Source organism: Ixodes scapularis, unplaced genomic scaffold (assembly GCF_016920785.2).
Source record: "Ixodes scapularis isolate PalLabHiFi unplaced genomic scaffold, ASM1692078v2 PGA_scaffold3__209_contigs__length_174095766, whole genome shotgun sequence".
NCBI classification, from domain to species: domain Eukaryota; kingdom Metazoa; phylum Arthropoda; class Arachnida; order Ixodida; family Ixodidae; genus Ixodes; species Ixodes scapularis.
Window position 1 is genome coordinate 106846370 of NW_024609868.1, and position 144179 is coordinate 106990548.

The window sequence follows — 144179 nt, forward strand, 5'->3', positions numbered from 1 at the left end:
TGTATGTGTGAACCAGCCCTAAATGCGGAAAGTCACATTCAAAATTCCTACATTTTTGCTCACCCAGGCACTTAATTTACACACTACCTTGATAGTTTAATCAGTGGCACTAATAACATTGTCAGGGGCACCATAATGCAAAAGTATATTTTGCCCCCGAGTCTGCGAGAATCAATCGCTCACTGTTTTTGCCGCCGCATTGCACTCTTATTTCGGCTTTTGAAAAGGTCTACCAAAGATAAGGGAGCAGATGTTATCGCTTATGAAGTTTACCAAATTTGAACATAGAGAAGCTAAGACTTATAAGCATCTCGCAGAATTAACATGGCAATTTGGGCCAACTGATCCATGATCGTAGACAAGCGCCGCAAAAAACACAAGGACAATAAGTGGTGTTAAACACTGGCACCAGTGTTTTATGTGCACTTGTTGTCCCTGTGTATTTTTATTTACTTCTTTGTTTGTTTGCTATCTTGAAGAAGTATTTTTAATCACAACGGACAGGAAGGAAACGGTAATAGGATTCTATGCGGATCATAAAGCCATGCTCCGAATGGGTGAGTGTCAACTGCAGCTTTCACAACAGTGGCGGATCCAGGGGGGGGGGGGGGGAACCCCCCCTCCCTCCCCCCCTTCTCGGAGGGCAATTGGACATGAGTGGACCCCCCTTGCACAAGAAAGGATGGGAGAATAGTATCCTTAAAAATTTTCCGCCCACCCCAAAAACGGAGGTCTGGATCCGCCACACTAAGTTTCAATTATTGGGAGGATCGAGACATCAAAGGCCGAGTTCAAAAAGCAAACTTATGATAAAAAATTGCGTATGACAAAACCCGAGAAGAAATCCGTATTAACAAAACAAAATTTGTCGCAACTTTTGTGTGACTTACAACGAAATATTACAACATTATCCAAAGTGTCTCACAAACTTTTTAGGGCAAACATGGCCGTACATCACTTAGCTATTTCGCCGCGACCAGCAATGAATATAGAAGCGTGGGCAAGAGGCATGTGTTTTGCGCACTGTTCACATGCATCCCTACTTGAAGCAGCATAAGGGCAACGCTAAACTACACACGGAGGATTCAGCCGACGAGTCTGCCGAGCTGTCCATCCTGCCCGTTAGAAATAACGAGGTGCAGGACTGCGGTCAACGGCGAGATGCGCCAATGAATCAACGAAAGCAAATGCCAGACAAGTCTTCAGTGCACCCAAAAGGATCCTTCACCTATGAATGGCGTGAACCTGATTTGGTGATCACTAGCGCCCCCTCGTACTTCAGTAGTGATTTTCAAAGTGGTGAGCAGCTGTGCGACCCTACCACACGAAAAGGCACATTCCTGACTGGATGTGCCTTTTTAATGCCAAAGCATTATATGTCCATGGAGCGGAAAATCCGAGTTGTACCAAACGTTAACAGAGGAATAAAAGAAAGAATAAAATGTGCTTCCACGGCTGAGTTTTGAACCCGGTGCTGCTGTGTGAGAGCCGGGCATGCTAGCTGCTGTGCTATCTCAGCCGCTTCGGAATGCGACATTACTCTCCCCTCAAAAAGAAGCTTGTCCCATAACAGCAAAAGATGGCATGTCTTTACCCGTTCTTTGTCCCTGTTTATCTGAGGCTGTTTTTTCATCATGTTTGACGGCATCGGCGTTGATGTGCCCGAAAGATGGTCATAAAAATATGTCCTCGGAAGATGGTCATAGCATTAGCTTCCCAACGTGGCGAGACTAGCACAGGATTTCTGTTACTCGCCGTTTATAAGACAGGAGTCGACTTTTTCCGGTCTGACCTTGAAAACAAAGTTTGGTTCGGTTAATTTTGTAACAGAAAGCCCGTGCTTTCCCGTTTGTGGGGTCATTTTCTCGGTTCAAAATATGATGCAGAGTCCTTCCCATAAAAATGCATGGGTGCCCGCTAGGACTCTTCGAAATGGTTAAATTAACTGAGGTCATTATACTCTGTTGCCACTCTAGAATAAGCAGAAGGCCCTCCCACAAAGCCCTTCACTCTTTTTAATAAGCAAACACTAGAGAGGAGGAGAGCCGAGAGGACACCGCCAATCATGGCGAGCAAAGGGAATTGTGGGAGGGGCTTGTGCTATTCTATAGTTGCAACGGGCTATAACAAAAGTTTACAGTACTATGAAAACAAAAAGACCAAGTATGCACAGAAATTCGCAGGAAGTGTAGCAGGGACAGAATAGAAAAAACTGCAGCTGCAATATTTACCCTTTAAATTTCCCTCGACAGCACAGCAGAGACGACATGCTGGTCGTCAGCGCCTGGAGGGCCACCCCCCCCCCCCCCCCTTGTACTGGGAGCACATGTAGTCTGAAACGAGCAAACAAAAAATTAAATGCATGGACAATCCGCACATGCTGTTATTTCGCTTCATTGGCCGCTTCAGAGAAAGCAAGCATGCACACCGTTGTCCAACCATGTCAACTGTTAGCTGAAACTTTCTGCCACCAGGATTAAGATATTGCTGCGCTATAAAAAAACATTAACACTGTTGTAGCTTATGCAAGCCGAGTCATGACGGCAACATACATCTTTAATGGAGACAGGCGTTCTTCAGTGACCATGGCTGGTTGGCGATGATCGAACCAACACGAGCGCGGGGGCAGCTCGCGCACCTCAGAGTTCACGCGCCGGTCACGCCTGCCGGTCATGCAACCGCGGCATTGTTGCACTATATTACATTCCTTCCCCCTTAGGCAGGATCAGTTCCGTAGCGGATGACTGGACGTCGCTCTCGTGCTGATCTTCTGAGCGGCTGCTCCGGCTGAGCCGCTGGCGATGGCACAACCTGAGGAACAGGTCTTTCTGGGTTTCGCCTGGCAGGAGATGCTTGTGGCGTTCCATGTCCAGGCGCAGCCGTTAGTGGCAGCTTGACGTCGTAGTCAATGTCAGCTTCAAGGTTCTCATCCCAGTCAAGCCACGCCTTCCTGAGGTGATCACGATGACGGCGATGAACTTCTCTATTGGCCAGCTGTACCTTGTAGGAGACTGGTCCTGTGACTGCAACAACCTTTGCTGCTTTCCATCGTGGTCCCGTCACAAAATTTCGGGCGTAGACGGTGTCGCCTACGTAGAACCGCTTGACCTTTGGTTGATCCGCTCCTGGATCTCTCTGGAGGTCAGGATGCAGTCTGTCCAACGGCGACCGCAGCCTCCGGCCCATCATCACCTCTCCCGGAGTCTTCCCGGTGTCCGAGTGTGGTGTCGTGTGCTGCTTAAACAAAAAACGTGAAATCTTGCATTGTGTGTCGCCTTGGGTTAGCTTCTTTAAGGCAGACTTGACTTCCCTCACCATTCTTTCTGCCCTGCCATTGCTCGCAGGATGGTACGGGGCTGTGTAGATGAAGCGAACAGCATTAAGTTTCAGGAACTCTTTCATTTCTGCACTTTTGAACGCCGTTCCGTTGTCCGGCACAATTACGTCGGGCAACCCATGTGTCGCGAATAGCTTCCTCAGCGCCGTAATCACTGCAGCTGATTTCGTGGACGGCATAATCTCGACTTCGGCCCAGTTAGAAAAGGCGTCCACCACAACGAGAAAACTTTCACCTCGAACGGGTCCAGCGAAATCTACGTGCAGGCGGCTCCAGGGCTGTTCTGGCTTTATCCAAAAGTGAACAGGTGCTTTTGGATCGCTCTGCCTGTTTTCCTGGCACTGTTGGCAATGGCGCACAAAGTCTTCGATCGCTTGATCGATTTTAGGCCACCAAATGTACGCCCTGGCCGACGTTTTCATTGCTGTCATTCCTGGGTGGTTGGCATGAAGCAATTGTAGTACCTTCCTTGTGGCTTGCTCGGGAATGACCACTCTATTTCCCCACAGAATATAATCTCGATGCAAGGAAAGTTCTGTGCGTCTCACCTCAAAAGGTGCAAAAGATCCTCCCAGGGTTTCTTGTGGCCAACCCGAGAGTATCCATTGCTTGACTTTTGCCAGCGTAGGGTCTTGCTTTGTCAGCTTTCCGATGTCTGCTGCCTGCAGTGGAGGGTACTGGACGGCCTCGAGGAGGAGTACGTCACCTGGTGGCACTGGCTCGTCGACATCGCTTGGTGCTGGAAGGCGGCTTAACCCGTCTGCGTTGGTGTTGTCGATTCCTGATCGAAACACAAGCTTGTAGTCGTACGCTCCTAGCAGCAAGCTCCACCGCAGCATCCTTGGTGACAGGATTTGTGGCATTGGCTTCTCTGTGTCAAAATCCCAAGAAGCGGTTGATGATCGGTCACGATCGTGAATTCTCTTCCCGCGAGATACTGGTGAAAGTGCTTAACACCATAAACTACAGCAAGCCCTTCTTTGTCGATTTGCGCGTAATTACGCTCACTTCGCCCCAATGTTCGTGACGCATATGCTATCGGCACTTCTACACCATCATCGTCCTTGTGAGAAAGAACTGCACCAACACCAACCGGTGAAGCGTCACACGACAAGACCAGTGGACGGGCTGGGTCGTAGCGTACTAACACTGCGTCGGAGCTGAGAAGCCCTTTTAGGTTCCGGTACGCTTTCTCATGCTCCCGCGTCCACGCCCATTTTCTTCCTTGGTCTAGAAGGCGGTGCAATGGCTCAGCAACTTCAACTTTCCCTTCAAGAAATCTGCTGTAAAAGTTGACAAGTCCCAAAAAAGCTTGTAGTTCTTTTTTGTTCTTTGGGCTCGGCGCACTCTTGATTGCAGTCACTTTTTCTTCACTTGGGTGAATGCCAGCAGAATCAACTCTGTGACCCAAATACTCTATACTTGTTTTACCGAACTCGCATTTGTCTTTGTTCACCCGCAAACGCGAGTCTTGCAACCGCTGCATGACTGCTCTTAGTCTTTCATCATGCTCTGCCACGGTCGAGCCCGAGACAACGATATCGTCAAGATATACGACGACTCCAGGTATACCTGACAGTAAGCTGTCTACTACACGCTGGAACAATCCTGGTGCGACTGATATACCGAAAGGAAGTCGGCGAACTTTGTACAGCCCTTTCAACGTATTCACGGTGAGGACTTCTGATGACTCGTCGTCAAGTACGAGCTGCTGATAGGCCTGGGTTAGGTCTAGTTTCGTAAATATCTTACTGGACCCTAGAGTGGCAAACAACACGGTGACAGTCGGTAGTGGATAGACGTTGCTCTTAACTGCCTTGTTGATTGTGCTACGATAATCTCCGCACAGGCGTAAAGTTCCGTTTTTCTTTCTCACCACGACGAGCGGTGTGGCCCAGTCGGAGTACTGGGTCGGCTCCAGGATGCCTTGCTTCTCCAGGCGATCTAACTCCTTGCTCACATCCTCTCGAAGGGCGAACGGCACTGGCCGACTTTTTAAAAACTTGGGTTGCACGTCGTTGAGCTCGATGTGGATCGGAGCTCCCTTGAATCCGGGCAAATCGGTGCGAAAAACCTCGGAAAACCGCGCTGTTAGCGCTTCGTCGGACGTGCTGAGGTGTCGGATGCCGTGTAACTCGATACCTAGTGGTCGAAACCAATTTCGTCCCATCAAGCTTCTTCCGTGCTGTGCCACAACCATGATTGGCAAAACAGCCTTGCGTCCTTTAAACATGACGCTCACCATTGCTTTGCCAAGTGTAGGCAATGTCTGCTTTGACCAGGTTAACAACTTGGTGGGTGTGCTCTCGATGGGAATCAGTCTCTGGTCTATCTGGCGAAACGTTTCTTCGCTCATGATAGAGCAAGACGCTCCAGAGTCAACTTCCATGATTATTTCTTCTGACTCTATCTTTACTGGCACTAGAAACTTTTCTTCGGTTTCGTGCACCTCGCAGATCGAACAGAGTTCGTCTACTTCGTAAACGCTGTCTCCCTTTTTTGTGTCTTTTCCTTTCTTTGATGTGGCTGCCTTACTGTGGCATGCCTTTGCTATATGCCCCTTCTTCTGGCATTTGTAGCAGACGGAGTCTTTAAATTTGCACATGAAAGGTTTGTGCTTACCGGTGCAACGGTGGCAGTTTTCGCTGTCTGGTTGCTTCTGAGGTTTCATAGTTGTCGCTTGAATTTCACCATCAGAGTCAACTTTGCCGCTGTGTTGCCGTTGCTTCCTGATGTCTCGCTGTTGCTGTGACGTTGCCTCTGCAGTGACGGCCAAGTCGTAGGCTACGTCGAACGTCAAGTTCCGTTCAGCCAAAAGCCGTTGCTGCACTCTCTCGGGCGCGATGCCGCAGACGAACCTGTCTCGCATCATGATTTCAAGTGGCAGTTGTCTATCTCCGAAACCGCAGCCTTCTGCCACCTTTCGGAGCGCTGTCACGTAGTCTGCAACTGTCTCGCCGGCGTGCTGGTCGCGCTTGTAGAACAGGAACCTTGCGTAGAGTTCCGACGGCCTTGGGTGCAGAAGAGCCTTGACCGCTGTCACTATCGTGGTATAGTCTGCTGCTGTCGGTCTCGTCGGCTTCACCAAGGTTACGATTAAGGAGTACGTTTCTTCTCCGCAGCAACTCAGCAGGACGGCACGCTTCTGCTCAGGCGTTGTCAGACTGTTGGCTACGCAGTACATTTCGAGTCGTTCTACGTACTCGTCCCAGGAAGCGTTGGTGCTGAGGCGATACTCGCTGATACCGCCCACAGCCATCCTTGAGGTCCGGACAACGGACGCTTGCCCGTTGTCTTCGTCCGCTTCGTCGCCAATTGTTGTGGCTTATGCAAGCCGAGTCATGACGGCAACATACATCTTTAATGGAGACAGGCGTTCTTCAGTGACCATGGCTGGTTGCCGATGATCGAACCACACGAGCGCGGGGGCAGCTCGCGCACCTCAGAGTTCACGCGCCGGTCACGCCTGCCGGTCATGCAACCGCGGCATTGTTGCACTATATTACAAACACACTACCCAGCTGGCACGCTGAAAGTTCAAACATTGAAGAAACTACAACATAAAACTTCAATACAAGAGCTACACCTCATGGACAATACACAAAAGTATGTTCAGTGTAAACCTTGGTGCACTGCAAGGCTGATTTACCTCAGCCAGTTTGGAACATCTGCAGTTCCATTCTTTTCAAGATATTATGCCTGAAAATTTGTGACAAATTAACTGGGTTAAAATTTTCTAATCAACACCCGGCCCAAATATTTAGGAAGTATACTAGTGGGTTAATTTCTAACTTACCATAATTATTTTCGGCATCCTGAAGGCGTCGCTTCAGGGTTCAGTTTTCATATTGGATGCACCTCGCCCACACAGCTGCAACCACACTGAAATGTTTGCAAAGTTTCAGGCAGGGTAATTAAACGTCTGCAGTTTCTCTCACACACCGCTGTCACAAATTTTGTCTTTTTTTGTCATTTTGGTCTGTTTAAGGGTGGTTTGGGGGGATGGTCAATTGCAATCCTCGCACATGTTTACCTGAGCGTCAAAGGCATGAGCTCGGATGAAACTATACTACTTTTCAAACTTAGGGTGCAATGCTGTCAAAGCTACTGGCGCGAGCGTGGGGCTTGGTCTCGTTGATCATTTGCACGCCTTCTCGCGCAAGCAAAACCGTAGATGAAGCCACGCACTCGCGCCAGTAGCTTTGACAGCGTTGCACGCTAATTATGAAACAGAGTATGATGCCGGCCGAGCTTCAAACCAATGGGAAGAGGAAGACAAGAAGAAGGAAGTGGGACTTGGAGCGTTTTGGGTTGACCAACCACGAACCTGTGACAACCGCATAGGTCATTCAACACACGTCCCACGCCGCTTGAACACTGTGTGGAACTGCATTTTGAAGTCAGTCCCAATTCCAACGGTGTATGAACAGGGGCATTCATTCCGTGGCATGCCTTGAAATGAATCGAAGTGACGCAAGCTGGGAACACACTGCTGCTGCTTCATTTGGGAATAACTGCGGCCCTCGGCTTGATCACATCACAATTGCAAAATGAAAGAGAAAAAAAAAAAAGAGGCGAAAAAAACAACTGCTTTATCAAAAGTTCTAACCGACAAATGTAAACCCAGTTCAATTCTAGAAAGCCAGGGGGCCGAAGTTTGTCCTAACAGTACAATTTAGTCCACTTCCATAATTTCAAAACAAAAGATGGATATCCTCTTCAACCATTTTGACTGAAAAGGAATATTGTCTCTGCATGAACAGAACTCCAAGGAAGTCTAACTTCGGAAATGTAATGAAGTATTATCAATGTAATCAATTTATAGTTGAAAGACATCAATACACTGCTAGACCAATAAGACATTTCCTAAAGCAACGGACTGAAAGTAGCATTAGGAATTCAATACGTGCTCTGTTGACATAAGCTACACTTTCTCGGACAATACACAGAATGAGTGGCAACTTTTCATTACGCTACACATAGATCCAAACATTAGGACAAATAAAGCAAACCCAACTAGTTAAGAAAAGAAGAAAAAAAAAACATTCTAGCTTAACGAGAAAATAGGGAGTTTTAGAATATCGGGCGCTACTTTACCGCGCGTTACGGACGGCAAAATAGCGAGGATTGCGGCGAAGAGTTTTAGAATAGAGTTTCTCTGCAGGGGACCCCCCAAAACGCAAGCATCTCGCGCTTAAAACGCCACCAAGATGTCGCGACAGCTTTTATCTGAAAGTTAGAACGTTTTATCTTGCAAATTAAACAAGCTTTTTGTCCAGAGTAACATTTTTATAGTTGTTTTACACTCAATGCCGCATGTTTCGCTTTTGTCGCTGCCAAGCTGCTCTGTTGTACTAACGAAGCCCAGACGATCCACTACCCAGGCATGCTTACATGTCTGCCGCGATCGTAAGTACACGCGCCTCGATAGCTTTGCGCATCGATAGCTTTGCGCCTCGATAGCTTTGAGCAGTGAATCCAGCGATCCGTGGCGTTTTCAATACGCTTCGACCATACCGACCGCGGTCGCCGAGTGCGACTCACGCAGTTCCCGAGCGGGCGACAGCGTCGAAGACGCGATCAACAGAGATGTCGTGGGCGCCGCCTTTTGCGGTACGCCGCCTTTTGCGGTACCCACGCTATTATCGAGAAATAACGGGCCCTAAAGCTCGAGTCAGAAGCTTGTTTTGGGTCTGCGCATGCACAGCAGCCACGAGATTATTCTAAAACTCCATAATGTTCACTTCTCGTTCAAGGCGTACAATGCAAACAAAGAAGTATGCTTACCAACTGCGTTGAGTTGCTCGTTCTGTCGCGTCGTCGGTCCTCCGCGCTCTTCTTGAACATAATCATCACAAAAGAAAACTTCACAGATAGATAAACTGGATTAAATTAGCACATTTCCATGTCTAAAGGCATTTCCATCCCGCTACACACCCAACGGTCGCAAAACTGGCGAAACCATGCCGCAAAAAGAAAAAAAACAAAGAACTGGTGTTGCTACCGATGAGGCGTCGAAGACGCGATCCTTAAAATATGAAACCGAAACTAGTAAAAGTTACAATACTGAAACCGAAACTGACCAAATCGCGATAGAGGGGCGCCGTAAGTAGGTCTGTTCACATGATGCATCTTGTTGGCGAATCTTGTGTCGCGAAACTAGGTTTCGGGAAACAGATTCCCCGTCTGAACGCAACCGAAACAGTTGCGCGCCTCCGAAAAAAGTGGCGCGTGTTTCTCGCTTCTGGAGCAATTTTTCGCCGAAACCTCACCGACGCCCGTCAATCTCCCGAAGGAGAAACAGGAGAAACGCGGACGCTGCCATTGGCCGCTCGACTTCGCTATGACGTCTGACCTTCGAGGAGGAGCGAGCTTTTGGAGGAGTCTGATTTTTGGCCGATTCCGTATCCGAGTCGAAGCTGAAAGAAAACAAACAAACATGGCGAGCGACATGCTCCTATGCTACAAGCGGCGAAGCGGTGCGTACGGGCGACGAGTCTGGGTCCTATTCGGTTGCAGGTGTGTGAACGGCGCCTACAGTACGGATTGGGGGCGCGGTGCAGATTCGTCAACAGTCGCGGCGGGTGCAAGCACCGTATATAAGCATGATGACTGGGGATAACGTTGTTTATTAGCAGTGCAAAAATGTCCAAAATGCTTCGAGATCATCTCGCGGTTTTTCCCGGGTTTGGCAGGACTAGTAAACCCGTTGAGCCGAATCTGACGAAATTCATTGAGTGGCATTAATAAAACAGGCTGTCTCTTCACACTGTGCGTACTTCATATCATTTTGATGCGAGACGCTTAATATTCCCGGTGCAGACAAGGTTAGGCGAAATTCTTGAGTCAATACGTCACAGGTTTCGCGCGTCAAACTCCACGTGTGAACAGGCCGATTTCGCGAAATCTTGGTTTCGCTAAACTGTGGCGCGTTGAAGACAAACATCGTTTGAATAAGCCTTTAAAAGTAAAAGAGGGTGAATACAGTTATTATTTTAAGCACAGGAAACAAATCTGTATATCAGAACTAGACCCGACGCGCTATTTGCTTCGGGTGCAATGCAGTAGGGAGTAGATTTATTTATTTTTTTTCTGATAACACTCATTTGAATGTGTAATGAGTAAATACAAAAGAATCGCTATTGATTGGGTAACGATAAACCTCACTTGAATTTGTAACGAGTAAACTCAAAAGAATTGATATTGGTTGGGTAACGATAAACCTCACTTTAATTTGTAATGAGCAAATTCAAAAGAATAGATATGGAGTGGGTAATGATAAAACTCATTTAACGATGAGTTTCTTATGAGTTTCATTTGACTCTATAAAAACACATTAGAAGCTCAATTGAAACTCATTGTTCATTTTTGTAAGGGAAGTCCTACTTGTGTTCTTCATCTTTGAGATAGGTGCAACGTTTACGACCCGTTACCCCAATGGGTTCAGGAACACTCGTCACAAGCACAATCATCACGGGCCGACTGGCCATAGGTGAGATCGACCGGTAGGCCAGCTTGTCACAGTGCACCGTGTACGAGAGTCTCTCGCAGTGTCGGAACACTTGTCACACGGAACACTCATCATGTATAAGGACATGATTTTGTTTTTACTTGACTAGTGTGTCTTTACCGCAAAAAAAAATAAAAGAATCTATTTCTATTTGTTATATCATAGGATTAGTCAGCATCTGATAAGTAAGTTATAACACAATTTTGAGTTGCAAGCGTTCTGATACCCATATTCCCCCCCCCCCCCCCCCCCCCCGAAAATATAACACTCACCTAAAAAAAGCAGAAAATAAATACATGCACTAGCAATCATATATAGATGAATTTATATTATGCAAAACAGAAACCGCAAGGTGGGCAATGAAGGGAATGTGTTTCGGTCAGGGGTTTCCCCTTAGGGGCGGTGTCTAATTTTTCAGGGGGGGGGGGGGGGGGTTAGGGGAGGGGCATTGAGAATAGACGAGTCGTTGCGAATTAAGGGTGCCTTCAGAAAAACAAGGGATGGGGGGGGGGGGGTGTAAGGAATCACTGGTCTTGGCAACGCTTCGTGTACACTCTATGCCTGGCGGACGAACACAATGCGGGCCGCCGTCGGAGAAGTTGTGCACCACCGCCTTTGCGTCGGGGTGGGGGCGCCACCCCGATTGAATAGAGGGTCCGTCTGAAACAATGGCAGCCGTTGCAATTTAATGGCGGACAACTCCTGCGGTAATCGTGGCAGGTGCTCATGCGCTACATTTTCGCGTGGGAAGGAGGATAGCAAGAGGAAAATTGCAGACACAGACAATCAATCCTTTCGTCACCTCCTCGAAGCTCGTTTTGCAAACAGTGTCCTTACACTACGTGACCACTGTCGAGAAGTTGGAAACTCTATGTTCTACTTCACGTGTGAATTAATTGATGGTTCAACGCTGTTTAAAGTCATATAAAATTGTTAACATGTTCTTTGTTTAAAAATACGAAAGTCATTCATGTAACCGCTATGAAACTTCACTGGGCGCGCGCTCGGCTGCAGAGCATGTGCCCTCCACATGCGCCATGACAAGATTTGCCATAATTTTAGACACTGGACTACCCGTTTAACAACCTTCAGTCTGATCATAGATTAGTCCACGGAACGTAAAATAAGACTGGCTAAGACAAAACCGTACTAGTGTTACAATGTCCTCCACTGCTAACAATATGCCTGAAGGGACGGTGTCATCCTTTTGTAAGCGCGTTTCCGCTACTCTCACAACTAGATGGGCGGTGAAATATCAGAACGTGGCCCACAAACTTCCGAAAATTACGTACTGGCAAATCGTTTGTTCCGATTACGAGAGTGATGAGGTGTACTAAATATTTCGACAGGTTTTAAGTGGCTTGACGTTATTTTGTACTGTCAGTTAACGTCAAGTCACGTCACACTCCAAAGTGTGATGTGATGTGTCACGTGAAAGTGCGCAACGTGTCATTGCGTCTTTGTCACGCTCGACCTTTTTGTGATCTAGTCGTTGCGTGACATTTTTATTAAAAATCGCAGTAGACGATCACCATCGTAATATTTACAGGCAAAAAAACATTGCGCGTGGCAGTGACCAACATTATTGTTATTTATAATCAGAATGGCCTTCGACGTAATTGACATTAAATTTTGCCATATGGCTCGGCCAAAAAGTGTGAGTGGCGTTGCCCTGCTGACGCCACCTGCGGCGCGGGGGTCGGCGGGCTTGGCTTGGGGAGCCGACAAATGGCGGAGAGATTGACGTAACTGGCGCTCTTTGGCGTCATAGAACTGGTTTAACGGCTTATACAAATGTGACATTGCTTTTTTTTTTATAGTTTAGACCGACGACTCTTGAATACGCAACTTCAATCTGAAATCGCTGCAAGCGAAACAGGAACATCGGGCGATAAATTTTTCAGAACATGAAGAGGTACTATTTATCTGGAATCCAGTCTACAAATATGTGTATTTAACTGCAATCACACAGGCACCTCAACTTTACGTTTTACGAGCAGCAATCACAAACCCGAATCTCTTGCGGCGCGCCTCCTCGTCGTCGCCGTCGTACATTTTAGTGCGATATACTTCCACTCTTAAGGCGGCATCCGTAAGTGCCTCCTTGAGGACCTGTTCGGTCACGTCTGCCATAGGGAACTCCTCGTCTGCCACGGGGTACATCGCCAAGCCTCCCACTCCGGCCCAGATAAGCAGACCGCCAGGCTTCACTAGACCCGCCACGTTGCACACCAGCCGACGATAGGACGCGTGGTCTTGCGCCGCCGTCTCCAGGCAATTGCAGCTCAGCACGGCGTCGAAGGACTCGCGGTGCTCCTCCGGAAGCACTCCTGGCTTCAGGACGTCGCAGGGAATCACCTTGCGGACGACGGCTCGGGTGCGCTCTGCGAGTTCGCACACTCGGCTCTCGACGTCGCTGGAAAAGACAGCGAAGGAGCCGAGGAGAGGAGCCCCGAGGTTAAAGAAGAGCAGCAACGATCATGTGAACAACAGGCATTTCTTAATGAAAGCGAGGCTCCATGACTTAAGAGTGTGTCGGTCATATCTGAGGAACTCACAGACGCACAAAATATGTTGTGAATGAGCTGGGGGCATGCTGCCTTTGTGACGTCACACATGTTACGTCACGTGCCCTCACGATGTCATAGTCGCATGACCTCTTGACGTCACATAGTCGCGTGACGCCATGCCGTCACGTGACACAGCGGCATCGGAAAGTCGTGTGAGGTCATGATTTCAAGACACTTCAAGCTACCATGGTACGTATCTCCCATATAATCTTGACCTGTGTGTTGGTCGAGTGTAACGGTCGAGGATAAAGCCACGGTCACACTCCTTATGCATCCTCCTAGAGACAGTCTGCACACATTGAATGAGTCGTGTTTTTTTCTTGTATGACGGTCACACTGGTCATACAGAAACTCTCTGCAGACATCTTGGAAGCATGTATAAAACAAAGACGCCTCGAAGATGCTCGAGGCTTGTCCGCAGATATAATTTATCATGTCTGCGGCGCGTCTTTTCTGTGATGTAGGGGCAGTGCGAATGCGGCTCTTTTCTCATGAAACCCAACCCTGTAACACATTCTGTGAAAAAAAATCTAAACGAGCACACGTCGAACGTGAGGTTTTGGTAATGTGCTTTTTTTTAGCTTTTATAATTATTTTGTTTCAGATTATCAGCGTTTTAGGCGTAGTGGGGTCTTGGCAATTTCATATTGGCTAAAGTCCTACTGTTATTAGTACAATGTTTTTTTTGTTTTTTTTTTAAATTTAAATACACTGGGGCCCAGGCTTGAGGTTGCTTTTTCGCGAGGTTGTTCTGGGTCTTAGTTTTTCAAAACGGCTTGTGTAAACAACCATGGGGACGCAGATTAGGCCCATTATATCGTACGCATTTTTAAACACGAAGCCGAATGCTTTAGCGCTGCGGCGCATTGAAAATTTCCCATCGGAGTCAAGGAGCAATATACGTGTGGTTTATAGTTTTGGTTCAACAATTCAGTGCGTTGATGCGTGCGATTACATACCTACATCCTTCCAAGGCAGCGACTATCTTGGCGTAGAACTCACAGTTGACCGCGCTTTCTCTTCCACTTAGCCATTTCTCGAGCTCGATCCTGTTGGCCTGCACCAGATCGCTCAGTACGATATCCTTGTATCGGCTCGAGGCAGAGAGCACAAAGTTGACAGTGGGACCAGAACCAACATCTAAAAGTGTCTTTCCCTGCTCAAGATCTGTTAAAGGCACACAGTGTTGAAGTATTAGTTAATGTGCATGGCCAATTGAAATACGCAACAATATACTGGGCGAATCAAAGGGATTGATGGCTGCTAGAAGGGACAACATAGATTGGTTTCGGAACGTATTCAGCTAAGATTTTGCACACTGGTCGCAGCAGAAAGTGATTCAAGGATATCACATTTTAACTGAAGAAACGTACCTGAGTAAAAAGCTAGAACTCAAGAACTTGAAATGCCTTCCGCGTCCTTCTGCTAACAAAAGGCGTATGACGCGCAACAGCCAACAGATGGCGGCAGTGCTCTTCGCGTCGACGGGTGGGGGTCGGTGGGAAATGCATTGAGTACGGAATTTTCCGCAGCAGCTTCGATGATGACACCACTGTCGTCGGTACCATGTTCTGGGGGTTCCCGTCCTTGTTGAGGTGCTTCACCTAGTGTAGAATTATAAGGGTGCCTGGAGGTCGTCGCCGCAATTCCGCCCGAAAATGTCGGCAGACCTCTTTCGTCCTCTGGCACTCTTCGTACCAGAAAGCAACCTTCACTCGCCGGTTGAGAGCTAAGCGCACCATGAAGATGATTTACACCCCAAAAAATCTCGGATGAACGTTGCAGACAAAAAAAGAGGAGCAGTGACGACCACGAAGTTCAAAATAGGCGACGACATGTTGCCGAAAATGCATAATTACCGAAAAAACGGGATAGCACAAATATTTCGTTTTTCTTGTTTTATCTTCATGTTCGTATGTTTTATTGGTAGTATAAAAAAAATTCCCCACTGGCAATATGTGCAGAAAAAGAGCGCATCGCTTTGGGCTCAGAAACGTCGTCTGCTTTCAAGTGACAGTCCCAAACCAGGTGATTTACAGCGCGCGTCCCGTCCCTGGTGGAAGGAGGAATGTATAAATGCTAATAGCTGTACCCTTTATAACGGACTTCGGCTCGTGCCACCTAGTTCAGAAGCCGAAAGTATTATACAACCCCTCGCCCTTCGATATCAATTTCCTTCCCCCTCAGATTTTTCGTTACTGTTACAATATTCTAGTATCGCATATCGCCAGGATGACCTTTGGAGGATTGGGCAAATAAAAACTAAACACTTCACCCCCCGCCCATTCCCCATCCGAGGAATTCGCCCATTGACACCAGAAGTGATGACGTCACAACAGGGCCCTCCGCTACAAACAAACCGTTGCTAGGGCCGTCTTTATGGACAAATGCATGAAGGCTTCTGGAGGCGACATGACGCTGTAGAGGGACACAACCCCAACGATGACCAAAACCAAACGACGCTATTGGACAAACAGGACAGCTCACTTGGTGCCAATAGCTGCTTTGGTCACCCTCCCGAAGGTGACCAAAGGGTGACCAGAGCAGCTCTTGGCACCAAATCAGCTCTCCTTTTTGCCCAATAGCGTCCTTTAGTTCTGGTGATAATTGGAGGCGTGTCCCTAGACAACGTCATGTCGCCTCCAGAAGCTTCCTACATTCATGGACAAATGCATGGGTGCTCGGCGTGAGGCTGGAAATTGTCGGATAATAAAGTAAATATTTTTGGAACCATTGTGTCTTCTCAATATCTAATCATGACTTTTTCTATCGTCTCAGCACCACGAAGCCATAACAAAAATCTCTAATACATTTTCACAACCGGTGCTAGCAGACGAAAGAATGACTTTGCGGGTTCAGTAGACCTTTTTCAGGGAGTACGCGACTGTATTGAAGGAAGCTGGCGACGATCGACGAAACTTCTATTCTCACGGCTAACTTTTTATAAGACTCGGAAGCGAAGCTTCCAGAGCTCTCATCGACGCTCGAGTTGGGCCTTCCGTAGAGCTCGCTTCTGCAATATTTGAAGTGAGAAAACTGTGAAGCCGAATAATGCACGACGACGACGTGAAGTATAACAAGGTCGAAGTGCGGGTAAGCACACTTTTCAAGGATTTTTTACAGCACAGTATATCAGGGCACATTTGTGTGATCAAATGAACTGTCCGTTACACACACACAGATATATATATATATATATATATATATATATATTGCAATGGACAAGAAAAAGGAAAAAAAAGGTGAAAAAGAAGAGGTCGTGTGGAGAACTGGGGGACTGAATTCTGGGTCGCCCGTTTAGCCCATGAGCTGAGAGCCCGCAACATTTGGTGGCACCGGTGGGATTACGAAATGGCAACCCGATCTGAGGCAAGTGGCATAATTTCAAATTGTGTAGTGCTGCAAAATATGGAGTGGTTAGCTAATCTGCTCGCTGAAAAGAGTGATACGGACATCGTGAACCCGCTTGGAACCCTCAACGATTGCCTCGCGACCGATCTGTCTCTTTTGGAAACTGCGGTCGAACGTCAGCTGGCTAATGCAGGGCAACGCCTCAATCAAGGCCTTTCGTCCATGGAATCTCGGATTTGACTGGCTGTGTACCACGGATTGCCACTCAAGCTGCCGTCATTTGATGGGCAGTCATCTTGGCAAGCCTTCATCATTCAATTTGAAACCTTCGCAGACGCTTACAGGTTCGACGCAACGTCCAGTGCTCGTGCAGTGGTGGACCAGTAAAGGGGGAACGCTGCTAAATCTTTGAAGAACATGTCTGCAACAAGTCGTTCCTCATACCAGCTACTTAGAGAAGCCCTAAAGTCCCGCTTTGGGGATGAACATCTCCAGCAATTTCACCTGACTGCTTTGAAGCACAACCGCCAAGGCACGGACACACTCCAGGAGCTAGCTGACGCAATCCAGCGAATGGCGAGAAGAGCGCTCATCGGATGTACAGAAGTCGACGTGGAGCAGATAGCAACCCCTGCTTTCATCAACGCAATCAAAGACACCGACATCCAGTTTTTTGTGTGACTCCCCCATGCAAAGACACCGACATCCAGTTTTTTGTGTGACTCCCCCATGGGAGTCACACAAAAAACTGGATGTCGGTGTCTTTGCATGGGGGAGTCACACAAAAACTGGATGTCGGTGTCTTTGATTGCGTTGCATGAAGGCTTCTGGAGGCGACATGACGCTGTAGAGGGACACAACCCCAACGATGACCAAAACCAAACGACGCTATTGGACAAACAGGACAGCTCACTTGGTGCCAATAGCTGCTTTGGTCACCCTCCCGAAGGTGACCAAAGGGTGACCAGAGCAGCTCTTGGCACCAAATCAGCTCTCCTTTTTGTCCAATAGCGTCCTTTAGTTCTGGTGATAATTGGAGGCGTGTCCCTAGACAACGTCATGTCGCCTCCAGAAGCTTCCTACATTCATGGACAAATGCATGGGTGCTCGGCGTGAGGCTGGAAATTGTCGGATAATAAAGTAAATATTTTTGGAACCATTGTGTCTTCTCAATATCTAATCATGACTTTTTCTATCGTCTCAGCACCATGAAGCCATAACAAAAATCTCTAATACATTTTCACAACCGGTGCTAGCAGACGAAAGAATGACTTTGCGGGTTCAGTAGCCCTTTTTCAGGGAGTACGCGACTGTATTGAAGGAAGCTGGCGACGATCGACGAAACTTCTATTCTCACGGCTAACTTTTTATAAGACTCGGAAGCGAAGCTTCCAGAGCTCTCATCGACGCTCGAGTTGGGCCTTCCGTAGGGCTCGCTTCTGCAATATTTGAAGTGAGAAAACTGTGAAGCCGAATAATGCACGACGACGACGTGAAGTGTAACAAGGTCGAAGTGCGGGTAAGCACACTTTTCAAGGATTTTTTACAGCACAGTATATCAGGGCACATTTGTGTGATCAAATGAACTGTCCGTTACACACACACAGATATATATATATATATATATATATATATATATATATATATATATATTGCAATGGACAAGAAAAAGGAAAAAAAAGGTGAAAAAGAAGAGGTCGTGTGGAGAACTGGGGGACTGAATTCTGGGTCGCCCGTTTAGCCCATGAGCTGAGAGCCCGCAACATTTGGTGGCACCGGTGGGATTACGAAATGGCAACCCGATCTGAGGCAAGTGGCATAATTTCAAATTGTGTAGTGCTGCAAAATATGGAGTGGTTAGCTAATCTGCTCGCTGAAAAGAGTGATACGGACATCGTGAACCCGCTTGGAACCCTCAACGATTGCCTCGCGACCGATCTGTCTCTTTTGGAAACTGCGGTCGAACGTCAGCTGGCTAATGCAGGGCAACGCCTCAATCAAGGCCTTTCGTCCATGGAATCTCGGATTTGACTGGCTGTGTACCACGAATTGCCACTCAAGCTGCCGTCATTTGATGGGCAGTCATCTTGGCAAGCCTTCATCATTCAATTTGAAACCTTCGCAGACGCTTACAGGTTCGACGCAACGTCCAGTGCTCGTGCAGTGGTGGACCAGTAAAGGGGGAACGCTGCTAAATCTTTGAAGAACATGTCTGCAACAAGTCGTTCCTCATACCAGCTACTTAGAGAAGCCCTGAAGTCCCGCTTTGGGGATGAACATCTCCAGCAATTTCACCTGACTGCTTTGAAGCACAACCGCCAAGGCACGGACACACTCCAGGAGCTAGCTGACGCAATCCAGCGAATGGCGAGAAGAGCGCTCATCGGATGTACAGAAGTCGACGTGGAGCAGATAGCAACCCCTGCTTTCATCAACGCAATCAAAGACACCGACATCCAGTTTTTTGTGTGACTCCCCCATACAATCACAACTCGTGCAGCACTGACTCGCGCACTTGAAGCTCAAGCAGCCAACAAAGCAATGGGCATGGTGTTGACATCTGGAATTCAGCTTCCGGGTCTGGCTCAACGATCTTCTTTGGTACGTTCAAGTAAACGTCGTTGCTTCACGTGTGGGGACAATGACAAACTTAACTCGGTCCTGTCCAAATCACTTAGCCCCGTGCAAGACGCAACTTATACCAACGCCAAACGTTTCAAGTGGGCACGGCGCTTCTGCCGTGAGAGCATCAGCTGACATGCCAACTGCCATTCTTGTCCAGGTACTAATGCTTCTGTTTAGCATCGCGCGGCCGATGAGTCCGGAACCATTGCAGACAGAATTACTTCTGTCAACAAGCAACGTCACCCTGCCGTTCCGCATCGGCGTTCTTGGCCACGTGCTGGAAGATTCAGCAACGACTTGGACCAATCACCGACAAAGAGCGTCTTCGGTGCTGCATAAAAGCTGGATGCTGTCTCCAACGGACTTTAGTGGGCACGGCGCTTCTGCCGTGAGAGCATCACCTGACATGCCAACTGCCATTCTTGTCCAGGTCAGTAACGATAAGGGCTATCGTAGCAATTGTGTAGGATTGATTGTCCTGCCGTGCCCACGAGTGCTTTTGCAATGCGTATGTGAATGCTTCGCTGTTAGTAGGCTGCTTTTGGGACTTTCTGGTGATATCGAATTAAACCCGGGCCCCGATAAGGAGACTATGGGAATGCTACAGGATATATTGAAAAAACAGACTGAAATAGCCAATGACATTAAAGAGCTTAAAACTGACAATCTTAATGTAAACAAGACACTCAAGAGCATTGAAGATAGGCTGAGCGGGGTTCTAAACACAGTTACCGAAAATGGAAACAAAATTCGTGAACTGGAAAGCGAAGTACAGTTGTTGAAGAACACGATTGTACACCAACACGAAGGCTTGTTGAATTTGAAGATAGATCCCGCCGGAACAACCTTATAGTTTTCAGCATTCACAAGGAATCTGGAGAAACAAGGAGGAGTCTGGAACAAAAGGTGCTCGATGACGTCTTTAACAAGCAACTGGGTCTGTCCTTAACATCAGTCGAAAGAATTCACAGAATCGGGCGGATCACCCAAGGCAAAAATAAACCTGTGGTTCTAAGGGTATTCAACTATAATAAAAAAGTGTCTGTGTTTAAAAAAATGAAAGCCGTTTACAACTCCCTGTAACACCGAATTAGAGCGCAGCTCTTGAGGAGGATGAGGGAAGGGTACTGGGGGGGGGGGGGGTGAAGTGGCCTGGCGGGGGGTCACGTGACCTTGGGGGTCACGTGACGATGCCGATGATGTCATCAGTGACGTCACTGATGACGTCATCAGTGACGATGACGATGCGGACTTCGATGACGTCATCAGCGATGATGACGATGACGATGCGGATGTCGCTGACGTCATCAGTGACGTCACTGATGACGTCATCCGAGAGGATGACGATGGGGATGCCGGTGACGTCATCATTGACGTCACTGATAACGTCATCAGTGATGATGACGATGACGATGCGGATGCCGGTGACGTCATCATTGACGTCACTGATGACGTCATCAGCGATGATGACGATGACGATGCGGATGCCGGTGAGGTCATCAGTGACGTCACTGATGACGTCATCAGTGATGATGACGATGCGGATGCCGGTGACGTCTTCAGTGACGATGACGTCATCGGGGAGGTCACGTGACCTCGGCGGGGGGTCACGTGACCATGGGGGTGGTCACGTGACCTCGGGGGTGTCACGTGACCTCGGGGGTCACGTGACTTGGGGGGGTCACGTGACTTTGGGTTTCACGTGACCTTGGGGGTCACGTGACCCTGGGGGAGGGGTCACGTGACCTCTGGGGGTCACGTGACCTTGGGATGACCTTGGGGGGTCGCATGACCTTGGGGTGACCTTGGTTACGCCGACGCCGCTCAAGCCGGGAACGGGCCCCTAAGAGCTGCGCTCTAAAACTAAGAAACTAAAAGAACTGCAGTGTCAATCTCCGATGACTTTTCAAAAGAAACGTTGCAGACGAGGAAGAAACTATGGGAGTCAGCACACGACGAAAAACGGGGAGGAGTAAGGGTTAAACTTGCTCAGGACAGACTTTACGTTGATGACGTGGCATACGTTTGGGATTCTGAAAAAGAACGGAGGGTAAAGGTTAAACACACCCCACACGGTCAGTTCCACGTCTGCATCGGAAAAAGAATGACATCAGAAGATTTCAAGATTGACAATAGTTACGCTAAATGCGCAAAGTGTTATGAATAAAACTGACCAACTGGAAGCTGTTTTACTCGATCATGACCCGCATCTTGTCGTGATAACGGAAACATGGTTGCGTCACGACGTATCAGATTTCCAAGTCTTCCCTCCCGGTTACGATATTTTGCAGTGCGACAGAGACACTAGAAATGGGGGTGTTGCCTTGCTTATAAAGCGGTCCTTGAGGTATTAGGCTGTAACGCATATCCCAGACCATGAGAGTGTATGGTGCAAGATATTCTTAAAACATTGTAACATTCTGGTCGGCGGAGTATATAGACCGCCATCCTCGGGCATCAGTTTTATTGAAAAGATTGAGGATTTTTTGACACTCCATGCTAATGAACGCACTAAATTAATAGTTCTCGGAGATTTTAATTTCCCCCTCATTAATTGGAACGACAAAATTGTCGAAGAGTCAGGTGGGAAACAAGATGCTTACATGTTAGAAATATTGTTAAAACTCGGCCTCGATCAAATAGTCCGGGAACCCACAAGAACGTGTGGGCCACGAAATTCCATTTTAGATCTCTGCTTTCTTTCGACGCGCTTTCGTGAGTACGAGGTGTCTGTTGTAGACGGGATTTCAGATTATAAGCTGGTGCGTGTGACGGTAACACAAAATAGCCCCCCTCAACAACAGAAAAAGAATACGGCACTCGTTTGCAACTTTGAAAAAGCTGAAGACACAACTGTCTTCAATTATTTGGATTATTCTCTCGATTCTTTTCGCCAGGACGCTAACGTTGAAAGCCTCTGGAATCACTTTAAGGGAGCAGTAAACTACTGTCTAACATTGTATGTTTCTCAGAGAATAAAAAAGATTAATAAGACAAAGCCTTGGGTCACACGTGAGATCATCCACTTAAAACGCAGATTAAAACGTAAGAGACTGTGTAAGCACCGGAACTTATTAGCAATTAGTTCTTTAAGCCGTGATGTGAAAAAGAAACTCAAAGATTCCAAAACTAGCTTCTTTGCAAATACGATGAGTACGATTTTAAAAACGTCGCCTCATAAGTTTTGGCAACATCTGTCCCCTAAGCAGAAAGTTATAAAAGAAGTTTATGTGGACGGTGCTATATGCGGTAATCCGCTTACCGTAGCAAATGAATTCAATAGCTACTTTCACTCGGTTTTTTCAGCGGGCACATCTGTAAATGACCTGACTGACAACGAACCCAGTCTGCAAACACAGCCTATTCAAATTACTTACGGGGGAGTGAGGGCCTTACTACTAAATATTGACATAAAAAAATCACCGGGACCAGATAAAATCCCAAATGAATTCCTGAGGCGTTACTGCGAACCGGTTTCACGTTTTTTTACCATTATCTTTCAACAGTCGCTAAATACATGTTGCTTACCAAAGGATTGGCTAATTGCCACAGTTGTACTCATTCACAAATCGGGTAACCATCTTGAAGTTAAGAACTACCGGCCAATATCGTTGACATCAACAACCTGCAAAATGCTCGAACACATCATTTCTAAACATCTCGTTGATTTTCTAGAAGACAGAAACCTTTTTTATAATAAACAACACGGTTTTCGCAGGAAGCTATCGACTATCACCCAGTTGTTTGAATCAGCTCATCAGTTTGGAAAAGTGCTAAATGTTCGTGGCCAAGTAGATGTTGTATCTATCGACTTATCTAAAGCATTTGACAGAGTCACGCATACAAAGTTACTTGAGAAGTTATTGCTTCTTGGTGTTGATAAGAAATTGGTTCTCTGGATTAAATCATACTTATCTGATAGGACACAGTACGTTGAAATTGACGGTCATGCGTCATCAGTTTTACCGGTCACGTCTGGCGTACCCCAAGGATCTGTTTTGGGGCCAGTTTTGTTTTTAGTTTATGTTAACGATATCGCTCAAGATATCGACCCAGCTGTAGAAGTGCGTTTGTTTGCTGATGATTGCTTGGTTTACATCCCCGTAGTAACTGTAGATGATCAAGAATTATTTAATGACTCCTTGACGATTATATTTCACTGGTGTGAAAAATGGGATATGCGAATTAATTTTGATAAAACTACTGTCTTAAGCATAACCAAAAAGAAGTCTCCGTTGATGTTTTTGTATGAAATAGATGGTGTAGTCTTGCAAAGTTCTAACACTATTAAGTATCTTGGTATTACTATCTCGGGTGATCTCGGCTGGAATACCCACGTTAAAAATGTATGTAATTCAGCATATAGGAAACTTTGTTTTATGAGGCGATCTCTAAGAGGGACGAACTCCGATATCCGGACCAACGTTTATAAAACTCTAGTGCGCCCGACATTGGAATATGCATCGATAATATGGGACCCCTACGCACAAACTCAAATAGATAAAGTGGAGCGCATTCAAAGGCTAGCAGCAAGGTTTATCTTTTCTAAATACGATAGACACGAGTCTGTTTCGGCATTGTTGAGGGAAGCCCAATTATCCTCCTTAGCGTCAAGACGAAGAATTGCGCGGCTGAAGTTTTTTTATTTGTTGTATTTTAAATATCTTCATATTGACACGCAAACTTATACCAGATCTCCTGGAAGACGGTCTCGACGACTAAACAATGAATTTGTAGTTGACCCATTTATGACCAATATTGACATTTTTAAATATTCGTTTCTTGTCAAAACAATAGAAGAATGGAAAAGATTACCCAACTTCTATCCCACAAGCTACAAAGCCGAATGTCCGCAGTGCGGGCAATATGCTTCCTTATCACACACCGCGTGGTTTTGCACCACTCACCCTAACATCCCCCCTCCCACCCTGATCCCACTCCTGAAAACTGGGAAGCCGCACTGCTCAGCTCGTCTGCTGCTGACCAACTAAAGCTGATCGGGCGGGCGAGGCTGACAGCCGACAGCGTTGGGGCCCTGGACTAAGGGAACCACCCAGAGACCAATATACAGGCATAATAAAGTTTACTCCTCCTCCTCCTCGTCCCAAGTGTTTTTTCGGACGTCACGTCTGTTGAAGAATTTGAAGAAAAGTTGATGAACTGGTTTGCTGACGAGTAGTTGCACCTGTGAGAATGATTGTTCTATGTATAATTTCTTGTGTCACCTGTATTTTGTTTCATGTCTTACAGTATCCACTCCTGCTATAACCTGCAAGGGTTGGCAGTATTTGAAATAAATAAATAAATAAAATAAATAAGTAAGTGATGATGAGCCTGGCAAGGTTGAGGCTCATGTAGTGCATCATGCCCCTTTGGTGACAACATCACTACGCACCTCACCTACACCATGTTTTTCAGTTCATTTTCATGAGTTGGGACAACATGTGAATGGTATTGTGGACACCGGAGCTACAGTAAGTCTAATTTATTCTGCATTACTGCAATCAGCGAAGTGTACCATGTCGAAAACACCTCCAGGGCCGGTTTGCTCATCTTGCGGCTGCGGCCGCGGCCGCGGCCAAGAGGGATTTTTACGTCACGTGACCAGCTCCATGGGGACAAGGAAGTACCTAGCGTCCCTGCCTAATGGCGGAGAGATCCGCATCGCTTCAAGCACAAAAGCCTAATGTCGCTCGCAGAAACTGATTGCAGGGACTTTCAACTGGAGTCCAATTGACCGCCCCGTTATACTGTAGGAGCGGCAGGTAAAGTTACGGCCAGGGGGGGTAAATAGGAGCCAAAATAAAGAAAAAAAACCACACGAGATAAAAGCGGTGGCAGTATATTTACCTACCTCCGCCGGCGCCTCGCGCGTTCTGCTATGGTCGAGTGGTTAAAGCGCCGATACCTGCCGTCGCGGTGTGAAAGTTCCGGATTCAAATCGCACTAGAGACTTCTTTTTTTTTTTGTATTATGCGCGTGTCTTATTTTTTAACTGTGATCCTTTTTGGGAAATCATCCACTTGCACTACTGCGCCTTACACGGTTTTTACTCTTAGTCCCACCTGTTCAATCGAAACACCGCGGGAAGAAAAAAACGATCAACGCAAGTTAACGCGCTAATACAATCATTTCATAATTTTCATTAAAAGGAAACCAAGATAACAGCATCGCTATGGCTTTCACACAAACGGAGCCGAAACAAGCATCATTCCCCAGCATTCACGGTTTTATGTTTTTAAATAACGCTCTTGCTACGATTCCTTTCAATAACAAGAGACGCCTATTTAGAACTAATAAAAACTGCAGCTGTGACAATTAAAATAAAAAAGCAAAAAGAAAACAAAATACTAGCAACTGTGGCTACACTGTTTGAGCGAAATCCTACAGGCAAGGCAGCAAGTCAAACGTCTGAGAAAGTAGTAAAACCGAAATAAAAGAGATCATACTTTTACTTGCATGGAATGTGATAAAAAGTATATTTATACTCTTTAGATTTTGTTGTGGCAATCGTTTTGTAATATTAACACATTACTTGTTGAATATAAGTTAGATTAGCGGACGATCACGACCGAATGCAAAAAGGAATCAGGCGTCGACATCGCAAACCCTCTCACTAATGCAAACACCTAAAATGACTTTGGAACAACAAATGGAATTCATTATAATTAATTCCATTTAAACAACAAATGGAATTCATTATAATTAATTCCATTTAAGATCCAAAGTTATTTTAGGTCCCTCTCTCTAATGAAAACACCTAAAATGACTTTGGATCAACTAATGAAATGAAATGATTATATTAGCGCGTTAACTTGCGTTGATCTTTTTTTTTTTCTTCCCGGTGTTTCGATTGAACATGTTGGACTAACAGTAAAAACCGTGTAAGGCGCAGTAGTGCAAGTGGATGATTTCCTAAAAAGGATCACAGCTAAAAAGTAAAACACGCGCAAAATACAAAAAAAAATAAAGAAGTCCCTAGTGCAATTTGAACCCGGAACTTTGACGCCGCGACGACAAGTACCGGCGCTTTAACGTCTCGACCATAGCAGCAGGCGCGAGGCGCTGGAGCCGGCGGAGATATATAAATATACTGCTACCGCTTTCATCTCGTGTGGTTCCTTCTTTATTTTGGCTCCTATTTCCACTCCCTGGCCGTAACTTTACCTGCCGCTCCTACAGTATAACGGGGCGGTCAATTGGACTCCAGTTGAAAGTCCCTGCAATCAGTTTCTGCGAGCGAAATTAAGCTTTCGTGCTTGAAGCGATGCGGATCACTCCGCCATTAGGCAGGGACGCTAGGTACTTCCTTGTCCCCATGAAGCTGGTCACGTGACGTAAAAATCCCCCTTGGCCGCAGCCGCGACCGCAGCCGCAAGATGAGCAAACCGGCCCAGGTATCGTCAGTCTTATATCTGCCGACGGTTCTACAATCGAAAAAGAAGGACAAATTTCGTTCATTGTGGAAACCTTAGGAACAACATGTAGTGAACCTTCCCTTTGTGATTGTGCGCAAGTTACAATGGTCAATGATACTCGGCCGTGACTGGTGTTCAAACATCGGGCTCTCTCTATTGTTTCGAGGAGGTGAACATTGTTCGGCAGCCCTACCAACTTTACGTATTGGCGATCACTCTAGTTGGTCTGCGACAGAGTTGCCCCAAAAAGATAACGGGGAAACAAAAAAGCAACTTCCTGGAATATTGAGAGCTTATTCGATGAATTTGTCCTGTCGTGGTCTAGCTTGAAAAACTTGACGAAGACCGCTGCAGCCCAAGTATGTTCGACCGTCACCACTGCTACGATATTTGTGTCTACACTAATGGGACCGATGGTCAATCGCAAACCACAGAAGGTGTTCTGTATTGTCGCGGCATCGGACATTATTGTACCTAAGTTATCAGTAGTTTCGGCTACAGCAATAACTCCAAGTTCAATGAAGTCAAGAGATATCTTAGTTGAATCACTGCTACGATATCGTCCTGGGATGGAATTAGCTATACCTCGCTGACTTGTTTCCTGCGAGAAGGGGAGTTTGATGCCTCCAGTTTTAAATCTGACGTATGGTGGGTGACCTTCTCCTGAAATCCGGTGAAAACTTCGGACCTGTGACATTTGCCATCTCACATGCCACTGTAGCGACAATTAGTGCGGCACCAACGACGTTTTTCCAGCAAGAATGCTTTGAAAAAAGTAGTGATCCTCCGTGGTCGTAATTTAATCTCGGTCACAACTTAACAGAACACCAAAAGGCACAGATACAAAATTTGTTCTTGAACTTTCGCCAGGGCATTGCTATTTAACCAGAAGAGATAGGGTGCACCCCGCTTGTGCGCCACACCATCAAGACTGGTGATCACGCTCCAGTACATCATTATTCAAGACGTGTTTCTATGAGAGAACGGGAGGAGATAAACAGCCAGGTAGACGACATGTTTCAAACGATAGCTTCACCAGTTGTCAAGGTCAGGAAAAACGAAGGCTCTACAAGATTTTGCTTGGATTACCGGAAACTTAACAGCATAACAAAACCAGACGTGTATCCTTTTTCACAACTTGACGATGCCCTTGATCGCCTTCGTGGTGCCAGACACTTTACTGCTTTTGATATCATGTCCGGATATGGGCAAGTGGAGCTGGAGCCAAAACATTAAAAAAAAAAAAAAACTGCCTTTGTAACTCCTGACGGATTGTTCCAGTTCAACCGTCTTCCATTCGGACTCTGCAATGCACCTACGACCTTTCAACGCCTCATGGATAGGGTTCTTGGACACCTAATGTGGACGATGGCGTTAATTTATCTTGATGATGTCATTGCATACGCTGACACCTTTGAAGAACACCAGCACCACCTGCGTCTAGTGCTGAATGCCCTCACCAATGCGCATCTTCGGCTGAAACCATCAAAATGTTTCTTCGGATGCGACACAGTCATTAACTTAGGGCATGTTATATACAAAGAGGGTATTCGCCCGGATCCAACCAATCTGGCAGCGCTAGCCAATATTCCTGAGCCCACTACCACGAAGGAGTTGAAGAACCTTTTTGGCTCTGCGTCTTATTTTCGTCGATTTGTAAGAATCTTGTCTCTCAGAGCTGCACCACTGACATAGCTTCTTAAAAAAAGACACCATGTGGCGTTGGTGCGCAAGACAACAAGCTTCTTTTGCTGATATCAAAAGAGCACTTCTTGAACCATGAACTCTGGCTCATTTTTGTTCAGAAAGAGCACCGACGTTCATTCATATTGACGCCAGTGACGAAATGCTTGGCGCTGTTCTTCTCCAGAGGGACAGTGCCCAGGAGTAGAATATCCCGTCACATACGCAAGCCGCAAACTCAGCGAACCAGAAAGTCAATGTCATTTTTCAGAACTCGAGTCCCTCGTTGTTGTTTTTTTTGCGCAGTGTAAAAGTTCCGTTTATACGTCTATGGAAAGCATTTTACAGTCGTGACAGATAACACTGCTCTCTGTTGGCTTCAGTCAAGAAACGATCTTACTCCGCAATTGACTCGGTGGGCAATGAAACTGCAACTGCTTTTCAATTGTTCGTAGAAACGAAAACAACGCCAACACGCGGGCTTCCTTTCACAGCACCCCATCGAAGACGCCAAAGTTACTCCTGTACTCGCATGCTTACATTTGCAGTCGCCTCAAGCAGAGGAACGTGACACATGCGACATAATCCAGTTGCTCTCTGACGAAGTGAACGGGAGGCCGCGACTTTCAGAACGTCGCTTAAGGCGTCTTCGAGCGTATTACCAGCTTCGGGACGCTCTGCTGTGTCATCGAGCACATCCCTCAGGACCGTGGCTCCCCGTAGTTTCCCCAAAAATGCGTCGGAATGTTCTTGAGATGTGCTATTCTTGAGACATATATTCCTTCAGAAAGGGAGAAGCTTCCGTCCCTGAAAGAAGGGTAGCAAAGTTCCTCCGTCGCCTGCATCTCATTATGGCGGCCACGAATCGAGCGAATCGAGCTTTCCGCGAACTGTATTTATTTCCGAAGCCGGCTTCCCCCCGCAAGTTCAGAAACTTACGTTTTGAAAGCATGCAGTCACTCAGTCTTCTCATCGTCAGCACTACGATGTTAAACGGAGACAACCGGCACCCAGTTATTTCGCGCAGTCTATGTCTTACCTTTGCTATTCCTCGAGCCACAATTCCTTCGTCTACCTTCGTCAACCGTACGTCACGGAGGAGTGGTGCACATTGAATAAGCATGCCGTGGTCCCACTCAAGGCCCCTTCCGGTAATTGGGCGTTAGGCAGCGCCCCTCACATATCGCGAACTAAACACTTTTTATGTTTCTGATTTCTTTTTACAGAACGCCGTGTAAAAGTAATCGTTATAGAACAAAGAAATTACACCAGTAATGCTAATTTCTAAAAATATAAGAGACCCAGTTTTTTCGGGAAGGAATAAAAGAATCCTTGACCGAAAACCGTTACACGGTTACCCAGGGTTACGACCAACGAGATGAGTCGAGGCGCGGGGCGACGGGCTGCTGCTGCGGAGATTGCGGAGTACACTTGCGTTTTTGGCGTTTAAATTCGAAGCATTTGAAGCTGATAATAAAGCACCCGCTGAGAAGCTGGTAAGTTTTCTATCCTAATTTTTGTTATTGCAAATAGCATTGCGTTATATATTATACTTCGCTTCTCTGAAAGTCGTCGTTTCCGTGGCAAATATCGCTGAGAACTCACCGTTACACAGACTCATATAGTGGTGAATTATAAACGTGTGTATATTAAGTTTTATGAGGTGCTGATGTTCCTCCTTGCATCAGTGAAGCTAGTGCCGAATTGTGTTTCTATTCGGAATCATGAACAACAAAGTAACCGCGGCTTTGCGCATGTAGAGAGAGGCTCGAAACTGATGCAGCCCAAACGAAACTAAAGAAATCGCTGAGCGTACTCCGGCGTCGTAAGTTTCGATTTAGAATTTACTGATCGCGTCCATTTAATGTGTTCTCAAGTAATGCCCTTGAAATAAGGGCACCCAACTAGTGCAAACATATGTGATCGTTCTGGTAGGCACAAGCCCTAGTTCAGATCGTGTTAGACAAAAAACAAATCCTTGGTGAATTGCTGCGTTGAAAACGGCATTACGTCTCCTTGTCAATCGGTGTTCGGGAAAAATTAAGTGTTCACATCAGCTAAAAAAAAAAACAAAAAAAAACACATGAGCATGTTGCTGCTCAAACGTTCTCACATGTTCTGTTCTGTTCATGGTATTAGTCCGCACAAAACTAAAAGACAATTTTATCATTTAAGAAACCTTGTACGACTCGTCATATGCGCCATTCCTTTGATCAGTAAAAGAGCTCCGAGCGCTCTAAAAAGCCTGTGCTTTATTTAAGCAACAAAACTTATGACACAGAGAACAGTCAGATGCTTTCAATTCTGTAGAGTTCATTAATTGCTGTAGATAATGCTGTGTGCATGCAGTTTTGAGTTTTTATTGTATTGTTTACTTGTGCGCTAAAAAAAGTGTCGTCGGCCCTGTTTTATGTTTGTAAATTGACCGGCATCCGTGCAAACTTGGTTCTATAGCTGTATTATGTGCTATGTTTGTGACTCTTTTTGATTGAATTATACCATTCAGATATCCAATAAAGAGTCCCCTACGTGAAAAAATGCTGTCTTGTCTGAATGTGATCGCCTGGAAATGGTGTCCTGTGACGGGCGCTTCAAATAAAGCAATATGCAACGCGAGAACGCGAGGAACAGGGAAACCAAAATACCATCTTTGAAAGCAAAACATCGCAAAGCATCGCCATCTTTGAAAGCAAAACAACAAGACAGAAGCATAAAAAGTGGTTTAGTTCGCGATATGTGGTGAGTGGCGCTGCATGCAAAAATGCTCTCAACACCATGTCTCCCGATTACCACAGGCTTATACTACAGTGGGCAAACTGTATGTGATAAACTGTGGAGCGGTGAACCATTCGCCCGCAAAACGAAAAGCCGGTCTCAAAAACAGCAAATCCGAAGCAGCCTCTTGGCTCATTTCAGCACGGTAACAAGAAATTATGGCATAGCCGCGTAGCGTAAAAAAAAAAAAAAAATTAAATCGCTTTCCACCAGATGGCAGTGTCAAGCGGAGTAATCGCAAGTAGCTAGGCTAGGTGGCGCTAGGTACCGCCCAATTCATGTTCGACAAAAATAAAAGTATATATTTTCTCACGCTACCATTGCGTCTCGGGATCTTCCAGAACCTCCATTATATACACATGTAGACACATTTCGCATACTGTACTACAGGCATCAGCTGAACATACATTGAGCGCATACGAATACAACGGCACACCAACGCGATCACTACACCCGAGATCTGCGTTTCCGTCTTCTATACTGGTCGTTTTGAACGTACTGAATTTCTCGGTGACTGCCTAAGCAATAAACATATACCCAGCATGTTTATTTTTTTCAGCAATGTCATAACTCTGAAAGTATCTTTAATGGCTCAGGGGGATGAATCTATTAATGAATAAAAAACGCTCGGTCATGCCGTAATTATCTGAAAGCCAATAAATCAAGCCGCTCCAATGCGGTTCCAAATCATGAGTTCGTTTACCCGCACGGCTTTTCGTAGCCAGTGTTTCTAATGTTGTGTTTGTTTTTGCTATTTGCGCTGTTCGCGCACGGCTGCAATTGCCGTCTTGAATTAGTCTCTGTAGAGCGGATATTCACTCAGCTGGAAGTGATGCTTCGCGGGCGGAGAAATCGCTTTTCGATAAACTTGACTGCAGTCAAAGCCGCGACTTGCGGCAGGTGTCAAGTGTACGGAGCTACGCCGTGGCGAGCTCGAAACCTTCTAGCGCTCATCCTAGCGCGCCACTTGGAGGGCAGTTTCTCCAGGAGCCATAGTATATTTAAACAGCAAAATAAAGGACTGCTTTACTTTTTTTTTCAATTTTACCTAATATTTTTTAGGCTAAAATTTGTGGAGATCTGGCTGCCCTCCCCCGCGCCGAACCTCCGGACCCCAATTTCCGGCAACTCGCACTCGATGCCTCCGACATGCGTCATGCCTCGGGAGACCGGCCGTGGCCTTGCGCAGCACAAGGTCCGGCTGGACCACTCCCCTAAGCCGTCTGACGTCACGGGACTGGCTTCCCAGAAGAAAGGACCCAAGGCTTGAAAAGGGGAAGCCGGACAAAAGAAGGCCCTCTCTTGGACGGCAGCGCTCTCGAACGGTGGACACGGAGACAGCGTGCAGCGGTGACAGGAGACGAAGACGCTGGCGCGGGATTTGGCGGGAGACGGACGCAGGCGCGGGGAGAGTGCGGGCACTACGTCGAGTGGCGGACTCGACAAACGGACCGGACAGCGACCCTGGACGACGACGTCCCCATGACGCGGTGTGGACGACCACCGCTGGGACTCGGAGAAGCTGCGGTGGCAGCGGACTCTCCCCCGGCCTCGCTGATGACCGTCCCCCGATCCCGAAACCCCCCAAGGCAATGAGTGAGTGAATAAACCCTTTTGCCGAGAGCGAAGTATTGAAGTGTCATATTCATCAGGAGCCAGGGTCTGTGGGAATCGGAGCTAGAAGAAGCCCGCAAATTCCACACTGTAAATTTACGTACTTTCCGTCATAATTTCGTACTGTTCAGTCTTTCCCCAGAGCGCAATCGCACTCGGGGACGGGCAGTCATATTGGCCACTGCACGATAGGAGGATACCGTTCAGACCAGCGTCCCAACATGACTCTCCGCACGTCGATCGATTGCACCTAATCCCTCAAGTTGTCTTAAACTCTTTAATGTAATGTAAAGTGAAATGTCAACCTGCGACACCCCGCCCCCTCCGATGACAGCCCGACCAGCGGCATCAATGACCAACAGCTTACGTCATTTCATCTTGTTACATCACTGATACGCGAACACACGGCCACATCGGCGATAATTCCAGTCTTCCGTTCACAACGCAAAATACTGCCATCAAGATGAGGCTGCTATGCTGCTGACACACAAGAAAACAAAACCGCGTTGATTGCCGGTTGGCACGCGGGAGCGGAAAACGGAACCGAAATCTGCACGGAAGGCACCCAGGCAGCCGGCAGCGAAACCTGCCTGTCTTGGACGCGATTCTTTCGATTTCCATAACGTTGAAAAAGTCGACACAGTTCTGCGTGGTTCCACTTCTGTAGTTCCGCGTGGGTCCCGCGTCAGTAGAAGGGAGGAAAACGGGCCGGGGCCGTTGCTACTTTTTTCCTCCATTTTTTCTTAGAGTGTATGATGCTCCAACTGCGGGTCATGTCGGGCAACACGGGACGCTCGACGAAGTCGCCAAGAGATTTTGGTGGCCGCACCTCCGGACGGATGTCTGACAGTGCGCCGCGTCTTGCGCAACATGTCAACTTCGGAAAACACCACTTCGCCCGGCGAAGACCCCGCTACAGCAGATACCGCCTCCAGGCATTTGAGGTTGTTGGAACTGATCACCTGGGGCCGTTTCCCAATTCTGATGATGGAAACATGTACGTCATTGCCGCAACGGACTACCTGACGAAGTGGGTTGAAGTGGAGGCAGTCCCCGATACTTCAGCTGTGCATCTCGTAGACTTCGTCAAGAAACGCCTTGTATTGAGGCATGGTACACCCCGCCTGATGATATCTGAAAGGGGATCATCATATATATACCGAACTTTCGGCTGTGCTTTGCGAGGTTACGGAATTGAACATGCGGCCGCATCACCCTACCATCTTCAAGCGAATGGCCTCGTAGGGCGTACCAACTGCAGCATTGGAGATGCATTAGCTCCGTTCGTCAATAGATCTTACAAGAACTGGGACACGTTCATTGGTACAGCGGCGTTCGCGTTGAATACTTCACAACAGGAAGTGACCGCCAAATCTCCATTGCAGCTAGTTTTCGGAAGACTCCCGTCGCTTCCGCTGGAATCAGTGATGGGCGCTGCGTGGAGCCGTCGGGCGCGAGAGTATGAAGAGAACTTCGCTGAACAACTAAGTGAAGCAAGAAAACCTGTTCGGCTGGCAATTCTAAATAAGCAATCAAAGTTTGTCAAACGTCACAACACAGGCACCTAATTTCCGTCGTTTCCACCAAGTGATCTGGTGGTCCTTCGAAGGCACCTAAGACGTCCACAGCACTCGGAAAAGCTTTTGCCCAAATACTGCGGTCCTTCCAAGATCAGCAGGCAACTCGGACCCCTAACGTACCGTCTCGAAAACCTCGACACCCTGCTGCAGCGAGGGCGACGCCGCACTTTGATAGCCCATTCAAGCCATCTGAAACTTTTGTCACACGTTGTGATTGTCTTAGCATCGTACGGGACGGACTTCCAAACAGGCAGGGGCGAGTGTAACGGTCAAGAAAAAGGAAGAAAAGGTGAGGAAGAAGAGGTCATGTGGAGAACTGAGGGACTGAATTCTGGGTTGTCCGTTTAGCCCATGAGCTGAGATGCCCGCAAAATCATATATATATATATATATTTATTTATTTATACTGCCGCGCGTATGAACGAGAAAGAGCGCTTTCCCCTCTACTCCGTACATTCACCAGAAATGACGCGGACAGAAAGGCCTCGAGAAGCGTAAACTGAAAATAAAGGTTTAATTGGCAAACTTGTGCGAGAAACTAAAGAAGGAACGCGTCTTCGTGATAGCTGGCTGGAGCAGAGTGAAATATGCCTCATCGTCGGGGTAATCTGAGTTAGTCGGCAAAGTTCACGCTGGGATCCTTATCTACTGCACTCGGCGTCTCGAACATTCGACCTAGATTGTTCGAAACTGACTAGGCAAGGTCATTTCGGCCTCCTCATTTTTTTTAAAACTCGCGGTGAGTGTAAACACGAATCTTCTAAATTTAAGGAGAAGCATTCCTTCTCGGTCATGCACGTGTGTTTATCCAGGTTGTTCACTGTTTGGTGTTTTACTTAAAACTGAAGAACCAGTAGGATTCCTTTTTTCGATGTGAATGATTGCAAGCAGGTACAGATCACACACCCATATTGCGAGCTTGAAAAACGAAGTTTGGTATCTCAAACTGCTCATGTCAGAGTCAAAATAATTGCTCCTTCATTACAACGCACGTCAACTGCAAAATTAAAGAGGGCTCAACGCTGCTTATCAAGCTCTACACAGATGCTTTTTTCTCGCTTTATTTTTAGCAGATTTTCTTCGGACAGTATCGTAGCGCACGAAAATACAAATCGTTTTCTATGAACCTGGTGCGCTTTCTTAGGCCTGCTTGTTCCAAGTAATTGCAAAATCAAAATGGTATCATTTTGCAAACCATTTAAACTGTTGCAGGCGGCATACTTTATTTCCGTGCGTATTCGTCACGCGTTTGTCGTGTGCATCAGGTATTTCGAGAAGTATTAAAGACTGGACGCAAATATTTCAAAAACAGCCGATTCTCGGCAAACCTCTGTCGTGCTTAGTGTGAAACCTGTGCTCTTTAGGCTTATTCATTTTAGACGTCTGAATTCCACGTTCGATGTTTCACCGATCGTTGTTTCGGAGTGAAATCAAGTTTCATGTATTCTTCCAAAACAACGCCCCTAGCAACGGTTTGTTTAGAGCGGTGACGTCACACTTACGCTGTTCATTTTTCTCCAGTCAAACCAAGTCGGCGCTAACTTAACACCGGACCCTCTGGGAAGGAGGTTTGGATTTAGATTTTGGACTAATCCCTTTGTATCGGGTGATCTCAACTAGGCCGCAGAATCTAGCCACTCGTATTATTTTTCTAGATTTGCTCCGCTTGCTTAGCATTCCACTCCTGTCTTCATTTCGTTGCTTCAACTGGTGGAATCGGCGGTCCTCCTCTCTTGGGTCGCTGCTAGGCTTCGTCCTCGTCGCAGTCCCAGAAACCAAGCGCCACAGCCATGTTCTCGCCGCACGCCACTTCCAACTGCAGGCCTGCGCCACCGAGTATAGCGTGTTCCACTGTCTCCGCGACTCCCTGTGTGCACCTGGTGCATCTCTCGTCCACGTCTGAGTATTTGTCTCGATGTACCAAAGTCCGCAACATCCCGCTTTAGGTGACGATGAGTAGTCCACTGCCCTTGCTGTTATCAACGAAGTCCACTCTCTTGACATCCTGCTTCTCTCTAGCGTACAAGGTCATTGCCAACTTCTGTGCCGCCGTCTCGGCCCACCGCTGCGACTCCCTTTCGTCCATGCTGGCCCATAGGTCTCCGGGGTGACCTTGCTGTTCTTCGGCCGGGTAAGAGTGGGTCGCTCACGCCATAACTCAGGGCAGCTGGAGTGGTGAGTCAAAATATAGATTCACTCTAAGATCCTAAGGAAGGCGAGCCGAAATATAGATTCACTCTAAATCTTTGCATTCTGAGGCATCGCCCAGCGAAACAGCGCAAAGACCGGAGCAGCGAATAAAAATGAAGTATCAACAGAGATAGACATCCCTTTTTCTTGTTTCATAATGAAACCAACGAAAATGCAAACTTTATGCCTTGGGCTCAGACATGACAGCGTGCTTTGAGGCGATTCCGTTTCCGTTCCCGATTTGGCTACAAGTGCTGCATGTGGACATCTTAAAGAACTAGCTTGGTTCGCTTTTTCTGCTGGCCAGTCGAGCGTTTGGAGAGGCCGGACCACAGAGCGCGAAAACTCCCGGGGGCCATGCTTTCGTTAGCAGACCGAAACCGTAGATATAATTTCGAGATATTAGACAGTTTTAGTATAGCGTTTCTGGCTCTCACGTACGCAATACGCTATAGTATAGCGTACGCTAAAAATGACCTGCTCGGACCGAATTTAGTTGTGCGTTACGTTTTCGAGTGATATTGGTTAAATTTACTAGAGCCGTAGAATTCCGCGTGCTTATAGCGCAATCATAGTCCTGGAAAGAAATATTGAAAAAGTGTCCAATCATTTTATTTCAGATTAAACCAAGCCACAGCTGCCACGTCAAGTGCGCTTTTCTGCGGGGCACAGAGGCTACGAGTACGAGTGCGCAGCCAAATTCGATCACGGAGCCTCCGTCAGTCGTCCCGTGGAAGCGGCACCTTTTATTAATACTATCGCGGAATGAAATTCATGACCCTGATGTCCAGTGCAGAGCGAGAACTTCGGCGATTTCTTTTAGAGTCGTTCGACCGTCGGCGATGGACTAAGGGAATAGGCTTAGAGTTGAGCAGACCGCAGCGTCGACGCACACTGCGAGCAGCGAACATCTCCACTGTGCACTCCTTCATCTGCAGGGCGATCTGATTCGACCGCGGTAGGTCCCAGAAAAGGGATTAGGACGGTTCGTCACATGCGCACTTGTCACAGGACGATTCGTCACATAGGAACACTCGTCACAGGAGGACTCGTCATGCGGGCAACTGGTCACATCGATCGGGCAGAGGACGATAGTAAGTTGTAAATTTCAACAACTGCTAACATTCCCTGATGAGGAGTTTCACGACTTCCCACTGTGACATAAACCAATGGTTAGAAAAACTAATCTTACAATACTCATCCGCTTTTCCTTTCATCACATTACAACTCTTCAGCAGGTTGACCTAAGTTGCCGGCTTGAACGAGCAATAATCCGACTGGCAGCCAAATCAGTTTTTACTTTGCCTTGCATACACCTGTTCGAGAAAACCAATAGGTATCGGAATTCTTTCTGCTGCATGTGTACGAGTACCAGTGGCGCAGCCAGAAAATACTTTCGGGGGTTGTTTCAAGGTGCAGGTGCAATCACACACACATAAAAAAGAATATATATATATATCCCTACCGAAAAATCCGGTATAACTTTTCGCTATCCGGATTACGGAACCGGAAATCTATCTGGATTCTATCTGAACTCTATCTGGAATTTAGGTTTTCAGAAATTATTCCTTTGTCTGCAATCTGGATTTCGGGTTTCCAGTAACAAATTTCCGGTTCCATATTCCGGATAGGGAAAGTTATACCGGATTTTTTGGTAGGGATATATATATATATATATATATATATATATATTGTTGTGTCGCGCCGAAGCGCCAAAGAACAGACGCTCCCACGCAGAGCAGCAGCACACAAAGAACAAATTTAATATGGCGAAGACACATTTTACAGGGCAAAGACCAGCGCACCCTGGTGGTGAGGATAGGAACCTGTGACATTGCTTTATACATACACAACACTCCTCCACACTTACATAAATGAACACTAGTAGACCAGTCTATTTGGAGGGCGTCGAGCTCTGCTCGACCGTCGAACTTCCTGAGCAGCTAGGCCACTGCCAGCATTCAGTGGCATAGGCACCTCACATTCGCCCGGTTCATCAACACTCTCACTGTCACTCGATCCACTCTCCGAAGAGGCTGATCGGGACGAGCCCTCACTTCGAAAGCGCAAGTGATCAGCATGCACATAACGAATCTGGCTAGCCACCCGCACCAGGTATGTAACCGGACTGATTACTTTCTTTAAAATGCCTTTGGTCCAGTTTACTCTCTCCCCCCTCACATTTCTGACCCAAACTCTGTCGCCCACTTGAAAGAGTTTCGTTGGACCTCTGCGCTTGTCAGCCAGCTCCTTTTTCTTGTTTTGCTTCTCTCGTCGTGGAAGGGACGTTGCACCTGGCTTGAGCTGCGACAGTCGGGTCCGCGGAAGCCGTCCAAGGAAGAGCTCTGCAGGTGCCTTTCCAGTACTTGTGTGTGGTGTCGTCCGGTAGGCAAGTAGGAAACACGACAACTTCTCATGGATATTCCTTCTCTTCCCTTGGAGGTCGTCTTCAAGCACCTGCTTGAGCAGCGCTCGCTTGACTGTTTGCACAGCCCTCTCCGCGGCGCCATTCGAAGCCGGGTGGTAGGGTGGCGTGATGGTGTGCACCACTCCTTGATTCTTCAAGAAGTTCTTGAACTCCTCACTTCGAAACTGGGGGCCTCCATCAGTCACCACTTCTTCGGGTAGTCCAAACTGTGCGAAGACAGCCATAAGTTTCTCGACTGTCTGGGGTGCGGTTGTGGAAGACATGGGCAGGACCTCAACCCATTTAGAAAAACTGTCAACCAAAACAAACAGGTTGGTTCCCGACTTGGTTGCAAAGTCCAAATGAACACGTTCAAAGACCCGCGAGGTCATCTTCCATGGCTGGAGTGGTACTGGAAGAACGTCGTTTTGGACCGCTTGGCAGATCTCGCATGACTGCACCTTGTTCTCGATCATGGCATCGATTCCGGGCCACCACACATGCCCTCTCGCAAGTTGTTTCATACGCACCATTCCTGGATGTTCTTCATGCAGGCTCTTGAGGACCGCAGCCTGTAGTGCCTGTGGAATCACGACTCTAATCCCCCAGAGTAGGCAATCTTGGTCCGTTGACAGCGTCTCCCGCCTGTGCCAGAAGGGTTGCAACCCTGGATCTTGCATGGATGTTGGCCAACCTCTCTTGGTGTGTTCAAGGACACGTTGCAGCAAGGGGTCGCTGAGGGTCTCTTTCCCCACATCAGAACTTGAAAGAAGCGGTTGCTCTGTGGGTGAAAAATATTTCAACATACTTTCCTCTCCTACAGTTGTTTTCAGAGGAAGTCTCGATAGGGCATCAGCATCCCCGAGCTCCCCGCCCTTGCGGTACAGGATCTTGAAGTTGTACTCTGCAAGTAACAAGCGCCACCTCTGGATCCTCGCAGCAGCTATGGCTGTGGTAGAATACTTAGGTCCCAGGATCGACGTTAGCGGGTAGTGGTCAGTTACGAGGGTGAACGAACGCCCAAAGAGATACCGGTGGAATTTCTTGACCGCAAATATGAGTGCCAAGGCCTCTCTTTCCACTTGTGCGTAGTTCTTTTCAGCCACAGTAAGCGTCCTAGACGCAAACTCCACAGGTCTGTAGTCCCCGTTTCCCATGTCTTGTGTTAAGACTGCTCCGAGGCCGTAGCTCGATGCGTCGGCCGTCACTCGAAGTGGTAGACTAGGGTCGTAGAGGACAATTACCCCAGCACTGCACAACTGATCTTTGCTTCTGTCTACAGCCTGTTGGCATTCTTCTGACCAATGCCACTTCTTGTCTTTCTTTAAGAGTTCATACAAAGGTCCCAGTGTGGCAGCTAAGTCTGGGAGGAAACGAGCATAAAAAGCTAGCAGCCCCACAAATGCCTTAACCTCCGTCACGTTACTCGGTGCGGGTGCCTTTTTGATAGCCTCTACCTTCTCAGGGCATGGCTTTAAACCCTGGTCACTCAACAAGTATCCCAAGTAACGCACTTCGCGTACAAAAAATGGACACTTGTCCTGATTCACACAAAGGCCATGTTCCTGAAAGCGTTTCAACACTTCCAAGACTCTCTGGTTGCAGTCATTTTGGTCTACGCCACCCACCAGTACATCATCAAGATAGCACGCTACCTTGGTTAGGCCCAACAAAATCTTATCCATTACACTCTGGAAAATTGCTGGTGCGCTCGAGACTCCGTAAGGCATACGTAAAAACTGAAACAATCCTAGGTGAGTGGTCACTGTGAGCAGTTTCCGCGACGCTTCGTCAAGGGATAACTGCAAGTATGCAGTCTTTAGATCCAAAATAGCAAAGATGCCACACCCCCGAAAGTTGTTGAACACCTCATCTACCCTCGGTAATGGGTAGTGCTCCACCGTCACCTGTGGGTTTACGGACACACTGTAGTCACCACAGATGCGAACTTTACCCCCTGGCTTGGGAACCACAACAAGGGGTGTTGCCCATTCACTACTTTTTACAGGCCTCAAAATGCCCTGCGCCACCATTTTCTCAAGCTCACTCTCTACTTGCTCTCTAAATGCGTATGGCACCACTCTGTATTTACAAAACACCGGTTGAGAGTTTTCTTTCAGTACAATCCTTGCCTGAAAACCCTTTATCGGCCCCACTGGACCTTCAAAGACGCTAGGGAACGACCTTTTCAGTGAGTCTGTCATCGTCTCGTTCTCAATACGACCTACGCCCGACCAGTTAATTTCTAACTGCTCGATCCAGTCTCTGCCTAGAAGAGCTGGCAGCTGGGCATTCGCGGACTTTACCACAATCAAAGGTAACTTTTCGCTAGGTAGCTCCCCGTTTTTTACATTAACGCTTGCTACACCCTTGATTGGCACTAGAGCCCCGGTGTACGTTCGGAGACGCATGTCACTCGCCTCAAAGGGCACGTGAGAAAAAAAAATTCACATACATTCTTTCTGGCATCAAAGTAACTGCTGAACCAGTGTCGATTTCCATCGTCACCGGTTTTCCTTCGATTTCCAAAACCTTCTGGAATGCCGCAGACGCGTCATTCTTCCACATACAGGTTACGCTCCAAGGTCCGCGCTTGGTGTCCGAAGTAGGCTTAGGCTTGGCCCTACACACCGCCTTAGTGTGCCCCTGCTTCCCGCATTTGAAACACTTTGCTTTCGAAAACGGACACTTCTCGGAAGCATGCACGGTACTAGCGCATCTAAAACAAGGGCCTACCGTACGCTGATACTGGACCTGTGGCGATGCAGTGGCGGAAGGTGGACACCCGGAGTGTCCTCCACCATCACCTTGAACGCGGTGCACGTCCATTGAGTCCGGAACGCCGGGCTGCCGTATCTCGTCCGTTTTGCGCAGAGAAAGTTCTTTGGCCAGGCCCACCTTTAGAACTTCGTCGAAGTAATCGTCGTCGAGCTGGATGAGTGTCCGCTGTACCTCAGGGTCGCGACATCCCGCCACGAGCCGGTCCCGAAGAGCCTGGTCGAGGTAGTCCTTGAAAGCGCATGTCTGGGCGAGCTTCTTGATAGCCAAGGAGAAGTCCGCTAGGCTCTCGCCGACCTCTTGATTTCTCCAATGGAACTTCGTGCGCTCTGCAATCACTAAGCGCTTGGGCGCGTAGTGGCGTTTCAGCACCTCGGAAAGTACGTCGTACGATTTCGATACCGGCGAGTCTGGGACGAGCAAGGTTTTCAGAACCTGGTACGACGCTTTCCCGATGTAGTTCAGCAGCGTCACGGCCTTGTCTTCCGTCTTGACAGCGTTCACTCGAAGGAAAATCTCGAAGCGTTCGAGATATTCGTCGACGTCGTCCTCCTCCGGCTTGAACTCCGTGAACTTCGGCATTGTGCTGTTTGCCACGTTGTTACTCGGTTCGTTCGATCTTCCATCCGAGCCTCGTCGCCATTGTTGTGTCGCGCCGAAGCGCCAAAGAACAGACGCTCCCACGCAGAGCAGCAGCACACAAAGAACAAATTTAATATGGCGAAGACACATTTTACAGGGCAAAGACCAGCGCACCCTGGTGGTGAGGATAGGAACCTGTGACATTGCTTTATACATACACAATATATATATATATATATATATATATATATATATATATATATATATATATATATATATGGGTGATTTCATTTCAACTCAGGCACGGATTTAGGGTCGAATTTTTAATTTTCACGAAAAAAATATATGTTTTGGGGCAGTTCCTATAATAAAAGAAGACGCCAACGGTTATTTCGTCGGATTTTTTGTTCTCAAGTTATGGACCGTTGAAGCGGTCAAGGTGGAAATTGATGTTTTTCCAGCCTATCGGAGGTGCCATATTTCACTCCATCCCTTTTCCCTACTTTTTACGTTACATCAATGTAACTTTTTGGGAACACTCTAGACATAGGATTTTTTATGCTAATTAAGCGTCTAGGTCATAACATTCTTAATGATTTTTTTTATTTGTCAAACCGCCTCTCTCTGACTATATTTGACGAAGTTCAGCAAGCTGGGCTGTGTGACCTAATCAACATATTTTTATGATCTTTATATCACCGTAAAGCACCAATTATGCTCTTTCTTTTGAGTATATTTTCAATATTTTGCCACAAGTATATAATGCGCTACATGTGCCTGAAAAACGAATATTTCCAAAAACTAGCAAGTTTGGAGTCGATTTTCTAAAAAAACCCACTTTTTTTTCATTTTTTATTCACAGTTAGTTAATATAGTAGTCTATCAGGAACTACCAACAGAAAATGTAATATATTGTTTGTATGGCCGCTATTAAGACTCGAATCTCGTGCTATGAGCGTTTTGAACGGGACTTCGCACAGGCGCTTTGATGAGCAGAATTTTGGCCAATGTAAAGTTTTCTATTTAATGTTAGTGCTTACCAGAATATCTGAGCGTAAAAGCAAGTGAAATAACAATATTTATCCTTACAATATTTATTTACTTGGCACTGTGGTGACTTGAAAGGTGTGTGAGCTTCGCCTTATGTATTGACGGAGAAGTACGGTAACATCTAAACTCACGGACAAACTTAAGTCACGAGGGAAAAGTCTAAGTAACCTGGCATGAATCACTGCAAATAGAAATGAAACCTAAACACATGACTAACGCATTTGAAGCCTTACACGCCACGAAATGCTCGTTATTTTACGAAAGAGCCCGTATGTGCACAAAATAGACCGTACTTCCTAAGCGTCAGATACTAAATCGCACATATTTATATGCACTGCATATCTGTTTTACATAAGAAAATATGACAATTACATATAAAGTTCGGAATTTTAAACTCAAGATGCGACACGTAACCACAGAAGGGATGTAATATTTCATGTTGTAGCCTAAACATGTTCATTTCATAAAATATATTAAAATGTGTTGACCAAATGTCTCATATACTCCTAATTAACATAAAATACACTCACAAGTTAATACAAATATAAACTTTAAAACGAATTGAACATCGCCAAATTCCGTCTGGTTTACGGATAGACGACGCAGTACCTTTCCAATACTACACGGCGCTGCTCACACAAAAACAGTGATAAACACCTGGGATAGGGATAGTCATCTTTCTTTCGACGTAGCACATTTCGAGACAATAGGTTGATGCGATTCTGAGCCAGTTTTCGCTTTGTCCAAATTGCAGTCAGTTCAGTGTCAAAGTCTATGGCGCGTCGTCTGATCACACAGCGCGCACTCACATGGGGACAAGGATGAACGCACTGTTGAAACGGTCCGGCCTTTTCACGGTCCCACCATTTAGCTGTCTATTCTGGGGTTTGGTAAACTCTTTCTAGGACCACATCACCTCCCCCTTCCCCCATTGGTTTGCTCCACATATGAGAAGATTGGATGGCTTTCGATGGGGTTACCTTCTCCCACCCCTTCCTTTTAAGCTCCCGATAACGGGACAGCTCCTCTTGGTCGATGAAGAGAAGCGTTATCCCCTTGATTTTCTGGCCGAGAGCTTCAACGAACGTACGCGCGTTAGTTATGGAGCTCAGCTCAGTTGTTTTCAAGTTATGCAGTGACGCATGATGCTTCAGCACACCACCCACTATATCGCTTTTGCCGTGCCCTGACGCCGAGTATATCCACCTGCTGACAACAAACTTCTTCTGAAATTCGTGTAATTGGTGCCGATTTTTGAAATGCCTTGGAGCGCCGTCCCAAACATAAATTAGCTCAAAAAAAAACGGGCAAGAGTTCCTGGAGCCTGTCTTCAATCATTGTGAGCGCAAAGAGCGCGTGTGCAGAATCATGACAGGTATCGTCACTCACGACGCCGAAACTTAGTGTTCCCTTCGTGGTCGTCGCAACGCAGGTGAAGATTGTCACCATCTTGGTTTTCCAGTGGTATCCCTGCACTGCACGTTGGAGTACAATACTCCAGTTTTCGGCGAACTCAAAGTGGAGGACTACGATACGTGGCTTCACATTTGCTTTTTCAAGCCATATTGCTCTCTGCTGTGCGCGCCGAATATAATAGTGGGGTATGTATTTCTTCGTCCACTTGTTGAGTTCGTTAAGAAAAGCAGTGGCCTCCAAATGTTTTTTCACCAACTCGCCACCAGATACCCACAGTGCCAACTCCAGTTCATCTTCAGCGCTCATCCCTAGCATCTCGAGGGATATGTCCTTCCGGTTCGAACAGGCTTCACACCTCAACAAGAAGCAGTTTTGGGAAGGATTTTCACAAAGAAAAATTTTCTGGACGTCTTCAAAGGTCATGGTCTTCCCCGCCGCATTTGACAGAGATGTCAGACAGGGTATGAAGTTGGCGCAGCTTACACACATACACTCTTCATGTACAGGGTGTTTCTTAACCCACTTGGGCCGAAGAGGATAACATTTTGTTAGGCCCATTTTTGACTCGGTATTGGCCGCCTTGAATTCTTTGTAGGTTTCCCTAATAGATCTCGTCATAAATCGCTTCGTGACCGTAGACTTCCTGACCATCAATAAAAAGCCTTACGACATCCTTCTTGTTCGGGCTGTGTCTTGAGCAGTTTTTCGCATCTGATGTGTAGTAAGTCAACGCAAGAGCGACATCGTTTCCGTTGAGAGCATGTCCTTGGTATGGGTCAGATGACGCCCAGACCCCCATTTTATTTCAGCTTTCTTGATTGGTCCAAAGCATGCTTCGTCACTTCAGAAATTGCTTTCAGGATATCTTTTTTTTTAGGTTAGATGGAAAGAGAGTTAAGAGGCGGTAGCGTTCTAGCTGCGACGCGCTCTTGACGTAGGCTGCTCGTAAATTGCTGACCCAGTTGGAGCACGAGGAGCATGGATGGATCTTCTTTGTCTGTGCCCGTAGGTTCTCCGTACACGTCACTTAGTTTACGACCAATTTTCTTTTTGAAGTCCGCGGTTATCTCGGATTTTTTTCGCTTAACATAGCCGGTACGACTTCGTGGGGTCACGCTTCGGCAGCATCAATTGCTTCAGACACTCCTTGGACCAGGGCTTCCTCGTCAACGAATGATCTGTCCGCTGGTTTCAGGGATGATGACGATGAGCTTGATGACAACATTTCCTGTCCTTGCTTATGTTCTTCAATCTGACCCAAGAACAATGTGTAGCAGTTATTGCACAGAACATCTCCAGGGCTTACGCGCTGGGCGTCCTCAGCCCGTAGAACTTGCTTAAGAAAACTTAGGTTTAGCTCCGAGACTTGACGAAAATTGCGTCCTTAAAACTCTATTTTCTTGTGTCTCCTTGAATAGTCGGCGCACACTTTCCGGTCTGAACTGAATAATGTATTAGCCATGGCAGTAACGAACACTTCTGGCTTTCTGAAAGCAGGAGCAGTTTTAAGTTCATCCAGCTCAGACAGCACGGAGGTAGAATGAGCACCAGCTATTCGCCGTGGCTTAGGAATTCAAGTAAAGAGCCAGAAAGGGACCGAGAAGGCTGTTATCAGTTAGACGACGTGCGAAGATTCGGCTTCCTTTGGGTCCCCAATCTTCCCGTCGATCCATACTTAAACATTCGCTCTCCGCCTCGCGCGTAATCTGAATGCCACGCAGCAGCGGCGTCCCTTTTAGTGCCCGCGAAATACACAACCGTGCAGCGGCACGGTTGTGTTAGAAGGACGAGGAGGGGAGCTTGGAGAGACAGAGGGGGGCTTGCGACGTAAACTCTAACCTCGAAACGCCTGTTCTCCCGACAATCAGGGTTTCCGTGTCGGTCGCATCCAAATGCACAATCCTTAGAGGCTCGAGGACCCCGACGAAGATAGAGGCGGTAGCCCCGTGATGTTCAAGATAAAGTATTCTATACACGCCGCCTGACTGGGGTGTCATCTGTAAAATTTCGGAGCCGAAAGCAAAAGGCCTCAGAGGACTTTTCTCACGATCTGCATTACCCCGTATAGGGAGAAAAAGATGCGCTCGCACTTGTGCATACGGACTTCTAAGTAACTTTTTTTTAAGAGCACTACTCAAAATTTTTTTTAATGTTTATGGTTGGATATTAGGTGTCTGCTATCGATAAATAGAAAACCTTATATAGGCCAACATTCTGCTCAGCAGAGCGCCTGTGCGAAGTCCCGTTCAAAACGCTCATAGCACGAGATTCGAGTCTTAATAGCGGCCATACAAACAATATATTACAATTTCTGTTGGTAGTTCCTGATAGACTACTATATTAACTAACTGTGAATGAAAAATGAAAAAAATAAAAAGTGGGTTTTTTTAGAAAATCGACTCCAAACTTGCTAGTTTTTCGAAATATTCGTTTTTCAGGCACATGTAGCGCATTATATACTTGTGGCAAAATATTGAAATTATACTCAAAAGAAAGAGCATAATTGGTGCTTTACGGTGATATAAATATCATAAAAATATGTTGATTAGGTCACACAGCCCAGCTTGCTGAACTCCGTTAAATATCGTCAGAGAGAGGCGGTTTGACAAATAAAAAATAAAATCATTAAGAATGTTATGACCTAGACGCTTAATTAGCATGAAAAAGCCTATGTCTAGAGTGTTCCCAAAAAGTTATATTGATGTAGCGTAAAAAGTAGGGAAAAGGGATGGAGTGAAATATGGCACCTCCGATAGGCCGGAAAAACATCAATTTCCACCTTGACCGCTTCAACGGTCCATAACTTGAGAACAAAAAATCCGACGAAATAACCGTTTGCGTCTTCTTTTATTATAGGAATTGCCCCAAAACATATATTTTTTTTCGTCAAAATTAAAAATTCGACCCTAAATCCGTGCCTGAGTTGAGATGAAATCACCCATATATATATCAGAAAGTAAAATTCCGGGTGGTGTTCTGACATCTGAACACCCTCCCCGGCTACGCGTCTGACGAGTACCCCTCGTGCAGCTGCATGGCTCCACCTCTCTCTGTTGTGATCACCTCCATCCTATTGAATGTAGTCTGAGTTCAAAAATGGTCGCTTTTATATGGCCTCCGCATTCACCGTTCGGGACGAACCCAGAGGCTAAGACGTCTGTTACAAATTCTTCGACCTCGAGAAGCGAAAAACATGCTAAGATAAGAGGTGACCCACTTTGTCAGGCCGAACCAACATTCAATGTTCGGGCCGAACCAGAAGCTAAAATGTTTGTTACAAATTCTTCGCCTTTCAGAAGCCAAAGACACACTAAGATATGAGGTGAGGCACGTTGTCCGCCCGAATCAAATTGAACAATACATTTTGGGGGGATGAACTATTGTAGGACCGGTTGGCCGCGTGAGGAATCATCCTATGACGAATATTCCTGTGTGACGAATCGTCCTGTGACCAATCGTCCTGTGACGAGTGCGCATGCGACGAATGAACCGTATCCCCCCAGAAAGGACCGCCGAGCTGAACACCACGCAATTTCACGTAACACAGAACTTCGAAAACAGCACGTCGCCCTTGCTGCGCCGGTCGGGGCAACCGCCATCTTGAAACTGGCGCTCTCGTTGGGTCCGAGATATCTCGAGAGCGTCCCGCAAGGCCCGCTAGCCAGCAACGCAAACTCCCCAGCGTTGCGTGCGTACGCAATACGCTAGCCCTTCTATTGCGTTCTGCGCATGCGCACTCACGACACGCAATCTCCTTGCGTACGCAAAGCTATTCGCCTCGAGATCGAACCGTGTCGCCACCGTGCGGCCGAAGTTGGAAACCCGCGAAAGCGGGGATACCGCCGTGCGTCGTCTGCTACGGGCGCACGCTCAGAGCATGAATCTCGACGACGCAAGCCCGTTTCAGGCTGAGCTTGACATTCCTTATTAAATGTTATGTTTTTGTTGCCGTTTCTTCTTACTAAAGGTTGTATTTTATCGTTTCCCATGCGTAGAAATTCAGCAAAGCGATTATTATTAAGTCGGAAGCTTCCATAATCTTAGTGCGTTGGTTTGTATACAATCGCTGCAGGGTCCCACGTATTTTTTTTATCTCGCACAAACCGTGGCTTCCATAAAACATTGAATGTTGAGTGGGTCTGTGGTTTGATTAGAACATTAACCTGACTGATCGCTATCCTTTAATAGACTAATCAATCAATAAAACCGTATGTGGATTTTTCGCCGGTAATATTGCGTGAAAGGCGTAAAAACTGCACATTTTTTTCTGGTTTTACTATGTCATAAATGGCATATTGCATTCCCATTTTTAACTCACGCTGTGACTCCTACAGAAATATGAACACGGGAAGCCTTTTAAAGTGAAGCATTTTTTTAAAGTTATTATATAAACGGTATCATCACCCTCAGTGAAATGAGAAGCACGCTGGAGTGGTTTACCGTGCAAGCCTGTGTCACAAAAAGAAATAAAGACGTCAAAAATATTAAAGCAGGCATTTTTTACTCCCTGTTGACTTTCTCCAGCACAAGACTCCAATTAACCGGGAAAAAAAAAATTGCAATTAAAGCATTACTTGAATAATCTGAAAGTTAATCGATGAACTGCCCAGTCCAGGTATACGTTAGGTGAGGGTGATCGGAACGTCTCGTGAAGGTCGCTAGCCCTCATCAGTAAAAGAGTATCACTGGGCCCAATGCTGTCTGTGTCGCGGTGCGCGTCGTTTGTTGGGGTTGCAGAGTCTACTGTGTTTGAATACAAGATTATTTAGCAAGAAATTTATAGCATTAGCCTCTTGACATCCGCGGCCCTCACCGAGCAAATTGAAGCGGGTGAAACCACACTACCGAGAAAAACATTTAATAACAGGAACATTGCTGCGTTGCTCGGTTACACTCGTTTATTACAGTCAAGGTAGATATATTAGAACAGTTTGTTTCACTTGTTTCAGTCGTGCTCCCAACCGTGCAGTTGGCAGGGGGGCTATGTTAGACAAATATTTCGTTTCTCCTAAAAAGAAACGTAAGTGACGGAAGTGACGATATCCCGTCTGATTGGTTAGAAGCTCAAATGACGAAAGAGGGAAGTTTCGTCATTTGAGCCTGTAACCACGCAGACTCGATATCGTCACTTCTGTCACTTCCGTTTCTTTTTAGGAGAAACGAAACATTTGTCGAACATAGCCCCCCAGATCTTAACTAGAAGAGACACACCCTCCTCATCGCAACGCAGTAGGTTTGTTCAGACTCCAAAAAAACTTACCCACACTATGGCAAAGTAAAAGAGCAGAGGAACTCAATAGCATGGTAATTTCCAATACAGCGCTAACTTATCTTCGATCTAAATATTTATATTACTGCAAAAGCTAGAAGTTAAAAAAAAACAGCATAGAAGCTGCGATTTCACAGCCCACAGTACCAGTATTATGTTATCTGGGTTGGAATTTATTGTTGTTTCTAATTCCCACTTTGATGAATCGCTACATTTTAAAAGAAACAAATATTTAACCCAAATATTCCAGTTCAGCCGGAGACAGGCATCAGTCGTGGTGATCCATGCTTTCCAACGTCCGCCTAGAGCAGACGACGCACCCACAGAAGCGATTATGTAAATTTAGGCCGCACGCTGGCAACACGATTCGATCTTCACTGAAGCACCGAACAGTACCGCATCCTTTTCCGCAAGAATTATTTTACCACCGGTAGTATGCGACAAAATAAACGCAAGGATCTACGCCGTCTCGCGCGCGAACGTGGAAAGCCTATGGGGCGGCCGTTCTCCTATCCCCGCTTTGATGATGATGATAGCGCGACCGTAGCGCCACCTCTAGGTCGATCTCGAGGCCAATAGCGTACGGTCCACTAAAACTGTCTTGATTTCTAACTTTTTATCCAGGCAAGTTTGTTTACTCTAATTTATGTTCCGTTCAAAGAATGTTCCGCTGTTTTCTTTGTGGTTCCCGAAGTGTCTGAAAATTTGCTAAACGAACCAGAAAACATCGGTGATACAGTACCCCATTTGTTAGTCCAAACAAACATGTTTTGTTGCGATGTTATTGCATTTACCATTTTGGACCTCACCATGTTTTTCTAACAAAAAGTTGCTATAGGCAACAATGAAAATATGATGAATTCGGCAGGCAGGGGTTCACTTTTTTCACTCTAGGATTTGTTTCCAACTGATTACAAACAGTTTCTTTATGTCAAAGTATTCCTTTGGAAGCTCGCTACGCCACCCGCAAAGCAGCATAAAACAAGTGCTTGACCTAGTTCATTTCCTAGACTGCCTGCTTATCGAGTTACAATAGCCTGCTTGACTGGCAGACCTGCCTGCCACCGACGTCATGGCACTACAAAACGCGGACATATTTGAATGTTGGTTTTGGCATCCTTTTCATTTTCTGACAGCACAATCACAATTCTGAACTTCGCGATATTAAATAGCATACCTAAAAGAGTAGAGGTCAGGGATTCTGAAAACTTAATATGTTGGGGTAGCTAAAGAAATCGCCGGAGTACCCTTAATACACGTGCCACCTCTGTACAAAATCTTTGCTCAATACCTTCAAAAGCCGACTTCTGCGGTCCGTTCAAACAGCCATCGATCCCTTTGATACGCGCTGAAGTATATCTTTAAACACGGTATCTTTAAAGTTGTTATTAAGGTTCAGTACAGAAATCTGTCATACTGCGTTTCCGAATAGTGACAGGTAGAATTATCTATTATGTTGGTATTATGTGATGTTATTCTAATTTTATGTTGAGCATGTTTCCTGTCGTAATGAAAAATATACTTTGTTATTAAACCTCAAACTTACCTTTGGCTATGGGAGCAACTAAGAATGCATATTGTTGTGAGTTATTATGAAATACACTAAAAGGAATGAATGAGTGAATGAATTATTGATCAATTAATAAATAGTTAATTAAAAATAATGAATAAACAGCGAGCGATAGTCACTGAGAGCATAAGAAAAGGAAGGCGTTTCCTGAGGATAGTATTTCCACTCAGCAGCCAATGAGATGTCAGCATTAATCGATCACGAGGCCCACCTGAAGAAAATATGCGGTGCAGCTCTATCTGCTGGAAAGTTAAGAGAATGGCGCCTCTATGCTGCTCTACGTAGGAGCGCGGTTGAAACTTGCGCTCGTAGGCCTCTCTCACGGCTTCTTGCTGAGTTTGGCTCATCACGTCCGTCTCTCAAGAGATTGAACCGTCTGGAGAATAAAAAAAAAGATCAGTTTCAGAGGGATACAAATTAAAAGCCACCCGCTTTTCTCGAAACGCACTTTAAAACAGTAGGCTTAAAATCAGCGTATCTTATACGGATACACTCGAGCCCTGAATTCGCCTCGCTTAGAGGAACCGCACTCTATTTCCCGATTTTCTTGCAGGCGCCACCATTTTAGTGTTTGTTGCAGAGTTAGTTAGTGCAGAGTTAGTTGTAAATGCCGCGGCTTTCTGAGGTTTAGACACGCTCATGAAGCTCGGGCATTATCGTATTTAGCGATTCCAGATAAAACTGAAGATAACGGGCAACCTTGATTTTAAGCACCCAGACGGCTGAAGAGTCTTCAGCCATCTGGGTGCACAACTTAGAGGCATACCATAATATCCCGAGAGATAGCCCACCTAAAATCTAAAGCGAATTGGTTAAAAATAGGAACTGAGCCGACTTTTAATACGCGATAAAAATTTGTTTCTTTGAAAAGTGCTAGTTTTATTTTTTGTGAACTGTGAAACTTGTGATTGCAGGGAGTAGCGATAAAGCAAATTCAGGTGTCGTTCCCAGTCAATAATGGTATCTTATCTCCCGCCCTGACTAAGTAGCACTATTTAGATCTGCCGAGGTCACCATGGCCATGGCCCTACAATTACTAGAAATAAGATATATATCGGTGAGTTTGAAGGAAAAAAATAGCAAATCATGCCAAACATGTGGGTGGGCCATCTCTTGGGATATTACGATATGTTATCTGGCGGCTCTAGGAAGAACGTTGCAGTGGAGAAACTACGGGGTTTGATAAAAAAATAAATAAAACCCGGTCTTTTGTCTACACTACGCATCGTAGAAAGCTGGAACTTCATGAGATGTTGACGCCTGCAGTGGTGGTAAAATGCAATACTTTTGAGAATATGACGTTACCTAGATCAACAGATACGAGAGAAGCCAAACCTTCTATATAAATCAACGTCCTGCTGAGCCTAAACTTAATCGAGCTAAAAAGAATACATTTAGCCGTAGCATTAAATGCAGCGAAGAAAACAAAAACTTCTCAGCGAGAAAGATTATATTGTTTGCTTTCTTTCTGACGAGATTTTCGGCAGAAATTACTGCTACAGGCGCCTGCAGTGTCCTTTCATGCTTTAAGAAATATTAGGCTCAGGTTGATTTCGTCTCACAGAAAATTGTGTTTTTCTTTCGTATCTTTCCATTACGGTAACACCATGTTCCCAGACGTTCACATTTTGCCTCCACCGCTGTAGCGTCACGTTTTCAAGGACTTGCAGACATCTGCAATGCGTAGTTAATTTTTCAGGCTGAAAAACCGCGTTTCATTTTCGCGATTAACACCCTCAGACAGTTTTCTAATTTAACAAAGCTATGGAACGATACTGGTCTCACATTTTACTATAAATATCTTAAATACGACATGACAACATTACGAGAAAAGAGCAACACGCAATTTCTCGATTGGTGGAGTTTAGAATGTAACAAACCATATATTTCGATCCTGACCATCGGAACGCTATCTCAATTTATCGCCATCCTCTTAGGCCTAAAGTAGTTCCGGGGACCTTTCTCCAAAACACGTCGAGTAACAATGGCAGTCGAAATTTTCGGAGGACGAAGCGTGTGACTGGATCCGAGTCCCCTCGGAACGCAGACGCGGCTCTCCTGTTCAATACATGCTCAGGGGATTGTCATGGTTCTGTGGAAGGAAGAACGTGAAGGACGAAGTGACGGGTGCGAAAAAGGGGCGTGAAGAGCACGAGCCGCAACGTTCGGCAGCTGCTTGAAGGATCTGGCCGGCTGTGTCCCGGTATTGACGACCTGAACCAGAACCCGCCGCTACGCAGGGTGTGAAGGGAACAGCGGAGGCCTGAGCATCTACGCCACCTCAACAGCGTCCCTGGACTGAGCGCCTACATAAGCCAGGAACCGAGCCTCGTCACGACATATGCCGGTGAATCTCTAGGACAATTCGCGACTCCAGCAACCTATAGGGGGCGCCACCACCAAACAAACATGGCGGCTGAGTCCAGGTCGTGGCGGCTCGGCCGGGCCGCCTGAATGGGTGGCGCGTTCAATTTAACAGATTTTCTTTTGTTTAATGCCCAATTTTATAGGTATTTGAACTGAGACGGTGAAGTGTAGCCGGTGCAGATAAACTTGCAAAGCATAGTTTTGTTTTGCTGGTGTTTTTTTGTTCTTTTCGTGTCAAACTTTCGTTTCGGAGATTTCGTTCAAAACCGAAACTATGGGCTCCGGAGAGACGGTAATATACTAATCAGTTTTGATCATCTAAGGAAAGCGGCGATGACTATAGAATTGTTCCACAGATAGTAACTTTTCAGCTAACTCGCATGCCTCGACCATGCGACTTATCTGTCCGCGGAATCGAGCTTTTGTGCGTATCCGCGTTTACGAAACAGCTCCAGTCGTCTGCTCGGCCACCAACACAGGCTGCAGGACAATTACGAAAATTAAGCAACCGCTTTTTGAGCCAAGGACCATGTTAACCCGCCGGCGCCCCACTAAGCAGCTGATACTCGTATTTCAATTCAGGTTTTAGTAACAATCGAGAAGTCATTTTGACGAGCGGGTTATGTATTATATTACGTACTATGGTCCCACTAAAGCGATATTAGTATATCCTTCGGGTTAAAATATGAGCTTAGTTGACTAGCTATTAGGTGAGCTGCTGAATAAAAGTATATTTGACAGACGAAGACATACTACTTAAATTTAGCCAGATGGTTGTATAGCCGGCAGCACGGAGACAAACTGAAGAGAGTCTTCATTGAAGATCCACGCAGAACCTCTCTGCATTGAACTTTGCTTCGAATCCTGAACGGAGAAAATTAGTATTTTTTTGTGGCCGGTCAACCTGATCAATGTAGACGCATATTACTGCTGGCTTCGACGTCCTGGTAATATAAATATTGGAAGCGCGATAGGTCAAAATGCCGTGGCAGCATCTAACGTTGCGAGACTTGTCTCCCACCTTTTGAAAACAGATAATTTCCCTCATTCATCATTTGCAGCGAGCAAGTTTTCCTGAATCAAGTAATTGCGAAATCAGCCCAACTCCTTCAGTGTGGTCCAAAGGCTTTTTCGGCGAAAAGCAGCCAAGATGAATAGCCAACGCACCGACCGGCGTGGGTGGCTCAAACTTTAAGCTAGCCGAACACAACCAAACTCAAGAAAAGCAGCTATCGACCCTTCCCATTCACTTGACTGCAACATTGATGTTCCCTCCAGTATCAGTTACCAAGCAGTCGTCACTTTGAATGTGATTCGAGACAGACAAGAAATCAAAAAGTTTTTCCGTGATTCCTCCCCATCCAAGAAATCGAAAGCACGCGACCGTGTGCTGTGGAGTAAACGGGCTTTCAAACACGTAATAGAAGAAAACAATTTACTGAGGTTTCACCGCACTAATGATCACTCAGGCAAACTTAAGAAATATTCGGACCTTCGTCAAATTACATTGTTCGCCACCGCGCCGACAACACGTCTCCGCGAAAGCCACCAGAGACGCGGAGGGGCGCGGAGCGACCTGGACCGGCTGGTTCCCGGTTTTCCCGCTTGGCGGCGTCCGTTTTGCTGGAGTCGCGAATAGCCCCGTAGTTTGAACTGCGTATTTCTTTCTTGTGACTTTACTTGTATTCTTATTACATTTTTTTGCTTCCATACTGATATTTATTTTGTGTGTGCAAATATATGCCCTGCTTTTTTTTTTTTTTTACTCTCTGTCTTCCGACCCTTTTCTTACCGACCCCGGACGAGCCTGTGACAGGGATGTACTACGTGCCCAAACAATGAGGACTCGAATGATTGGCTCAGCAGCTGCTAGATTGCGCTTTTTTTTTTGTTGTTTTTTTAAGGGTCTATGCGGGGCCCAAGGTCGTCTGCCTCTTGCACAAAGGTTGCGATGAGGTCAGAACGCCAAGCTCTTAATGGCATGACTGAAAAAAAAAAGTGGGTAGTCCTTAAGGCATGAAGCATTGAGGTCTACCCAGTATCCTTTAAACAAGAGCCAATCAGAAGTCAGCGTCGTTTCGACGTCATTCGACCTTTTGCGGAAGAAGTTAGTAGACGACTTGCTCTCCGTATTGCAGATGAAAGCTGGGTAACCGTTCTGCTTACGTACGGGAAGATTCAAACCATCGGGAAATATTTGGATTCGCGTCCGTGGCTCATTAAAGATGCCCTGAGGAGGTTTCCGAGTTCGCCTATATATGGCGATAACTCACTCTGCTGAATATGAGCACCCTAGAAATCTTTAAATCATGACGATACGCGGCCAATTTCCCTATTAAAAATCAATCAACGATCACTGTAGTTACACGAAACGAAGGAAATAACTTCGTGCATCACTTAGCAAAAAGTAATTTTGACTTCTTGCAACCTCTTGATTTTTCGCCTCGAGATCGATTCGTGTCGCCACCGTGCGGTTGAAATCGGAAACATGCGAAAGCGGGGATATCGCCTCGCGTCGTCTGCTACGGGTGCACGTTCAGGAGCACGGACCTCGACGACGCAAGCCCGCTTCCGGCTGAGCTAAGCCCTCCTCATTTAACGCTTATTGTTTCTGTTGTCGTTTTTTCCTACTAAAGGTTGTGTTGTATCGTTTCACGTGCGTGAAAATTCAGCAGAGTGATTATTATTAAGTCGGAGGCTTCCAGAATCTTAGTGTTGTAGTTTGTATACAACCGCTGGTCCCCAGATGTTTCTATTATTTCTCACAAACCATATCTTTCATAAAACATTGAATGTTAATTGGAGCTGTGGTTCGATTAAAAAAAATAATTCGACCGATCGCTACTCTTTATTAGACTTATCAATTGATAACTCCGTTGGTTGATTTTTTACCGGTCATTTGCATGAAAGACGTAACAATTTTTACTATGCCGTAAATGGCATATTGCATTGCCATTTTAATCTTCCCTTTGTGACGCCTGCTGAAGTATGAACACGGGTAGCGCTTTAAAATGAAGTAATTTTGAAGTTACTATTTAAATAGTATAATCACCCTCGATGACAATCACAAGCAAGCTTAAGTGTTTTACCGTGCAAGCCTGTGTCATAAAAGAAATAAAGACGTTACAAATATTAAAGCGGCATTTTTTTACTTTTCCTGACTTTCTTCAGCACAAAATTCCAATTAAATGGCAAAAACAAACTCGTGATTGAAGTTTAACTCAAATAGTCTGTAGGTTAATCGATGAACTGGCTAGTCCCGATATCCGTTAGGTGAAGCCGGAGGGTGATCGGAAAGTCTCGTGAGAGTCGCTAGCCCTCCTCAGCAAAAGACTGTCGCTGCGGCCGATGCCGTCTATGTCGTGGTACGGGTCGTTCGTTGGAGTATCAAAGTCTACAATGTTTGAATAGAATATTTGGTAGTTAGCCAAAAATGTATAGCCTTTTGACAACAGCAACCCTCACCGAGAAAATTGAAGAGGGTGAGCACACACAACCGAAAAAGCATCTATTAACACCAGTTTGTTCCACTCGCGGCAGATGTATTAGAATATTTTTTTGTCACTTGTTTCAGTTGTCCTGCCAACGAACAGTTTCCGGATCGTAACTAAAAGAGGCACTCCCTCCTTATCGCAAGATAGTAGAATCGTTCCGAGTCCGAGAAACTTAACCGCACCATGGCACAATAAAGGAAAACATTGGCTGCACCGGAACGCAGTAGCACGGTAATTTCCTATACAACGCTAACTTCTTTTCATGCTGAATATTCATATTACTGCAAAAGCTAAAAGTTGGAAAACCAAAAATGTAAAGAACCTGCGATTTCACAGCCCACAGTGCCCTATTATGCTATCCGGGTTGGAATGCATTGTTTTTTTGTTGTTTTTTTAAATCCCGTGCTGGTGAACCGATACATTTATTTTAAAAGAAACAAATGTTTAACAAAAATAGTGAAGTTTACCCGGAGACAGGCATCAATGGTGGTAATCAATGCTTCCCAACGTCTGCCTAGAACAGACGACGCATCCACACAAGCGATTATTTAAATTTAGACCGTACGCTGGTAAGACGGTTTGATTTTTACTGAATCACCGACCGGTACCGCACTATTTTCCACTAAAATTGTTTTCCCACCGTTACCGTGCAACAAAATAACCACGAAAATCTACACCGTCTCGCGCGCAAACGTGGAGAGTCTATGCTTCTATCCCCGCTTTGATTATTATGATAGCGCGACAGTAACGCCACCTCTAGGTCAGTCTTGAGGCCAATAAGATCATTTTTCCTTAAAATAATTTTTATTGGAAGCTGGTGAAATGCAACACACATGCAACTGTATACTCGATATCAATGTCGTGGTATCGTAACTTAACACAAGCGATGCTTCTGTTTTAATATTCAGGTGCTTTATTTTTGCTCATAGAAACAATAGCACTTTGTTATCCATAAATGCTTTTGTGGGTGATTAGAACGCTTCCTAAAAATCAACTTGTAAAGCTTACTTTCGAAATCATACAAAAACAGTGTCTACGCGCCAAGATATCAGGGATCTTGGCGCATAGACAAGCCAGTTCGCGCTTTTTTGACTGTAAACTTCCCAGCATAATCGTTGAAATGTTTATTTTATTTATATAATAAATTTTTGAATAAAAGCCCAAGTGGACAATGCAAGGATCTTCCGGAGTGGCAAAGCAGACACTGCATAATGACGATAATGTTAGGAGGTAAAATAAACCAGCCTGCACCCATATACAATCTATGTAACAAAAGCACCTAAAGTTTAACTTCATGGTAAAGCAATCTTGTATGAAGCAATCTCCCCAAAGCATGTGAAATACAACATCTGAAGCGTAAGCATGCTTACCTTACAAAATATCTTCAAATGGAGGGGTTTTCGCTGTGCGTTGGTTTTCCAATATGCGCCGGATGGAGATATAGTGAGCCCACATGTACAGCGGAAATTAAAACGGAAAGTTCTACATCCGCTGATCGCAGTGTACAAGCGCTGACGACGACTCAGCTGGCGCGATGTGTTGCATCGTGCTGGTGCCACAGCGAACTCACATGGCACCGACGAATTCAGATGAGCAATTCGTCGCTGCTCGAATGGGCCGCTCGAATGCCGGGCGTAAGGAAGGCTGTGAAAAGAAATGAAAATGGGTCGCCAGAATATAGAAGCCGCTACCGATCGGGGTGATCCAGTGGACATGTCACAGATTATTCCTCTAGCAGCAGCTCAGCAAAGCGACGAAGACATCATGAAAAAAAGGTTTCCTGCGCAGGTTTCTGAGATGCCCTAAGAACGGCGATAACTCACTCTGCGAGCTCTAAGCATCCCAGAACTCCATAAATCATAAGGATTTGCGGCAGATGTTTTATTAAAAAACAATCAAAGATCAAACACACCGAGGTAATCTCTGGCGATGGGAGCGGCATTGTTCCAGTGGCCAGGACGTCTGACCAATGAAAACGCGACATTTCGTTGAGATTGCAAACGCTATTATTACGAACTGTGTATGCTTTCGCAGATTATAAAAGCAAATAAAAGTAGTCGAAGAAATGTTATTTTTTCGCGGAGAGAGACCATAATATGTATTGCAATATTTCTCTCAAAAACAACACACTATGTTATTGTTATTGTTGTTGTTGTTTCTTTCTTCTTTTTTTTTTCTGGGGGGGGGTGGGGGGGGGGGTGACGTGTCCGGTCGTCAGCTCTCGACCGCGCGTTTGCTGGGTTTGATCGCGTTCTGGGCTGTATGGGCAACGAGCCACGCGCATCCGAGATATCACTCCGCGTTTCCACCGGTCGGATGCGCGAGGATCTTTCGCTTGCTATTGGCTGACAGTGGTCCTGGTTTCGGTACATGCTCCTCCCATTGCCGGAGTTGACCTCGATGTGTTGCGATCTTTGATTAGTTTTTATTTAAATTGGCCGCGTATCGTTATGATTTAAGGATTGCTAGGATACTTAGAGCCAGCAGAGTGAGCTATTGCCATGTTTAGGCGATCTCAGAAACTTCCTCAGGGCACCTTATCAAGCAGCCTTGACATGCCCGACGTGGTACTGCCAGGCTGCGATTAATTTGATCAATTCTGGCCTCCCATTTTCAACTCATCCCGGCATTCAAGCGACCCAACACTTCATAGCATGACGCTTTGTTTGTCAAGGGATGAACAAGCTCGCGCTGCAGAACCCAGTGATCCTGAATTGGATCCCCACCCCTGCCCGTTTCGATCTGGATGAGTATCGTACCGGCGTGCGGTCATGTATCACTACTGCGTGATGCGGGTTACTGACCCCAGGCTAGCGGTTGTACTTCAGCGGCAAACGTTCTCATCTACAGCTGGGAGAAAGGTGGCCTGTTGAGGCAGACTACGTTCTAGGCTGTATAAACCTACGCACAACCCCCCAAGGGATGAACACAGATGTGCGCAAGTGGGCTCGCACGTGTGTTTATTGTCAGCTATCCAAGGTTCATCGACACACCTTGGCATCTTTCGCTACAACACAAACTCCCACAGTTTGCTTCGACAACATCAAAGTGGACATAGTCGGCTCTTCGCCGCTATCAGATCGAGCCGTCTCGTGCCTGCATGCATAGACAGGTACACCCATTGACCAGAGGCTTTCCTTATGGCAGGCATCCGCGCGACAACTATCGCGAATACCCTCGTAGGTAGCTGGATATCACGCTTTGGCGACCCGTCATCCATCTTCAGCGACAGAGGCACGCCAGTTTCAGTCCACATTATTCAAAAAGAGTATGACGCTTATAGGATCTTTCCGGATTCAAACCACTGCCTACCATTCCGCTACCAACGGCCTTGTGGAAAGATTCAACCGAACGATACCGGGCCGCTCCAAAAATCACTCCCTCTTATTGTCTATCTGAAACTACTGCAGAGTGACGTGGGCAAAAGACATCACAAAAATGGCAGGTCTGTCTATTGTGTAGTCTCTTGGAAGTGAGTATTATCTCAGTTATAGACTCGCCAGCTTGTTGACGTTTTTTGCGCACGCCATTGTACAGTATTTTCAGATCGACCGTAACCGCTCATTCACACTGGAAGCGGATCCGCGTTCGCAAAGCGGCTGCGAACGCGGTTGTATAAAGATCCAGTACAATTGCACGCGCACTCGATGACATCAAGTGCGCGTGCAATTGTACTGGATCTTTCGAGTGATTTCAATATACCAAGCACAAGGCCGTTGTTTCGGGCGTTTGTTGGCGTTGCGTGGATAGAACCCGAGGCTGCAATAAAGCTGCACAGAAAAAAAAAAAAAAAAAACTGCCGCCACGAGTCTGTGTGCAACACAGGCACCCTTCAGGTCCAGCGCTTACACAGGTATCGAAGTTTCGAGCAGCGTTAAAGAAACCTGCACAAGAGACGAATGGTCCTCCTAGCGCAGTCTGCGCAGAAGCACTTCGCAACCTCCAGGAGTATGCGAGAGCTCGAGTCTCAGTCTAAGAAATCCTCAAGGGGACATTCGCCGTCAAGAACGTTCCCTCTATCCACCAACACCAGCGAGTCTTCCCAATCTCGTCATTGATGGGGCGTGGACGACGACCAGGAGATTATATTCGGAGATATCCCCGCCTATGACAATGGGTCAGAAGCCCGCTCCAGGATTATCGCCTTCGCAACAGCAGAATGCCTATGGCAGCTCTCCCAAAGTGACACCCTCCTAATGAATGGAAACTTCCCAATGGCACCCAAGCTGTTTCTGCAGCTCTACGTGCTACACGTTCCTCTTGGAGAAGCCGCAGTACCAGTGGTGTACGCCTTCATAGAAAACAAGACGCAGGAATCCTACAAGAAACTTCTCAACGCTGCTGTTTCCGCTTCAGAAACCAACGGAGCTTCGCCTGACCTGAATCTCGGGATCACCGATTTTGAGACAGCTGCCATGAATTCTACGCGTGCAGTTTTTGGAGAGGGCATCACCACCCAGGGGTGCTATTTTCATTTTCGCCAAAGCACATGGCGCAAAATACAAGAGATCTCGCTAGTGCCTCTTTATAAGGAAAGCGACGCATTTAGGCAGTTCTTTGGTATGATGAATGGACTCGCATTCTTATCTTTGGATGACGTCGCAAGTGAAATGGACTTTTTGCGGTCGATCACACCTCCTGAAGCAGAAGACCTTTTCGACTACTTTGGAATCACGTGTGTCAACGGTACGTTCCACCGTATAATAACAAGGAATGGAACGGTGAGGGTCCAGAGATGTGCACCGAAATTTCCTCCAAGCATCCGGAACATCCATGACCCAACAGTGACCAAAGACCACAAGACGAACAATTTTGCGGAGGCGTAGAATATAATATTTTCCAGCAAGGGCGGTCTCTGTCATCCCTCTATTTGGAGACCGATTGATTCCCTGCAATCTCAGCAGGCTTCTGATTCCACAGTTCTTACGCAAGAGTTCGCCGGACATCCACCAAAAAAGAGGACGAAGAGGATCTATCGAGAAATGCAACCAACGGAGCCGTACCATGAATGACTTTCTAAAGGGCATGGGTTATACTAACACGTTCCCACACTAAGTGCTGCTTTGACATCGTAGACCTCTTGTTGGAACATAATAAAACTTGTCATCTGTTCAAAAGCATGTTTATTTCCATTATTAGGTTTAGACGGAAGAGCTCCAACCCAAAACTAAAAAAAAACCGGTTCTGCCCGACGTTTCAAAACCTGCTTGGTTTCTTCATCAGGGGTGACTAAATCGCGAGGATATCAGCACTTTTCATCTTCCTTTTAGTTGTTTTTTGGACCAATTTCATTGAGCCTAATATTCAATTCACCGTCGAATGCGAAAAGGATAAAACCTTACCTTTACTAGATGCATTAGTGAAAAAGCAGGGGGAAGAATTGAAGTTCGCTGTGGAAACCAAAGCACACAGGGCGCTACCTTCAGTTCGACTCGAGCCATTCAAAGAGTTACAAGGCGTCAGTGGTCTCCACACTTCTATCTAGAGCAATGATTACCCGCTTATCAGAGACCGACAGAAGAAAAAAAAAAGCAGACCATCATTGCTGATCTGAAGAACAATGGCTATACCAACCGCTTTGTTCAGCGCATCGCCCGTCGCAATGGTCGCACGTGCCAAAACAAAAAGACATCACAACACACGCAGCCTCGGCCTATCGCACGCATCAGCGTCCCCTATGTAAGCTGGACCCCCGAAGCGCTAGCGCGTGTGCTAAGGAAATAAGGCATCCAATTGTCCCAAAAGCCTGTGTCCACACTGGGACGATTCATGCCGCGACCCAAAGATCGCCTTCCAAAAAAAGAGCACAGCGAGTGGTCTACAAGATCCCATGTGCAAAGTGCCCCGCTTCTTACATCGGCAAGGCGAAAAACTTTTCTCAGCGCATCACACAGCATAAGAGCGACGTACGCAAGTTCGACCACGAGGGCAGCGCCGTCGCGGAACACTGCGATGTTCAGGACCATCCGATCGACTTCGCAAACGCGCAAGTGATTAAAACTGAGCCACAATTCCGATCAAGGCTTTTCCTGTATTCTTGGCACATACAACACACACCGGAAAACATAAACCCAACCAGACAGATTTCTGTCGAAAGTGTTCTCATTCATTTCCACTATTATTTCCTTACATTGCATCAAAACATCCGGTATTTGCACGATAAATTTCTTTCATTCCCCCTATGACGAATCGACAAGTGACATATTTCTAACTTTCACCTTAAAAGTAATCGCTGCAGATATCAGCGAAATGTTATACAGAGCGTAAACGGGTCGAAAAATTGACTTGGGACCATTTTGTCCAGGTTTGCACTCGGGGCCATATTGTCGAGACCATATTGTCAATGCCCATATTGCTCGGGACCATTTTGTCCGGAACCATATTATCCGGGACCATATTGTCCTACACCCATGTAAGGACGCCCGCGTACAGTTCGGGAAGGGGACCGCGGTTGGAGTTGCAAGCCGATGAATCACTCCGGATGCACCATGACTTCAAGTATCTTCATGGTCCCCAGTTTTGTTCACACACCAAGGTAGACGCATTCTCAAAGTCAAAATTATCACCCGGTGTACAACAATGGTCAAGCAGTTCAGTGTTTGCCCTTGTGGCATGTGTGGCTTTCGCCAAGTCCCGCTTGTGTTCATCTTTGAGATAGGTGCAACGAATACGTCCCGTCACCCCTATACTAGGACTCATCACAAGCCCAGGCCAACTGGTGATCGGTGAACTCGTCTGGTAGGCCAACTTGTCACAGGGCACCTTGTACGAGGATTTCTCGCACTGCCGGAACACTCGTCACACGGAGCACTCATCATGTTTAAAGGACATGATTTTTTTTACTTGACGAGTGTGTTTTTACTGCAAAAATTAAATTTATTTTTGTTACTTAATGGTCAGAATCAGAAGAGTAAGTTATCACTTACAATTTTGAGTTGCAAGCGAAATAGTTATGATATACATTCTCTAAAATATAACGTTGATTAGAAATAAAGCATCAAATAAATACCTCGTAATCATACATGAATTTATATACTGTAAAGCAGAAACCGCAAGGTAGGCAGTGAAGGGAGCGTGTCTCGGCAACGCTTCCTGTATACTCCATGCCTGTCGGACGAATACAATAGGGGCCGCCGTCCGACACGTCGCGTGCCGCCGCCATTGCTTCGGGATGGGGGTGCCACCTTCTTTGAGGCAGTATAGACAGCCTATATTGAACAGAGGTTCCATCGGAAACAATGGCGAGCCATTACAATTGAATGGCGGAGACCTCCTGCGGCGATCGGTGGCAAATGCGCATCCGTAACGTTTTCGCTTCGGAAGGAAGATAGCAAGAGGAAAATTGGAGACGCCCGGAGGCGATCAACGCTTTCGTCACCTCCTCGCAGCTCGTTTTGCTAACAGCGTCCATACACTACGTGACCACGGTGGTGAAGTTGGAAACTCTATGTTCTACTTCACGTGTGACATAGATTGATGGTTCAACGTTGTTTAAAGTCATAAAAAACTGTTAACATGTTCTTTGTTTAAAAATACGAAAGTGTCATTCATCTAACGCATATGAAATTGCACTGGGCGCGCACTCGTCTGTAGAGCATGTACCCTCAACATGCCCCATAACAAGATACGCCATAGTGTCAGATACTGAAATATTCGTTGGACAACCTTCAGTCTGGCGATAGATTAGTCCACGGAACGTAAAATAAGACTGGCTAAGACAAAACCGTATTAGTATTACAAATTTAAAAATGGGGTTGTGTGTATGTTTATACAGCATAGCACTTGGTCTGCCTCAACGGGCGACGAGTCTCCCAGCTGTAGATGAGCAATTTAACCAATGCAGAATAACCGCTAGCCTGGGGTCTTTAACGCGCACCACGCAGTAGTGATACACGATCGCACGCCGGTACGATGCTCATCCAGATCGAAACGGGCATGGGTAGGGATTGAGCCCAGGATCCTGGGTTCTGCAGCGCGAACTTTCGGTCCACGTGGTCCGAGCTGGTGTGCCCTAGACCACTCGGCCACCGATCCCCTCTTATTACAAAGTCATTGACTGCTAATAATGTGGGTGAAGGGAGAGTGTCATCATTTCGTAAGCGCGTTTTCGCTACTCTCACAGCTATAGTCGGTTACAAGTCAAGAACGAAGTGGATGCTCCTCCCACAACTTTCCACTTTTGTAGTGCGAACGCTGGAGGAGAAGCAACCTCCTCTCCACCGTTCGCTCCGCTGAAGTGAAAAGGGGTGGGAGGAGCTTCCACTTCGTTCTTGACTTGTCAACGACTATTGATGGGTGGAGAAATATCAAAAGAAACCATTACATTATCCTCGTCAAGGATGTGACCTCGAACGTGGCCCATGAACTTCCAAAAATTACGTACTGACAAAATGTTTGTTCCGAAAACGAAAGTGATGAGCTCTACTAAATACTTCGACAGGTTTAAAGTCGCTTGACGTTATTTTGTACTATCAGGTAACGCCAAGTCACGTGATACTACAAATTGTGAGGTGATGGTGTCACGTGAAAGTGCGTAACGTCTCACTGCATCTCTGTCAGGCTCGACCTCCTTGCGGTCTAGTCGTGCCGTGCAATTTTTATTAAAATTCGCAGTAGACGATCATCATTGTGACATTTACAGGCAACAAAAGATTTCGTGAGGCAGGGACCAAGAATAATTTTCTTCGTAGTCAGAGTGACATTCGACGTAATTAACATTAAAATTTGCCGTCTTGCTGGACCAAAACGTGTCAGTGGCGTTGCACTGCTGATGCAACCTGCGACGCGGGGGTCGGCGAACTTGGTTTGTGGAGCCGACAAACGGTGGATAGATTGACGTAACTGGCGCTGTTTGCCGGCTTAGGATTGTTTTTAAGCCAAACAGAAGGGTAATTTGTTTTATTGCGGAAATCGCCGACATGTGAATTCTCAAATTCAATCTCAAATAGCTGCAAGCGAAACAAGAACCACGGCTGATAATCTTATCAGAACGTACAAAGCTATTTATTTCAAATCCAGTCTAAAGGGTACACACAAACGTATGTATTTAACTAAGACCATACAGGCACATCAACTTTACTTAAGCTTTACGAGCAGCAATCACAAACCCGAATCTCTCTAGGCGCGCCTCCTCGTCGTCGCCGTCGTACATTTTAGTGCAATATACTTCCACTCTTAAGGCGGCATCCGTAAGTGCCTCCTTGAGGACCTGTTCGGTCACATCTGCCATAGGGAACTCCTCGTCTGCCACGGGGTACATCGCCAAGCCTCCCACTCCGGCCAGGATAAGCAGACCGCCAGGCTTCACTAGACCCGCCACGTTGCACACCAGCCGACGATAGGACGCGTGGTCTTGCGCCGCCGCCTCCAGGCAATTGCAGCACAGCACGGCGTCGAAGGACTCGCGGTGCTCCTCCGGAAGCACTCCTGGCTTCATGACGTCGCAGGGTATCACCTTGCGGACGACGGTCCGAGTGCGTTCTGCGAGTTCGCAAACTCGCCTCTTGACGTCGCTGGAAAAGACAGCGAAGAAGCCGGGGAGACGAGCCACGACTTTTTAGAAGAGCCGCAGCGGTCAAGCGAACCGCAAACATTTATCAATGAACGCAAGGCTCCAAGATTTAAGAATGTCTCCGTGATATCTGAAGAACTCGCTGACGCAAATAATATGTTGCGAATGAGTCGGGCGCATGCTGCGTCTGTGAAGTCACGTAAGTTACGTCACGGGCCCTCACGATGTCATAGTCGCATGACCTCTTGACGTCACATAGTCGCGTGACGCCATGACGTCACGTGACACATCAGCATCGGAAACTCGCGTGAGGCCATGAATTCACGCGACTTCACGCTGTCACGGTACGTGACAGCGTGGCGTGGCGATGACCACGTCGTTTTGCAGCACCCCATGTATTCGCATATGTTGTTACTGTATTATGCTCTCGTGTCATGTACCCCCCCCCCCCCTCTTATGTAATGCCCTCACTGAGGGCCTTTAAGGAAACTTGAGTAAATATCTCTCGTATGACCTGGACGTGGGTGTCGCTCGAGTGTAACGGCCGAGCGTGAAGCCGCGGCTGCACTGCTAATACAATATCCAAGAGACAGTCTGCCGACACTGACTGAGTCGTGTTTCTTCCTTGTATGACGGTCACATTGGTCATAAGGAAACTGTCCGCAGACATCTTGGAAGCATGTATGAAGCAAAGATGCTTCGAAGATACTCGAGGCTTGTCCGCAGATATAATTTATCATCATGTCTGCAACGAGTCTTTTGTAGGACGTATGAGCAGTGGGAATGTGGCTCCTTTCTCATAAAACTCTGCCCTATAACACATTCCGTGCAGAAAAACTACAAGAGCCCATGGTAAAGTGCATTTTTCTCAGCTATTAGAATTAATCTGTTTCAGATTATCGGCATCTTATGCGTTGTGTGGTCTGGGCTGTTTCATATTGGCTGAAGTCTTACTTGCATTAGTACGTTGTATTTTTTTTTAAATTTAAATACATGGCGGGGTTGAGGTTGCTTTTTCGAGAGGTTGTTCTGGCTCTTAGTTCGTCAAAACGACTTTTGCAAACAAGCACGCGGACGCAGATTAGACCCACGATATCGTACGCTTTCTTAAACCCAAAGCCGAACGCTTTTGCTTTGCGGTGCATTGGGAATCCGCCATCGGAGCCAATGAGCAATATATGTGCGATCAATAGTTTTGGTTCAACCATTCAGTGTGTCGATGCGTGCGATTACGTACCTACATCCTTCCAAGGCAGCGATTATCTTGGCGTAGAACTCACAGTTGACCGCGCTTTCTCTTCCACTCAGCCATTTCTCGAGCTCGATCCTGTTGGCTTCCACCAGATCGCTAAGCACGATGTCCTTGTATCGGCTCGAGGCTGAGAGCACAAAGTTGACAGTGGGACCAGAACCAACATCCAAAAGTGTCTTCCCCTGCTTTAGGTCTGTTGAAGGCACACATTGTTGAAGTATTAGCTGATGTGGTCAATCAAACTGCGCAACGATATACAGGGTGAGTCAAAGGGACTAATGGCTGCGTGAAGAAACCGCATAGATCGGTTTCTGAACGTATGCAACTAAGAGTTTGCGCACTGGTGGCAGCAGAAAGTGAATTAATAGTATGAAGTTCTAACTGAACAAACTTACCTGAGTAAAAAGCTATAAATCAAGAATTTGAAAAACCTTCCTATGGGATCTCCCTGCTATCGAAAGGCGTATATTTGGTGCAACAGCTGACAGATGTCGGCAATGCTCTTGGAGTCGACAGGTAGGGGTCGGCGGGAAAAACACTCAGTACCACATTTCGCAGCAGAAACTTCGGTGATGACACGTGCACTGTTTTCGGTTGCATGTTCTGAGGAAAAAAACACCCACCGGAAAACAGGTTTGGATTTAGATTTAGGGCACTAACCCATTTGTATCGGGTCATCTAAACTAGGGCTAAGAATCTAGAAACTGCTATTATTTGTTTTTTGTTTCTCCGCTTGCTTAGCATTCCACCAGCACTCCAGTCTTAAAGGGATACTTCAACGAAATTTGAAATATTCCCGTCGTGTTCAAAAATAGGTTGAATATGATCCACAATATCCGTAAATGACAATCGCACGTTTGTATTTTGAGCCTGGTGGCTGTAGTTTTCGTTATAAACGGCCCACCTTGGCAAGCGCTCGGAGAAGGCCCATTGGAGACCACGTGACATCCACCGCAATCGTGACGTAGGTCGTCTCAAGACGAGCAAAGCTACGACGAGGCTGACGTCGAGAGGATGGCCTAGTCTTTCCAGCCACCGAAGCGGCTGCTTTTGTAAAAATTTTGAGTGACGGGTTAATCTTCTATAATCTTGTAGGGGGACAATAGCGACTTTTGTGACACACAAAAGGCATTCTCGGGAAGAGGGGAGTTCCTCCTGCCCCTCTTCTCTCGTCGTGGCCGGAGGCGAGACAACCTCTGTCACTAGCTGCCAAGGTTGCTAGACGGGCATTACAAGCGAGGCGTTAGCGACATCCACCAGGTGCTCTTCGCTAATCGTTTAATTCGTTTTAAAATTCCGTTTCGTGACTTTTTTAACGAGATATTGGTATGTTCAATTTGATGGTGCTTTTTTGAACACATATAGACCAAAAAATGAGCGCCGAAATTTCGTTGCAGTATCCCTTTAATTTTGTTGCTTAACTAGTGGCATCGGTGTTCCTCCTTTATTGGCTCGCTGCTCGGCTTCGTCCTTGTCGCAGTCCCAGAAACCCAGCACCACAGCCATGCTCCCGCCGCACGCCACTTCCAACTGCAGGACCGCGCCACCGAGTATGACATAATCCGTTGTCTCCGAGACTTTTTCTGTGCACCTGGTGCATCTCTCGTCCATGTATGAGTATTATGCTCAATGCACATGAGTCCGCAACATCCCGCTTCGAACGACGAAGAGTAGTGCACTGCCCCTGCTGTTATTCAGGAGGTCCACACTCTAGAACCTACTGCTTCTCTCTAGCGTACAGGGTCATTGACGATTTCCATGCCGCCATGTCGGCCCACCACTGTGTCTCCCTTTCGTTCGCCCTGGCCGGAATGTCTCCCCGTTGTCCTCATTGTTCTTCGGCCGTGTAGCAGCGGGTCGCTCACGCCATACCTCAGGGACAGCCGGAGTCTTCCACGCACGCATCGGGTCGAGGTGCTCTTCAGGTGTACATATTTCTGCAACTGTCTCGCCCAGCGCTCTTCCTTGATCCTGCTGAGGCGCCGCTCGAAACCCAGCTTCGCTCGGGCCGCCCTGGCATTGAAACTGCCCCCCCCCCCCCCCCTTGTCCCCGGCGTCGTTCGGTGCTCCTCTGCTAGCTGCTAGAGCTACCCGCCCCACTTCTCTCTATCGCACTTCGAGGCATTCCCGGATTCGTGACGAATGACATAGAACGCCATTTCTGAACGCAAGCCCCGGCACCGCGACCATCTTCCACACTACACGAGTCACTTCGTACCGCTTGTAGGCCTAGAGGTTTTTGGCCGCAGCAATTCCGCGGCTTCTCGCTCTTTGTCTTTAGCTTGGCCTCTTGCTGTAACAGGTAGTGGCGTCCCGTGTGAATTCACTACCCCAGATACTTGTATTGCTCCGCCCACGTCTTTGGGCTACTCTGGATGGTCCGGTCGTCAGTCTCGAATTCTACACAACGCCCGAAGCTCATCAGTGCCGATTTTGGGTGCTGATCGAGTCCCTACTCCAGGGCTGCCCCCCTTTGCCCACACTCAAACACAAGGGCCTGTAGGTCATGTAGGGAGCCCGTCATCAGCACGTTGTCGTCCGCATAGAACAGACCCGAGACCCTTCAGCCACTCTTGCCTTGCTCTTCCATGTACCGCAGGGAAAAGCCTTGGGAGCACTCCTGCAGCTTCCTGCAGTAGAGCATTTTCCGACCCCTGATGTTGGCCACTGGGGCTGTCATTTCTTGCAGCCAACGTGCCACCACCTTAGTCTCCCTGTACGCCTCCCTCAGCAGGTCGATCCACTCCTTGCCGAGTCCTTGCGCCGCCACTTGCTTCCACGCTTTCTTGTAGTCCACTCTGTCGTGTGCTTTCCTGATATCTAGGAAGCAAAGGTATATCGGCCAGTCCTCCCTCTAAGCGATCTCGATTTCGCGTGCCAAAATGAAGATACATCCAGGCACCTGCCCCACCAGAACCAGTTTTGCAGCTCCCCCAGGGCCCCCTTTGGCTCCGCCCATGCCTGAAGTCTATCCCGAAGCACCTGCATCCGCGCCCGGTATAAGACTGGTCTGATTGCTAGTGGGTGATAGTTGCTAAGAGACGTCCTGCTCTGTTTGCCTTTCTAGCTTAGTTTGAGTTGTGACATTATCCACTTATCGGACGCTCTTCTCTCCGTCATTAATTAGCTCAGGGTTTCCTGTAGGATCCTTCTTGTTTCCGGCCCCAGCTGCTTCACTTGCCTCATTGGAACACCGTTCATACCTGTTGCTGCGGTACCTCCCTCTCTTTTAATTGCTTTCTTCAGCTCTCTGTGATTTTGTCCTTGCTTGGCTGCTCTTCCAGCTCCCCCTCACACCCCCAGTCTCGTTCTCGGTTTCCGTGCAGCTCCCTGCAAACTTCTCCCTAACCCTCCCTCCACGAACTGGATGGTCTCACCTAGGTCGAGCTCTCTTCCCGTTGTGTGCTCCTTGATCACCGAATCATTCCTGGGTCTACCCGTCCGGCTCCGCATATGTCGCCAGAACTTTACTGGAGCTTGTCGTCCTGCATTCCTCAGCTCCCCCAGGAACCTCTTGTCTTCCCTGGCCATCTTGATCTAGCTCAAATTGACACCTCTGTTTTATCTGCTTGCCCTCCCCTCCTGGGAATCTTTCCTCAGAGGCTTCCTTGTTTTTCTCTTTTTTATAATTGTGCATCTAAGCGTCCTGCATGCCAATTGCCTCATTGTTATGGCCTCCCTCACCTCTACATCCCACAATCACCTTATTCTCTCTTTTTTTGTAACGTGTTTGCCCCTTTTCTTCTCCCAGGTGGTCGTTCTGCCACTCGTACATCTCAAGCTGCTTGCCTCCTGCCTCCGCTTCCAGCTACTGTGCCATGGTTTGGGTTTCCCTTTGCGTTAATTTGTGCTGTCCTGTCGGTTCGCTGACTCGTTTGTCTGCCGATTTTTCTCCAAACGCAATCAGTAGCAGGGTTATGATCCCTTCTGAGGTTCTTGATGCCCTGCCCGTCTATTTTCATGTACGTCAGTCTTACTTACAGGTGGGTACATCAGGCAGTAATCGATCGATGAGCTCATTCCCCTTGCTGTTTAAGTTGTCTTTTCTGTATACTGGTTCTGGGTGTTGACTATTATCATGACCAAATTTAGCACCATGTCCAGCGGCATCTTTGACCACTTCAGGGTACATGACTGTTTAGGCTGCAAAACAAACCTTTTTTTCACAAATTTAGAATTTTTTCTTGTCTAAAATATATTGTTGTATAGCTTCAAACATTTTACAGCGAAGCTGTTTACGGCTAGGGTTCCGTACATTTTCATGTGCATCAACAAAAACTCTACGCTCGCACCGCCGCACACGCACGGCTTTCCCATATAAAAGATTTGAAGTAAATAACCAAAATAAAGCGTTGACGAACGTGCGTGCAAGATATTTGTTTTAGGCTTTTGCTTTAGAACAGTTATTACTGCAGATGCCGGCACGTGTGGCGCGTGGAACACCATTCCCTGCATTCTCCTTGATGCTTGCGTAATTTAGCAGTAGATCTATTCAGTAGATTAGTTATCAATAGTTACCATTTTCAAGATCAGTAGGCGTTCAAGTAGATCATAAAAGTTGCTCAAAGATTTGCCACTGTGCGATCCGCGTCGGCCATGTCTACGCTCGAACCGCCCCCTCTTTGTCGTCGTTCCAAGCCCCGCTTGCGTGCAAGTTTCCTTTCCTTCCTATCTCCCGGGGTGGCAGTCCCGTCGCGCGTGTCTACTTTCCGCCGGGCAGTGGTCCCGTCGCGCGTGTCAAGTTTCCACCGGCTCCACGGGGCGTCGATAGTCGTCCACGCGAAATAATGACCACCGATTAAGAAAACAATAAATGTGTGTGGGTACCTTTCGTCACGGTGACTACCGATTGAGACAGTAAATGCGTTCGTACTTTTGTTAAAAATTCTGTGTCACGTCTGTGTCGTGGGCTAAACAGCTTCGTTTGCCATCCACTTTCACAGAGTGAAATCGATCACGATTTTCTTTAAATACATTTACAGGGCTTCAAACGAAAAAAAAAAAGTTTAATTGCCAGGCGCAAAGCGATAATTAAGTCTAAAAATTTCGAAAAGTGCTTACTTTTGCGCATTTTTGTGGCATTTTAAAGAAAATATTTTAACAATTAAAATTGCATAACCATCGCAACATAGCAAGCTAAAAGCCGTTCAATTTTATAAAACTAAGTCTGAAGCGCTTCGAAGCAGGGTGTAAAACCGAAATGTTTTTTGTTCCGGTTTTCATTCCGGTTCAGAGAAAACGGTTCAGCTCCGATTCAAATCCGGAGTGAAAAAATAAATGTTCAAACCAGTTCGGACCGGTTCGTACTCATATGCTACAAAAACAATTGACGATCGCAAAAGACAAACAATGCATATTTTTAAAAAGTGTTACATCTAAAAAGTAAAGGCTCAGATTACTGTGCGGAACGAACAAGCTAGTGGGTGAAAGCGCAGTTTAATGTCAGGCAGCTGAACCGAAGAAACAGGGAGTTGTCAAGCATATTCAGGGAAATACGGCACCTCTAAGACGATAAAATGAACTTCAGTGCACGCTGACCTGGGTCGCGGGCACTGCCAGGGCTACTTGCGCCAATGTACAAAGCTCTGGGTAGCGTTCCCGTCTCTCCTCCCAAAACTGCAACACGCGTCTCTTGAAAGTCGCAGTTCCTTGTCTAGCACTTCCAGGAGGCATGCTATATCAAGTGGGCTACAGGTTCCTCGAACGTGCACGCCAGCCTCAACTTCTTCTTTCTTGAGGAGTGCTTCCAGGGCGCCTTCTGGATCTTCTGGAGCCGCCGCAGTTTCAGAAGACGGTAGAATATTGCTCGTATTGCAGAGCTGTGATCCACCTTCCAATCTTTGTCAAATGCAACGTGGCCCGGTACTTTTCCACAGGGCTGAGAAGAAGGTGGTAGCGGGGATTCATGTACACTGCTGCACAGAAAACATCCGTGTCAAGAAGTTGTCGCTCCCTCTTTTTCATTGACTGAGCCAATGCCTTTGCTAACGGCGACGATATCTTGGAACTGTCCATGGAATATCTCAGCCATGCTTCATAGAAATTTTCTACAGTGAACTGTTCCTTCTGCAATGTCTTCGTCGCCACTTCTGCGGGCGAAGCGATACTGCGAACATTTTGACTTCCGCCCATACGTGTTCAGTCGACCTGGAGCTTTCTTCTTTTGAGAGCAACCCACCAGCGAAGCCTCTTGGTTCAGGTAGCCTGGTGAGCATATGCAGCGTGGACATCCACCGCGTTGGACAATCAAGTACTGGTTTGTTCAATCCCAGCTTCTGATCAGGGACCTAACATATTGGACACATAGTCTCTCAACAAGCGCGCGGCTTTCTCCGATCTCCGCCAAAATAAGTTCTTGTTTTTGTTTGTGTCTGTGCGTGTGTGTGTGTTCGTTTTTTTTTTTTTTTTTTTTACATTTCCGGTTAATTTTTTTAGGCTAGTGCGTTTTTCGCCACGTACTTTTCACGCGACCTGACTTCGCGTATGAACCGGAAACCGCATAGGGGAAACATATCGGTTCCGCTCCTGAGCGAAAATAATTATTTCGTTCCGGTTCAGCTTTTTTCGTTCAGGTTTTTGGTTCACGGTTCGGGTTTGGTTCAATACCCTGCTTCGAAGAAAATCAGATTTTTACTCAATTATTGATCAATGCCTATGGTTTACGCACATTTTAAAAACTCAAGTTATGTGTAAGCTATAAAATAAAAGTATTTGGGGAGAAATTTTTTTAGGAAAACGTTCAGCACTTTTGGGTTAAAAGCCATGTATATTTTTTTAAATTGAAATGGTTGAGCGCGACGTATGAAACGTTTGAGATAGAATGAACCAGCTCAAGTATACGTTCACAAACTGATTTCTGCGGTCCCTTGAAACAGCCATTGATCCATTTGACTCGCGCTGTAGGATATCTTTAAATGCGACATCTTTAAATGGGTTATTTTTATTTTATTAACTTGCGAGATAAATGTTCAGAACAAAAATTTGTCACACTGCGTTTCCGAATAGTAACAGGCAGAATTACCTATTATGTTGGTATTGTGCGATGCTATCTTAATTTTTTGTTGCGCGTGTCTCCTGTCGTGATCAAAAATATGTTTTGTTATTAAACCCCAAACTTTCCTTTGGCTAGGGGTGCAACTACGGTTGCATATTATTGTGAGTTATTATAAAATGTACTCATACGAATGCGTGAATTGATGAGTGAATGAATGAATGAATCAATCAATCAAGAGCGAGCGATAGCCTTTGAGGGCATAAGAAGAGGAGGGCGTTTCCTAAGGATAGTATTTACACCTAGCAGCCTAGTGAGACGGCGGCATTAATAGATCACGAGGCCCACCTGAAGAAAATATGCGGTGCAGTTCTGTCTGCTGGAAAGTAAAGAGAATGGCGCCTCTACTCAGCTCTACGTAAGAGTGCGGCTGAAACTTGCGCTCGTAGGCCTCCCGCACTGCTTCTTGCTGAGTTTGGCTCATCACGTCCTTCTCTCACAAAATGGAACCCTCTCTGGAATAAAAAAAAAAAAAAAAATCAGATTGAGAGGGATACAAAATTAAAAGCGACCCGCTTTAATTGGCACGCTTTTTAAAAGAGTAGGCTATAAATTAGCCGCATTTTATACGGATACACTCGAGATGTACATCCGCCGGCAATATGAAGGTGAACACCTAACCTGGTTTCTTGTTTGTTTTACGGCTCCCGAATGCTATATAAACTCTCAACGTCACAAATGGCACGTGGCTTGCGTTCTAGCCATCTTCTGGAACAGAGCTTGTTCCAAAACTTGCAGGAGCGTCAAAAACAAGAAGAGGGCTGTTCACCTTCATATCGCTCACGGGTGTACACCCGGGGCTTAATAAAGGTGCCCTGAGGAGATTTCTGAGATCGCCAAAGTATGGCGATAACACCCTCTGCTGACTTTGAGCATCCAAGAAATCCTTAAAGGAGCGATGGAACAAGTTTTGTACTTTGCGCAAATACCACTTAAAACTGATCCCTGACGTTAATGACCTATGAAACGCGCGTTCGTTTTTCACCCCACGCAATAGAAGCTCTAGAAAAAAATTACAGAAAAACGAGCACCGTTCACCCCCTCAACTCGCAGCCAGAACAAGCGGCCACGTGATCTGGAGCCGATTATATGCCGCCAATGTTGATCATAGCCACGCGCTGGGGTTGGCAAAGCACAGGACACGCGCTGAGTCCCAGGCATTGTTATGGCTCGGCTATTGTCGTCGTTGCAGTGATTGGACACGAGCCACTACCAAAATGCATATCAAGGCATCGATTGTCACGAGCCTAGATCGGATGCGTACGCAGTCTTCGCGTCCACAGTGTGAGCAGCATTTGCATATCGTCACCGCAAAGCTCGATGACGCATTCCCGGGGATCGTATTCGCAACTCCAGCGCGCCGCTCGCCCTCCCGCAGACGAACGGAGAACCCGAGGAGCAGGGACGGCAGCGGCGACGGCGGCGCGGAAACGGTGGCAGGGACTGCCGGCCTTGATGCGTGAAGCCGTTTTAACAAAAAAAAGTGATCGCGTTAAAAAAAAGAAAACATTATTGTGCTTCGCCTTGTAACAGCCTTGCACAAAGGACCGGGAGGTCTAATTTTATTGGGGACTTCTCGCGTATCGCATACGCTGCAGCTTTCTGGCCTTGCGCATGGCCGCCAGCTCAATCTGTGCTCAACGTGACGGAAAGGGACCGCAATGTTGCAAATAACACGGTACAAAAAATGTACGGTATATTAAAATATTTTTTTTTTGGTAGAGCAATGAATAAAACCCCTAAACACGCCGATGATGTTAATAGGTAGTTTTTTTTTATAGAGTACGACACCCCTAAACTTCAGTTGGACGCACAGCGTACTGACGTTCAACCGGCGCTACCAACGTTCACGAGTGGCTTGACAGCAGAGTTGTGCAACTTATTAAAATAGCTTAAGTAAGTGTAAATGACTGAAAAAAAAAGTAATCGGGGTTTTTTTGGCCCTGCTGCAAAACCTCGGTGTTTTTGGTTTCGTTTTTCGGTACTCTTTGATGCGCACTTTAGCTGTTTAATATCTTATATTGCGCCGTCATCAAGCCTCTTGTAAAAGTCGGGGCCGTTAGTCTGCCGTCAACGGGCTGCACGTCAGACTGACGGCAGCCCGCTTGTTGTTTGATTACGTGTTGCAATACACTAAAACCAAGACGGTGAGCAGCTATTTGAGAGGCTGTGACGCGAAGACAGCAATACTGAGAATTGCTGCTCTTCCGAAGCTTGGCGGTCACCGTTCGCGGCTCTCTTTTTACAGCACTAATGGCCGGGCAAAGCGCAAACATGTCTTCATCACCCTCAAAATTATTCTGCCACAAACAGTATCGTGCCCGGTGCCTAAAACGCGCTCGCTCACCACAAAGCTTCGCACTTTGAGGTGTCTGCAACCTTTAAATATCCGCATGCTCGTTTACCTAACGTGCATCAGAATCTCCGTCACCTGTAATATGATCCCTCCCTAGCCGCTTCGCATTTGTGGACAAATAAATCAATTTTAGCGCTCTGAACGGCGTCAGCGAGCAGGCGCACGGGATATCCTGGAGAGAGTTGCGAATTGTTGCCATTGTCCCCACAGCTCCGTCATCAATTTTCTCGACGGAGCAAAAGGCGGCTTTGCAAGGAGAGACTGAAAGAAAAGCTCCGCATTCGTCCTTTCAATTCCGCCGCGACGAAGACGCTTCTTGGTCAGTGGTGTTGCGTTCGAGTATTCTTGGGTCCCAGTAGTGCCAAGAAGCTGGTGTAAAGTAAGAAATATTCCTATCGAATGTCGGTGCACAGCCCCTTTAAATCATGACGATATGCGGCCAATTTTCCTATAAACAAGTACTCAAATATCGCAACGCACCGAGGTCATTTCTGGCGATGAGAGGAGCATGTTTTGAAACCAGGACCAATGTCAGCCAATTGCAAGCGCAGGATTTTCGCGCCGCAGACCGGTGGAACCGCGGAGTGATATCTCGAATGCAGGCGGCTCGTTGTCCAAACAGCACGGACTACGATTCGACCCAGCAAGCGCGCGCACGAGAGCCGACAACCGGACACATCACTCCCGCGGAAAAGAGAAAAAAAAAAAAAAGAAACAGTGCGCTGCTTTGGAGACGCTTAATGCAATATTATGTACCCTCTCCGCCAAAGATTTATATTTGTCGACGACTACTTTAATTTGCTTTTATCATCTACAAAACCATACACATTTTGTAATAACAGCGTCTGCAATCTCAATGAAATGCCGCGTTTTGTTTGGTCATATCTCGTCCTGGCTGTCGGCTCAATACCTATCCCATCGACGGAGATGACCTCGGCGAGTTTGATCTTTGATCGATTGTTTAACGCCTAGGTAAATCGGCTGCGCATCGTTATGATTTATGGATTCCTAGGGGGCTTAGAACCCGCAGAGTAAGTTATTGTCATTTTAAGTTATCTCAGATATCTCTTCAAAGCACCCTTAAACCAAGTTCACAAGCCTGGCACCAACGTCAAAAAAAAAAAAAAAAACAATTGAGAATACAACATGAATACAATCTCGATGTCCGTGGTACGACAGCTCCGCGGACATTATTTCATGATGCTTGCCCACCTGGGTCGCTAAACTCGTCCAATACAAAGTTAGGGCCGAAGTTCGCAGAGGCTGCTGATTGGGCTCTCGGGACGATGGCGTCACGCGGGACGAGATGTAAATCATCCAAATTCTCGGGGCTCCGATTCCAGCGAGATTGTGAAGCACGAAGTCGTAGCGAGCTTCATTGGAACGATGAAGCTCGCTACGACTTAGTGCTTGGGCGAAAGGGATATCCCTTTCGCCCAATTTTTTCTTATGCATTTCTGAAATACCTGGCCATTACATCAAAGGCTATGGTATGGTATTGGGCTGGGGCGATCGCCCCGCACTCTCCTCCCCCCCCCCCCCCCCCCTTACCCCTTATGACCCTTGCCTTCTCTTTCAACGCCACTGGAAGGGGGGAGGGAGATGAATTGCCTCCCTATCCGTCCGCCTGTTTCGACGCCCCTGCTTAGATGTGTTCAACTGAGCAACGACGAGGAACACCACCGTGTGCAATTTTCGAAATAATGGCTCTAGAGGTTCTGGAAAAAAAAAACGGTTCGCGTTTCATGAACTCACGAGAGGCCATGATAGGCTTTCAAGCGACTGGCTCGTGCCAGGGTTCGTAGTGTGCACGCGCATTCAGTGACACTCTTTTATAGGAAGTATTCACTGGCAGCCATAGCTGTGTGCGCGACTGCTGAGCACGTGCTGATGGGCGAGCTTCCACAGTTCTTTTGTAACGTGCATTCCGCACCCTCAAGTTTGCCGGTCTTAGCAGCCTATTAATGTGGGCTCGTTCTGAGCATGCGCTCTAAACAGCACCCACAAATATGGCGCCCAGTGAATACTTCTTACAGATCCTGCCCTTGATGTTTCGGCCTGGATTATCAGTTGTGAACGACAAATTCGATTGTGCGTGTGCAAATCGACAGTGACAAATTTGATTGTGTACGATGGAAGCTTGGAGTCATCGCGTTCTGAAAACATGACCGTCATTATGGACAACCTGACATCACTCTTATTTCCGTTGTTGAAAGAAAGAATTAATTCCAGTCTGGCTAATCTTAGAAAGCAGACCACACCGACGCTTTTGCTAGCCAACGTGCCCGATATTCATTAATTGGAAAAAAAAACAATAAAATGATTTTATCCCGCCAATGGGGGGACAGCTGCCCGAAACCGAAATCCGCCTGAAAGCGGACAACGCTACTCGCCTGGTTCTGACCTAACCACATCGGGCTAGATTTTCCTCATATCCCGAGAGGAATTAAAAAAACGGCAAGAGCGTTTTTTTTTTTTTGTTTTTTTTTAGTGAACTTTGTTTTGTCGGCCGAAATAAGAACGATTGTCAACTTCGACGGTGTTGGTTCAGAAATTAATTACCCCAAGCCTCCAATGTGCTTAAGGCAGACTATCAAAAATGTTGGTCGCAGCTGATAGTCTTTGTTGTGACGTCGCACGTATGAACCACGGTCGTCTCCGCGCGCTCTCTCATGCTGCTCTTGTTGGGCACTTACGAAGTGCTAGGAATTTTTTGCCCCTTTAAGCGGAAAACGTCACGAAGATAAATGGATCTGCGATTTTTTGAGAAAAGAAAAACTTCCCGGCAATCTTTCGGTTCTTACCTGACAAAGAACATGGTTTTAGACGAAAAGAGAACCCTACTGCGAAGTTGTCTTTCATTCCACCACTTTGCGATGTTTTCTTCCGAAAGCAGCCTCTCACAACTGAAGACTGCAAGCAAGCTTAGCTTCGAGTACGTTTTTTTTTTTTTAGAGCGCAGCTCTTAGGCGCTTGTTTCCGGCTTGAGCGGCGTCGCCGTCGCCGTCGCCGTCGGCGTAACCGTAAGGTCACGTGACCACCCCCAGGTCACGTGACCCCCCAGGTCGGCGTAACCGTAAGGTCACGTGACCCCCCCCCCCAGGTCACGTGGCCACCCCAGGTCACCTGACCCCCTCAAGTCACGTAACCCCTCCTGGTCACCTGACCCCCACAGGTCACGTGACCCCCCCCCCCTTCCCGAGATCACGTGACCCCCGTGAGGGGAGGAGGAGAAAGGAGGGATATACCTTCCCCTCAGTACCCTTTCCTCCTCCTCCTCAAGAGCTGCGCTCGAATTCGGCGTTACAGGGAGTTGTAAACGGCTTTCTTCTTTTTTAATATTATTATTATTATTATTATTTCTCAAAAATATGTCTAAGAATTTTTCTGCAGATGAGTTTATGCTGGCCTCACACTGCGGGAAGTCATAAAAAGGCGATATTTTCGGGGACAACTCTAAAATTTACACCCTCTCTGCAACGCTACGCCACAAGGTTACACGACACGAGGGAAATAACTTAGTGCATTACTTAGCAAAAAGTCATTATGAGTTTTTGCAACGTCTCGATTATAAAATATTTCACCCTTAAATATTTTTTAATGAAAAGCGGGTGACATAAAACAAACATTTACTACTGTAACTGTATACTCGATATCAATATCATGGTGCAGTAACTTAACAAAAGCGATGCTCCATTTAATACTCATGTGGTTTATTTTTGAGCATAGAAACAATAGCACTTTGTAATTTACACATGTTTTTGCGGGTGATTAGAAAGTTTCATTAAAAATCAACTTGTAAAGCTGACTTCCAAAATCATACAAAAGGTCGTTTTTTTATGATTCGGATATCAAATATCTTGGCGAATAGGCAAACCAGTTCACGCTTCTTCAACTGTAGACTTCCAAGTATAATCGTAGAAATTTTTTTTTTATATATATATAATTGATTTTTTAATAAAAGCACGTGTGTACAACGCAAGAATCTCCCGGAGTGGTAAAGCACGCACTGCATAATGGCGCTAACGTTAGGAGGTAAAATAAATCAGCCTGCACGCATATACAATCTATGTAACAAAAACGCAATCCAAAGTGTTAATAGGCAACTTCTCGCCAAGAAAATATCAGACTTAGAAAGTATTGTGAGCAGCAGCTTAGGCTTTATTCGATGTTTCGAGCAGAGCAGGCTTCGCTGCTGCGCATAATTTTTATTTGTATATCAAAAACATCCCAAAGCTTAAATACTTCATAATAAAACTATACTGAATGAAGCTATCCCTTAAAGCATGTGAAATACAGCGTCAGAAGCGTAAGCATGCTTACCTCACAAAATATATTAAAATGGCGAAGTTTCGCTGTGCGTTTCCTTTCCACTACGTGCCTGGTGGCGATATAGTGTGCCCATCGGCATGGATTTTACACACATCTGCAGCGGAAATTAAAACGCAAAGTTCTACACCGGCTGCAGTGTAGAAGCGCCGACGAAGCTGCAGCTGGCGCGATGTGTTGTATTGTGCTGGTGCAGCAGCGAACTCATGTGGCAGCGACGAATTGCGATGAGGTGTTTTGGGCCGCTCGAATGCCGGGCGTAAGAAAGGCTGCGAAAAGAATTGAAAATGGTCGCCGGAAAATAGAAGCCGCTACCGATCAGGGTGATCCAGTGGACATGTCACAGATGACCTCTCTAGCAGCAGCTCAGCAAAGCGACGAACACATCACGAAATTAAAGGTGCCCTGAGCAGGTTTCTGAGATCCCCTAAGAATAGCGATAATTCACTCCGCGCGATTGAAACATCCTAGAAATCAATAAATCATAAGGATTCGCTTCCGATTTCTTTTTTTATTAAAAATGCAATCAAAGATTGGGCACACCGAGGTAACTTCCGGCGACGGGGGAAGCATTGTTACGGGCCAGGACGACATATGGCCAGTGAAAAGCGTCATTTCGTTGAGATTCCAACCGTTGTTATTACAAAATTTGTATGATTTTGTAAATAATAAAATCAAATAAGAGTCGTCAAAAAAGTCAAATTTTTCACGCAGAGGAACATAATGATCAATGGAGATGGTGCCGGAACACCATCTCCATCGACCGCATAAGCCTGCCCATCTTGAGCCGGCACCAGCATCAAGCATACAACCTCTCATTTGGCCGTTCTTATCCACCGCACCACAAGCATCGCAGCTACAAACCAACGAGTGCCAGCATCATCGCTCAGTCACTGGTAATCAGTACATCGGACGACGTTTCATCTATCGACGTTTCAACGACACGCGATGTTTCATCGAAAGATTATTTAATTGACAAATCGTTTCATTGACAGCTCAGATAAGCTTTTTTTTCTGTAATGAGCCGCATGAGACTGACGCCGCGAAGCGGCGCGTGCAGGTCGGTCAGGTGGGTTAACATTTCTGTAATGAGCCCCCGCATACTGTCTTCGCAAAGCGGCGTGAACTAAGGCTACTGGATTCTGGAAAAGTAGCTCCAAGCTCCCCGTATGGTCGCCATCTTGGTCCGTGCAATGAGTAGTTTCTCCTTGAGCCCTCCGTTCTTGGTGAGCCGACCTAAATCTGCTGGTGACGGGTAGCTTTATGGAGACGTTTCTTGTATACCGAGATGTTGCTGTCCACACACCGGCGAAGGAAGCTTACATCTTCGTACCACTACCACATGCTCTGTCGGTGCTTGGAGGAACTGACGAATAAGTGTAGGATTTGTTCTCAAATATTTACAAGCAGATTCGTGCTGTTAAATGAATGCTTTGGGAGCTTCCCCAGCATCCCCGCAGCAGCACGAAGCAAATGCTCGCTATGTTCATTTTTTTAGACTGTCTGCTCGATTGGCGAGCCTGCCGCCACCTATATCACGGCAATGAAAATCGCGGGCGGGTATCTTTGAATGTTGGTTTTCGCATCATTTTCATTTGCCGATTTCGCAAAAACTATTCTGAGTTTCGCGATACTAAATAGCGTACTCTAAGAAGTAAAGGCCGGGGATTTAGAAAATACAGTTAGTTCGGGTAGCTCGAAATTAAAGCAGTAGAAAGAAGTGCGCGAAGTTTTGCAATGTCACGAGCGTTGATGAACATACAACATGCGGGACTTCGTTTTACGTGTGCTATTTCCAGTGCGCCTGATAGCGCAATCCTGAGTGCACAGATGTGAATCCTACAGTGCGGCTAATATTAAAACAAAATATTACACCAAATGCGTACAGAAAAAGAACAGTTTGGCTCGGTGCCATACCTAAACCATCTGAAACCTATTTTATATATATATATATATATATATATATATATATAATATATAGCACGTAGCACGTTAGAGTTTTAGTAACTCATTTACGCAAATTTTTATATCCTTAAATTACTAGGTAAATATCAAGTAATTAATTAAAATTTTACAATATTGTCTCATAAATACCTTTGCTCGTTGCTCGTTAGCTTCGAATAATTTGTTGCTGTGTCCGCATGAATACATATTAATTAAAATATTCTATAAAGACGCAGCTCTAATGCCCGAGTCCCAATTAGCGACGAGATGTTTTGGTGGCGCCCTCCTATGGTCCCCCTTGTGATGTCATTAGCTTGCGAACAACAAGTTCGATGGTGTTTGTAAATAGCATGGCGGTAGCCTGAAATCATTGCGCTCTCAAAGCAACACTGCCAACACCGCTGAAATTAAAGTTATTTCATTCCTCTGATTTCCGTCGATGGTATACCCTTCCCGACGTCACATTCAGCTTTTGGGCCAATCGTGGAAGGCCGACCACAGCGACGCTTTCGGTCGCGCACGTCGCCAATAGACCGACAAACAGAAACAACCGACACCGACAAGCCTCGAACACGTGCCGCATGCACGCGATGGTATATTTTGCAGGCTTGCAACCCTTCTTGCTTACTTCATGAGAATCGAGAGGCTGCAAGCCTGCCAAAGGTTCTATCGCGTACATGCTGCACGTCTCGGAGGGTTATCGGTGTCGGCTGTTTTTGTCTGTCGCCCTAGTGGGACTCGGAAACAAAGTTCTGTGGTTGTACTCAAAACATGTCAGAGGTTATTTACCGTGTATTCAATGTGTCATTAGGTAAGCAGAGAAGCAAACGAAGAGTCGACACAGAGAGCACCACCTTAAGGTGATGTGAGGCGAATCGCTCGCTTCTCACGGTGACAGGTCAAGAACGAAGTGGAAGCTCCTTTCACCTTTTCCCAATTTAGCAGAGCGTTCGCTCTGATAAAGTGGAAACAGGTGGTAGGAGCTTCCACTTCGTTGTTGACCTGTCACAGAGTATTTATTATATAGGCAGACAACACGCTAATAAAACAAAATAAAGGATGAAGCTCATTTCTTATCACAACTGGAAATGCCGGGAGAAAAATAATACTGGAACGGGGACAGAAAACGCTAAAATATTCGGTACACTTTCCGAGACCACGTGCGCCTTTGTGAATATGCTAAAAGTGTTTTGCTTAGTTTTAAAGTATATAAGCTACTCCTTTTATCACCAAAACAGGCATTCGATTTTAGATTTTTTTGGTTGAAGGAACTGGTCAGGAACAGGACCGTGTTTGCTAGTTTAGGCTGTGCGTTTTCTCTGTCAATAGATTCTTTAAGCCGGAGAACGATCGCTCCACTTCTACGAAAGCGATGGATAAAAACCTGAGTGTTTGGTTTGTGTCCAAGGTATAAGCTCCGTTGAGAATTCTCGGTGAAACTATCCAGATTACGCCAGGCTTTTCTTAAGCGAATTACGAAGTTTGTCTTTCTCAGGACCGTCCAACTTCTTGGGCAAAAAAATATCAAAAATTTCAAACAGCCCCTCTAGATGATGTCTCGTTGTTTTCATCCTCGCAATCACCTTGGGAATAAATTTCTTCCCTATTTTGCGTACAGATCCCTGCACAAACGTCGCTATAGTATCAATTTCTTTGCAGCAGCTTCGCGGCAGCAATTGTCAGTCTTTAATTTATTCGCAAAGCCTGCCCTCTTGTCGTGGTTTGTTTCTGTAGTCCATCGCTGCGCATAGAAATGTTGAAAGCTTTTAATGGAAAATCAGGAAATTTTGTGATTCCCAGGACGCTCAACGTAATTTCAGGGAAAATTCTGGACAACAACGTTGATGAAAACCAGATTTAAATCGCTTGGTAGATGTCTACTGGAAACTTACTTTTTTCGGGGCATTTGTTTTTTAATTGGAGGAAGTCTTTAGGAGACTACTTATGTCTGCGCCCATGTATATCTGCTTCCTGTTCATAAACTTCAAGGTACATTTTTGGCTTAACATGGAGTAGAAATGAAAGGTAGGACATGAAATCACGATTCTCAAATGTATATAGTTAAAAAAAAGGTTTACATTTTTTATTTATTCTGTAGAACGTTTTTTTAGTACCGATCACAACACCTACACAATTCAATTTCAGTTCATCTTAATCCCCAGTCCTGGGCTCAACCGTAGTATCCGTGTCCTCCGTAGCCGTAGCCGCCCAGGCCGTAGCCTCCGTATCCTCCGTAACCGTGGTTGATGTGCGTGTGGTAGGCGAAGGCGCGCCCAACCGGGTAGCCGTAGCCGCCATAGCCGCCGTAGCCGCCATAGCCTCCGTAGCCACCGTGGCCGCCATAGCCACCATAGCCTCCATAACCACCGTACCCTCCGTAGCCGCCGTATCCGCCGTAGCCACCGTAGCCACCGTAGCCTCCAAGGTATCCAGCCATAGCAGTGGCCAGAAGGGTGAAGAAGATAACGGCGACCTGAGGAAACGCACATGTTGGTTCATCTTTTTTTTTTTTTCTTATTGGCTAAATATATTTGCACTGCAGACCTATGGTGCCTGGTAAAGCACCAACATAATTAACCAGTTCTTATAGAGTCTGGTAAAACGCTGGGGTGCTCTATCAGGCTCTTTAAGCCGGAATGCTTCTATAGCTTATAATGCAATAGTAAATGCAAAGTCGCAAGTGAGCTGGACAAGAATTATGAAAATAATCCCTGGAGAAGGGGAACAAGAGGGCAAAAGACAAGCACGAATCTCCAAACACAGCTAGGTGACTGGTGCGCGACCGAAAAATCCGCCTGGTTCGGGTATCGAACCCGGGACCTGTTCATTTTCGGTGGAGCGCTCTATCAACTGAGCGAACCAGGCGTTAGACGTCAGTAGAGCAAACAGGTTTTATCAGCCGCCACCAGTCTAACACCAACAAGGGTGAAAGGCTTGCATATTAAGATTATGATTATAATTCAATTAAATGCAAAAATATAAGCGAGCTGGACAAAAATGACGAAAATAGTCCCCGGAGAAAGGGAACAAGAGGGGCTTATATCAATTAATCCTATTGCGATACCGCCATGCAGCACCAAGACTTATATGATGGCGGTACGACATCCTTGCCCACGTGATTGTGATCTAAGCGACCCCATATCTTTATTAGTGAACAGTTTTTCGTAATGTATTTGGTACAATTAAAGTCTGCTGTCTAAAGAGCAGAAAACTCAAGCAATCACTGAATAAGAGCAGCCGCAATCACAAAGATACCTAATGATGCGCTGAAAGATGCAGATAAGTTATTGCTTACAGGTCTAGTAAAAGTCAATAAGTTCAAAAAAAAGAATGATCATGAAATCCAAGTATAAGCTAGGAATCGCTAAGACGACAAATCATAAAGAACCCAATGAACTGACTTCCCATGATAATTAAATAAAAAGAATATTGAAGTGGTTCCCAACGCTACCAAACGAATATGCGTCTGTCGATGCGTCTATCCGGTAATGATTACCGAGGCCATATATATTTAAATGAGACGGGTAATGAACTTTCCGGGTACGAAACGACGACGTTACCGAGAGGCTGGATATTGGCCACGACGCTGCTGCCTCCGTCCCTGCCACCAGGGAAAAGCCGGTGAAAGCACAAAAGGGCACCTCACCGTGGACTTCATGATGCGATCGTTGCTCCTCGGTTGCTGAAGGACTGACTGTGCCTGTGCCAAGTCCGCTGTCTTCTTTTATAGTGGGGCCTAGGCGGGGCGGGGCCCCTTGTGACGTGGTTGTTCAAGGAGGTCAGTCCTGTTTCGACTTCGAGAAATTCCCGGCGTCGAATCGGCCCCATGTTTTTCTTCGATGCGAAACCTGAAAGCCGTTGCTCCGTTGTAGTCACAGTAGGTGGCCCCGGGTACAATAAGTGGCGAAAAGTGGACTTATTAGGCGGAGCGTACACACTGACCCGGTGTATGGCGTGTTGCTCTTGGCTTCACGGTTCAGAGATTTTCATAAAGCGGGGGTGGCCTTATCCTCGATAATTTACACAGGCACGCTCGATTGAATTTCAGTTACGTGAATCAGTCTTCTCGCAGCGTTGTTAGCATTCATGTTTAACCAATGATGAAATGATGAAACAATTCTCTATCTTGCTACTGCCCACAAACAACCATATCGGTCTTCTGCGTGGTGCCCGTTACACAAGCATCAAACGCGAAACTCAATATTAGAGCTCCAACAAGCACTGAAGCAGGTCTGTATTTGAGGGAAAAAATTTAAATCGTCTTCATTTGGCCTCCAGGATCACGAATATCGAAATTATTTTCCAATTCGGTGCACAGAGGCTGCTGAAAATCACGTTCAAAGTACTGCTGAAGCCCCTCCTTCCCGGAACGTGACGCCATATTAGGAGTTTTTGGAATCTCCGCTCTCGCGCATCATCAGCGCCTATCAAAGACATGCACGCGCACTCTTGCTACCTTCAAAAAGGTCAGAAAACAATGTCACGACTGGTGTCAGTGCGAGGGAATATACCTGGCAAGCTTGCAACTGCACGCGATGCCCACGAGGGCGAGACACTCTTTTTCTTTCTTTTTATTTGTTTATTTGTTTTGCGGATTTCAATCATCCGCAGAGGAAGCAGAGATAAAGGCACGATGCCTGACAGGGCCTCTGCCCCCTGCAGTTCAAACAGGGGAAATAGCACTTCAAAAAAGTCATAGTGATAATAAATAACAAGACAGCCATCGTCATAAAAACAAATAGAAACAATTATTATAGAAATATCGAAAGATCCTAGTATGACGTAATCACCGGTCGGAGGTTTTTTTGTGTGTGTGTGTTTTTTTTTTTCTCGTTTAGATACATATTTGGGGAAAACTAACGTGATATTCAGATTAAGGGGATAAAAATACTCTACAATCTACCTCTAGGTTGTGTTTTTTTTTTCTTTTTTTCAAGAACCTCTTTAGGATGAGAATGCCGTTAATGTCACAACCACGAGAGCACAATATTGTAACTTTGAAAAGGTCTTCCAGAAAACGAGCGCTCGCGCCAGAAACGCACACGTCAAAGCTAGGAGAGCAGGCGGGGTCGCACTAGTAGCTATGGCTGCAGTCTCAGCTTAAAGGAGCCATGAAACGAGTTTTCTACTTTCGCTAAATACTACTTAGAATCACTCCTTAACGTTAATAACTAAATAAAATTTTCTTGGTTTTTTTCTTTCTAGGCTTTGCCCAACGGTCCTGGTGTTTTGAGGTCCAGAGACGTCCCAACGGTTTTGCCGGAGGACTGCGAGATTTCATTGCCGTCTAGATAATGGTTTTGAGACGACGCATGTAAGAGGTAGTGATAGCTTGAAAACGCGCAATGCCTTGTTACCACTGCCGCGGGCCTTCCTTTAATTTTCAGGAGTGCATGACTGCGGCCGAAACGCGAGCTATTTTAGATTGACTCTGGTGGCTTGTAGCGTCCGCATGACACATCTCGGTTATTCAGTGGCCCAATTTTTATGTGTTTGCTGATTACACGGACTTCTGCCTCCATCGACAACTGTGCATGGCCGCCGCCATAAGATATAACTTAGGTTTTTCTTTCCACATATTTCTGTTACTTCACTTCATCGTTACCATAGCAGGTCAGGTTATTGCAATTTTTTAATCTACTGTGTCCTTCTTCCCAGCATTGATCTTTTAAAGGCTCGTCAACACCCGTTTCGGTATCTCGGTATCTCGCTGATACAAAAGAAAGTCAGCAGGTGGCGGCTGTAATCGGGCGCCAGTCTAAAGCACCTATGTACTCGAAGCTCTATTTCACCATAAATGCAAGCGAAGCCGAATGTTCGAGCGCAGTGGTTCAATGGTCTGCACTGACGTCACACCAGCTGCCACTGTAGTGGCCTTGCTGCTGAGCACGTATCTTTTCCAGTGTAAACCCTGTACTATCGCATTTCTTTGTTTTTTTTCCAAGTTGAATGCGCACCGTGATGATTCAAGAACCGTTGCGTGCAAGCCTTCTATAGCGTTAACTCGACCGAACTTGCGTCTTTTTGCTTTTTGAGCTACGCAGTAGAATCAAAGAGCTGAGTTTGATGACCACATTCACGTGTTCACGGGATCATCAACAGCGCCCGCCTTGGTTCACGTACGAATCAAATATAAAACACAAAATGGCATTTCTACACAAATAGATAATTAAAGGGGTTATGACACGAAAATTAAACGGATACATTATTCTTGAAATGGAATGCTCATAGGCTACTTAGTATATACACCAAGTTATGCAATTTTTAGAGCTCTGATAATTGCAATATTCAATTTACGAATTTTTATAATTTTCATCTGGCGACCAGGCAACACTGCTCAAGTTAGTCACACCATGGTGTCCATAAACCACGTGACCATGAACACTCTCTCATTCTAGGCGCCCCCATGATCGCCCAAGCTCTTTTCGTCGCGGTACGAACAAAACCGCTCAAACAGCTCGGTAAACTGAAAGCTATTCTCGCTCTCGCCCCCCGGCCGGTTGACCTTCCACCCTGCATGCGCCTGCGAGATATTCCCGGACGACGGTGACCACGGCGAACTCGTCGTCGCTGGAGCTCGTCGCCAGCGGGTCGCAGTCAAAATGAACAGCTTCCAACATCTCTTGATAGCAATCACTCTCATCGCTGCTGCGATCGATGTCGAACACTTCGACAAGGCGATCGATGCCGTAGACGTAATCGTCACAGACCGGATGCTGGAAACGTGGAAGGTAAACGAGGAAGCTGAGAGTTGATATGCCAAGAAGAGCCGAGTCTGTGAGTGCGTGCAAGTAGACACCACGCTGGACGCTGGCTACGTCATCAGCCTCCAGGTCCGCCTGGATCTGCCCCTCCGAGGGGCCCGCATATAAATCGATTTATCCACGAAATTATCGCGCCTTTTTCAAAACAAATTTAACAGGATTAGAGGAACATACAATGGGTCCTAGCTGAGTAGTTATGTAATATTTTATTTTTGGCGTGTCATAACCCCTTTAAATGTAGTATGGGCAGAGCTCTGACGTTCAAATACGCCACAACGCATTTTTTTTCCAGCAAACATTAGTCGGGTAAAAATGGCCGGATGTGAATCGGCCGATAGAAGCCAAGTCCTTGGTCCTTGGATAGATCCTTGGTCCTTGGATAAAATTTACGCTTGGTGTTTCTTAGAAGTACCGAGAACCACTGTTGGTGTAAGTGAAGGACACGTGCCACGAGACCACGAGCGAGAGTCGCACCGGAGTTTCCTTTCAGGGATCGCTCCATAGCCGCTCATTTTAGTGCTGCGCCTCGATTTGGCTCCACGTGTCGCACGAGGCACAGGCTCGTGCGTTGGTGTATTTGATAATTTGATGCCGCTTGCAGACAAAGACATGAAGGTGCTTTAAAGGGAAGCTGAAACACTTCTTGAAAAAAACGAGTTAGAGGTGAACTCTGGCGTATTTTTATCCCGTGAATCTGAATATCACATTCGTTTTCCCTGAAGATACAACTAAAAGCGAGAAAACGCGGAAAACCTCCGACCAGTCGTGACGTCATACTAGGATCTTTGGGCCGCCAAGCGCGTGTCGCTCGTGTGGGCAGCGCGTGCAATGGCAAGCTTGCCAGGGATATTTTTCCGCAATAACGGCAGTCATGACGTCTCTTTCTGACTTTTTGGAAAATAGCAAGAGTGCGCGTGCATAGCTTTGACAGGCACTGAGGATGCGCGAGAGCAAAGATTGCGAAAACTCCTAGTGTGACGTCACGCCCCGGGAAGGAGGGGTTTCGGCAGTATAAAAATTAATTTCGGAAGCCTCCATGCACCAAATTGAAGAATAATCTCGATATTCCTTATCCTGGAGGTAGAAAGAAGGCCATTGAGGTGTTTTTTTCTCAAATACAGAACCGCTTCAGTTTCCCTTTAATAAGGGCATGTGACTCTTCGGTGTGACCTAAAGTCACTGGATCGTGGAAAGCTTGCGCCATTGTTTTCTCTGTCCGTTAAAGGGCAACTCTACTCAAAAAGTTGACCCTATCAAAAGGACTGATATTGCTTTAGGGGGTCAAAATACGGTCATACCCAAAATATCACGTTAAACCGACACCGCGTTACCGATTAATACCAATATTAAAGATGTTCTCCCTGCTCGGTTAGCGGCCTGAAAGCGGGTGAGCAACGCTGGCACCGAGTGAGCTAGTGAAGCAACACTGGGCAATGACCTAGGTTTAGTCCTACGCTCTCGTACGGACGCCGCGGACGCTTCGTTTCCCGTGACATTCTGCGATTCTGCTGACGGCAAGAGCTGCCTACCACATTACCCTGTGTTCTCCTATTTTTATAACGCCCAGGCAGTTCTTTTAAGTCCAGCATCGCTTCCGTGACAGCGCTGAAGAGAGCGAAGCGGTGCGGCTCGCTCACGCCCGTGCCGTGGAGCCGGAGAGACTCGCCGGACTCGCGTTGGGCCATGTCGAGCACGACTTGTAGTGCTGTGAGTTGCACCAACAATCCGGTGCGCAACCCGGAGCTGCGGTTCTACCAGTTCCCAAGAGACTGGAAGAGACGCAATGTGTGGGTAGGTGCCGTTCGCCGGATAGACTTCGGAAGACCGTCGACTTGGAGCTCCAACGTGAAGCTCCAACGTAAAGCTCTGCTCCCAGCACTTTACTTCATACACCTACACATGGGATCTGTGGCTGCTGTCTGTTGCGGGTTTCTCCACAAAACATGCGTCTTTGAAGAACGATGCGGTACCGTCGCTGTTCGCGTACCGTCCGCCGGCTGCTCTAGCACGATCGGCCCGACGCAGCAGATCGCGGCTGATCTAACTAGAGTGCACATAAAGGCACCTTGGCTTTAACAACTTAAACCGCTTGTGGATACATCTGTCCATCTATCTCTCATTATTTCTTTTTCTTTCGGTCTGCGAGCAAGAAAGAAATACAGTCACGCTGCGCCGGCACTGACCGCGTCATATTTATAGCGGTCGGATTCGCTTTTCGGCCCGGCAAATTTATAAATACACCCTAAAACTTACAACATTTGGTGCATATTAACAAAGTGAAGCGGTAAAAAAAAATGTGCAACTCGCCTCCTGTTTTGAAACTACATGTACGACTGAGCCGACACTGTCGGTGTGTCGGCTCAGAAGCGCGGGACGCGAACTAGGTCACACCGACGACGCGCCACTAATATCAATGTTGCCAAGCTGCTTCAGCCGGTAATTTTGGTTTCGCCGTGCCGCCGGAACGATACTTGGATTCGCGATATCTACAAACCGATACACACTACCGAAAAACAAATTATATAACGTGATTCAGGGTCACCGACTTAGACTAAACAGATCATAACACAGAAGTTGTAAAAATGGAGTGGAGTTGCCCTTTAACATGACACAAACAGATGCTAACATGGAGACGACCAAAACCTCGCAAGGCAATTGGTTAATAAAGAAAATGTATTGAGAATGCACACTGTAAGATGTAAATTACACCGGGAAACTGGTACACAATAGCAGAATGTGTGCTACGAAGATCCAGAGGCGGAAGGAACAAACAAACATAGCGAACCAAACATGGCCGCACCTTACATCTCGGCAGCACACACAAGAAGGGTTATCTTCCTTACCTAATAAAGGGCAATGCTATCCGGGTGTAACATTCGGCTAACCAACGTCCGATACCCCCCCCCCCCCCCCCCTCCACCCTCCGCTGCCTCTCACACCTGTGCGAGGAGCGCGAAAAGCAAGTGAATGCGACCACCGACCAGCCGGACGGTGCGGCAAGACCACCGCCTAAGGAACTCTTCCTCGCCCAATTAAAAGAGCTCGGAGAGTCTGGGTGTCCTGGAAGGGTACTCCGCAGTCGAGAGAGCACGCGCCACATTGAGCGAGACCGTCGTTGCTGGCCAACTGCCGCACAACAATTCTACCACACAACTAGTTGGTCGACTGCCAAGAGGACACCTACCGCCTGACACAAAATTCCAGATGTCCATACCCGGAAGCCATGGTGCGCCAAGCGCCAAAATGAGCGCGCAACGGGACAATCGGAGAAAACATGTGTGTTTGTCCCCTCCTGCCCACAGTTGGGGCACATAGGGTAGGGAGCAATGCTCCAGCGGTGGAGTCGTTGTCTTGTTGGAAGAACACCCCAGCGGCGATGCCACTCAAAATCTTTCACAGGTCCGGGAAGGCGACGAGAAACTAACGAGGCCCACGGAAAGGCGTTCGCCCGATCCCTTTGTTCACTAAACTTTCACAAGGAGACCTACAGCATAGCCTCCTCTATGCTATGCCTACAGTCAACAGAAGAACAGGTTACCAGACATCGAACGCAATCTTTTATCCCGAACATTGGTCACTTCAAATATACATAAAAAGTAACATTCATTCCTTCTCCCCTTGTCGCCCCACCTTGAAACTGAACAACGAATCCAACCTTCCTGAACGACTGGCAGTTTTCAAGACTGGCCTTCCAAAAGCCCTATGCTCTTCTTCACTTGCTCGTCTTGTAGATAGGAACATCGAGAAGCAAGTGTTGTTAAGTTCGGACAACGAACGTTGTCGGATTGAAACATGTGAGGTTGTTGTAAAACACTCGTGTAAGTTAGGGTAACAGTACATTTGGCTTGTCTGACTTGCTCACCACTAAGATGAATATGACCCAAAGCTGAGATTTTTAAAGATGAATACACCAACAAATGAAACCTTGCTTCCATTTTTGTTTTTTCTGGCGTCCTTCCATTATGGCATTCAAATTCGTATGTTGCCATATGATGGGATAGATTAAAAAAAAACTCTTTGATCTAGTTGAATATGATAATCATCAAAATACAACTGTAACGTATATGTAACGATACGTTCAATTTTTTTAAGCTGTAACGGAAACGAGTTCCTTTTTTCAGAAATGAAACTTGTAACGCGGGAACGCGTTCCAAAAATCAGAAGGAACAAAAAACAATCTTTCGTTCCTTTTTTTTTTTTTTTTTTTTTGAGGAACGTGTACAACACTGTCTCCAAACTCCAAAGCCTGGCTCTTGGTAGTGTTTAAACACGCTCCAGAGGGAGCGCCGTACTCCGAGACCAGCTGTCCAGCAGCTTCAAAACTGACAGAGTTGCGGACAAACTGACGTCGTCTGTGTAGGCGCTAACCACGACTGTGTCCCGGTCGGGCAGCGGAAAGCCACAAATCCGGAAGCTGGATGCAAGACTTCGGAGAAGCGTATCGAGGCTAGGAACGTGAAGTAAATGAGACAACAGGCAGCCCTGTCGTACTCTTCTACTTACCGAAAAAGGCGTAAGGAGACACCCGTTTACTTGCAAGTGGCTAGTCAGTCCGCTGTATAGGGGTATAGGGGCTGAAGTAACAAAATAAAAGTATCAGGGAAGTGAAAAACTCTCAGGGCCTCGAACAGATAACGATGCTCAACCCTATAAAACGCCTTCACTTGATCGAGGGAGGCACAGGCCCCCGACAGATGGGTAAAATTTGCTTAGGAAAAGAGGTCTCGTGTGAGTGACAAGGACGAAAACATTTTCCTTCTAGACACCGAACACGTTTGAACTAAGCTTAACACGTTTGAACTAAGCTTAACAACTTTTCTCGCGACCCATGCGGGGTCGCGAGAAGTTGAGACGCTACCATCTTATAGTCTGGTGTTTAACAAAGTGATAGGTCGCCAAGCTGCAGGATCCAATGGAGAGCCGCCCTCCTTTGGGAGGAGAATGGCGCGACCCCGTCTGAATGATGGCGGAACTTCACCTGTCTCCAGAAAGCCGTTTACAAGCTGGACTAGAGAGTACGCAAGGACATCCCCAAAAATTGTCGTAAAATTCGGCTGGTAAGCCGTCGGGGCCTGGGGCACACCCGACCTTCATGGCTGGGAGGACATTAGAGAGGTGGTTTTCTTACCGTTTATACGTAATTTCTGCTTATGACACAATAACGAGATAGCAGCTGCGCCTTCTGCAGCAGCTGAAAATCAACGTGATTTGATCTGTCTGATGATCGTAATTTCATCAGCGAACTGAAGAAATTCTGAGTGTTTTACACAAAGAGGGACCTCACTTGGCAAAAATGTTAAACAGCAAGGGTCCTAGAGTAGAGCCCTGAGAAACCCCAGATGATAATATGCACGATTTTGATAACACACCGTTAACGCAAACGTTGTTAATGCGCCCGGAAATATATGACTGAAACCATAAACACAACGGCAAACGCACTCCATATTCCGAGAGCTTGTGCACTATGGTGCACAAAGTCAATGACTTTGCCAAAGTCAACATAAATTGCGTCGACCTGCCCATAGTTGCAACAATGGGTCCGACGTACCTCCAATAGTCTGCTAGGTTAGTCTTGACTCCTCAGTCAGACTGTTTGTAAGGAGCGTAGCCACCGTTCCTACAGTTTCAAATTGTCTGAGATGCAAGCTCATACTTTTTCAGGAGGCGTCTTCGACGACAATTGCTTCCTTGTCACTGAGCATCGGCCAATGTTTAAAGAGCCTATGCCATTTTTGAAGGTGGTATGCGTCTCGTTTGGAGCTTTTTACGTGTTGAATTTACCTATTCAAAGGAAGCCTTGGCCACCCTCGAGTTTATGCAAATGTGAGAAAATCTTGAAATGCGTCAAGTCCACAGGATGTGTCATAGAATGACATAATCTATATTACCCTATCATTTATCGTGCCGTAGCGCCCTTTTTCACACCTCGCACAAACATTTGAGCTGTACTAATTTTACAAAGAATTACGCTGCTGCATATTTATAATGAATTGATAACGTGGGAACACTGGTTGTCATTAGGCTGTAACTTTCAAGGCAGGGAAGCGTGATTATCTTGTATAGACCAGCACGCGGCACTGACGTCACGCAGCTGCGGTGGCGCTGTCGGCGGCACAGCGCAGACGCTTTACTTTACGCGAATTTGGTTTTTGCGCACGCACAGTGCTGACACCTGGTGTGGGCAAACGCGGGCTTGCTTATAAACAGGGTGTCGGTCTATAGAATGTGTGCTTGTTCACCAGTCATTCAGGTTTAACATGTTCCAACACTACCATAGTCTGACTTGATAGCAGAAAATAAATGGCTTCACCTTCACCAGGCTGAGTATGCATGAAGCAGGCATGGCATTAAAGTTAGATGATGCAATATATCCTCCTAGACCAATCTTCCAAATCAACCTGGAGAAGGGGTTGAAGAGAATGGGAGCAGTGAAGCGAACGACGGCCCAGCGCAAGATTTTAGCGATGCTGACGGGCTTCAAATGAAGTTTCCACAGAAATCCCTTGAACCTGTATGTTTTTTTATGGTAAGTGCAAATTTGAATGGACCTTTCTCCAGTAAGGAGTGCCTCATGACGGTTTCGCCGCCTACTACAAATGGAGGGCAACCGGACTCGCCTTCTCCCATAGGAAGAGATTAGTGTCGCAAGAAAACAGTGCCCCCCAAGCATGGCGAAAGGGCGGTCAAGGTCAAGGGAAAAGGGTGTGCGCGTGCGCAGACGCTTACTGGTAAAAGGTCCATTCCTACACATCTGGCGTGTACCTAAGAGGAAGACAACTCTAATGTGGCTGAGGCCAATTTTTTGAGAAGCGTAACAAAGGGCTTTGTGAGTATTCCGAACTTTCAAATATCGAAGCGAATGATGTCATATTTTGTTTATACTTTCATCGGATAGGACGGTTCGGCAGTTGTACGAATTTTCAATCTGAGAATGCTCCAGGACACACCATCGTAAAAAAGCAACTGAAACGACTCCCAAAAGCCCACACAGAAGTCTGGGAACAGTATGCAAATAAAACTTATTTCAACTCGTTTATTTAAAACGGGAAGTCATCCTGTAATTGTAACCAAAGATGGTTGATCTGTAAAATGTTTGAGCCCCCAGAGCCAATACATGATTGCTGGGGTACGCTGCTGTGAACCGGTGATGCATGCACGCAGTGCGAGTGCTACAGTGTCAAGCCAGATGTGGCCGACATGATATGGTATTCATATCCCGTGTTATTAGGAGTCTGCGTCTGTTTAATTACAGCAACCGGCATCCTGCCACTTCACAAATTATCTCCTTGTAACTTTTTTGCCCCTTGCTCTCGCACAAAATAATTATTCGTTTGATATTTAAATGTATTATTATTATAAGAGGGGGTGTGCAACGATTTTATCATTAAGAGAATTTGCATCTCGTCATTTTTACGTTGTTTATCACGTCCCGGAGGATACAGAAAACATCTCCTTCATTAAGAATGTTGCGATTCCGCTGCATAATCGCTAAACAAAAGCCAAACAAACAAACAAAAGTGGGCGACATAGCACTCCAGGCATGCGGCCACGGCCTAACCACCTGTTGTTCGTCATCCAGGTCCTGTCATCTTGGGTTCTGCGGCCAGCTGATGACGGTGGATTTACAACGTTCCCCGCTTCGTACAACGGTTGGGATATTATCGACGAAACAGCTTGTTCTGACCACGTCGGGGCCTGCGGATTCCCGTTGGTTCTAACGGCCGCCGGGACATTTCATCTGGCAACGCCGTTGTATGTGCGTGTAGCCCCAGTGTCATCAACATCACCGGAACCTTCCTGCAACGCCCCTTTTGCCAACCTCATCAGTGGGCGAGATAGCACTCCAGGCATGCGGCCACAACCTAACCACCTGTTGTTCTTCATCCAGGTCCTGTCATCTTGGGTTCTGCGGCCAGCTGATGACGGTGCCCTATTGAAAAAGGCCAATATGAACTCGGCTTATTGGAAATATTGTATTCCAATGAAGTTGATGGAAACCAATAAAAAACTTATTGTTATCCGATTAACCCAATACGCACGACGGGAATTCATATCGGAGCACAATATCCCGATATAGTATGCGGTTATTGGTATACAACAGGATATTGGAGCACAATATCCCGATATAACTTGCGGTTATTGGTATACAACACGATATCGAAGCACAATATCCCGACAGAACTTACAGTTATTGGCATAGGATACGACACCGCGTGCATATTGGTGACCGACATGGACATACTGTGCCGCTACACGATATATAAATATCGGTCGTCGATCACGGGCCCAAAGGAGAATACAATATCGCGTGGATAAATCTTAGAACAAATTCCAAGTTACCAACATGAATTACGTCGGCATATACCGCGGACTAAGAGGATACGTAAGACAATATTGATCGCCCGTGAAGCAACATGTCGATATCGGTACGCCCACATATACGACATCGCGTGAATGATATCGTAGAACAGCAGGAGTTACCATACGGCAATATGAGAGAGAACGATATTGGAGGTGGATACACACAGAACACAAACGTTCCGCGTTGCGAACACATTCACATTGATCGAAAGCGCATGTGTACGTACGGCACACAGTACACACAGCCTCGAGCGCTTGAAATGCTAGACAACCGCAAAACCATTCAGAATAACTAGCTGGGACACCCGCGACCTACCTTTCAATGAGAAAGCCCAATAGCGACGTGCTCATTGGAGTGATCGTTTTCAAACAAATTTTTATTGCAGTTTTAATGCAACAAAAGTTAGGTTACCGATGTTGGAACCCAAATCGAACGCGACACGTGACAATGTCAGTTCGCACGATAAAATAATGAGGATTAATGGGCTTGACAGGTCACGTGCTTCTTACCCGCACATTTATTGATATTGACCCACCTTTCTGGGTAATCCTACGTCGTACACAAAATCCACAACCACACACGAGCACATTTCACCCACCGCTCTTCGTCGCCTGTTTCGCAAGATTCACACACTGTAAAAAAACGACGGGAAAAATACGTGCATTTGCGCCATCAAACGATACGTTACAGACTCGTTTTATGAGAAAAGTTTCCATTGTCAACCCGCGCGCGCGAAAGCTCGAGCGCTCGAGCTTCGGATGCAGTTCGAACTCCGAAGGGAGGCGAGCCGAGCGAGCCGCGAGTAGCCCATCGAGCCAGACGAGGGGCTGAGCGAGCCGCCGAGTGGCCGAATCCGCCGATCCAGCCAAGCCTAGCCGAGCCGCCGAGATTGCACGATTGCGCCATTGCGCAACGACCGCGACCGCGCCAACCCGGCGAGACGGCGGCGATAGCGGGACCGACGGATGACATACAGCTCGTCAAGTTCGTCAAGTTCGTCGCGCACTTTGCTTGTGGGTTTCAATTGAAACGAACGCACTTTCAATCGCTTCGAAAGATACGTATAGACGACTTTATTACTTGCAGTATTGAGTGCTTAGGTATACACAGATCAAAGTGAACACTGAAGGACAGAAGGGAGACATGGTGTTTTGAAATCGCAGCTTATTTGAACCCATGCGTCCCCTGCTGAAAGCGTCTGGCTGTGCTTCGTTGCAGACGTCATTTCTACTGCGTGTACTCTGATGTAACGTCAGTCAGTGTTTACACTCGGCTAGCTTCGCTATCTTGTTATTTCATGTGCGAAATAGACGTAGAAACCAGCGCCTCGTCTCTTTCGGATATTCAACCTCCAGCCCCCTGGCTCCCAGCGTGCTTTCCGACGCAAACCGTTCGACGTGTTGGATTCGTGGGCTCGTTCGAAGAGGCGTTGTTTTACGCTCACGAGTCGCCGAAGTGTTACCGGAGCTTCTCTTTACGAAAGTCGCGATCGACGCTGGGCTCTGAGCTCGTACTTTTTTCTTCCCTGGTAGACTAAAGGCCGGTTCACACATGCAGCGGAGCGCTAAGTTAGCGCTACGTGAGCGCTCCAAGGAGCGCTCATGTGGCGCTTCCTACCGCGTGATGTAGCGCTCGGTTAGCGCTTCAGTAGCGCTCTGTTAGCGCTTCAGGAGCGCTGTGCTAGCGCTCTGTTAGCGCTACAGAAGCGCTTTGTTAGCGCTCTGTCAGCGCTACAGAAGCGCTCTGTTAGCGCTCTGCACGCTCCTTGTGCCGTGCTTGCTGCTGCGGAACAGCGCGTGCACGGCGATTCCTTTGTTGTTGTTTTTCCTTTGGCATTTAAAGAAGAGGAAGTAAAACAGCCGCTCTCCAAGCAAAGGGTCGGGCAGGCGACCCAGAGTCATGGACTTTGAGCGACTAATTGATTGGGTACGACCTCCTCCCTTTCTATTCGATATGCGTGACCCTGGTTTCGAAGACATGCAGGTAAAAATAATCGCCTTCGAAAGAGCTCTGTGTCTCGGTCCCTCAGCCTAGGAACAAGGTTCACTAGGTATACCTGTCGGTATCTCGGTGGCGAAAGATGTCGCGCACCCAGAAGGCTCTTCTGGGCGTTAAGCCTCCACACACATATGCACTAATCGCGTATGTAAGAGCATTGGTCGAATTTCTATTTCAGCATCAGACATGTCCGCCATGGTGCTGCTGATTCACACCCAAGCACAGGAACCGGAACCGCAGTGCACGCGCTAATCCGCAGCACCGCGGTACAAGAAGCGCTACTAAAGCGCTAACACGGCGCTACTGAAGCGCTAACAAGGCGCTACTGGAGCGCTAACAAAGCGCTACTGGAGCGCTAACAAGACGCTACTGGAGCGCTAACAAAGCGCTACAGAAGCGCTAATCGCGCGCTGTGTTAGAACTAAGTCACGCGCCAGGAAGCGCCACATGAGCGCTCCTTGGAGCGCTCACGTAGCGCTAACTTAGCGCTCCGCTGTATGTGTGAACAGGCCTTAAAGGCCGGTTCTCACATGCAGCGAAGCGCCGATGTAGCGCTCCTCACGTGCCGTCAGCTACTTTTTGTCTGCCATGAGCAACAGTTTTGACGGTGCGATACAAAGCTGGTGAACGCACCCGTTAGCACACGCTTAGCGCGAGGTCATCGCTATGCTTGTAGCGCTCCGCTGCATGTGTGAACAGGCCTTAAGAGTGCCGACCATTCATCTGTGGTGCCGACTGGCGCCGTACGAAGTTGAGAAAAGCTAGCGAGTCTGTCAGATTTTCGTGACGCCGCCCAACTGCTCTGCTACCGGCTGCGCTCAACGAATAATGTAAAAAAACAATATAAAAAAACGCGTTTTTTAATTTTCAATTTTTTTTTTTTTTTGCTATGTTTCATTTCAGTCGCCGCAAAGTAAATCGCGGCCGTACGTCGGTTGACTCCCGATTACTGTCTCTACATCGTAGATTGTCTCACCACAATGGTGCCTCGTTGGTGTGATGTTATTCTGATATCGTTACATCTTGCTTTTTCATCTTGGCACACTTCTAGACGACCTTCTACACGTTGCACTCCTTGTCGACATGTCGCTGGTGTTAGAGACAAATCTGAAGTCGCTGTTTGCTCACTCCTTGGTGCACATATTTCATGTTCAACATCAGGTATCTGAAGGAGGCGCCATGAAACCCTGGAGTTTGTTTAGAGGTACCTCAACATACTGTATTCAAGTGTCGTTTTGTGTGTTATAGTTTCCTACAAAACCAAATTGCACTTTGTTCGTAATATACCCTATAACTGTTCACTACAATTAAAGTTGCTATGAAACATTGGCCACGAGAGGTGACTCGGCCAACGCAGCCTGAAAATTCCTCGCATAATTTTCTTCCTGGGTCATTTTGGACATTGACAAATTTTCTTGTGAATAATGAGTGTTATGCACATGTGTTCTACTTTTCGTACAGGTACTTCAGTTAGATAAACCCCAGCAAAGGCAGCAAGACAGTCTCATGGGGTCACACCAAGGATAACTGCATTTCTGCTCGAGTCCCGAGTCTTGTCACCAAACTTCACTGAACATAATAATACATTCCGTTTCCTTAACTTTTTCTTCTGAAATGTGTTTTTTTTATTGTTGCTTTTTTCTATTGAAAAAAGGGTAGTACAACGTTTAAACACCCAATGTTTTTTTTTTCTTTTTGTAAAATGTGTAGTACATCGTTTAAACATCCAAGCTTTCATAAATGGTCTCTGTACCAGACAATAGGGTGTATTATACTCTGTTTCATACTTAGCGTGCAACGCTGTCAAAGGTACTAAAGTGGTGCGCATGAAAGAATAGAAAAAGTGTTACTCCGCGCGTTTCGTGGACGAGTGGTAGAAGGCGCTGCTCTGGCGACATTGACGCCTCGGTGGCCGTGGTTCGAACCCATTTTACGCGCAAAGTTTTTTTTTTTTTTTTTTTTTTCAGACATACTTTTCGTGCAAGATTGTGCGCATTGACAAAGTGCATATTTCAGTTCCTCCTCCTTGATTTTTATTTATAAGTCGCCGAGAGGCCAGATTTCTACCATCTGGTCTGCCGCTTTGCACGTGTTATTAACCTCCAGCACCGAGTTATATTTTTCTTTCGTGCAGCGTGGAATGAGGAATCGCCCTGATAGCGGCCTTGTCCCAAAATTTATAATAAGACGTTAATTTTGTGGCCTGTACAGTTTATTTTGAAATAGCTGTCAAGGGTAGGAATCTCCCTCTCGGAGCACTTGCGATGCACCTTCAGGCGAATGGCGTTCTGTGTGAACTCGTCATGCTTGACGGTCCCTGTGCTCGAAACTTTCACGTTGCGAGGTCTTTGCTTCGGGGACGCCACCTTGCCAGATAGGCACTGCGCCTTGCACTTCGCGACAGTACAGGGCACACTCCAGTGTCGTTACTGGCCGTCTCCAGGACTTCACGACCGAATTCTCTGGGGAATGTGTTCTTATACTCCCGTACACATTGGCGATCATCTGCTTGCACTCTTTCAAGATTTTCGCACAACGAATCTTCGAAAACATGCGAGCAGGAGAGGTACTTGAGCTTGCTGCGTAAGACGCCATCTTCTCAAAACCAGTCAGTGCCACTCAACCCGAAAACCCACAGCGGCTGCCACACGGATGAGCACGAAAACAATTTAAGATGGTTTACATTATCTTTTCCTTTTTCTTAAAAAACATTTGTGCTCCGTTGTGCTCCGAGGAGACCCAACCGGGACACTAGGGAGGAACGGCTATTTAGTTCAGTGTAAGTATATAGTGTTAGACATACCTCACCCAATCCCTGTATTCTTTCGTTTGGTACTGCCTTGAGCGAATGGTGTAGGTTGTTATTGTTTCTAGTTGTTGCATGATTGTAGTAAGGTGGTGAGCTGGTACTAATTGAACACCTTGAAAAACAGTTCACCACAAAAAGTCATGGAGAAAAGCAGAGTAACGCGCAAACCACACGCAAGCGCAGACTCTCAACTCGCATAAACAGAGACGAAGGAAGAAATAAAAAATGCGGAAGGAGCTCAAGGACAGGCCCAAGTGGAATGCGCTGATTCACCTATAAGCAACAGCAGATTTTAAAAACATAATTTCCTTGTCAGTTATGGCAACAGATTGATGGCTTATACATAAAGACAGCTCAATCTCTCTAAAATCTACGATAAATTGTCACCTACTTACGCACTGTTTACACTGCTCGTTGATGTCATCCTTATAGCCGCGTCCCACTAGAGCGACAGACAGCAACAAACGACAGCGACACACGACGAGCGACAGACGACACCGACAGACAGCCTGTTTGTCGGAGTCCGCCGTCCCACCTGGGGCGGACACGACGCAGGACACGGGGACAAGGAAACTTGTTTCCTAGTGGGACTGGAGTTGTCAACAAAACACTTCAAAATACACAGACAAACGGCTGCGCCGGGCAACACGACTGCCCAGCGCTAGTGGCGCGCCCGTGACCACTATGAAGGCCCATACGCACATTCGCGTTTGAGCGCGGTGCGTTCCGTAGCGGCAAGCGGATGCGTTGCGTTGCGAAGACCGCTTGCGCCAAACTTGTACGCACAGTTGAGTTGACACGCAGTCAACCGCAGTCAAGAGCCAATAAGAACGCGCTATCGTCGCTAGTGGCTCACCAATAGGAAGCGAAATCCAAGGTAACATGGCGGCGCACGCCGACAGCGTCGAAGTGTTCGATCTTGGGACAATCTCGCCGGCTTCCCCGACGTTTTGTCAAGCTTGAACCATCGCAGCCTTGGAAAATACAGTCCCCACCGCTCCCCAAAACGAAAACGCAAGCACTGCGACCGGCGAACCGGATACGTCTCGCCGAGTCGGCCGGGTGGGGCGAGCGAACACGTCACCCCCTTTCTTCTTTCGGCTTCGGATTGGTCGAACGCACCCGAACGCACCGCAACGCTTCGGAAAGTTGAGCGAGTCTCTACTTGCTTGCGTCGCGCTACCGAGCGTTGCGGGAAGGCGCGCGTCGCTCCGCAAGCGACCGCGCCTTACCGCAAGGACTCCGCAACGCACTCAAACGCGTTCAAACGTGAATGTGCGTATGGGCCTTTAGCAGTCGAGGGACCGGAACTGCGGGAATGAGGAGAGGCCGCCAAGGGCTTCTCTGAAGATCGAGCGGCGGAGCAAGCCACGGGAGGAAGGGAAGAAGGTTGGAAAGAGAGGCAACAAAGGGCACGAGCGGGCGGGGAGGATAAGTTTGTATCCGAGAGATGTTCCTCGACGGGACTGCTTGCTGCGGTTCAAGTCCAACAACAGACAAGAACTCGTCCGTCGTCGATGGTTTGTCAGTGCTTGTCGGCGATTGTCGTGGGCATTTCGTCGTTGCAGTGAGACAACATCGGCGACACGGAACTTTGTGGTGTCGTCGGACAAAAATGGGTTTTTGCCGCTCTAGTGGGACGAGGCTTTTAGAGAAAACGTGAATAATCAGCAAATACTATGAAAAACATACAAGGGGATTATTTTAGGCCTTTATTATTCGTAGTATGGGCGATCAATGTGCCCGCGCATCCGTGTGTTACCTGAGCTGCCAAGAAAATCGTGTTGGGTGAATTAGCACGTCCCACTTGGACCTGTTCGAACTTTTGCTAAAGCTCCTTCCGCATTCTTTATTTTTTTTTCGCCAATTTAAGTGAGTTGGAAGTCTGCACTTGTATGTAGTGTATGTATTCCTCTCATTTATTCCTTGTTCTTTTGTCTTATTTCTCAAGACGTTCAATCAGAATAAACTCACCACCTTGTTACATGGAAAGGCTGTTGTTGATTCCAAAGTGTCGGTGAAACAATCTACCTGACATCTTTGGCTAACTCCCCGGATTCTGAAGCTCACATTCTCCGAACACAGCCTTTCTGATTTCTCTGATCCTTTTTCTTTTTTCTTTTATGTTCAATAGATCAAGTTGTGAGTGTGCACCAGTCTGCGTCCTACGTGTTTCTGTCCTTTTGTCCTTGTCTTTTCGTGCACTTTTTTTTTTTAAGTGGGTGCATGATATTTTTTACCGAATATTTTATTTGTGTTTTCATCTTTATACTTACTGCAGCACTTACCAAGTACAAGTTGGCATTCACTTTCGCCATCCTGATCTGAGCGTCCTGGGACGACATAGAATGACAACCTCCTCTGCTGAAGGCCAGGCTTCATGGAAGACTGCCAAGGCTGTTCATAGTAAGGTGCTCTATATATTGAGCAATATAATAGCAACTTATTGCTGCTAGGATTGTTTTCAACACAGACTGTGTTTATAGACTGGCCTTTAGCAATTCCGATGCCACTCGCGTGGATTGAAATCCTGTAGGGGAATTGCGCATTCCATTCGTAAAAAGAATGCTGAGTTTAACACAAAAGTGCGTCTCGACTTGCTGCCAGTATTGCTGTGTGTGTTTTGTTCGTATTTTTATTTGTTCATTTAGTGTTCCCAATAATGGCTGAAGCCTTCCCATTGGTGCGCTTGTTAGTGGCAACACACAAACACGAATGAACGGCAAGAGTGGTGAACAGCGCCACTCACGCTGTTCGCCACCGCACCCATTGGTTTTCGGAGAAGTTTGCAGTATTGGTTTATGGTATTTACTCATATATCGCACATGAACACAACCGGGGCACTGTGCCTACAATAGACCTTTTGCGAAATCCCCCAAGTGCCCCGGCCCGCGCGCGAGGAATCGTGGGAGAGACTGTCCCTCGCCTGGCCGCTCTGCCTTGAGATCGTATTGCCTTGTCGCTTGTCTCCTCTTAATTTTCTGTTTTTCGAATCTATTACCTATTTTTATCTATTCCAGTGTAATTTTTTATTGCTTCTAAGTGTTTCTGTTCTCTTCTGCGCGCAATATTTCTTGTATATATATAGTACTTGTGTCCTTATTTTGCCTTTTTCGACGGGAGTGCCGACCGACAACACGCCGCTTCGCGCTTCGCTTCCCGGGTGAGTATTACCGTTGCTACCGATTCTTATCGTGCTGTTAGCTGTTCATTTTGGTTTATTGGACCCGCATGCAGTTGAGAGGAGCCGTTTATGAACACCCGCGCACATGTCATACGGGTACACACTTAAAATTTTTACACCCTTATTCGTGTAAATGGCTCGTCCTCTGGCTAACGCCTTTATTCGTGTAAGGGTGTTAGCCGCCGGAGGTGGTGAAAATCGTGTTAACTGCTAACACCCTAAAAACAATATGGCGGCCAGTATGCGACAGGCGATACGAGCCTGGCGAGCCGTACGCGGCTTCTCGCCGGAGCAAGAGCACACGGCTCGCACGCTCGTTTGGTGTCATCTGTAGGCGCAAAAAACTTTCCAAACACCCTATGTCCAAGCGCCAACACCGCAAGTAATAGGAGTAAGGCCGAAACCGCTGGAGACTGAACAGCCGAGATGGTCGCCGATGTCTCGCTCGGCCTGCTCAATGCCGGTCGCATTTTCATCGCATCAGAAGCGTTTATATAGAAGGGATATCTTTACAAACACTGACAGGCTGGCTTTATTGAACACAATGCACACTTGCCGTGGACGACAAGTTGACAACGAATCGCTCCGACATCCTCTGTCGACAGCGCGGCTAGGAGGTATCGCACTCGCGCTCCGTGTGGCTCTCGATTAACTACTGCCCGCGCTCACCTGTTACGTGCGTTATCCACTGATGAACGTTCGTGCGTGAACAGCGGCATTCAGCACCTAGAACACGCGCTGGGGAAGCCGCCTAACCTCCTTTTGTTGCAATCAGGCAGCATAACACGGCGACACAGCTACCAGCGGGAATAACCGAATAACTCGGAGCGATCAGCACGACGGATGGACTAATGGCATCCAGCCCTCTAATATTTATAGATCACCAACCGCCACGCTTTTCAAATTGGGCGGCGACAACCCCCATCTAGCGACGAAAAAAAAAAAGTGATAAACATTTGAAAAAAAGAAAACAGCAGTATTTTTCTGCTGCCCGTCGCGCGGCCACATTCACTCATGACATGGACATACACACAACACTATACATACACACACACGCGGATACGAGCACTGAGCAACTGGACAACCCACAAGAAACAGTACATACCCAAGCAGCAACAGAAAGTGAATTTCGATCGGCCGACGGTTGGCCAGTGTCTGGACAGCTTGGCCACTTCAAGTGCTTGGCCACCGGAGACAAAAACAAGGCCGGCAAGAGTCCGGCCACAAACTAGTTGTTTTTAGCTTGTCCGCCGGAGGCATAAACACTGCCGCCAAGCGCCTGGCCAGAAGTGCTGATTTTCAGCTTGGCCTCCGGAGACATAAACACGGCCGGCAAGTGTTTGGCCAGCAGTGCTGATTTTCAGCCCTGCCGCCGGGGACATAAACACGGCCGGCAAGTGTTTGGCCAGAATGCTGATTTTCAGTTTGGCCGCCGGAGACATAAACACTGCCGGCATGTGTTTGGCCAGTAGTGCTGATTTTCAGCTTGGCCGCCGGAAACATAAACATGGCCGGCGAGTGTTTGGCCAGCAGTGATGATTTTCAGCTTGGCCGCCGGAGACGTAAACACGGCCGGCAAGTGTTTGGCCAGCAGTGCTGATTTTCAGCTTGGCCGCCGGAAACATAAACACGGCCGGCGAGTGTTTGGCCAGAAGTGCTGATTTTCAGCTTGGCCGCCGTGGACATAAACATGGCGGGCAAGTGTTCGGCCAGAAGTGCTGATTTTAAACTTGGCCGCCGGGGACATAAACACGGCCAGCAAGTCTTCGGCCAAAAGTGCTGATTTTCAGTTTCGCCGCAGGGACACCCATAATCTAAACTTTCATCGCGTTGACGAAACTTTGGCATAACGACGGGCAGCGAGAGAAGCATCATGAGCGAGTGGTTGGCAGGATATTAGTGCGTGCATCGCGCGAACAATGTTAGCTCAAGCAAACGATCACCGTTTTGTTCAGTTTTTTTTTTCGTTAGAAAGGCTATTGTCTTAACTAGCACTGTCGTGTGATATGTTCATTTGGAACATTACCAGGAATGGAAAAATATTGTGCCCGTTATTGTTCTATGAAAATAAAATAAGAAAACAGCGCCCACGTCATCTTCGCACTGACAATACCGCTCTGTCGCTGCGCGGCACTCTTATCGCGAATACCACATCCGCGATTTTTCGGTTAGTGCTCCACATATTTACTTACCAACTGCACTCGAAGAAAAAAGTTGTAGTTGGGTGCATCGGGCGCACATGCTCCCCTTTCCTGGAAGACGCGCCCTCCGTTACCCAGCCAGTGTATACTTGTACACCGACCATAAGCCCCCTTCTCTACCTTAAAAACCTATAGGTGTATCAATGCACTCAGCTTAGTAAACCGCCACGCTTCCCGATCAGCTTGTGCTTGAATCGAATAAGATTGGATATTTCAGGCTTTGTGTTTTGGAACAGCCTAAACAAGACGTCTCTCATATATTGATTAAACTTAAGCTAGTCTCAGTAATGTTTTATATAGGTGCTAGGATACTGATTTCCTGAGCCAACGAAAGCTAACAGCTTCGGTTAAAACCGCAACGGAAACGTTCAAAATCGAACCACACGTAAACGAAAAAGAAAATGAACATCTCGACCTAGATGTGCAGAACGCTGGTTTTGTTGTTAACAACGTGGTTGTTGGCGGGTGGTGGGCAACGCCGTGACGCTATTGACGCTATCGTGGTGATTGACGCCAGTGATGCTCGGCCGTACTACACAGTAAAAGTTTTTACACCTTTAAGGGTGTAAAAGGGGTGTTGTGGCAACTTACACCCTCGGCTACATTCTTTTAACACCCTAAAAACTAGGAATACAACCTCATAATTTTAACGAAAAGGGTGCTGTTTCGTGTTACACCCTACATTTAGTGAAGAATGTGAGAAAGGTGTAGAAGAGGGTGCTAAATAAATAATGTGAAATGGTTTTGGAAAGCTTATATAGGGCTCTGTCCATAATGTACAGGTAAGATTTCTGCTTGAGAAGCAACAGTTGTTAGCAGTCTAGATTTTTATAATGTCAGTTGTAATTCATGCAAATAGCTGATAATAAAGTGCCTCTTTTGCATACAATTTTTACCTTTGCAAACAAAATTTTATATATGAGTTCATATTTCATTTTCTTACAAATCACTCCATGCTCATAAATTGGAAAGTAGGGTGAAATGCTCTATACAAGTATTTTTTACAAATATTTATTGCTGGAGGTGTACAGTAAAAAAAAATCAGTTAGTCTCGAGTTTATATCTGGCAACATGAAATCAAAATATATTGAAAATGTTTGACAAATATTAATGACATGCTGCTAGAACCTGTCACATGATCATGTCAACCTGAGTAAAATATTCATTTGATAATATAGTGACATGCACAAAAACTCACACAAATAAAGAGGAAACTCCCATGATAAACCAGTCCGACACATCCCATACAAAAATGGCCTATGGTCGTCTATGGAAAATTCAATGGCAGGCTATCACCCCCTGTAGCTTTGCATGGTCGGCCTTAGAAATTTATAGATACAGCTACAGCCAGCTATAGAGAAGTTTAGGGCCCTGTGTCTAAAGACTCAGGGCTATGTTTCAATAACAACAACAACGACAACAACAATAATAATATTAATAATAATAATCAATAAGTTAGTGTTTTAACAGTGTCCAGGGACATCCAATTGTTCTTCTTGCGGGCGCAGTGCAATAGAACGCACAAACAGACGCTTGCGCGCTCGCAGTCGCACTCATACACGCGCGCACGCACGTACACACGCATGCACACGCGCAAACCCACGCCCGCGCGCAGACGCACACGCACGCACAACCAGAGAGGCAGACACGCATGCATGCGGACGCATCGACACGCGCGCGCACAAACACGCACGCGCATGCACGCACACACACGCAAACAATTACGACGAAGGAAACGTTGCTTAAGTTAGTTTCGGTTTCGGTTTGCGCAAAAAAGAAACAACCTAAAGTTTAAATAAAACCTAAGATTTACTCACTTTTTGTAATGTTTCACATTATTATTCTAAGGAAATTCTTATTGTTACTAATATAATAATAATTTGCTTAGTATCGTTCTAAAAATAACAATACATAAAAAGGAAAAGAGACTCTTGAAGACTGCGCAAGGCAATCGCTATTGCAATCAGCTTCCGTTGGGCTCGGTTAAATGGTCGTTGAAGTTCCAGAGGTTTCGGAAATCTCCTTTTTTTACGTTTTAGCCGTTTTAGTGGATATTTTAGATATCTTCCTTACGAATACCGTGTTCAAGAATAGCAATCGATGACTGAGAGCTGGGAGACGCTGCGTCTTGCCAACGCCCGTAAGTTCAGAATCGCCCATGCACGACTCGTGCAAACGCCGGTAAGCAACTTTCTTTTGTTTCTGCGAAGTGGGCTGCTGTTTTAAACTTTGTCGTGTACCGTGTGCTTGCTAAGCTATGCTTGATTCTAACTATGCTTCTGCCCTGTATTATTTCGTTATTTGAAAAGAGCGTATCTTCTTCAAAACCTGTGGCTCGCTCCGCAGTGTGAGAAAGATTCCCGTGCGGCGGAACCGTGGGCATGTTCTGGGCGCCGTCGTGCGGCGCTCGTCCGACGACGCTTGTGCGGAGCGTTCAAGTGCCGTCTGACGGCAGTTCAAGCATTCAGTCGCCGTCCCAAAGTGTTAATCACAGGTCATGCTAGTTCTGACGTCTTGTCGTAACAGCCGCTCGCCACCGATTTGTTTCGTAAAGCGGGAGCGAGAAAAACGTTACAAGAGCGAGCATGCAGCATGATTTTTTGCATATGCTAATGCCTGTGCGTAGAGACGCGCGGTCTCTTCGTCATATTTCCGAGTGTAAAAGCGCTAAAACAACGGACAAACAACGCCCTGTGTTGTTTGTTTATTTTACTTGTCCGTTGTTTTTTAGAGCTTTTACCCTCGGAAATTAGGTCTCTTCGCGTTTACCGAACCGGCACACTTTTTACGTTTACGATTGTGTGATGCAAAAAATAAGAGGAGTTTAGATGTCACGTTTTTTAGTAGTGGCGAAAGCCCTTACAAAAATCAGAGCAGCTAGAAAAAGCAAAAACATGAAAAAAGGCGGAAAAAATTAACTAATATGACATTAGTTAATTTTTTCCGCCTTTTTTCATGTTTTTGCTTTTGCCTGAATATTTGATGGAGTTCAACGACTACCACCGTACCAACTCGCCCGGGTATTCTTTCTGTCAAAGAATAATAGCCAATATTAATAAACAAATAAATGCCAACTATTAATTGGTTACAAAGTCGTAATTGGTGCAGTGCAGCCCTGCGCTACTCTACTCTTTTGATGATATCAGGTAATGTGTAAATGTATAGGGCAGTTCATAGCAACCATTTATGCCCGACCCATTATATTGAGTTTTTTCTTTATATAAAAGGTCATATGAAAAAAAAGTGCTCTTCCTAAATTAAGCCGCAGCACTGTATGCACAATAGCGTGTAACGTTTATGTATGTTCTCAGCAAAAGAAAAGGATGCATTAAAAAAAGGCCAATCATTTTGTTTCCTCTCTGTTAGAGCTTCTTTTACATACATTCAAAATGTGGGCGTCTACGTCTAAAAGAGTGGAATTGACATTTTTTGCAGGGCTGGAAGGCCTGATTCAATTTGGCTAGCAGCTTGAAACCTATGGGAACCTGGGAAACTTAAACACAAGAGTGAGAGTGACACCCGCCTTGCACTTCCTGAACGATGGCACCATGAGGAAGGGGGAGCTGCCCTAAAGTGAATGCAATAGCAGGTGGGTCGTTCCAGTGAACCCCTATACAGATGATACCAAGCAGAAAATTATTAATGAATGTGTTATTAAAAACATGGAATGTGAATGGCACGGACAAGAAGGAGATCAACACAGCGCTGTGTTGTGTTCATATCCTCCGTTCCCATATTCTTCATGATTTCTTTTCAATAATTGGCTACTAACTAGTCCAATCATCAGCACTAGTCAATAAAAGTATGCTGCTATTTATTAGTATGCATTAACACCGTGCTTGCAGTTGAATCCTACAGTCATTTATTAATAAACAAAAACGAGGGTGCAAGCTAGCTACAGAGGCTAAACACATAATTTATTAAAGACGGATTCTCTGAAGGATGACACAAACTCAGAGAAGTATCAAACACAGCTGAGTATTAATGGGCAAAAAATGAATAGGCGACCCAAAAAAGAAAACGTAGGGGAAGACATGAAGTCAGTCTTTACAATTTCTCTTCTGCTTGCCACCACTTTACAAAGGGAATTCCTTCCTCGGCCTTATAGCGTTTTACTGTTCACAACCCCTGACATACCCAAAAACAGTAAACAGAAAAAAAGCAACCTACTAACATTTGGGTAAATGTGACTATCTATAGAAAAGACAGGAACCAATCAAGAGGCGGTGGAGTCCTTGTTGCTATCAAAAACTGTTTTTCCACCACTCCAATCTTGTTTGATACAGATATTGAAATTGTTTTTGTTCGTGTGAAGTTCACATTTTCCTATGCCATAATAGGTGCTTGTTACAGACCGCCTGATGAACATGTCTCGTTCAACGATGAAATGAGTAAAGCCCTTGATTATGTCACTCTTCAATTCCCTCAGTGTCCAGTTTTTCTTGGAGGCGAGTTTAATTTCCCAGGTATTGACTGGACTGCGTACGAACCAAAAGATGGCTGCAGAAATGTCTCACAGTGCCAAATATTTCTGGATTTGTGTAAGTCGAGCTACCTGGAACAAGTAGTACACATGCCGACTCGTGAGAATTCCATCCTTGACTTATTTCTGACTTCTGCTCCTGAAAAGGTTAAATCCGTTTTCTTGCTTGAAGAGCTTAGCGACCACAAAGTGGTTTTAGTAATGGTAGACATTTCAATACGTGACAAACCGGATGACGATAAAGTGATCTATGATTATGCGAAAGCAAACACAGCTGAGATTTTTACAGCCTTAGAGGCTTTTCTTGGGCAGTTTGAAAGGGACTATAGGTGCCGATCTATTGATGAGAACTGGACCCTAATTAAGGAAACCTTACTGAAATTACAAAACTTGCATGTACCGAAAATTAAGATTCCGTCTAATGTAAAAAAACCGTGGTTTTCTAAGTCTTTAAACAGCCTCCTCAATACAAAAAAACGTCTCTTTGCCAAAGCGAAAAAAAATCAATAATACAGACTCGTGGAACCGTTACTATAATCAGGCACAGGTATGTAAAACAGAAGTGAAAAGAGCGAAAGAAGACTTTTTTGGAGTAAAGCTTAGAGATATGTTGAAATCAAATCCAAGAAAATTTTGGAGTACTATTGGGCCTCAGAGGGCCACGGGAACCCCTAAGGGGCTTATTAATGACGAAGGTAACCCTATGTCTGATTCTGAATGTGCCAACTCTTTGAACGCATTCTTTGGAGAAGTATTCACCAGTGAGGTTTTCCCACTGCCAACCTGTGATCCCGATGTCAACATTCCTTTTCTAGACAAATTTAACCTTACTTCTCTTGGTATAAGCAAACTCATCGACAATCTTCCTCATTACTCTTCTCCAGGTAATGACAATATCACTGCCAAATTGCTTAAGCTAACTGCTCCGTACTCTAGTAGTCTCCTGAGTTTGTTGTATCAACAGAGTATTGACTTCGGAGTCATTCCTAAAGATTGGAAGCATGCTAAAGTGCTGCCTATATTTAAGTCCGGTGACAAAAATTCTCCTAACCACTACCGTCCTATATCACTGACCAGTATCCCCTGTAAGCTTTTAGAACATATATTATATAGTAACATTATGAGTCACCTTTCAGACAACGACCTCCTCTTTTGCAATCAACACGGTTTTCGAAAACATAAATCATGTGTAACGCAGTTATTTGAATTGGTTAATGATGTTCATGAAGCTATTCATTCTAGGGTTCAAACAGATGCTGTGTTTATAGATTTCTCTAAGGCTTTTGACAGGGTTCCTCACCAGCGGTTACTGAAAAAGTTAGGCAGTCTAAATCTTCACCCTATGTACACCAATTGGATCCTTAATTTTCTCTCGCACCGAACACAATCAGTAACCATTAACAAAGAAACCTCTAATACAATAAATGTAATATCTGGAGTTCCTCAGCGCTCAGTTCTTGGACCGCTTCTTTTTCTTGTTTATATCAATGACCTCCCGACAAACATAACCTCTAAAATTCGACTGTTTGCTGACGATTGCGTTATTTATAGGCAAATACGTAACTCGGACGATGCTTCGCAATTGCAGCGGGATCTTGATTCCATCACAGCTTGGTGTACGGATTGGCAAATGTGTGTTAACGTATCAAAAAGCAAAGTCATGACGTTCTCGACCAAGAAAAGCAATATTACTTTTGATTATACACTCGCCAACACAAATCTTGAAAGGGTAACAAAGTATAAGTACCTTGGCGTTATTTTAACTGAAAAACTGGATTGGAAGGAACACATAGACTTTATTGTTGGTAGGGCAAACCAATCGCTGGGTTACTTGAAAAGACACCTGTACTTAGCTCCTCCAGAAGTCCGCATCCTTGCATACACCTCATTTGTTCGTTCGAAAGTTGAATACGCTAGTGTGATTTGGAACCCTTGGCAAATAAATCTTACACAGAAGTTAGAGTCCGTACAAAACAAAGCTGCGCGTTTTATTTATAAAGACTATTCACACTCACCCAGTGTAACTGCCCTGAAATCGAGAGCAGGCTTGCAATCACTGAGTAGCAGACGTAAACAGGCGAGGCTTTTATTTTTACATAAAATCTACTACTTCAACCAGGAACTCAAGAAACTACTTTTGCTCCCTCCGTACCATATTTCTCCTAGGATTGATCATCCCTTCAAGATAAGATTATCACCTAGTCACACCAAACAATTTTCGGAATCGCCTTTGCAATTAGCCATTAAGGACTGGAACAGTCTACCTGAATCGGTTGCGGGTCTAGCGGACGTCGCTCTTTTCAGAGACGCTTGTGAAACTTTGTTCAATGACTAATATATTTTTTTTTTGCGTACTGTGCGTGTACGCCACCTGCATGTTTTACCTTTATTGGTATATGCGCTTGTGTTACCTCTGACTGTCGTCTGCTTGCTTAGTTGAACCATACTGTATGCTTTTTTTTGCTTTTTTTTAAGTACGTGCTGATCTTTCGCTTTTCTCTCATTCGCGTGTATTTTGTATTAGAATAGAGTCAGCTTGTCTCCTCCCCCTCATGTAATGCCTTCGGGCGGTTTGAGGTCAATAAATGAAATGAAATGAAAAACAGGGAATGCCTTGATCTTTCAACCTAGGAAATAAAAAATATGCACAACATCAAGATAAAAAAACACAGACGGACGCATCACACCTGTTTCTTACAAAAATATAGGCCAAGAAACTTCTTCCACTCGATGGCAAAACACAGGGAAGGCACTAATAGATTTCTAGGTTTCATCATTGATAGTGATTCTTTCAGTATACACTTGTGGTCACTCTCTTTAGTCAAAATTATTTCATCATCATCATTCATTAATTCATCATCACATTAGATCACGTGCTTTGACACAGCTGAATACAGATCCTTATTTTTCTGCAACATTTATACTAAGTTCAATCGGTCCTTATATAATGCAGGGTTTTGTCGCATGAAGTGTTCTATGAGTCGAGCGAGAATTTCTAGCGGTCCTTGGGACATGTCGTGCTGTAGACTTATGTATTACTGGCTTTTTTTTGTTACTTTGTGGGATATGGCAAGCGGTATTGAATTTATTGCAGGTCCCAGCTGCACCAAGCGAGTAGACTCACCGTCAAAGACCGCAAGCCGCTTTCTTCAAGCCGCGCAGAGTGTTCTATGAGGTGAGCAATCATGTTTGGCAGTCTTTCGTACATGCAGTGCTGGGGGTTTATGTAAAACTGGCCTTGTCCGTTTGAACCAGTTTTACTTCAGAAAAAAGTGGACCTCTATAGTGGGATGGTGCACGGCTGCATGCACATGCACCCGGTATTTATTATATTTATATATACATAAATACAAAGCTTTCTATTTTGATTCAAAGTAAAAAAAAAAAAAACGGCGTGAGTGTTACTTGGATGTTGACTTCAATGTGTGTTTCTGGGGCTCCGAGGACATTACATAAGGGGAAACCCCTTAGCAGTATGTTATTTAAAACTACTTAACCAAAATTTTTAATAATGGTTTCATGGGGTATGTTTCAATTCTAGTTTCAAAGGCAGTGAATATTAAAGACTAACACAATTGACACAATTTGCGAATGGCAACAAGTTTCAAAATATTCAGTGATTAAAATCTGCCTTTTCGTCGCCCAATTCCAAAATCTTGCGCTCAGAAGGCCTCAGGATGTCGTGCGGACCTGGTTGCTTCGGACGCACCTTCACTATCCTGGAAGTATGACGCCGATGCTCACGCCAAGGACACACTGTCGAGATAGTGACGACGTACCTGGTATGACTAGGGGACTCTTTTGCCCATTATTAACGGCACAAAATCTTGAGCTCAAGCTGAGCACGGTTTTTGCATCCGACATTAAAAACGCAAAAGTTGGACAATGAATACCTCCAAGCCGCTTGACTTTTTGTGAATGGTTTAAATCGGGATAGCCTTTAATATTGACTGGCTTTTAACACTGCAGTTGCAACATGGTCCATAAAGCCATGAATACAAAGCTAACAGATTTTGGTCAATTAGTCAACGTACTGTGACAGTTATCCCCTTTACTAATGTCCGCCGAGTCCCACGAACACGCAGTGAAGACATCGACAGAACTCTCACGGCCTTTTTTTCAAATTTGGTTAGCTTTCAAATATAATGCTGTGCAGAGTGTATACGCGTAAAACGACTTGTAGAATGTAATCATGCACCTAATTGTTACAAAACTTTGCTTTTCACCCAATTAAGTATTGCGTTTGTCATTGCAACCTTCCAAACATAAGCAAAGCATCCAGTTTAGTACTCAAAGTGTTCGGCAATAAATCAATATACTATTCGGCAATAAATCAACGGACTACTGCTTGGTTCGCCTTTGGCTTCATTGTGAAAATAATAGGCATGTGCGAATCATGGATTTTGGCTTAAAATGGATAATAATTTGAGCTTATTAACTTTTCAGTTGAATGTCACATAGTTTCCGCACCTCTCTCCAAGCCCGTGAATTCTGGGTTCGTTTACATGAAGTCATCCAGCAGCCGCAGGTTACCTTTTGGGCCACCGAGATGGCTCTTCTCTCGACGCAGACAGCTCATTGTATATTTTGTCAGAACACCTTTGTCTGTCACGGATTCGAGGGGTGCATTGAGGTGCAAACGCAACAATGTATCATAGATAGCTGTAAAACTATATTATCACGAGCACCTTTTACTGTGTAATCACCCCCTCCACCGTTGAAAACCGCAGCCGTCAACCTCGACACGCTGCATGCTGGATTTTTGGTGCACCGGTTGGTGTTTGGACGGGGGAGTTCATATGGCCGGCGACTGTATTTAAAATGTAGCTCTTGAAAATTAATTTCTACAGCTACATGCGAAACATTTTTATGTTGACTGTTTTCTGTAACCTTTATCTTTGGGTTTTTCAGTGTAGAGGAGGAGGCAAAAAAATTAACATTGCACTCTAAGAAAAAAAGGGTGTAGTCGGGTGCATCAGGCGCTCATGCACCCTTTTCCTGAAGGACGCACCCTCCGTTGCCCAGCCAGTGTGCTTGTACACCGACAATGAGCATCCCCCTCTCCCTTAAAAACATCTAGGTGTACCAATGCACCGCCACGCTAGCCACGCGCCCCGATCAGCTTGTGCTTGGATTCCCCCATGGGGGTCACTCTTTGGGATGAGCAGTTTCTTAGGAAGTATGGAGCTATCGTGTTCCGTCGGTATTGACTGTAGAGTGGACGCTATGCTTGTTTTAGGCCAATCGGGTCTCCGGGTAGGATCACGTGACTACAGTCTCCAAGCTAGAGATAAGGCAGAGCACGGCACCAGCCTGAAGGCCAAGGCCACGGATAGCATCCACTGCACTATTAACTTTGGGTCGAACTTTCAAGAGGATATAAGCGACAAATCCTTTCATTGTTGGGTTGCCCCTGAAGATTTACCTTTGCGAGGGTGGCCCCTTTTGGCCTTGAAGGAGCTGCAATTTTTATACTCATTTATTTTTCTTTCTCTCCCTAAGCTGAAAGCATACAAGAAGGCGCGCAGTTGCCGGACCAATGAACCAAAGGCTTTTTTTATCCCTCGACACCTCTGTCTGAGCGCGGATACGGCAGGAGCGTGATCACGTGGTAAAGGTTTCACGGATGACGTAGTAGCTTTTTTCGACCTCGGAATGTCTGCTTCCCGGCCTAGTTGCTTGTGTGCTGTGCTGCGACCAGCGGGGCTGCCGTAGATTTCGCCCGCGACAACGTATTCGAGTGTACCAAGATTTCCAGTGTTTGAAAAGTCCTACGCTTGTATCGGCAACAGGGGGATTTCTTCAAAAAAGCCAAAGGAAGGTATGTGATGTGTTTAGTGTTCGGTTCGGCAAATTACTGCTTCGGCCACATCGTGTTGAATCTTCACGGACCCCTTTCTTTTCGTTTTTGTGTTTGTGTGGTTCTGCAGTGCCGGTGTCGACTTATATATCGGATTACATATTTCAAGTCCGGTATTTTCATCGTAAGTGCACTGCAACCTACTCCTTTGCTACAACTGACCGTTCCGTTCCGGATTACCTCTAGAATTAGGCAGTGTCTATTTTCTAGCAGCCGGGAGAATAATTTCCCTGAAATTCTATCGGCAGTCGCCTGCCATTAGCTGTATACAATCATGTGACAACTGCAGGTGGAATACTGACTTTCTTATTCTCCCGGCGTTTTGTGAAAACACGTTTTTGTCGATGCACGTTTTGTAGACACGTTTCATCAACACTAACGTTTCATCGTCACTCGTTACGAAAAATGCACGCTGTAGGGAAATTTTGTCGCGCGTGTGTCTATGAGGCGCGTGCTCACCGACCCAGCCGACCCGTTCGCTCCGCTTCGTGGCGACAGTTTGCGGCGGCTAATTACAAAAATGTTAGCCCACCTGTCCCCATACACTTCACTTCGCGGATACATTCTGGGGCGGCTCATTACAAGAAAAGAAAGGAGAGAAGCTAAAATAGAAAAGCTAATCTGAGCTGTCGATGAAACGTCGTTCGATGAATTAACGGCGACTGCCGGTGGATATTTGTGGAAATAATTCTACGGGCTGCTGGCAGAATGGACACTACCTAAGACTCACCCCCGGTTCTTGTTTGCTTAGTAATTTTTTTCAGTTGTGTAAAAACTTCTTTGTACGTCTTCAGATATCACGGATTGCTTGCAAGTTTCTGCTTGTTTACGGAATAGGCTGTCTAATAAACTTCTATGAGATTTGAAAACAATACCGTGTGTCCGTTTACCTGCCTTTTTGCAATCACCGGGGCGCATACAATTTTTACTCTTTTCTTTGATGTCTTAAATAGGTTTATGAAGTTATGAAACGGGTGCATAAAGTGCACCTTTGAATCAAGTGCATCTGTGTTCTCTTCGAATTCAGCGACTGTAGAAAGAGGTGTAACAGTACACTCAGTACACTATTGAACGGGGTGCTCCTGTGTTCCTTTTGAGAGCAGTAGGTGTAGAAAGGGGAGTAATGGTACACTATTGAGCGGGGTGCGTCTGTGTTCCCTTTGAGTGAAGCGGGTGTATGAAGAGGTGCAATGGTACACCATCGAATGGGGTGCATCTGTGTTCCCTTTGAGTGAAGCGGGTGTAGAAAGAGGTGTAGCCGTACACCATCGAATGGGGTGCACCTGTGTTCCCTTCGAGTGAGGTTTCTGTAGAAAAAGGTGTACATGTGCACCACACCAACATGTGTACACGTACTCCCATATTTGGGGTGCACTTGTATTCCCCCAAAGGGTGTAATATATGTGACAAGCACTTACACCCCCTATGGGTGTACCCCATGACACCATTTTTTTTAGAGTGTGGCCAAGGGACAAATATTAGCATGTACCGTTATGGTCAGTCGGCAGCCCTATACGGTTCATAAATGCAGATTGGCGAGGTGAGAAGGGTGCGTCTGTGGCAAACATAGATTGTAGCACCTGAGCTCCCCGCCTTCTGTCGGTGTTTGTCCCTTTTTTTTGCAACTTGACTTCCCTTGGCTATGTTCGCTGATACCGAAAAGAACCCATTATCGCACCCAGTGAACGCTGGCGACCAATGACAACGCCTGACAAAGCGTGTCTGCCCAAACGTCCCTGCTTTTTGCCTTCTTCTTTTAGATTGTTTCTCATCTGTGCATTTGTTGGTGGCCCCTTACCCATACAATAACCTCAAATGTACACTGAAAGACTGCTGTCCGCAGAAAGAAAACCGGCCGCTGTAGAAGTTAAAAGTGAGAGCAAAGCAAAGAATCACTCATTGCCAAAATAAACCAGTGATCCGTCGAATTTTTCAGTGACTTTTTTTTATCTCCAAACCTGTCAGCTCATTTCTAACAATAAATGTAACAAGATACAAAAGTCTAGCAGCGTATCATAATACATCGCAAAAGTATTTCACTACTGAAACACAAATAGATTTCGGAAATGCATTTCGGTACTGAAATAGAGATACTCACAAGTGCCCCTAAGATTACATCGCAATGCTTGCATGTTGTGATGTTGCCCCGATTGTAATTCTTCATTCGTTTTACATTGCTGAAGACGTCGGTTACTTGTTCCAACATAAGCACTGTATGCCTGTGTGGAGGCTGATGCTCATGGCCTTAACTGCAGCGAATAATAACAGTTGACAAGAGCAAACATGTTTTGGCCTTCTACATTAAAATATGTTTTGCTTTATCCTTTCTCCTAACGCAGGATGAGAACACCCTACCGGCACCATGTGTCCTTTACAACAAGCAAGAGCTGGACGATGCAGACTTTCTTCACCTTGTTGAGGATCGTGAGCGCTTGTTTTCCGTTTTTAATGCAGAAGAGGGGCTGTGCATGTTGTTGGCAGCATATTGGCTTTTCAGCATCCAGTACGAATGCGAGGCCTCCAACACACTGGTTGCTCTGGAGAGGATTTTCCTTGGCTTGAGCGACACCAATCCAAGGACAGTCGTAATTAAATTTTTGAACAATGTTTGCAGAAAGGTATGTGGTTGTTGTTTATTTTGTACTAAAGAAAATAAATATAATGAAAAGGGAAGGAAACGGAAACGTGTAGAACGAAAGGTTAGTCTCCCGTAAGCGGGGTCAGCTTTTTCGTCCTACAGGAAGAGGGAGAGGGGAAAAGATATAGGTAGAAAAGGTTAAAAAACACATAAAAAACTGTACATTGGCCCTTAGGCAGGGCGCATAAAAGAGTCAGGGCGGGTTCTCGATGTCGTGATTTACGCTGATCAGGCTGTTATTTTTCAAGGTCGAGAAGAGAGTCCTGCCTCGTCCACGAAGTCGAGCACCGCCTGGAGTGCAGCGGTCCGCTTGGCCCGTGGTCCTCTCGGGAATAGGAGTTCTTGTGTAGTGCTGGCGTTGATGTGAAGTTTTCCGAAGGCTTCTAGTAGCGTCTTTCTCTGATCCTCATGCGCTGGGCAGGTCCAAAATATATGGTCGATGTCTTCGGGTTCATTGCATGAGCTGCAATTTTTTGTGTTTGACCCTCTGAGGAGGTGCAAACGGATGTTGGTGTTCGAGCAGCCCGTTCTCAGTCTGTGTAACTGAGATTCTTGTTTACGGTTGAATTTTTTCTTTTGTATCGGGAAAGGTGGATAGCCAGCTGCCGTTTCTGCGTCAGGGTGTTGTTTTGTTAATTCTTGGTGGATTATGACGCGTGCGGAGCTGTACTTATGGATAGCAATTGTTGGGCAGGCATCTTTGTGTGCTGCCAAGGCAAGACCGTCTGCTTCCTCGTTTCCTAGAATTCCCACGTGTGATGGAATCCACTGGAAGTATATAGTTATCCCCGCATCGTTTGCTTTCCGTGTGAGTTGGGCGATAGATTTTGCAAGGGGACAAGCTGTGTTGAGGTTAGCCAATTGCATTAGTGCGCCTTTCGAGTCAGTGAAGACAGCAAAATCTATTGAGTTTATGTATTTTGGCACTTGTGTGACGGCAAGCCATATAGCTGTAAGCTCGGCTGTTGTTGAGCTAGTGCAATTGCTCAGCCGATCTTCACAACGCAAGCCCATTTCAGGGACGACGTAGGCTGCTGTGGCCGAATCGCCTTTCACACTGCCATCTGTGTAAACGTGAATCATATCTGCGTAGGTGCTGATTGTTTCGTTTCCAACATATCGAGCCACCGTCTCTGCGACTGTTTTCCGTCTTGGAAGGTCGACGATGTCTGTCGCTATTTTGAGATGGTTGTCCTCTCGATGTGGTGGCGGAATGGGGGGTACGTTCTCTGGGCATCCGATGATATCCAGGAAGGTCTGCGCCACCTTTCCGAAGTGGGAGGATGGTCTTGCAGTGACTGAGTTTAGCAATGCGTATGAGGACTCAGTACCAGCAAGTCTCGATATCTGGCGCAAAGCCCGTTCTTTTGCCTGTAGTTGAAGTGGGGAGTCGCTCGCCTCTACCAGGGTGGGAACGTTCTTTGATGAAGCGGGCAGGCCGAGGCATATACGGATCGCTTTCCTGTGAAATGTCTCCAGCATCGTCCATTGTCGTTGTTGAAGATTCAGGAGAGGTAAGGCATACATAATTCTATTAACAATGAGACCTCGATAAAGTGTCATCATTGTCTGCTGGCTGGAGCCCCAGTTTTGACCGGCGATTCAGAATAGCGCTCCAAGTAATTTCCGTGCCCCTTCTAGCACCGTTTGCACCGCCGGCCGCCAGTTGACTCGATCGTCGATTATGACTCCAAGGTAGCGAACTTGTGGTTCTCTTCTGATCCGGTTGCCGTAAATCTGTAAAGTAGAATATTTTCCCTTCAATCGACCTCGTGGTCGGTATGTAAGAACTGTTGTTTTTGCTGCTGACAAGGTAAGGAAGGCATGATGAAAAAATGAGGTAGCAACATTCAGGGCTTGTTGCAGTTTGGCTTGCACGGTCGTGGAGATCTCTGTAGGACCTATGCACCGTAAGGCTACGTCATCTGCGTGGATGGCACAGTTGACGGGGATGGCTTCGAATTGTGGGAGAATTGGGGGAAGTCCCGCCATTACTATGTTGAATAGTAACGGACTGAGCACACTCCCTTGCGGTACACCTTGGGTAACGGTGCGTGTTGTGCTGGTGTGTCCACCCATTCGTATTTGAAATGTTCTATTACTTAGAAATGCTCGAACGAATTGTAGAGACCGTCCTCTGACCCCGATGAGCTCTAGGCGCTCAAGAATGACACTGTGTGGAAGTGCATCAAAGGCGCGGTGTATGTCGAGGAAGACGATGTGGGCTACCTTCCCTTCTGTCTTTGCTTCCTCCAAGGATGATGCAAGGTCCCCTATTGAATCTGATGCTGACCGGCCTTGGCGAAATCCAGATAGTTCAGTCGGTAGTGCTCGCGTGCGCTCCAGTTGCCAACTGATTCGTCGGTGAATCATTTTTTCTAGTAGCTTGCACATGCATGAAGTAAGAGATATAGGTCTGTATGATGTTGGTTCATGTGTAGGCTTACCAGGCTTTGGAATGGTTATCACAATTGAGTGTAGCCATGTATTTGGGAGATTGCCAGAGCTCCATATTTTGTTAAGGTGCTCCAGTAATCTTGGCCTTAAGCACACGTCTATGTTCTTGATGGCTTGCTAAGTAATGCCGTCAACCCCGGGTGCGCCGCGTCGGCGACATCGTGAAAGCGCGTAGTTTAATTCTGTCATTGTAAAGTCGTCGTCAATTGCAACTGGGCTAAACGCTAAAGTGGGCGGTTTTGGTACCGACGGGGTTTTTTTAGGTGCCTCAATTGTTTGGGAGAATGTATCCGCAAATATTTCCACAAGTTCTGCAATCGAGATGTTGCGTTTGATAGCTATTGCCGCAAAGGGCGATGTCGGGCTCACGGGGCTGAGGAGGCTTTTGACTGTCGTCCAGGGCTGCCGTGACCCTGCCTCGGTGTTGAGCGATTCACTCCGGAGCTGCCACTGTTGTCGTCCTACGCGCACTGTGTGACGGCGGTGTATAGCTTCGAATTTTCGCGATGCGGTCCAGTCTTTTGGGGCATCTGTTCGCCGGGCAATTCTTTGGGCACGCCGCGCCAGCGACCTTATTTTGAGGTATGTCAAATCAGGAACCGGTTTGTTAATGGGAAGGCAGACTAATGTAGTTGCCTTTTTCATTGATAATTCAATGGCCTCCTCAAGAGATGGAGCGTTTGGGCTCGTGGGAATGGTCGTAAGGGCAATTCGGTATTCGTCCCAGTTTATAACACTGTGAGTTCGCTTCTTCGGAGGAATGCTCGCTTGTGGAGTAAGCCGTATGGGGAGGTGATCTGATCCCCAAGTATCCGGTTCAGTATCCCAGACCATCTTAATCTCAGGTGATACAAATGTCAAGTCTAAGACGCTCACTTTGCTGAGGTGAGCCCTGACGTATGTCGGATTGCCAGAGTTGAGGCATTGAAGTCCAAGTTCCCTGATCATATCAAGGAGCGCGGTCCCCCGAGGAGTGCAGTCGTCGCTTCCCCAAGCAAGATGGTTTGCATTGAAGTCTCCGCACCATATAAGTGGTCCTGGGCAGCGCGCACGAATGTTTCGCATTGTGACTGGGTCCCATGGCTGGTTTGGTCGGATGTAGCTTGAAATTATCTTAACGTTTTTATCCGCTATGCGAATTTCTGCTGCGACGTGCACGTGCTCGTCGTATTCCGTGTTCAAGTCTTTTAGATTAATTTCATTTTGGTGAATATGTCTTCTTATTAGTATAGATGCTCGTGATTTGCCGTCAGTATGAGGACTATGGCTGTTGTATTGAACGTACGGAGAGATGCGCTGTGAGCCTGGGGTTACGTATGTTTCTTGCAAAGCAAGGACATCTATTTGGGTTAGCAGCAGTCGTCGCCGAAGGTTTGCAAGGCGAGGGCGAAGACTGTTTACATTCCATTGTATAATTGTCGGCAGTGTTTTTATCGGTTTACCTACAGGCATGTTGAGTTAAGGAACTCTATTATAGTCAGTATCGCCATAATTTCTGCGATGTTATTATCAAATATTGAGTTTGTTGTTGTCCTTATTTCAGTAAAAAGTGTCAGAGGATTCTTTTTTCCAATGTTGCTCACTTCTTTCTGGAGAATTCTATGTTGAGTTGAAGAGGTGGATAGGTTTTGTACCGTGAATTACTTGAAAAGAGCAACTAAAAGAGGAAAAAGGAATTCAAATGCCTGTTGCGCAAGGCGAGCAACTGGAGACGAAAACTGGGCAAGGAAATCACGTATGCGCTTCTCTGCCGCAAGGATGATTGCTGACCAGACTCCAGAGCTGGGTTGCGGATGGTCAGATGGTTGGTCAACACGGGGAGGATGTTGTTCATTGTGCCTCTTTGTTGTCAGTATCTGGCTGTAGGACGGTCTCGTGCGTTCTTGTTTTTGTGAGAAATGATGTCCCAGGGTTTTGTTCTGGCCGGTGTTTTGACACAAGTCTGGTTTTGGGGAAGTGTATCTTCCCGTTGGTGTTCTTGTTGGGATGTTTTACTGTCTATTATTTTAGTGGAGTCCTCCTTTTGTGTTGTGCTTGAAGTTCCAGTAGTGGTGGAGCGAGCGGCTGTGAGGTTCTCTCGGGGGATAGGTTGTTCCGGGGCCGGAAAGTTGGTCGAATTTGTAACCGAGCTGCGAGCTGTTCTGTAGTCGAGCTTGTTGACTTGACGTATGCGACGTATTTCAAGCTCATCTTTCCACATAACGCACTGGTGAGATGAAGCCTCATGGTTTTTGCCACAGTTACAACATCGTGTGGGTGTCTCATCGGCGTTGCATTCTGTTCGCTGGTGTGGCCCAGAGCATCGTGAACATGTTGGTGCATGTTGGCATGTAGATGCAATATGTCCGAAGCGAGAACATCTGTGGCACTGTATCGGCTTTTCCACGAAAAGTTCCACTTTGTGCCGAACAAGCCCTAGGAATATGTAGTCTGGAAGTCTTGCAGATGCGAATGTTATTGCGACAGATGCGGACGTACCGAGCCGACGTGCAGAAATCACCGGCGTGTTGTCACTCGATCTAAGTTGAGCTATGATGTCTTTTGAGTCCATATTGATAGTTGCGTCTATTCCCTTGATAACTCCTGTTGCTTGAGCGGGTGACCGTGGCTCGAATGCTCTAACAGGGATTCCTAGTAGTGACGACACTTTCAGAAGCGAGGAGGATGCAGCCATGTTTCGAGTGTCAACCGATAATAAGTTGAGTCGGTAGTTGGGGCGGATTTGAATTACTGACGCTGGCGCGTGCGATTCAAGCAGCTTGGTGAGTTTTAGTTCGTTCAGCTTTGTTATTATCTTTGTTTGATCTATGGGCATATAAATAACAGTAAGTGCTGGAGACTTGTTCTCGATGGAAATGATGGTACTGCTGCTCGATGACGTTGATTGGGCCCCATGACGACGTTTCTTGGCTTTCTTAGACAGCTGCAGAATAAAACCCTCATCGTCAGTCGTGCCCATGCTGTCTGAGTCGCTGATGTTATGAAGGCGTTGCCCAGGGGTCAATTATTCTGTGTCCATGTTAATTTCCGAAGTTAAAGATGAGGATGTGGGGACGTTCGTGCAGTCGCCTTTAAGTGGTGGAGTTGGCGAGGGTAAACTAGGCGCCGGTGGAGACAGGGTTGGGTTGGTCTCTGGTGCAGTCTGTGGTTGCGCAGGTCGTCGATTCTCGTCTGCCGAGGACATGCCGCAGCGGCAGGTGGACCTACCGGAACCTCAGAGGTGGCGACTTCTTTTATATTGGATTAATTGCAGAAAAATTGAGGAGCAGTAGAATCGTTCCACACGCTAAAGGACACTTCCAGGTACGTGGTTGAAGCGATGTTTTATGAGCCGTTTTAAAAGTGTATAATCCACTTTTCTCGCCAGTATTATCGGGTTATTTTTTATTTTGTTTCCAGAACGCATGATAGAAGGCTTTATGGAGGCATGTTTTCTTTTTCTTTCTTTAAATGTTGGGCACTTTCTGTGATAACTAATGCTGACCACCTGTAGACGAGGTGCTTAGAATTTAGCTGTACGAGTTCCTTATCCATAGTCGTCTTCCAGAACTTTAAAATTTTCTTTGTACGTGAGCAAGAGGATAGCGTCTTCTACTGAAAAGTTTGCTTTTTTTTGCCGTAGAGTGCAAGTTCATTCTGTAATATTTTTCATTACATGTTTTGAGATAGCATTCTTTATTTCATGGAATGGCATACATTGTAGTTTCCATTTCTCAAGGTTCAATAAATGTTCAATTTAACACATTCTAATTGATGTCATAATGAGCTTCACCTAATGAAATACTCCTGCGGTTCAGTCAAGGGCTAAACAACCCCCTCTACCCTACTTCCAATTAGTAAACAGATGCGCGTAGGAGACAAGTGATAAGCGAAGCGTGTTGCCTGCAATCCTCTGAGACAAACAAAACATGTCACTTGATCTCCAAACAGGAATGCTTTACATGCTTCGTTTGTGGCAGACCATGATGTTCACAATGGTACAGCCGTGCAGTGCGATGCTTGGGGCCACTGCTTGCTCACTTAGAGTTGGAGAAAGGGGGGTGCCGTAACACTTCCCAAGTGCCCACGGGGTTATGATGTGGCTTGCAAGGAGCTCCTTTGTATTATTTCTTCATGGAGTGAGTTGTGTTTAGTGTGACTCATTATTTCTTTATCACGTGCCTCGTATGTGGTGATGTGGCAATCCCTCTAAGTGAAAAAAAGTGTAAATGTGTTCAGTAAACATATAAGCTGTAAATCATATAATAATAATATAAGAATATGCAATACCATATATGATTTTCGTACAATTTACAAGTTCTGATATGTGTATTGGACACATTCCAATGAAATGTTCACTGGGGTCTATACTTCATTTCACCCTTCGTCCGAGCGCGGCGGACGCTACCAGCCAATCCAGCGTCGAGAGAGCGTCTGTGACCTTGAACTCCACATAACCAAAACGTCGCATGATACTCTCCCGGCGCTAGATTGGCTGGGGTGACCCAGCATCCACTGGGCCACCCCAGCAGGTGCCCATTTCATGCCAAGCACCCTTCACATTTACAACTTTAAAGGCCGCTGTACAAACGGGACGTTCTGCAGGGAAGAACCTTCTCTCCCGAAGCTGGAGACGGGGAGGGAAAGGGCCAGCGTTGGGTGGAAAGGGTGTCTAGAGAAGAGGATTAGCCTCGGGGCGAGGCCATCCTCTCGAGAGGGAGTGGGGACGGAACAAAGCTGCCGTGGGGGTTCCGGCTACCAGGTGGAAGATAAGCTTGTCAAACGGCGACCTCGGATGCGAGGACGGGCACGTCAGAGAATTTGAATATAGCTGCTTGATTAGCTGGACGACCCAGTGCGGTCTACTGGCTCTAGAAGGTGACTCGGATGAAAAAAACTCGTTTTGCTCCAAAACTCTAGAAGCATTCTGGAACGTGAACTCTTGCCACAAATAAAAATAACACATACTTGAAAAACTACGAAGGCACCTAAGCTTTCTCCTATGATGTGAAAATGCGCGAGCATTACAGGCAGAGTTATGTTGGCGCAACTTGCAATACAGAAAGAAAAAAAAAAGTTATGTCGGCGCAACTAGGCGCAACGAATAGCGCGCTAGTTTCACGATCAAGAAGGCCTAGCTTCGAAACCGGGCAGGGGATGATTTTTTCTCGTGTTCTTTTTTATTTCGTTTATTTTTTTTTTGTTCGGTCACGTGACAATAAAAATCACATGAACAGATTTTTTTTTTTGGCCACGTCGCCAGAGATTTTTTTTATTATTATTACTTCTCCTTTTCTTCTGTCTTTTTTTTTCCTTTTTTTCGGTTTACGCTCCCTTTTGCAAAACTCTTTGCACCTATTTCGCGTTACATTAGCGTTAGCCAAATCATTTTATTTATGGCAGGGAATTCTGCCGTACTATTACCAACCCTGGCTTACAATAGTAGCTACCAGGGTTGGTAATAGTAACTACCGTTACTATTACCAACCCTGGCTTACAATACGCATAGAGAATTTCGTCCGGCAACCAGTTTGGGAATGACGAGGCAAAATTTGTGTTATAATTTTTTTGAGGTATAAGCATAATTTCGGCCTCGTTATCCGTCGGTCTCTATGATTGGCTCTTCAAGTATCTTTTGGGAAGGCAGACGACTGGCATTTTTAGTGTGCACGTGTGTCGACCAGAGTGAACATTGCTGAAGCGCCTCCAGTGTGATTTTGGCCGTAAATAACTGGAGGCCCCGGGCAAACCCACCCAATGTAGAAAAGTATCTACCTTTCTCGTTTCATAGAGAGCTATGAAAGGGACGAATCCCAGCCGAGTCAAACTAGAGGCTTGCAAACGCATCGTGTTGACAATAGCTCCAAGGAGTTTCTATGACTCTCTCTGGCAGTGTGCAGAGAGTAAAGGCACGGAGGTAATATATGCTTTCGCCTAGTCACCTCGCAAACGGTTGGGTATTGGCTGCAGAGATCCATTTCGCTTTGTTTTATTACCGGGATTATATCTTGATTTCTGTGTTCCTAATTTCACAGAGAGAACGAAATCGCTTTTCTCGTGTGGCGTCACGGCGGGGAGACAGCAATCAGCGTACCGAAATTCGACGCATGTGCTCGTTCTATAGCGCTTCTAAAAACCGTGCGATCACGGCTGTGCAACGTCAACATTGTATAAACTGCCATTACTTGTACTCTTATTGCATCGTGAGGGAACGACTATGACTGGGTAAACAGGAATAGGGAGAATGGGTGCGTGTGATTTGTTGAAGTTCGAATCAACAAATCAAGCTTCAACGAATGCGATAGTATGGCATTCACTGAACCAGCTATATGATTTTTCAGACGGTATATACCTTCCAAGTATGCGATTCGTGTTCTGCCAGTGGTGCCTCAGCTAAATTAAAAAAGCAAAATCCACGAGGAAAAAAAAATGTTTACGGTGACTAGAGCCGCTCCCGCGCCGAATCATGTTTCACGTAAGCGTAATCTTGGGGTCGATGCACGACGAGTTGTCTTCAATCATAAAAATAGTTTGATTACGATTATTGGCAGCGCTAAGAATTTGAAAGCCAAGCTGTGAAGACAACGGTGTTCTTAGAAATATTATATACATTTTATTTTACTCTGTTTGACTACGCTGCCGTCGTTATGTTCTTGAATTATTGGCTAGCTTGTGGCGGACAGGGAAGTCTTGCAGGACCATATGATAGGACCTACACTAAACCTGCCGCACTTTAAAAAATGTTAGTCCAATGCATACAAGCTTGTTCAAGGCGGACGGAGCGTTGCGCATCCGGCAAAGCGCATACGGTCGCTGCCCGCGGCGTTTTTTTTTTTGTTTTTTTTTCGGGCAGCGAAATAATTTTTAGTCAAGCAGCAGGCTCCCCCTTCGGTGGGTTAAGCCGGATTAACGGAGGCGTCTCCTAATCCATTCTCCATGCTGTCCCTTCGGGGGAGGGAGGTAAACAGGTGGGGGAGGGTGGTGAAGGAAGAAAAGGAGGCCAGGAGAGGAGGAAAAGCAGGAAAAGTGGAAAGCGCGAACTGTACGGCGGCCTTTAAGTGTGTGAAAACCTTTACTGTGTACTCAAGGTTTCTCTTTCCCATTAGTGCCAGTAAGCTTGTGTAAAGTGCAAAATATTGTAACTGAACAGTAGAGAGTTTTAGTAGGTCGCTCCCATGACTCCGATAACGATACCCGATACTCCGCCACCGCCTCCCTTGCGCATGCATGGTATCGTTATCGGGGCTATCGGAGGTATCGGAACGATCTACTAAAACTCTCTATTGTTGCACTGTCCCTTCAGCTAAAGTTACTTCTTTTTATTTTTTTTTTTTACTGCTGCACTACCGGGGGATCTTAATGGTGGGACAACATACCATCCCTGAACCTACGACGACTGGAATGGTGGTCGCAACCAGCGTTGTAAGACTTGGTGCTCAAAAAGTCCAATAAATATTGAGCAGCCTTGCAGCAGCTTCGCGTGTCATCACTATGTAAGAGTTTCTGGGGTTGAGTTATAAAACAGGATCTCCCGAAACTCTTGACAGTCTTCTGAGGAACACTGAGGCAGTCTGTGGTAAATTATGTATTAAGAGTATAACTACAGCCACTTTCGGCTAGTGACTGGCCGCCGGCCGGAAGTCAATGGCCAGTGGCTGGCCAAACGTGAATGGCCAGTGGCTGGCCGAAAGTGACTGGCCAAAGGTGAATGGCAAGTCACTGGCCTAAAGTGAATGGCTAGTCACTGGCCAAATGTGAATGGCCAGTCACTGGCCAAAGGTGAATAGCCAGTCTCTGGCCTAAAGTGAATGGCCAGCGACTGGCATAAAGTGAATGGCAAGTCACCAGACGAGGACGAAAACACTTCTATTGCCGAGCACTTCTGCCAAGCTTGGGCCATCGAAAATCTGGTTGGCCATAGTACGCTTGCCAGCGATGGCCCATTCACAACGTGCTGCTTGGGTACATCCTACTTACACGAACCGACGAGTGCCCCGAGCGGTATATATGCCCTCCTATTTCGCGCATCGGTTAGCCCAGTGGCCACGCTAGTCTTAATAAAGATATAAAAAGATTACGCCAATTTTATTTTTCAATAATATGTTTCTTGCATTCATCTTAGGTAGGTACAGATATCCCTTAATAACTTCTTACAGCACAATGTATTATAATGATACACGCCTAACTTCTAGTAACTCAACGTGAGTGACGAGAAAAAAAAATCCTGTGAACTCTGTCTGGCAACCAAACTCGCGGCGTGGTTGCTATGGCGACGCTGTCGGTACGCGCGCCGGCAGCCGTCCAGCTGGTTCGGCCGTTCGGCTACGGCCGAGTGCGCGAGTCCACGATGAACGCCGCGAACGCAATCGAGAAAACAAAGCGTCGACTACTGAAGCTGTACTTAATCGAGTTTCCGCCCGTTCGCTGCCGAATTCTCCATAGTCTTCTTCCGCCCGTACGAAACGGAACAGCCTACCAGTCCGATTACCGCCGTGGCTTCAGTGGCTTCATCTTCGGAGGGAACTGTCAACTGAATTAGTTCCAAAACGCGCGTGCGTCAGGCAGCGCAACGTGGCGCGGTCCACGCACAAAGTCGGTAAGTAAACAAAACACTCAATGCCGTTCCATTCTTTTTTTTTTTTTAATTTACGGGGGCGCGCGGTGTTTCTGGGTGGCTCAAGGTATGGGAAAGCAACCGGAAAAATCGGCGCCTGATCGACCAGGGGTGGAAATTTCAAGGCGTATCGTGTGCAAACGACAGCGTTTGCCGGCGGAAGACTCGGTCGTCCGTGGCGAACGCATTTTTAGTATTTTTAAGGATGTTCTAGCTGCAAAAGAAAGGAGCTCCTTAAAATTTCACAAGGTAAAATGCACTGCTGAGGAAACGACGCCCCTTTGCGTGCTGGCGCCGATTTTTCCGGCAGAGTTTAGCGCGCTGTGAAATGCAGTGTGCACTTAGGGAGAGTTTTGGCATAACATAATGCTGCTCATTGGAAATTAAAAAAAAGAAAAAAAAAAAAAGTAAAAAAAATGCTGGCATCATATGTTTACACACTCTTAGTCATTTCTGGAATCTTAAGTACCCTTTTTTATGGCAGGTATCGGACGCCAGCACATTTTACGTAGGAACGAAGAGTGGAATCGGGCCAATTCCCTTCCACATTAACATCAAATGAGTGCTATGAAAGCAAAGAAGAAAGTGAGGTTGAAACAGTTCCTGCAGTTGTAACTGCCAGAAATACGAAAAGTGCCCCGAAGTGGAAAATATACTCCCTTGAAAAGGATCCAAAAGAAATAGAGGTCATCAGGTATATAGACACCGCCGAGCGTCACAGGCCTGAACACTCCATTTTAGTTTTTTAAATGCCCATGCCCTGATGAGGTGTTTACAGCGATATTTGAGGGGACCATCCTGTATTCAACTCAATGCCACCCTGAACACTATTTTGGGGTTCTGGTCACACCTCCACGCAGGATGTCCTGCTCCAGATCAAGGAGGATATCCTTGACAGAATCTCCTGTACGACAACGCGGGCGGTCCTGGCCCTGGATATAAAGGGCGCCTTTGACAACGCCAGTCACACGCGGGTGTTCGAGAACCTGGCCTCGACTGGGTGCGGGCCCCGATGTATGATTATGTGCGGGACTTCCTGAGCAACTGGATGGCCACCATCGGAGTCGAGTCCATCCGCACAAGCACCATCCCGATCCCGAGCAAGGGCAACCGGCAAGGCTCGGTCCTGTCACCCATCTTGTTACCTGGCGATGTACAAGCCGCCTCCTCCACTGGAACGGATTCCCCGGATGAAGCATACACTCTATGCCACTCTATGTGGACGACCTGACGATTTGGGCTACGTCGGAATCGGACAGCGGGAGGCAAGACTTCCTCGAAGAAGTCATCGAGACGGTGCAGAACTCCCTCGAGGCTGGCAACCTCCAGCGCGCCCCCGATAAGTCTCAGCTGTTGCTCGTCCGCGCGGGCAAGCCAATTCCCGAAAAAAAAAGGCGGACATCCGCCTCACGTTAAAGGATGGTACCCCCGTGCCGGTGGTGAAGCGGGTTCGGATCCTGGGGCCTTCACCTCCAGCGGGAGTGCGGAGCCAAGTACACGGCCGACTGACTCGTCGAGACAACCACGCAAGTCATGCATATGGTGAGAAGGATAACGAGTCACAGACGCGGGCTCGAGGAGTCGGACCTGATCCGGCTGACCCAAGCACTCGTGAGCCACATCCCCTTCGCAAATCCGTATCTCAACCTGCTGTCGAGAGGTAAGGGCAAGATGGACGTGATTATTCGCAAGGCGTACTAGCTGGCACTCGGGGTGCCGCCGTACGCGTCGAACGCCAGGCTCCGGCGGCCTAAGTGTAAACAACACCTTCCAGGAACTCATCAACATGCACCTAGCCAGTCAGTGGGAGCACCTGTCCCTCACACTGAGTGGGCGGCATGGCCCGAGCTCGCTCGGCATCCCAATCCTCGCATCGCAATGCCAGGCTGTCCAGCTGCTGCTGGCCCTTTGGGACAAGATCCAGGTGACACCAATCCCGTGGAAGCTGAACCCATCCCTGCATCCAGGTCGCTGGATGGCTCTCAGTCCCTTGATTCTGCTTGGTCCCGTCATGTAGCATAGGGTCCCTGGTAGCAATTTGTTGCTAGCCCAGCATTTATGCATACTCCAGCCTTTTTGTATGTAAAGAAAAACAATTACTGCTACTGAATACTTCTTAACTGACAATAATCGAAGTTTGCACTGCTCAATGCCCTTCTGTTTTATCTAAAGTACCGCAACTAAGTACTCCGAGTACCGGTCGGAGCACTGCGGCCCCGCAGGGGGCACCTGTGAAAGCAGGTGTTTGGACAGTAGCGTCTCCACGGACCCCGAGCTCCGCAGGGGGCGCCTGCACCTTAGGTGCTAGGTGCTTGGTGAGTAGCGCCACCACGGACCCCAGCCGCGTGGGCCACCATACCCGCACGCAGGGGGCACCTACTTTAGTAGGTGCTTGGTGAGTGGCGTCACTACGAACCCCGAGCTATATGGGTTCGCCCACCCACGTCTGGCTGTGCGTGGCGTACCCGTGTCCGGGGAAAAGGGGACCCTGGTGGTTGAGCTGAGCCCGGGGTATGTTTGGACCCTTCGGGGCCCCCCGGGCGAGGCAATACACCGCTTCGACCCCTGCTTCTCGTAGACGGGTGTCCTGGCTTGGCCCGACCAGGATGATTCAGTCAGTCGCCTCTTCTACCCTCTTCTTCCTTCTTTCACTTTCCCTTCCACCTCTTTCTCTTTTCTTCTGCACTCTCTTCCTTCCTTTTTCACCTTCTTAGGCGGCAAGGGCTAACCTTGAGTGGAAACAGGTCCTGTCCCTGCATCCACACTCAGTTATAGTGCCCGGGCAGCACTGGTAGAGTAATTGTGTCAGCCAAGCCCATCTTGCTATGGCACATTACCTACCCCCTTGTTGGGCTCCGTGGTGGGCGGTGCACCCGGGCACTGAATCTTTCTCCCATCTTTATGGATTCTTAAGCTAAACCTCTCTCCGATCGGGCCCTGAAAAGGGTCCGCACCGAAGTTCCTAGAAAAGACACGACCCCATCTCCTCCTGCGTTCCCCAAATTTTTGGTTATGCACTCCGAAGATGACACCCCACTCTCCAAGATGTCCCCCTTTCTTGTTGCGAAAGTGCTAGAAAGTGCGGTCGGTAAGAACTTTAAAGCCAAAAAGATGCCCTCAGGTGACCTACTAGTAGAAATTGAATCCAGACAGCAGAGTACAGCACTCCTGGCGTTCAACTCCGTGTCTGATCACAAAGTAACCGTTTCACCCCATCGTACACTCAATACGATTCAGGGCGTTATTTCTGAGGATGACCTGATCGATAGTTCCGACACTGAAATACTTGAAGGGCTCTCTGACCAAGGAGCTGTCCAGCTGCTGCTGGCCCTTTGGGACAAGATCCAGGTGGCACCAATCCCGTGGAAGCTGAACCCATCCCTGCATCCAGGTCGCTGGATGGCTCTCAGTCCCTTGATTCTGCTTGGTCCCGTCATGTAGCATAGGGTCCCTGGTAGCAATTTGTTGCTAGCCCAGCATTTATGCATACTCCAGATAGATAGTTCTAACTAGTTAGAACAGATAGTTCTAACTTTTGACTCCACCACACTCCCCGATGCTGTTAGGGCTGGCTATCTTCACTGCAGGGTTAGGCCCTATGTGCCTAATCCTCGAAGATGTTTCAAATGCCAGAGGTTTGGCCATGGCTCCCATCATTGCCGTGGAAAAGCCACATGTGCGAAATGTGCCAAATCTGACCACCCCGCAAAGTCCTGTACCAACGACCCACACTGTGTAAACTGCGGTGATCCCCACCCTGCATACTCTCGATCCTGCAGAACGTGGAAAGAAGAAAAGAAAGTACTTAGTCTTAAAGTGAAAGAAAATCTCTCGTACCCTGAGGCACGCCGTCGCTTCGCATTCTTGCGCAAGGGCAGCTATTCGCAGGTGGTGCAGCGGGGACCTGCACCACTGATGGTAGCAGTGGCGACCCAAACGTCCTTTCTGGACTATGGGTAGAAACGGCAGTCCCCCACGCCCCAGCTGAAGATTCAGCTCCCAGGGCATCTTATCTCGGCTGGGCGGTCTACGGACCCTCCAAGCCAGAGTGCGAACCCTTGCGCTCCAACAGGGCAACAGTCCGGGTCTTCTCAGGCTGTTTCCCAAACCCAGGAGGGACCGGTGGCTGCCGCAGCCGTCCCTCCTCCACAATCTCCTTCCAGGGAGAAGGGTCGACACTCTCGCGCACACTCCCTGGAGAGAGCATCATCGAAGGAGCGGCCTAGCTCTCGTGCCGCACCTGCAGCGCCTAAGGGACAGGAACGGGTGGACTTCGGCGGCGCTTCGCCCAGCACCTCCTCTGCCCCTTTGGCTGGGTCTGGTCGCGGACGGCGCATGGCGCCCCGTTCTTCAGACCTAAAGAAACATGCAGGAAAAGCCTCGCCTCAGGAAACTGAGGCCATGGATGAGTGTGAAGTCTCCACTCCTGCGTCTGACCAAGACGACATGGAGTGGCAGACTACTAAGAGTAAACACAAAAGCAAAAAAACTGGTGGCCCCACCATCGTGATGTTGTACATCCTTTATTGCCGTTCGCGGCAGAGTTGACGTTTTTACTTTTGCTTGTACCTTACTACTTTTACTGATTTACTAATTTTTAACTTAGTTTTAGAATAATGGCTAAATTTACTTTTATGCAGTGGAATTGCCGCGGCCTTTTACGAAATATTGACGATGTTAACTTTTTTATGGACGACCTCCGTCCTATAGCTCTCTCTTTACAAGAGACGCACCTCAATGATCATCATGTGTCTATTTTACGTCGTCACCAAGTTTTTAGAAATGATCGTTCCACATCAAACTCATCTGGTGGAGTAGCAGTAATCGTCCAAAGTGGAGTTGCTTGTTCTCAGATTCCTCTTTCTACACCCCTTGAGGCTGTAGCTGTGCGTCTCCTCTTGGACCGCTTCATCACCATTGTCTCCATCTATATTCCACCAAATGCTCCACTGCATATTCATAATCTTCATGATTTAGTTGCTCAGCTCCCTCACCCATTTTTACTTTTAGGAGATTTTAGTGGCCACCATCCCTTGTGGGGTGGCACACGCCAGGACTCGCATGGTGGGGTCATTGAACGGATTTTACTGTCATCAAGTCTCTGTCTTTTGAACAGCAGAGAGCCTACCTTTTTTAGTGCAGCTCACAACTCATTTACATCCATTGATCTTTCCATTTCATTTCCATCCTTGGTGTCTTGCTTCACATGGAGCGTTTTAAATAATCCGTTTGGAAGCGACCATTTTCCGGTTGCTCTGGAGAGCGTGAAATCTATTCCTTGTCTCATGAAACGGACTCCGCGTTGGAAGCTAGAAAAAGCAGACTGGGCTCTTTTTAGCCAAAAATCCAAGCTTGTTCCCTCTATGTTCTCTTGATTAACTCATGACGATGCCACAGCCTACATCACAGAGCATATAATTGGTGCTGCTCTTTGCTCCATCCCTCAAACTTCTTCGAACATCCCCAAGAAATGTAAGCCATGGTAGGATGAGGATTGTTCCACCACAAAGAATAACCAAGATAAGGCTTGGGGTGTCTTTCGTAGATACCCAACATCGGTTAACTTGATGGAATTCAAGAGACGCAGAGCTTGCGCCCGCTGGACTCGGAAGCAGGCTAAAGGAAAATCTTGGAGATGTTACTTGTCCTCCATCAGCAGCTATGTTCCAGCAAAGGAAGCGTGGGACCGACTTCATAAGGTCGAGGGGAAATACCGTTGTTTTACTATCCCCCTTTTTCCTTCTTCTGGGGCGTCATTGTTAGACCAGGCAAATGTGTTGGGCACTCGCTTCGCTGCTGTTTCAAGCTCCGCACATTACTCTCCAGCATTCCTGAAGCGTAAGGCAAGCATGGAAAAGACGAGGCTCTGTTTCAAAGGGGGAGCGTCTGCACCTTACAATCAGCCATTTACAGTGGTTGAGCTCGAAGTGGCTCTCAACTCCCGCAAGAATTCTGCCCCCGGTCCCGATGGAATTCACTACGACATGATCCGACACCTATCTAGAGAGTCACTCAGTGCTCTTCTCACATACTTCAATGGCCTGTGGTGTGATGCCTACTTCCCTGTTGAATGGAAGAGGGCTGAAGTTATACCGCTGTTGAAACCTGGCAAGGACCCTTCCCTTCCTACAAGTTACAGACCAATAGCATTGTCAAGTTGTCTGGGGAAAACATTTGAAAGATTAATTAACAGGCGTCTTATTTATTTTCTCGAGCAGCATGATATCTTGGATATTAATCAGTGTGGCTGTCGGCCTGAACGCTCTGCAACAGACCAGTTGGTGCGGCTGGAGACCTTTGTGCGCGAGGCATTTATCAACAGGCAGCATTGTGTATCTGTTTTCTTTGATTTGGACAAGGCCTATGACACCACTTGGAAGTATGGCATCTTGCACGACCTTTGTATGTACGGAATACGCGGTCGAATGCTTCAGTGTATAAAGAGCTTTTTATGTAAACGCACTTTTCGAGTTCGGTTGGGAACAACTTTATCAGACTGGTTCGTTCAAGAGAACGGTGTTCCTCAGGGTGGAGTCCTAAGCGTCACACTCTTTGCAATAAAGATTAACTCTCTTAGTAAAGTCATTCCTCCTTCAGTATCTTACTCGCTATATGTCGATGACATTCAGATATCTGTAGCGTCATGTAATATGTCTAGCTGTGAGCGGCAGCTACAACTGGCCATAAAGAAAATGTATACATGGGCTGATGAGAATGGTTTTAGGTTCTGTCCGGAGAAAACTGTTTGTGTCCCTTTTTCTTTAAGGCGTGGCCTCTGTTTAGATCCTACACTTCTTTTAAATGGAAACAACATTGCTGTCAAAACGGAGCACAAGTTTCTAGGAGTTACTTTCGACCGTAAACTTACCTTTGTTTCGCATCTCAAACAGCTCAAGCAAAAAACTGTGCAGGCATCGAACATACTCAAAGTTCTTTCGCACAAGTCGTGGGGCTCGGATAGAAAATGTCTCCTTCGTCTATATTCTTCTCTTATTCGATCCCGCCTTGATTATGGCTCAATTTTCTACGCCTCTGCGAGACCGTCTGCTTTAAAAATGCTCAATCCGGTACATCACCTTGGGCTGCGTTTGGCATCTGGTGCTTTTCGCACCTCCCCTGTGGTTAGCTTGTATGTTGACTGTCATGAAATGTCACTTGAATAAAGGCGACCGCTGCTTAGCCTCGCCTATGCTTACAACATTTTGTCGGACCCCAGCTCTCCACTTATAGTTGTATTCAAAACTCTAGGTTTTCTCGCCTCTTTAACAATAAGCCAACTGTTGTGCGGCCTTTGAGTCTTCGTTTCGAGAGTCTTCGCTCCTCCCTCAATCTGACTCGTGATTTTAACCTTTTGGATAGTTCACACCATACTGCCCCATGGAATTTCAAACCCATTTTTTTGTGAATGATGCTTCACAAAATTCAGGAAGCAAAGAGTCTCTCCTTTAATTTTACAGCAGGAATTTTTTGCATTGGAGGAAAAATACTAAAATTATAATCATTTTTACACTGATGGTGCAAACTCGTCAACGTTTGTTGGTGCAGCTGTATACTCTTCTCGTTTTTCCAAAGTCACTCGTCTGAACACTCTTGCCAGCATTTTTACTACCGAGCTTACGGGGTCATGATGGCGCTTGACTATATTATTCAGAGTAAAACAAAGAAAGCCATCATCTTTGTAGATTCCCAGAGTGTTGTTAGGGCTGTGTGTTCTGTTCTATCAACAAAGAATCGACTGACCCTAACTGTGCGTGTTAAGGTGCAGCAGGGCCTACAGGATGGGCACGATATCAGGTTTTGCTGGATTCCTAGCCATGTGGGCATTGCTGGCAACGAGGCTGCAGATAAACTGGCCGTCTCTTCGCAAAATTTCCCAGTGTCACATGTACGCATCCCCCACCAAGACTTAAAAATGCCTACAAGACTAGCAGCCTTGCGATCGTGGCAGTCTGAATGGGATTTAGAGCTGAACAGTAAGCTTCACACCATCAAGCCAGACCTTGGTAATTGAAAAACATCTTTTGACAAAACTAGATTCCACGAAGTCCTCTTATGCCGCCTGAGAATCGGCCACACCTACCTCACTCATAGCCACCTAATTACTGGTGGAGAACCTCCATCCTGTGAGCGTTGCAGTGAACCTTTGTCTGTTCTTCATATTTTATTTCTTTGTTCTGGTCTTCGGCAGCAGCACAAATTATTTTTTCCTGATCTTTTCAAATATCGCATTCCATTTCACCCTGCCTTGTTACTTGGTAAGCGACCGCTGATTTCATTCAAATGTCTTTTTAATTTTCTTGAAAATACTGGATTTTTAAACAAATTATAGAACTATTTTCCCATAGTTTAGTTCAACTGACCCCTCTTTATTGATTCACCTTGTTTGGCGCAGTATGGCCATTGTTGCTCTTGCGCCATTAAAACTGTAAACAACAATCGGAGCACTGCGGTGCAGGTGAAGTTTCTACTTCACCTGTTGCCCTTCTGTTTTATCTAAAGTACCGCAACTAAGTAGTCCGAGTACCGGTCGGAGCACTGCGGTGCAGGTGAAGTTTCTGCTTATAAAACAATGTCTGCCCAAAAGCTTGCTTCGGTACCACAAGCTGCAACAGGAAGCCCGATGCAGAGGCTTTAAGAGCAAGCTCCATGCTTTGAACGTTGCTAATCATGCGCGCTTGTGCAGTGCAACTGTCGTTCAGGACAACGTGCTCGTTCTTGGCATTTCAGTTTCGCTTGCACTTAAAGGGATGTTGAACCAAAATCTGGATTCCATAAAACACGGCGGCAAAAGCGTGTCACAATTGATGTTACAAACACCAAAACATCACTCATACAGCGATTATTCGAATGGATGACCTTATTTTTTAAAAAAAGGAGGCGCATTTGACAGATTTGTTTGTCTTGTTTCTCCGAGAAGGAGAAGGAACGACCTCGCGTCTTCTCCGCCTCGCGCCTTGAGGGGGCGAAGCGGAGAGAGGAGGAAACGAGATATCTCGACGTCATGCGCCTCATCGGCCTCGTTCAATCTTAACCTCTTTCTCCAAAAATACGGCCGTCCATTCGAGATATCGCCTTGTGACTACGAGTAGTGTTTTAGGGATTGTAGCGTCCCGCCTATGGCTTCTGCATCGTTTTCTGAAATCCAAATTTCGGTTCACCAGCCCTTTAAAGGGAAACGGAGTGTGGCAGTGATGGGATGATTTCTTGTGTCAGCCGGAGTTGCCTACCATTACCACTGTAGGGCAGCAAAGACTACAGGCATGCAAGAGCGACTTTGCGAAGCGCTTTCGCAGAACAAGTGCTTGCGATAGAGCGTGTACTAGCTCGTACTTGTCGCCTTCGACCGCGCTGTCACCCTGGCAAGCCTTTGGCAACACCTTCAGAATGCCCGCATTCTTCAAGACAGCCACAATGTTATGAATATACCACAACAATGCCTGGCTTTTATTTTTTTCTGAAAAAGAGCATTTCTGAAACTGAAAATGCAGCAGTGCACGCTCATTACCTTCGGTACTGCTTAGTACGTGCTCACTCACGCTCACTTTATCCAGGCTGAAAAGCTTGTGCTCGGACGGGGCATATTGAACACTGGTAGTGTCTTTTGACTGAAGCGACCCTGTTCATACAAAGTATGAACAGGGTCGCTAAACTCATCAAGCACAACTTTGTGCCCGAAGTTTGCGGAACGCGCTAATTGGACTCTCGCGACGCTGACGTCGCGCCGAGCGAGCCCAGGCAGCACACGATATTGGGCCAACATTGGAATTGATGGGACAAAGAATGGCCCAACAATGGCCCAACTGAGCCATGTGTTTACCAATATTGGAGTTACCTGGGCCAATAATGGACTATCATAGCCAATGTTTTTCCAATATTGGTGATGCACTGGAATAAGCTGTCCAATATTCGACTGTGAAAGCCAATGGCTTGCCAATATTGGATAAATGCTGGCATAACCTGTCCAATATTGGACTGTCAAAGCCAATGGTTTTCCAATATTGTATATATGCTGGCATAAGTTATCCAATATTGGACTGCCAAAGCCAATGGCTTTCCAATATTGGATATATACTGGCATAACCTGTCCAATATTGGACTGTCAAAGTCAATTGTTTTCCAATATTTGATATATGCCGGCATAAGTTATCCAATATTGGACTGTCAAAGCCGATAGGTTTCCGATATTGGATATATGCTGGCATAAACTGTACAATATTGGACTGTCAGAGCCAATGGCTTTCCAATATTGGATACATGCCAGCATTAGCTGTCCAATATTGGACTGTCAAAGCCAATAGCTTTCCTATAATGGATATACGCCGGCATAACCTGTACAATATTGGACTTTCAGAGCCAATGTGTTTTCCGATATTGAATATACGTTGGCTTAAGCTGGTTAATATTAAACTGTCAAAGCCAAGAGTTTTCTAATATTGGCGATGTCTTGGTATAGGCTGGTCAATATTGATACTGCCATAACCAATGGCTTATCGATATTTACGTCGCCTAGGCTATAGACCCGCGAACCTCTTTTTTGCATTGCAGAAATAGGAAATTGGAAAAGAGTCATTCATGAGCTCGCTCGGGCGAGAATTTTATTTAGCCAACTTCATGGGGCGTACGTCGCCGGCGCTTTATAACCGCGATCACAAATACGTCCTTTTTTTTTGCCGGCTGCTCTCCATTCGCATTGCCTTACCTCGGCGTTGACAACTTAACTCCGTTTTTTTAGATTTAAGTATTTTTGTCTTTTCCAATATATTTTTTTATATATACCTAGCATTAACGTCTTCTCTTTGTC

General features: G+C 46.5%; 3 protein-coding genes across 3 annotated transcripts; all 3 read right to left on the bottom strand.

Moving 5' to 3' along the window:
- Positions 1 to 12830: 12830 nt before the first annotated feature.
- LOC115325538 (indolethylamine N-methyltransferase-like) lies at positions 12831 to 52466 on the bottom strand. The gene is made up of 4 exons (XM_040211615.1): positions 52440 to 52466; positions 51937 to 52081; positions 14377 to 14584; positions 12831 to 13263 (listed from the first exon to the last, which is right to left on the bottom strand). The coding sequence occupies exons 1-4, from the start codon at positions 52464 to 52466 to the stop codon at positions 12831 to 12833; spliced, it is 813 nt and encodes a 270-aa protein (XP_040067549.1).
- A 14199-nt stretch (positions 52467 to 66665) lies between these two features.
- LOC115325539 (indolethylamine N-methyltransferase) lies at positions 66666 to 84236 on the bottom strand. The gene is made up of 4 exons (XM_042292823.1): positions 84180 to 84236; positions 75689 to 75830; positions 68335 to 68542; positions 66666 to 67098 (listed from the first exon to the last, which is right to left on the bottom strand). The coding sequence occupies exons 1-4, from the start codon at positions 84234 to 84236 to the stop codon at positions 66666 to 66668; spliced, it is 840 nt and encodes a 279-aa protein (XP_042148757.1).
- A 1963-nt stretch (positions 84237 to 86199) lies between these two features.
- LOC115308311 (neuropeptide-like protein 31) lies at positions 86200 to 86600 on the bottom strand. Its single transcript, XM_042292824.1, has 2 exons — positions 86595 to 86600; positions 86200 to 86502 (listed from the first exon to the last, which is right to left on the bottom strand). The coding sequence occupies exons 1-2, from the start codon at positions 86598 to 86600 to the stop codon at positions 86200 to 86202; spliced, it is 309 nt and encodes a 102-aa protein (XP_042148758.1).
- Between the last annotated feature and the right edge of the window lie 57579 nt (positions 86601 to 144179).

What these genes read in the sequence shown, in the direction of transcription:
- LOC115325538 (XM_040211615.1), bottom strand. Translation starts at nt 52,466, where the DNA reads ATGGCTGAAGACTCTTCAGCCGTCTGG. An exon ending in AAGACTCTTCAGCCGTCTGG is followed by an intron (nt 52,082 to 52,439) that starts GTGCTTAAAATC and finishes ATCTCTTGAGAG; the next exon opens with ACGGACGTGATGAGCCAAAC. An exon ending in GCTGCCTTGGAAGGATGTAG is followed by an intron (nt 13,264 to 14,376) that starts GTATGTAATCGC and finishes TGTCTTTTCCAG; the next exon opens with CGACGTCGAGAGCCGAGTGT.
- LOC115325539 (XM_042292823.1), bottom strand. Translation starts at nt 84,236, where the DNA reads ATGTATTCATGCGGACACAGCAACAAATTATTCGAAGCTAACGAGCAA. An exon ending in GCACCGCATATTTTCTTCAG is followed by an intron (nt 68,543 to 75,688) that starts GTGGGCCTCGTG and finishes TGCCTTCAACAG; the next exon opens with ACCTAAAGCAGGGGAAGACA. An exon ending in GCTGCCTTGGAAGGATGTAG is followed by an intron (nt 67,099 to 68,334) that starts GTACGTAATCGC and finishes TGTCTTTTCCAG; the next exon opens with CGACGTCAAGAGGCGAGTTT.